This window comes from Sciurus carolinensis, chromosome 2 (genome assembly GCF_902686445.1).
Source record: "Sciurus carolinensis chromosome 2, mSciCar1.2, whole genome shotgun sequence".
Taxonomy (NCBI): domain Eukaryota; kingdom Metazoa; phylum Chordata; class Mammalia; order Rodentia; family Sciuridae; genus Sciurus; species Sciurus carolinensis.
This window is the reverse complement of record NC_062214.1, coordinates 81,038,299-81,181,438: the sequence shown is the minus strand read 5'-3', so window position 1 is coordinate 81,181,438 and position 143,140 is coordinate 81,038,299. Positions and strand designations below refer to the sequence as shown.

The 143,140-nt window shown below is 43.0% G+C and overlaps 5 protein-coding genes across 9 annotated transcripts in view; 2 read left to right on the top strand and 3 right to left on the bottom strand.

The window, feature by feature from the left end:
- LOC124976352 (taste receptor cell protein 1-like) overlaps positions 1–3,840 on the bottom strand; it is a 10,365-nt gene extending 6,525 nt beyond the window's left edge. Inside the window, exons 1-2 of the mRNA XM_047539273.1 lie at positions 3,722–3,840; positions 1,353–2,911 (exon numbers count right to left, since the gene is read on the bottom strand). Of these exons, the coding sequence (XP_047395229.1) occupies positions 1,353–2,911; positions 3,722–3,764 (1,602 nt within the window). The 5' untranslated portion in view covers positions 3,765–3,840. The remainder of the gene's footprint in view (positions 1–1,352; positions 2,912–3,721) is intronic.
- Positions 3,841–54,288: 50,448 nt separating this feature from the next.
- On the top strand, positions 54,289–57,834 carry Commd4 (COMM domain containing 4). Its single transcript, XM_047540294.1, has 8 exons — positions 54,289–54,365; positions 55,730–55,801; positions 56,022–56,087; positions 56,282–56,321; positions 56,601–56,720; positions 56,894–56,974; positions 57,279–57,455; positions 57,543–57,834. The coding sequence occupies exons 1-8, from the start codon at positions 54,363–54,365 to the stop codon at positions 57,581–57,583; spliced, it is 600 nt and encodes a 199-aa protein (XP_047396250.1). The 5' UTR covers positions 54,289–54,362; the 3' UTR covers positions 57,584–57,834.
- Positions 57,835–60,716: 2,882 nt separating this feature from the next.
- Neil1 (nei like DNA glycosylase 1) lies at positions 60,717–67,199 on the top strand. 2 transcript variants are annotated; one of them, XM_047542386.1, is made up of 12 exons: positions 60,718–60,954; positions 61,178–61,325; positions 61,691–61,747; positions 62,178–62,631; positions 64,646–64,765; positions 64,850–64,913; positions 65,138–65,237; positions 65,652–65,779; positions 66,115–66,142; positions 66,319–66,380; positions 66,592–66,757; positions 66,923–67,199. In XM_047542386.1, exons 4-12 carry the CDS (start codon positions 62,198–62,200, stop codon positions 66,991–66,993), a joined length of 1,173 nt encoding a protein of 390 aa, XP_047398342.1. In that variant the 5' UTR covers positions 60,718–60,954; positions 61,178–61,325; positions 61,691–61,747; positions 62,178–62,197; the 3' UTR covers positions 66,994–67,199. The 2 variants fall into 2 exon arrangements, with proteins under 2 accessions (XP_047398343.1, XP_047398342.1); XM_047542387.1 differs by lacking the exon at positions 61,691–61,747 and having other exon boundaries at positions 60,717–60,954.
- Positions 67,200–67,571: 372 nt separating this feature from the next.
- Man2c1 (mannosidase alpha class 2C member 1) lies at positions 67,572–78,774 on the bottom strand. 2 transcript variants are annotated; one of them, XM_047541644.1, is made up of 26 exons: positions 78,654–78,774; positions 78,244–78,369; positions 77,760–77,883; positions 76,687–76,757; positions 75,241–75,418; positions 74,824–75,013; positions 73,386–73,492; positions 73,118–73,228; positions 72,643–72,735; positions 72,408–72,524; positions 72,120–72,215; positions 71,877–72,022; positions 71,417–71,540; positions 70,970–71,091; positions 70,765–70,850; positions 70,484–70,639; positions 70,185–70,282; positions 69,895–69,989; positions 69,538–69,642; positions 69,295–69,451; positions 69,039–69,182; positions 68,576–68,685; positions 68,393–68,472; positions 68,077–68,225; positions 67,883–67,992; positions 67,572–67,803 (listed from the first exon to the last, which is right to left on the bottom strand). In XM_047541644.1, the coding sequence occupies exons 1-26, from the start codon at positions 78,749–78,751 to the stop codon at positions 67,677–67,679; spliced, it is 3,120 nt and encodes a 1,039-aa protein (XP_047397600.1). In that variant the 5' UTR covers positions 78,752–78,774; the 3' UTR covers positions 67,572–67,676. The 2 variants fall into 2 exon arrangements, with proteins under 2 accessions (XP_047397600.1, XP_047397601.1); XM_047541645.1 differs by lacking the exon at positions 72,408–72,524.
- Positions 78,775–80,907: 2,133 nt separating this feature from the next.
- Sin3a (SIN3 transcription regulator family member A) lies at positions 80,908–142,376 on the bottom strand. Of its 3 annotated transcripts, none has more exons than XM_047540771.1 (21): positions 142,270–142,376; positions 126,789–127,010; positions 120,888–121,064; positions 115,183–115,289; positions 114,134–114,416; positions 112,862–113,113; positions 111,964–112,116; positions 111,665–111,823; positions 109,943–110,032; positions 107,227–107,345; positions 106,429–106,639; positions 105,822–105,938; positions 102,894–103,132; positions 101,008–101,191; positions 99,498–100,071; positions 97,236–97,405; positions 92,653–92,826; positions 90,435–90,527; positions 89,157–89,251; positions 84,388–84,595; positions 80,908–82,008 (listed from the first exon to the last, which is right to left on the bottom strand). In XM_047540771.1, exons 2-21 carry the CDS (start codon positions 126,975–126,977, stop codon positions 81,778–81,780), a joined length of 3,825 nt encoding a protein of 1,274 aa, XP_047396727.1. In that variant the 5' UTR covers positions 126,978–127,010; positions 142,270–142,376; the 3' UTR covers positions 80,908–81,777. The 3 variants fall into 3 exon arrangements, with proteins under 3 accessions (XP_047396727.1, XP_047396728.1, XP_047396726.1); XM_047540772.1 differs by lacking the exon at positions 142,270–142,376 and adding an exon at positions 140,418–140,437; XM_047540770.1 differs by lacking the exon at positions 142,270–142,376 and adding an exon at positions 139,677–139,918.
- Positions 142,377–143,140: the final 764 nt, after the last annotated feature.

The following is a 143,140-nucleotide window of genomic DNA, read 5'->3' as shown; positions in this document are numbered from 1 at the left end:
GCCTTCCCAGGCTCTGCCCTCTCTGCTATTGGTTTTCCTGAAAATCCCTTTCCAATCCAATCATCCTGGGCTCTGTGGTCCAGCTGCTTCCCCTAGACCTCTCTGGCCTGGATGACAGTCCCTTCTCCTAATCTTTCTCCCACCCCTCCCACCAAACACACTCTTTTTGGAGCCCCTGTGCCACCTCTGACCACCTGTACGTCCGGAGATCCTCACACATACTGTTCCCTCTACCTACAAGGCCCCTCCCTGTTTCATCTGGCTATCTTATCTCTACCCCACTTAAAATTTCCCTCTCTCAAGTCAGGCACAGTGGCGCACACCTATAATCCCAGCAGCTTGGGAAGTTTAGGCAGGAGGATCACGAGTTCAAAGCCAGCCTCAGCAACTTAGCCAGGCCCTAAGCAACTCAGCAAGTGTCTCTAAATTAAATAAAAATTCAAAAGGGCTGGGAAAGTGTTTCAGGGGTTAAGCCCCCCTGCTGTTCCCCTCAACAACAACAAAAAAAATTTCCCTTTCTCAGAAAGGTTTCTCTGGGCAACCCCTTGACCCTGGCCATCGACTTAGCCTGTCTGTTCTTCACGTTGCTTATTGTGATTGTAAGCACTTTTACATTGTTTAATCATTCTGTCTCTTTGTCCTGCAGACTGGAGGCTCCCTGAGGGCAGGACCATAGTGCCCTGAATGAAGAGATGAATTCACTGAATGAAGGCATGAACCAGTGAACTAGTGGACACTCAGAGTTTTGGATGTTCTGGATGACAGGCAAAACTGGTACTCCCTGTCCAAGGCACCTTCACTGCCTGTGGTTCCAGAACCATGGCAGGTGGATTTGGTGTGGGCTCCAGGAACTGTGCCTTCTTTGCCAGGGCATGAGGGCCCATAGGTCTCTGATGAGACTTTGGGCCAAGAAAAATGTCAGCCAGGGCTGTGGTTGTGGCTCAGTGGTAGAGTGCTTGCCTAGCAAGTGTGAGGCACTGGGTTTGATCCTCAGTACCACATAAAAATAAATAAATGTATAAAAAATACAATAATATATTAAAAAAAGTCAGCCAGCCACACAGCAATCCTGCTCTGATTTCCTGTGCCAGGGTCTCTGCACTGGGAATGTTTTCTCTCTGTGTGTACTCCCCAGAGGTATTTCTGCCTAGGTTCCCCCTTCCTGCCCACCCCCTCTCCTGCTCCTCCCACACCCCAAGAAGCACAGGAGGTGGGGGTGGTGCTCATTGACTTACAGGGCATTCCCTGCCCAGATCTGTGCCCAGCTGCCCCCAAGGAGCTTATGCTCTGGACGTGAGCTCGGCGGCATGCCTCGCTCCTCCGCTCACGCAAGCGCAGAGCAGTGGCCTCACCTTGTCCCGGATGCGCCCACTCAGCAGCCGGTGCTCCAGGGACACAGGGTTCCACAGTGCAGCCGAGAAGGTTTCACTGGTGATCCTGAAGGTCACAGAGTGGGTTATGTGACGGGGTTCTGGGGCGGAGGACATTGAATCCTGCAAAGAGACAGCCTGACCAGGGTGAGGCAGGGCAGAAGACTGGGTGGGGTCAGCACCCACAGGGACCCCTGGGGAGCCAGAGCTAGGGGCAGTGGAGGGAAGACTGGAGGAGGATGAGAGGGAGAGGGTGGCTGTGGGGGCTGGGCTGGCAAAAACTCTCCACCCAGGCTGAACTGTCCCCTGAGGAGTGTCTGACTGTGGAACCATCAGGGGTGGCAGGGCAGGTGTGAGGGAAGAGTCTGGGGTTGAGGGCACCAATGCAGACTCAGAGCCGGCAGGAGGACTTCCGACTCTGGTGGTGAGAGAGGAAACTGGGGCCAGGACTGGGGATGGTGATGTTGGTGGCAGGGAAAGTGACAGTGACAAAGACATGGCTGATGGGGAGGGGGATAGGGGCAATGCTGCTGAGGGCTGTGGGGAGAAGGATGGCACTGCTGAGGGCAATAGCCCCAGGGTACCACTGGGCCCCAGGCCAGAAGTCACAGCAGCTCGGGGTGGTCCTGAGCCTGCTGCGAGGGTGGGGGAGGTCGGGTCCAGCCCTGACCACCCTGGGACTGCAGGGGGAGGGGGCTCTGTGGCTGGCTGTGTGCTAGCCATTGATGCAGACTCAAGTCGGCCTGGGGGCGCTGAGGACACTGCCTTCTCTGGGCCCCTTGGTGCCAATGTCAGAGACAGGGAGGCTTCTGGCCCAATGAAGCCAGTCGTTACAGCAGATGGCATCTGGACACTGGGACTGGGGATGTGCCTGGCTGGGAGCCAGGCTAGTGATTGTGGGGTTTCAACTAGGGGTACAGGGGTGATGGAGACCAGGAGTGCTCTGGATGACTCTTGAATTGGTCTAGGGGTGGCAGATGCCCTCAGGGTTGTAGAGGTAGGAGCCTGGACTGTCACAGATGAGCCAGGGGCTTTAAAGTTCTTCCCAGGCCCATGGACAGACGAAGCCCATGGCTGTAATATGGCAGTGATCTTCAGAGATCCAGAGGACAACGTCTTGTCTGTAGGTTCAGTCACTGAGGATTCTGACTGGGACTTGGTCAGCGCTGAGGTGGCTGGGCCAGGTGTGGCCTTGCCTGAGACTTTAGTTGTTCCCAAGCGGGTCAGCTGGTGTGAGGGAGAATCCAAGGACATGGCTTCAGGAAGCTCCTGGCCCCCCGCTGTCTGCTGAGAGAGGGCTTCTGCCCTTTTCCTGGAGGCCCCCTCAGAGAGTGCTTCTGCCTCTGCCCTTCTCTTAGATGCTTCCAATTCCCCACCAAGCAAGGGAAAGATTTCGTCAGAGGGCTTTGCCAAGGCACCTAGTGCCAGAAGTGTCCTCTTGCTGACTTGCAGAGCAGATGCACCAGGGGCCAAGGGAGGCTGGCCAGAGTCTTTGTGAGCAGAAGGAAGGGGCAGGACAGAAGCTGAGACCACCAAGAAAGCTGCAAACCAGGAGAGGCCTGTCCTGAAACTGCAGGGGTGGGGCTGGCCCACAGTCTTTTGACCCTCCCCTTCCGTCAGGGGCCTGGAGAGATCCAAACCCTGGCCCATATCTGCCCCCAAACCACTGAGCTATCCCAGGCAAATAACCTCCCACCGGATGTCTGATGGGACCAGACAGCTAGGCCTGCCTACTACTTCCCAGGAAGGACTCTGTGAGGTTAAAGGTGTCCACCCTAAGGATCCCTCGCTCTGTTTCCCACCCCAGCTCTACCCCATGGCAGGCCCCTCCCTAAGGGAAGGTTCCTGGGCCCCAAGTACTCTCTGGGAGCTGGGGCATGGGGCTCTGGGCTGTTCTGTACAAATGATTCATGAGGCCCAGACCAGCCCAAGGGTGCCGGAAGTGCTGCCCAGTCCATCATGGATAAGGCTCAGGCCTTAGCACATTACCAGCACTCAGAATGGTTCTTGGGGACTGGACAGGAGAGGTGCATATGTGGGGACATCTCTGAATGCTCTGGGGGTTAATCCCTCACCTATCTGCAGTGTGCACCGAGCCCCATTTAGGCCTGTCCTGCACCAGGTTCCCCCAGGTGGTGACCCTGAGTGCCCTAAGGAAGCCCCATGCCTGGGGACTGGGGACACTGGCCCTTCCCTGGCATCCTCTGGGCTGGCCAAGGCAGACTCATAGGAGAATGAGGAAGGTCAGCCCTGATGTGGGAGCCATGGGGTTCACCCCTGCCACACCCCAGCAGGCGAGTGTGTGGGGACAGGGCCTCTCCAGCTAGCCTGCCCCATCCCTACCCCCTTACCAGCCAGGAGAATCCCAGCAGCTGGAAGACATTGCTCGTGCATGCTGAAGGCTCCTGCAGGCCACCAAGGCTCCGGAGTCAGGTGCAGACACAAAAATGCCCTCTCAGGTCTGGTGCTGTTGGGCTGCAGACTGTTGAATGGGGTCATGATGTGTCTGCCCCACAGCCTGGGCATTTATGGGCCAGAACACATGTTGAGGAAGAGTTTGAAGTCTGTCAGTCTTAGGTGTGGCTGGTGATGGTGAGGGGGGGAGTGTGGTGTGTGATGTGGCTGTGGCGACAGCAGTGGTCACGGGAGGGTTGTGAGGACAACGAAGTTCTGATGTGAGGTGTTCGCGTAGGGAGCTCTGTGTCCAGGAGGATGGAGCTTATGGATAATTGGTTGATATTTGCAGAAACACCCCATCACCACCCCAGCTCCTGACCCAGTTTGGTACCTGCACCTGCTTCATCAGGCTGAGTGGGGATTCTAAAGAGAACCAAGAAGAGAATGGTCCCTCTGCACTGGTCCCGCAGGGAACCCTGGTCACGGGCCTGCAGGGGGTGTGGGGGTGTGGAGGGGTGGGGGCTTTGGGAAGCGGGTCCTTCCCAGATCCTCTTGTCCTTTCTGCAGCCACAGCGGTTTCCTCCCACTCCTGCTTTCGTTTCAACCCACCCTTCCCTGCCCTGCTCCAGTCACACCGGAACCCTGAGATTCTTCATACTGCACTGGGTGGAAGCCAGCTCCGGTCTCAGCTGTCCACACCCCTTGCTGGGGGCCACAAGAAACTTTCCTTCCTTCCATCCTTTCTCCTCTTCTCTCCTCTTCCTTCTCCCTCTCCTTCTCCCCCTTCCCTCCTCCTCCCTCTTCCTCTCCCTCTCTCTCTCCTCTTTTGAACTAGGGGCTGAATCTGTGGGTGTTCTACCACTGAGCTACACCCCCCAGCTCTTTTTATTTTGAGACAGGGACTCACTAGGATGAGGCTGGTCTTGAACTTGTGATCCTCTTGCCTCAACCTCCTGAGTCACTGGAATTACAGGCATGAGTCACCACACCCAGCTCCACGGGAAGCTTTGAAAGCCTCTCCCACCAACGAGCCTAGCTTCTCGTTGAGGGTCAGTACTTGTTCCAGGGTACCAGAGCCTCCTCTGCTGGGGAGATAATTGCTATAACCCAGAGGTAGGGAACTCTGCAGTAGGATTCAGACCTAGAGACACCCCAGCAGGTCTCCTGTCCTTTCTCTACCCCCTGAACCCTACCCAGTTTCTTCTGTTTGGACAAACCCCTTCCCCAGGCTGCTCCCCTTCCCAGCTGGGGATATTTTCTAAGGTGGGGAGGGAGGGAGGAACACCCACCAAGGTCCCTCTCCGACCCCAATGATCCAGGTCATACAAACCCCCTGACCAGCACACCTTCCACTGCTTAGCCACAGATCCCCCGTCTGCCACACCCAGCGGCTGCCACCTCCAGCCCCCTCCCGCTCCTGGGTGAGAGGTGAGACCCAGGCCTGGCCAGGTACAGTAGGGAGGGACACCCTACAAGAGCAAGGAGAGAGGCTTTGGCACCTTCTACCTCCAATCCTGGTTTCATGGCCTCCATTTCTGCAGGAGCCACTCCGTCCACCTATGCCTCTGATCTGCCTCCCAGGTCATTCAGCTCACTCTGGCACCCCATTCTGCCTCCCTCACCTGTGCCCCCAGGATGCCCAGGTCTTACCTGATGGCTCTGGTGCTGCCAAGAAGCCTCTGTCCCTGCAGGCAATGATGCCCTACTGAGGAGGCATGAGGTGAGTATGAGCACCCTTTACCCCACCCTGCTAGGCCTGGTGGGGCCGCCCCCTTCCCAGGCACCCTCACACCCAGGAAGATCTGGTTACTAATGGCTTGGGTCCAGGAGTACACAATGCCCACGCCTTAAAACACTAGGTCCTTATTTCCTGTCACCCTGCCACCAGTGTCCTCCCGGCCACTCCAGGTTGGGCTGGAGCCAGAATTGGGGGCAGGACTCAGTAAACCCAGGCCTCTGCTGTAGACTTGGTGCTGGGGTCTGCCAGCCAGGATGGTAAAGGCAGAAGTACCTCAAGACAGGAGAAGGGAGAAGGGACAGAAACATGCCTGGAGACCATTCCATACTGTCATCCAGATCCAGTAGCAGGAGGCATTACAGGGAGCTGCGTTCAGTTAGAGGAAACTTGATCAAGAAGAGAGGAAGTCGGGCATGGTGGTACATGCCAGTAATTCCAGATACTCAGGCCAAAGGACTGCAAGTTCCAGGCCAGTCTCAGCAATTTAACCAGATTCTGTCTCAAAATAAAATGATGTATTTATTTATGGTATTAGAGATTGTAGCTTTACAACTGAGCTACAACCCCAGCCCCTTATTTTTTCACTGAGACAAGGTCTCACTAAATTGCCAAGGTTGGCCTTGAATTTGCAATCCTGCCTCAGTCTCCCAAGATCCCAGGATGACAGGTGTGTGCCATTGCACCTGGATATCAGGTTAAAAATTTTAAAAGGGCCGGACATATAGCTCAGTCCTAGAGCACTTGCCTAGTAGATTCAATCTCTAGTACCATGCAAAACAAAAAAGCGGAGCTCAGGGCTTGCGTCCAGGATTAGGGTTCACTCAGTGTCTACGATCAGGACCCGGGGAAGGTTCAGAATCATGTGACAAGTGTCAGGGCTCACTTTGTGACCCAAGGCTGGAAAGTCTAGAATCTAAATTCGAGCTGGGCGGCCCTGGGCTCCCTCACACTGCTCTTCCCCTAACCTGGCCTCTCATCAGAGGCCAGCGCAAGTTGGGAAGCCTCTCATCCTAATGCCTGAAATCAATTAAATGGGAGTTCTGGCATCAGAGCAAGGAGGATTTCAACCAAAGAAAATTTAAGACGCACAACTTCTGGAACAGGATGGGGGTTCAGGCCAAGGGAGGGTTCAGTGGTATTCACCTTGCTATGGGCTAGCCTCAGCCCCTCATCTAGAACCTTCCTGGCCCTCCAGCTGTGGCAGGTCCCCTTCCTTCTCTGTGCTCCACAGTCCTGACAGGCCACCATCTAGCTCCCTAAGAGCTGAGTGAGGAGCCCTTTGGCCCTGGTAACTGCAGCATGGCTTCCCCCGCACTGCATCCGGTTTGATGCCCTGGGGCCAGAGGAAGGCGCTGTACTAGAATCATCTTGCATCCCTGGCCCAGAGACAGTGTGTGTGCAGACTCAGAGGGTCCTGAGAGTGGGGTGACAATGAGCACAGTGGGACCTTGGGGGATGGGGCAGATAGACAGGTCATCTCGAGCCAAGCCGGGTAGACATTTGCCTAGACACACAGGCAGTGGAACCAGTGGGTGCTCAGCTTTGCCTATGTCCCACAGGCTGCAGGGATGGGGGCCAGGATGGGCTTCTCCTTCCTGCCACCTTCTTCTTGGCTCCCTGCCCAAGCCCATATGGAGGAGGGGTGACGTGGTACCTTCCACTACCCAGGCAACCATGGGCAAGCTCCTGCCAGAACCAGACCTTAATTCCCATCTGTTATCTCACCCATTAGAGAGGGTTCTGTGATGGACTCAAGCCACCAGACCAGGATGGAACTGGAATGCCAAGGAGGAAAGGGGTGGGTGCCTGGGACCCTGTGCAGCCTCTGCCTGATTCTAAATTCTCTGTGTGGCACTCAAGGCTTTAGTCCTGGCTCCCTCCCCTGCCTGCCACCATCACCATGATTACCCATGGCCATGCACTGACTTTCAGGAGGGGGACAGAAGAGAGGACACACATTTCCCCACTTTCTGTGGTTTCAGTGCAAGAGTGTTCCAAGCAGAAAAAATGGCCTGAGCAAAGTCCCAGAGGTGAAGAGGTGACTTGGGTCATGGGGGGATGGGCATGCAGGAAAGCAGGTGGAAGAGAGGGGGCTGGAGAGGGAGGCTCAGGGCCCAGTCCAGCCCCCCAACCCCCGGGTCTAAAAGGGGTTTTGGTTACAGCCCTGACCACCTTATCATTATCCAGACATCTGGGTTGTTACCCACATCTTCTAAGCAGAAGGATCAGAATCAGGTTGTCAGGAGTAAGGTCAAGTAGATAGCCCCATGGAACTAGGCAGACAGCCTGCCCCCAACCCTATTGCTCAGCCTCACTCCCACTAGTGCCTGGCCCTCTTCCCTGGGAACCTGGTCCCAGGTCCAAGACCTTCCTTTTATCTCCAAAGGCGCTTCCTTTTCCTCTTCCTGTTTCTCTTCCTGGGCTTTTCTGCCAGGCTGGCATCTATCCTGTTGGATCCTCCCCTTACTGAGCTCAGCTGTGTGATATTGAAGGATAATTTCAAAAAAAGAAAGAAGAAAGATCAGACCCTCATATAGATGACAAATGAACACATGTTAAAGATTGTATTTACTAGACAATAAAAAAAAAGATTGTATTTAAGTCATTATTAATGAGGGAACCTGGCAGACGTTACTATGACTTCAAAGGAGTCAAACACATTTATGAGAAGCAAAGGAAAGTTGAAATAAATTTACATATAAATGTAAAAATTGCCTTTTTCTACTTCAATTCAACGGCCACTAGGCAATTTATTTGCAGGACCACAGACCTGTGTTATTTTGCATCTATCTGGCATCTACGATGCAGTCAGTCATAAAATAGCCCAAAGGCCATGAAAGGCTAAGGGTGTGCCCTAATCAAAACAATGCATAGCTTTCCACTGGAAATGGTTAATAATCTTTTTTCCCCTCTCATTCCAAATTCCTTACAGGGCTTAGACTCCCCCAAATGAGTGGGGGGGGGGCAAAGGAAGAGGGACTTGAGTATTGAAGATGCCTGAGAAGACTTTCGTGAGGACAAATGAGGACAGGGTAGGAAGGGAGGACACTAGTAGAGGCTACTAACTGTCCCCCAAATAATCCTCCTTCCATTTAAGATAATTAACATGGGGCCAGGGGGTGTAGCTTGACTGCATAGTGCTTGTAAAGCGAGGAAGACCCTTAATCTGTGCTCCATCCCCAGCAGGCCAAACAAACAAAAAGGTTGAGGGTCCCTCAAATAATCTTTTCCCCATTTAAGATACTTGTGAAGACACTAGACTGAAGCAGCTCTAGTGCCCTGAGTTCTTACATAAGCAAAATGAAACCCAATTCAGCATGAACGATCATAGTCTAGGAAATAAAATGTATGTTTTACCCATCAAAATCAACTATCTGATGTCCAATACCACCCTCCCCTAATGAATTTACCAACCAACCGCTAACTTGGGGCTTTAAGCCTACTGCTCCACTGTAACCAAACACCTTGTTTGATTGTTTACCTTGCTTCTGCAAGTACCTTCTGAGTCTCCCCCTGTTCTCCTTTTGAAGGAGCCCCACATCTTCTGGAGTCCAGCACCACCTGATTCATGAATCGCTGTCTGCTCAGTAGACTCTGCACTGCTAATGCACCAGGTTCATCTTTGTATTCCTGATTTTTTTTTTCCAGTACTAGGGATTGGACCCAGGGCCTCAAACATGCTAGGTGAGCATCCTCCCATTAAACCACATCTCTAGCCTAGTATTCCTGATTTTTAACCAGGCACTTGGTGCTCTGGAAAAAAAGGATGGATTTCCCCGCCCTCCTTACAGGTGGATGTGATCTTGTAACTCAGTTCTGGCCAACAGGACATATGTGTGATGAGGGGGTAAGGGTAAGTGTCACTGAAAGGAAGAAAAGGGGATACCATTTGTGAAGGATATGAAAAATAACACTCCCAAGGAAAAAAAAAAAGAAGGGATATAACGACCCCCAGGGAGACAGGAGGACAGTGTGACCCGGGTGAGGGGAGATGGCCCTGGGCTCTGGGCGTTCATTCACTCTTTCCCAGCAATAATGGGTTTTGAATTCTTGCAACTGTTTCCCGATTTAGGCTTTGAACTTGCACAACCGCTCCCGCCGACTGCATTTTACAAGTGATTCAAATCTTGTTATGAATCAAATCTCATTTGTTATGAATCAAAACTCATTCAAACCTATCAATCAAATCTCACTCAAACACTATAAAGAATCACACCCCTCCTGTAATCAGTTGCCATTTACTCTTCTGAAAATGTGCCATTCCGCTGCTTAATAAAGAAAGCTTGCTGATCCATTGAGGTCTGTTCCCATTTCACTTAGTTTTGCTTTCATTTTGCTGGTCTCCATTCTGCTGACTTGAGTAACAAGCTCCTGGATCAGGAGGGGGAATCTGAGAGGGAAAGGTGGTGGAGCAAGGAGATAGAAAAGACTTTTTTTTTTTTTTTTGGTACTGGGGACTGAACCCAGGGGTATTTTACCACTGAGCCACATCCCCAGCCATTATTTTGAGACAGGGTCTCTTTGGTTGAGGGCCTCGTTAAGTTGCTGAGGCTGGCCTTCAATTTGTGATCCTCCGGCCCCAACCTCCCAAATTGCTAGGATTACAGGAGTACACCACCAGGCCAACCTAAGAAAAGACATTCTTGTTAACAGTGGTCCACTTTATGCTTTGAATATAGTCCTTGCTGCTCTGCCACTGCCACTTATTTTTATTTTTTTTTAATTTTTTTGGATATTTTATTTTATTCATTTATATGTAGCACTCGGAATTGAACCTAGGGCCTCACACATGCTAGGCAAGTGCTCTGCCACTGGGCCACAACACCAGCCTGCCACTTATTTTTAAAATGGACATTTATCTCTTCCTCTTTCCCTGCTCCTCCTTAATCTCTCCCCGCTCCTAATCTCAAGGGACAGGATTACCTTTCTTCCCCATCCTAGGCAGAGTCATCTGTCCCTAAGAACACACCCATCACAGGAAGAAATTCAGACTTTAGGGTTGGCACCAGAAAATCTCAGAACCGACTATCTTCCAAATTAACAAATGAATTACAACTCCCAGAGAACACGTGGAATGTAGCCTTTGAGTCACCTCTTCAAGCCCCTGTTCCTGCTGATGGACAGAATCACAGCCTTTGGGACAGGAGTCACCTGAGTTTCTCCTTTGCTAGCAAAGCAATAAAATTTTTTTCCTTTTTCTCAAAACCATGTCCTTGTTATTGGACTGGCATCGGGGATGAGGACAGAGATTTCAGCAACACCGGCTGTGGATTGCTCGCCTCTAGGCTTTTTTTTTTTTTTTTTTTGGCACTGAGGAAAACAAATTTCTCCCTCATTCAAACTGCTATTTGGGATTTTCTGTTTTTCACTGGGTTAACCTTGTCTTACACACTCATGCTGCCCATAAATTACGTAAGATACCTCTTTCTCCAACTTGACAGCCCCCACTTGGCTGGTACCCCGGGGGGTGGGGGAGTGGGGGGGTGAGGCAGCCCGTGGGCAGGTTTGTCCTTCCGGCCAGACCACCTTGCAGGTGCTCTTGGTCGTTCATGATTTTCTTCTTTTTACCTTTCTCCTTATCTCCCCACTGTGGCTAAGGGAATCCTGGAGGTCTTGTTCTTTCCAGGCTCATTCACACCTTCATGCTTTTAATCCCAACTCAAGGAGTCAGAAGTGGAAAGTATAGCTCATTAACTAAGGAAGAGTTGGAAAACCTGTGCAGTTGTTACCTTTAATAAAAACTCCGGTTGCAGAAAAGTAAAAACCTGCTGGAAGGCATCACAGAGATAACATAACAGTGAAGAATTCCTAGACCAGGATACAGGAGAAGACAGAAATCCAGAGAAAGTAAGCTTAGTGTTTGTAGCCACTTCCCACGAGGCTGTTTGCCAGTTTTAGAGAGGAAGCCGAAAAGCTGAGCGGCATTTTGAACAGCCCCTAGCTGCTGTGGGGACAACAGCTGGAACCCAGGGCACGCTGATGTTTGGGGCAAGAGTGGTATATAGTTCTCATATACCCACAGATAATTGGATTGGTACACCAAAAGGCTGTATCTTGGAAGTTATGGTAACCTGGAAATAAACTAGACCTCATTTTGACTGCAGCCCAGCTTTGAATCTCAATTCTGAAAATTAAAATGATTTTAGATCACTAGTGCATCCTGGTGTCTGGAATGGGAAAACAAAATTGTCTCTGAAAGAGAGATCAAGAGGACCCTAGAGAACAGGAAGCCAACCAGTGTACATTCTGCAAGAGGAGGGTCATTGGAGAGGAAAATGTCCCTGATGCTTCCAAGAAAAGTCACACATAGTCAACCAGACCTTGACCCAACCTGGCAGATGGCACCACTGGTAAAGAAAAGCTAAAGGAGCCAAGAGGCTTTGCACACATCCCCAAGAGTGTTCTCTGAGGAATCTCAACTGACTCTTAATAGATAGGAACAAGGTTGGTTTTGACCAACTTGATCTTAAACACCTGGCAGGAGAGTGTAGCCTAAGTAGAGTCCTACATGGACATTTAAAATAAAAAGCAATGGTTTTTAAATGTAACTTAAGATGTACACTTGTGTCATTCCTACCAAAAGTAAGTAAAGCTGGAGGCTATAAAGGAAGGGTTCTTGTGTGGGAATGCCTAAAATAATGATCACAAAGGACTGTAGAGTCACAGGTTTGTCCTGAGTTAATTTGAGCCTGATCTCATAGACCTACAAACCTTCCTAACCTCCTACATTGATAAATTTGATCCATTTTTCACTGATATGATTATGAGTTACTGTCTTCATGGTTTTCAGAGACTGACTGAAATACTAATAGCTTTTGTGTTAATTGTTTAAAAAAAAGTAATGCTTTGCTCTCTTGTTTATCTTTGTCTTAGTATGATCCCTGCCCTAGGCATACTTTGTCCAGCCACCTGCCATCTGCCTCTGTGGACCTCTGGACTGTGTTGATGCTGAATACCCTTAACTGTCCATGCCTCACCTGATGGAAAACAAGGACTTTTGGTTACTTCCCCCAGCTTCACCCTCTTTCAGCAGGAAGCAACTTGGAGATGTCCTTGCCCATTTTCCATAGAAATGGAATGTAGAAATTGACAGTGGGGAAATGTAACAGTGGTCCACTCTGTGCTTTGAATATAGCCCTTCTGCTCTGCCACTAGAGCTTATTTTTAAAATAGACATGTATCTCTTCCTCTCTCCCTGCTCCTCCTTAATCTCTCCCCCTCCCTAATCTCAAGGGAAACAGGATTACCTTTCTTCCCCATCCTAGGCAGAGTCATCTGTCCCTAAGAACACACCCACCTTAGGAAGGAAGTAATTCAGACTTTAGGGTTGGCACCAGAAAATCTCAGAACTGACTATTTTACAAATCCATAAGTGAATTACAACTCCCAGAGAACACGTGGAATGTAGCCTTTGAGTCACCTCTTCAAGCCCCTGTTCCTGCTGATGGACAGAATCTCAGTCTTTGGGACAGGAGTCATCTGAGTTTCTCCTTTGCTAGCAAAGCAATAAAACTTCTTTTTTCCTTTATCTCAAAAAAAAAATTGTCCCTACTCCATTTATGTATGATTTGTCAAAATACATTCTACTGTCAAACAAAACAAAAAAAATTTTTTTAATTGTCTCTGAAAGAAACATTATCTTAAGTCTCCAAATATTATTGCAAACCAATTTTTAAAAATGTTTTGCAGAGCTGAAGCAATAGCTTGAGTTGGAGAGCACTTGCCTAGCATGCGCAAGGACCCGGGTTCAAATCCCCTGTCCCTCAGAGGGGAGGAAAAAAGAAAAAGAAAGGTAAAATGTTTTGCATACAACTAAGGCAATTAGACATAGAAGAAAACAAGACAACATGAACCAAGAACTAGCAGAAATAATACACAAAAATGCATGCTCAGAGATTTCAAATATTGGAATCATCAGATATAGACTTAGTATGTTCATGAAAATAAAAGATTAAAATATTAGAAAACTACAAAAAAAGCATAGCATATTTTTAAAAAATAAATTATAAACTGAAAAGTATAGGCCAAGTGCAATGATGTATACCTGCAATTCTAGGTACTTAGGAGGTTAAGTCAGGAGGATCACAACTTCCAGGCAGTCTGAGCACCTTAGTGAGATCTTGTCTCAGAAATACAAAATAAAAAGGACTGGGAATATAGCTCAGTGGTAAAGTACTCCTGGGTTCAATCCCTAGTATAGCAAAAAATGCTAATAACTAAAATCAATAATTCCACAAATGGTTTTCATAGCCAATTAGACACAGCTGAAGAGAGAACTAGTGAACTGGAAGACAGGTCAGAAGAAAATATTCAGATTAAAACATGAAGAAAGGAAAGAATGAAACATATAGAAGAGAATTAAGAGACATAAAGAATAGACTGGGGATGTAGTTCAGTGGCAGAATGCTTGCCTGGGTTCAATCCCAACCACCACACACACACACACACACACACATACTACAGAGGATAAACTGAGTAGGTCAAATACACGTGTGTGTGTGTGTGTGTGTGTGTGTGTGTGTACACATTTGTGCATGTGCATGCTTGTACTTGTCTTGGAGATTGAGCCCAGAGCCTTGTGCATGCTAGGCAAGCACTCACCTCTACATCCCCAACACTTTTTTATTTTGAGACAGGATGTTAAGTTTTCCAAGCTGAACTTGAACTTGTGGTCCTCCTGTCTTAGTCACCCAAGTAAGTGGGATTATAGGCTTGTACCACTGTACCCTGCTTTCAAATATACATTTAATCTGATTTCCAGATTAGAAATCAGAAAGAATAAAAGAGGTATGAGGCAGAAGCAATATTTTAAAAAATAGGAACTGAGAATTTTTTTTAAATAACAAAGACAATTGTTCACAGATTCAAGAGGTCTTCTCAACCCTAAGCAGGGTAAATTAAAATAATTCTATACCTAAACACATTTTTGTAAAACTGCAGAAAACCAAAGGCATTCATTTTTTAAATCTTGAAAGTAAGAAAACATTCAGGTTTCCTTCAAAAGAGAATAAGCCTAATTATTCTGTTGACTTTTCAACAGAAGTAACAGGAACTGGAAAATTATGAAAGGATAACTTCAAGGTGCCACAAGAAAGTTAATGCCAGCTTCAAGTTCTATAATTAGCAAAAATGCATATCAAAAAAGAAGGCAAAATGAAGATATTTGCAAAGCAAATTTGTCACTTTCAGACCTAAGAGGTATTTTTTAGGCAGAAGGAAACCTAGTCAATGTTCCAAGATGAAAGCTCAGATATGCAATAGGGAAGACTGATAAAGTCACATGTACATCTATATGACATTTTCCCTTCTGTTACTGGAAATTCTCTACCTATACACATAAGAAAAATGATAACAATCCCATCACTTATCAGTAATAATTATCAGTATATGGAAAATCGTATTTCCTCCTGTTTTTTCCACTTCCTGCTGATACCAGATTATTTTGAAGCAAACCCCAAGCATAATATCAAGTCATCTATAAATACTGTAGAATGTATCTATAAAAGATAAAGTTGTGGGCTGGAGTTGTGACTCAGTGGTAGAGCATTCGCCTACAGCACTCACCTAACGTGTGTGAGGCACTAGGTTCGATTCTCAGCACCACATATAAACACTAAAATAAAGGTCCATCAACAACCAAAAAAAAAAAAAAAAAGGATAAAGTTGTTTTTTCAGTGCTGGAAATCAAACCCAGGGCCTTGAATATGCTAGGCAAGCACTCTATTACAGCCCCAATAAAGATCTTTTAAACAAAAATGCAATACTATTATCATTTCTAAAAAGTAAAATTATTACCTTTTAAAATTAATAAATGTCCAGTAAGCCCAATTTTTTCTCATTTTTTCAGATGAATATTCAAATCAAGATGTGTGTGTGTGTGTGTGTGTGTGTGTGTGTATGCAATTCTGAATTGAACCCAGGAACTCAAGCATGTCAGGCAATCACCCTACCACTCTGCTACTTCCCAGACCTTTTTATTTTGAGACAGGTTTTAGTACGTTGCCCAGGCTGGATTTTATCTTGTGATCCTCCTGCCTCAGTGTCATGAGCAGCAAGATTCTTAAAATATTTTCTTATTGTATTTGCTTAAGTGTTTGTGTCTGTTTTAAAAAAGGTTATTTAAAAAGTAAAAATCTTGCTAGGCATAGTGGCACATACCTATAATTCCAGTGACTCAGGAGGCTGAGGCAGGAGGATCCAAGTTCAAGGTCAGCCTTGACAATTTAGCCAGACCCTGTCTCAATATAAAAAAATTAAAAGGTCTGGAGATGTAGCTCAGTGGTAAAGTGCTCCTAAGGGGTTCAATCCCCAGTACCAAAAAGAAAAAAGAAGAGAAAAAAGAAATCTCTTTTTATATTCCAATTGTAAATAAAACAGTGTAATGGACTTAGTACCTAGCAGTTTTACATATGTGCCTCTAAAAGATAAGGTCTCTTCTTTTAAGTATAATCAATTCCATTTTCCTTCCTAAAAGTAAATAATTCCTGGCTAGCCTCATATATGTAGTCAGCATTCAAATTTCCTCAATTGTTTTGCCAATGTTATCTTTAGATTTTATTGTTTGAATCAGCATCAAGATATGGTTTGTGCATCATATTTAACTGATGTGTATCTTAACTCTCTCTTGATTTTTTTCCCTTTGACTGGGGGACAGTGCTAGGAATAAAACCCAGGGTCTCATGAATGCAATCCTAGTGCTGAAACTAGATAATTTGTCCTATAGATTCCAATTATTTTTCCAATATATATATATATATATATATATATTTTTTTTGCACTGGGGATTGAACTCAGAGGTACTTTACCACTGAGCTCTATTCCCAGTCCTTTTTATTTTTCATTTTGAGGCAGGGTCTTGCTAAATTGCTGAGGCTGTCCTTGAATTTATAATCCTCCTACTTCAGCCTCCCCAGTTGCTAGATGTGCATCACCACACCTGGCTTAGTTTCCAATTTTTTGATTTTGGCTCGTTATATCCCCACAATATCTATGGTTATGAGTGTCCCCTGTGGTACCTATAAGCTGAAAACTAGATCTAGAAGCTTGATCATATCCTTCAGGTTTTAATTATTCTTACTTATGCAAAACACTTCGTAGGTGATATGGTACCCCTCCTATTGCTCAAGTCAGAAGAGAAGTGACCTGTGGCCCCCACCCCCGCCTTTGGCATGTTAGCATTGACCAGTTGGTTCAGGCATTGTCAGCTCTCAACCATTTTCTTCATGCTTGCAGCTTAGATTTATGGAAAGTTTATAACATGCCACACACCATTCTCATGGCTCCACACACAGCTCATTTAATTCTCACAGTAATGCTAAGAAGTAGGCATTGTTAGCTGACATGGCGCACACCCAAAATCCCACTGGCTCCAGAGGTTGAGGCAGGAGGATCCAAAGTTCAAAGACAAACTCAGCAACTTGCTGAGACCCTGTCTCAAAATAAAACAAAAAAACCTGGGGATGTGGCTCAGTGGTTAAGTGCTCCTGGGTTCAATACCTGGTACAAAAAAAAAAAAGAAGAAAAGACAAAGGTAGTAATAGGTACTGTTATAATCATCTTTATCTTAAAGGTGGGAAAAGGAGCTCTGAAATATTAATAGGAAGTGGTGGAGCTGGGAGTGAAGTTCTAGAGCCTGGATCTTGGCCGCAGTGGTGGAGAGCCCTGGATGCAGTATCTGTGTGGACAACAGAAGAGTGGTAGGACTGGCTTCTGTTGACCCCGTGCTTGCTGCAAGCTGGGCACTGCCCTCAGGGACTTATGGGGTTATCCCAGCAGGTGGCATTCCCCTCAGGCAGGCGCGTTCCAGGGCTAGTCACAGGAACCTGACTCAGTAGGACTTCCTTTCACTGAAGTCCAGCAGGAGGCTAGACTCCTGCAACAGGCATGAGTAGCTCAGCACGAGCAAGGATCCAGCTCCCTCCTCGACGCCACTCTCCCCACCACTGCTTCGGTACCTGCCAACCAGGGTGGGGCCCATCTGCTGCTAGTGTGCAGTGGTCCTCCAGGCTTCTCCTGGATTCCAGTAGTGACAAGGTGCCCACTATCTCAAGAAGTAACACATTCCTGTAACTTTCAGGACACTTCCCCTTGTGTGGGGCTCAGATGCCTCTCTTTGCACCTTCCACTATTGGGCCTGATTCCCGCCTCAGCCCCTGCAGCTCCATCCTCTGACCCTGCAGAGAATTCACACGCAGGGCAATCAGAGAGTTCTGAAGGCCAGGAAGCCCAAAGTCAAGGCACCTCAGCAGATTTGGTGTCTGGTGAGAGCTTGCTCTTTCCTTCATAGATGGCACCTTCTCTCTGTGTCCTTTAAGGATGGAAGGGGTCTCTAATTCACTCCTTATAAAAGTTCTTCCAGATTTTTATGGGTTGTTTTTTTCAAACAGGTTCTTGCTATGTTGCCTAAGCTGGTTTCGAACTCCTGGGCTCAAATGATCCTCCCACCTCAGCCTCCCCAGTAGCTGGAACTACAGGCAGGCACCACCACACCCAGATGATTTTTGTGTTTTATTAGTCATTGATGTCTTTTGCCTTGATCCATTACAAGTCATTCTTCAGTACCTCCAGGGATTGGTTCTAGGACCTCTGCAGATACCAAAATCCTTAGATGCTCAATTTCCTTATATAAAATGGTATATAATATTTGCAAATAACCTAGGCATATTCTTCCATATACCTTGAATCATCTCCAGATGACTTATAATACCTAATGCAATGCAAATTCTATGTAAATGGTTATGTTGCTTTGTTTAGGGAATAACAAGTAAAAAGTTTGTACGTGTGGGGCTGGGGTCATGGCTCAGTGGCAGAGTGCTTGCCTAGCATATGTGAGGTACTGGGTTCAGTTCTCAGCACTGCATATAAATAAATAAAATAAGGGTCCATTGCCAACTTAAAAAACATTAAAAAAGAAAGTCTGTACATGTTCAGTACAGATGCAACTGTTGTCAGCCTAACTACACTTTCAATTCATAGTTAATTGAATCTATGGATGTGGAACCCCAGGATATGTAGGGCCAATTGTGTTTCATTAGGTTATGAACAAATGGCAATATTCTAATTTTATTGTTTCTCTAAACTTATCACCTGATGGGGGTCCAAGGAGGTCCCCCAGAAGGGAAAAGAGGACCTCAAGTCAGCCCTGGTAGGTTCTCAACTTACAACACAAAAAGGAATTTCTGGACAGGCCAAAAGAGGCACAAACAGAAATTTATTCAGGTAAGCAACCAGTCGAGGTAGACACCCACTCAGAGGGAGAGGGGTGCGTGCGAGTACTCTGGAGTGAGCTGTGCTTTGCGGATCTCAGACTTATTTAAAAGAAAACTCTGTAAATGGTGAGTGTGAGATGTGTGGGGTGGTGTCAGCTTAATAGGCTATATTCTTTTGGATTATGGAGCACGGAGTGGGTCACAGTCGTCTGGTTCTTGGAATCTTAGGTTGACGTTATCTAGTTAATAGAGCTTGGACCATACCCATATCCTAAGTCTCTAACAATCTCTCTCTAGGCTTCTTTTAATGAGTCTAAAAATAAATTCTGTAAGCTAATGAGGTATATAGGCACTAATTAACTGAACTTACAATTCTCTAAGATTTATTGGACCTTATAAGAATTTCAGGTCTGAAGGAGAACAGCTGTGGGGGGTTAGGGTAAGGGTGACCATGGAGTTTTTAGCTAATTTACAGTTCCCCCTTCCTTCCTTCCCTGTTTGTCTCCTTTCTACCTATCTTTATTTCTTCTGTCCATCCTCAAGTTTACTGGCTGGAATTTTTTTATAAGAAGTTTTCAAACTGGGCATGGTGGCACATGCCTGTAATCCCAGTGACTTGGGAGACTGAGGCAGGAGGATCATAAGTTTGAGCAAGTTTTAGCAACTTCATGAGACCCTAAGCAATTTAGCAAGACCCTGTCTCAAAATAAAGAATAAAAAGGGCTGGGGATGAGGCCCAGTGGTTAAGTACTCCTGGGTTCAATCACCAGTACCAAAACAGAACAAATCAAAAAAATAGAAAGAAAAGAGTTTTTAGGAGGTGGAGGCAAGATGGCAGAACAAAGACCCCCAGTGCTCACCTGCCCCTCCATGAGGTGGAGCCTAAGCAACAGAAGTGTAGCTGCAGGTTGGGTGGGTGATGGTGGGAGAACACTGGAAGTCAGCAAAAAGGCAGAAACCTAGGGAAGCCCAGAGAGCTGGGACAAGAACACCCCAGCACCTGTGGCCTGGCTCCATGCCCAAAGGAGAGGGCGTCTCCCCTCCGCAGGGGTGAAGCTGAAAGAGAGAGTCCCACAGGCACTGTCAGCATGGGAGCAGCACCTCTAGGACATACAGTCTAAATAGATAGGAGACCTCGAGACCTTGGGTCCTCAGGGGGCCTGGCTTGAGAGAAGGAACCCACTACAACCCTAGTGAGCTCCAGGGTGCTGGAGCTGGGAGCCATCTTGAGAGAGGTCCTAATGTCTAAGCTGGGACCGCTCTGGAAACTCTTACATATTCCCATCTCTGGGACCCCACATTCATTCCACTCTACTGCCTCAGCACAGACAAGTGCACCCCACACCTGCCTGAACATAAGACCTCCAAAGTGTGTCTGTAAGACCCTGATATGGGGCACGCTGTGCCCAAATCCACTAACCATGTACTGCCTCACAAGACAGTCTTGGCTCAGGGGAGTGATTCTGATGTGAACCCCTGGAGAGTTCCATGCTGTGGGCACTATGGGTTACAAGGCAGAGGGGAGAAGTTACAGCCCTCCAGAATCGAGGAGGGAGGAAGCGGCCTCTGAAACAGGGGCTTAGCCAATCTTAGTGGCTTCATGTGGCTACTAGGACTGAAGGCACCAGGATCAAGGATGATGGCCCACAAGATTCTTGCACAGATCTTTGTGGTTCCTCTATACCCCTCCACCCTGAGAGACATCTGGGGACGGTCTCTAACAAACTGTCCAAGCTCTGACGTTTGCCCTGGCTGCATCCCAAGAAGCTTGGTGAGAATCTCTGCCTGGTGCCACTAGGTGCCTCATTCTGCACTAGGCTGTTCAGAGAGCCCCTTAGCGAGAGGAATCTCAAAGAGCTTCTGCCCAGTGAACTCCCTGGCAATCTGGTGCCAATTTTAACGGAGCCTGTGGAAACCCCCATCAACTAATGGGGATTCCATTCCCATGGTGGAAGTAACAACGGAGGGTGCACCCCACACCTGCCTGAACATAAGACCTCCAAAGTGTGTCTGTATGGCCCTGATATGGGGCACACTGTGCCCAAATCCACTAACCATGTTCAAAGATGTAGGGATATTACACGACGGTGTCCAGCTGGAAATAAACTCAACATTACAAAATAAGCCAATACCCAAGACGCATCATTAGGAGAAAACTGCTTACTAAGTTGGTCCTCACATAAAAGCAGTCGAGCTATCTATCCCAAAAGATGCAAAAATCTCAACATAAAAACATGAGAGATATGAAAAAAGAAGGTACTATGACATCTCCCAAGGTTCATAACACTCAGGTAACAGACTCCAAAGACATCCAAATGGATGAAATGCCTGAGGAAGAAGTCAAAGAATGATTTTTTTTTTTTTTTTGGGTGCTGGGGATCGAACCCAGGGCCCTGTGCTTGAAAGAATGATTTTTTTAAAAAAACTCAATGAAATCCAAGAGAATACAGATAAATAGTTAAATGAAATAAAGAAGACAATTCAGGGTGTAAATGAGAACTTTTGCAAGGGTAGATTTTTTTTTTTTTGCTGGGGGGGATACTGGAGATTTAACCCAGGGGTGACCCCTGAACTACATCTCTAGTCCTTATTTATTTGTTTGATTGCTTGTGTTATGATTTGGATGTGAGGTGACCCCCAAAGCTCACGTGTGAGACAATACAAGAAGGTTTGGAGGAGAAGTGATTGGGCCATAGCCTTAACCTAATCAGTGAATTAATCCCCGGTGGGATTAACTGAGTGGTAACTGGAGGCAGGTGGGGTGTGGCTGAAGGAAGTGGTTCTTTGGGGACACAGCTATGGGGGTATATATTTTGTATCTCAAGAGTGGCGCTCTGTCTCTCTCTGCTTTTTCATCAGCATGTGAACTGCCTTCCTCTGCCACACTTTTCCACCATGATGTTCAGCCTCACCTTGAGCCCCGAAGAATGGAGCTGGCCTTCTATGGACTAAGACCTCTGAAACTGTAAGCCCTCAAATAAACTTTTGCTCCCCTGCAGTTGTTCTGTTTGGGTCCTTTTAGTTACAACTGCAAAAAAGCTGACTAAAACAGAATAATTGGTATTGGGGATTGAACCTAGGGGCTCTTAACCACTGAGCTATATCCCCAGCCCTTTTTATTTTTTGAGACAGGGTTTGCTAAGTTGCTGAGGCTGGATTTGAACTTGGGATCCTCCTGCCTCAGCCTTCCTAATTTCTGGGATTACAGGTGTGGGCCACCATGCCTTGTTCCTTTTTAATTCTTTATTTTGAGACAGGGTCTCACTAATTTACCTAGGTCTCAATAAAGTGCTGAGGCTGTCCTCAAACTTGCAACCTCCTGCTTCAGACTCCAAAGTTACTGGAATTACAGGCATGCACCACCATGCCTGGATAAGGGGAGATATTGGAAAACAAACAAACATAAATCTCAGAAATTAAAATCTCAATAAGTCAGATAAAAAATCAATGGGAAGTCTCAGCAAGAAACTTGAATGTTGGAATATTTTCTCCTTCTAGGAGTCAAAAGAATATTGGAGCTTGAAGACAGGTCTTTCAAAACATTACATTCAGACAGATATACAGAAACAAAAAAGAAAGAAAAGTCATTCAATATCTCTGGGACACCATTAAAAAATTAAATGTCTGCATAATTGGCATACCTGAAGAATATGAAATAAAGTTGAAGGCATAGAAAACCTATTTGATGAAATAGAAAAATTTTCAAATCTTTGAAAGATGTGGACATCTAGGTATAGGAGGCCTTTAGAACCACAAATGGACATGACCAGAAAAGAGCTGCTTCACAACATAGGATAAACTGTCATATTTGCAGGACAAAGAGAGAATATTAAAATATACAAGAGAGGAGCATGAAGTCACCAAGTCACATTTAAAAGCAAATTCAGCTGGGTGCAGTTGTGCGCACCTATAATCCCAGTGACTCAGAAGGCTGAGGCAGGAGGATAACAAGTTTGAGACCAGCCTCAGCATTTGAATGAGGCTCTAAGCAACTTAGAGATTAAAAAATAAAATATGACTCAGAGGTAAGTACCCCTAGGTTCAATCCCTAATATGAAAGACAGACAGCCAGCCAGACAGCGCTAACAGACAAATCCATTAGACTAATAGAAGATTTCTTAAAAGAAAGCCTAAAGGCCAGGAGAGTATGGAATGATGCATTTCAAGTCCTGAGAGAAAATAACTGCCAACCAAGATAACTAAACAGGGCAGGCTGTCTTTCAGAATTCACTTAAAAACCTTTTAAGATGAACATAAACTAAGGGAATTCATATTCAATACACTGACCTTATAAAAGAGGCTTAAGGGAATCCTTGCTTAAGGAAATTCTACACCCAGAAGCAGAAGAAAGATAGTTACTGTCATGACAGCACATGAAAGAATAAACCCCACTAGAATATAGATATACAAATGAGAAATAGAAAACAATCAAACAGTATCAATACAATAAACCACCAAAACACAAAGATGAATAAAAGCAGAAGCAATAAACAATGAATAATCAAAGCTAGAAGAAAAAACTTTTAAAAGACAGGAACAAGTCCATTCTTTTCAATAATATCTCTGGGGCTGGGGTTATGGCTCAGTTGGTAGAGTGCTTGCCTTGCAAGCACAAGGTCCTGGGTTCAAACCCCAACACTGCAAAAAAAAAAAATAATAATAATAATATCTCTGAATATAAATAAATGGTCTTAATTTTTTAATTAAAAGACAGAGACTAGTCTCCGAATGGATTAAGAAGCAAGACCCAACAATATGCTATAAAGGCACATATAGACTGAAAGGGAAAGGATGGAACATGATATTCCAAGCAAATGGAATCTTAAAGCAATCAGGAGTAGCAATACTTATCTCGGACAAAATAGACTTTCAGATAAAAACAGTAAGAAGAAATTGAGCTTTATAGTCAGTCCTGCATATCTGTGGGTTCTACTTTCTTGAATTCAGCCAACTGTTGATCAAAATATTTGAAAAGGAAGATCCAAGATGGTGGACTAGAGGGAGGCTGCATTCCTTGTCGCTCCATAACTCAGGATTCAAACAGAGGAAATACTATTTCTCTGTGAGGCAGTTGTCACTGCCCACCAATCCCCTGATGTTTACCCCATTTGTCCACTGAGATCACCAGCCATCTACCAACAAATCACCCACCTTTGGAGGTCAGATCACTCACTGACTGCCACCTATCATCCACCATTTGCCAGTTTGCCCACCTCTTGCCTGCCCATTGCCCACCATCCAATGTCCACCCACCAATCTTCCACCTTTAGCCTGAAGACTACCCACAGTCCACCAGCAGAACACATGCTACATGCTGTTGTCTGGAAGTCCCTCATTACAGTACCCAAAGGTTTGGTTACAGGTGGCTGCCACCATTTTGGGGCAACAGCCAGGGCCTGCAGGTTTGCCACTGCAGCTGCCACCATTTCAGGGCATGGCCACCTTGGTCTGGGGACTTGGGCTGGGGCCTGGAGATATATTGGGGTACCTGCAAGTCTGGTCACACCTGAGGTCTTTCTGCTCAGTGTGGTATCCGGCTGCCTTTTTGCAGGGTTGCTCCTATGTGTGAGGGCATCCCTGGTGGTCTCTCTTCAAAGGGCATTGAGATCTTGGGACTTCAGCAAGACAGGGCCTGGGAAAGTTGAAGCCCAGGTCCATCAGATTGCAGCTGGGTCTGCATGGGCTAGTCTGGGTCTGACAAGCCTGTGGAAAGTCAGAGACTAGGAGCAGGGCCCCAGGGAGATCACAGGTTGAAGATACTGGAGAAAACCAGGCTCTCTCCAGCTCAGTGAGTCCTGAAGTGTGCAGAGATGGAAGGGGCCAGCTACAATAGGTGGGAAGACTGGAAGAGGGTGTGAGGGTATCTTGCTATTGGCTCACCCACCTAACCGGTCTGGCACCCACTGGACTGGAGCTAACACCAAACTCCAGAAAACCCCACCTATTGGCAGAGAAGGGAAGCTGAGAAAATTTTGGAAAGCCAACCGAAGAAATTATTCAATTTTCCATTGAGATTTCCCTTTTTTCACCCTCTCACCTCTGCCATCTTTGAATCCAAATATTTTTTGTTGAGGAATGGGATGTCTGAATAGTATATGACAGTTTGGTTATATATTCTTATATATTTACTTTTTTAAAAAATCTGTACGAATTTTTTTTCTCTTGCCTATCTGTCTCCCTGGATTCTCTTTCTCACTTCTGTCATATTAACAGCCCACCTCTATTAATTCCTCCCTCACTCTTACTATAAATTTTTACCTCTATCTTCTCTCCTTCTCTCTCATAAACATCACATCTACACTACTTCTGTTCCCTCACTGTCCATCATTTGAAACAGTAAAACCTTTTAGCAAACTTACTGTTTATATTGTAGACAATAATTGAACACTTCATTTCTGTCTATTGTGACAAAATTGTAAATGCCTTAAGAGGAACCATTTGGTTTAAGGTGGTATATCGTTTGCATTGGGTGCTATTCATATTGGTCTCCCCCTTAAAGGTGAGGTACTGGAAGTCTTCAGGGACACTGTAAGACTACAGGGTAGAATCTGTACTACCTTAGCTCCATACTATTAGATGAGAAGACACAAACAACATGAAAAAACAAGGGAACAAAGGGCCTCAAACAAACCAAGATGTTCCAACAATAGAATCCATAGATAACACAGTAGAAGAAATGTCAGAGATGGAGTTTAGATTGATCTTCATACATAGTTAGATTGATCTTCAAAATAAAGAATGGTATTGAAGAGAAAATACTGGAAATGAAAAAATCACTTCAATAAAGAGGCAGAGATTATAAAAAGGAATCAAGTAGAAATTCTTGAAATGAAGGAAACAATAAACCAACAGACTAGACCACTTGGAAGACAGAACCTCAGACAATGAAGATAAAATTATATACTCTTGAAAATGAAGTTTAAAAAAAAAAGAAAAAAGAAAACGAAGCTGACTGCACAGAGAATATGGTAAGAAACCATGAATAGAACTTCCAAGAAACATGGGACAACATGAAAAGACCGAACTTAAGATTTATCAGAATAGATGAAGGCATGAAGATACAAACCAAAGGAATGCACAGTCTTTTCAATGACATAATATCAGAAAACTTCCCAAATCTAAAGAATGAAATGGAAAATCAACTACAAGAGACTTACAGGACCCCAAATGTACAGAATTACAACAGACTCACACTAAGGCACATTATAATGAGAATGACTAAAATACAGAATAAGGATAGAATTTTAAAGACTGTGAGAGAAAAAAAATCAAATTACATATAGGGGGAAACCAATTAGGATCTCAGCTGATTTCTCAACCCAGACCCTCAATGCTAGGAGGTTCTGGAATAACATATATCGAGTTCTGAAAAAAATGAATGCCAACCAAGAATTTTATATCCAGCAAAATTAAGCTTCAGATTTGAAGATGAAATAAAAACCTTCCATGATAAACAAAAGTTAAAAGAATTCACAACTAGAAAGTCTGCACTACAGAACTTTCTCAGTGAAATATTCCATGAGGAGGAAATGAAAAAAAAAAAAAGAAAGAAAAGAAAACCAGCAAAGGGAGGAAATACACTAAAGGAAAGGTCAATCAAAGGAGAAACTAAGTCAAGTTAAATATCAAAAATAAACCCAAATGACTGAGAATACAAATCATATCTCAATAATAACCCTGAATGTAAATGGCCTAAACTCATCAATCGAAAGACATGGACTGGCAGATTGTATTTAAAAAACCCCAACAATTTGCTGTGTTCAAAAGACTCACCTCCTAGGAAAAGACATCCACAGACTGAAGATGAAAGTTGAGAAAAAATATATCACTCACATGGACTGCGTAAACAGGGGTTTCCATCCTTATATTAGACAAAGTGGACTTCAAACCAAAGTTAGTCAGAAGGGTGAAAGAAGGACATTTCATACTGCTTTAGGGAATCATACACCAACAAGACAAAACAATCATAAATAGATATACCCCAAACAATGGAGCATCTACATACATCAAACAAACCCTTCTCAATTTCAAGAATCAAATAGACCACAGCACAATAATACTGGGTGACTTTAACACACCTCTCTCATCACTGGATAGATCTTCCAAACAAAAACTAAACACAGAAACTATAGAATTAAATAATATAATCAATGATTTAGACTTAATGGACACAGATAGAATATTTTATCCATCATCGAGGAAATACACTTTCTCCTGAGCAGCACATGGATCTTTCTCTGAAATAGACCGTATGTTATGCCACAAAGCAACACTCAGCAAATAAAAAAAATAGAAATACTACCCTGCATTCTATCAGATCATAACAGAATGAAACTAAAATCAATGATAAAATAAAAAATAAAAGCTACTCCAACACCTGGAGACTGAATAGCATGCTATTGAATGATGAATGGATAAAAGAAGAAATCAAGGTGGAAATAAAAAAAAAATACTTCGAGGTAGGGAGAACACCAATACAACATATAAAAATCTCTGGGATGCTACGAAGGCAGTCCTAAGAGGAAAGTTCATTGCATTGAGCTCATACATTAAAAGAATAAAAAGTCAACAAATAAATGAACTAACATTACATCTCAAAACCTAGAAAAAGAAGAACAAATCAACACCAAAAGCAGAAGACAGCAAATAATTAAAATCAGAACTGAAATCAATGAAATTGAGACAAAAAAACAATTCAAAAAATTGACAAAACAAAAAGTTGGTTCATTGAAAAAAATAAATAAAATTGATAAACCCTTAGCCACACTAACAAAGAGAAAGAGAGAGAAAACTCAAATTACTAAAATTCATGATGAAAAAGGAAATATCATGATGGACACTACTGAAATACAGAAGATAATTAGAAACTATTTTCAAAAGTTATACTCACATATAATAGAAAAACTTGAAAACATCCACAAATTTCTAGACACATATGAACTACTGATACAGGAGGACATACACAATTTAAACAGACCAATTTTAAGCAAAGAAATAAAAGACCATCAAAAGCTTACCAACCAAGAAAAGCCCAGGACTAGATGGATTCTCAGCCAAATTCCTACAAGACCTTCAAAGAAGAGCTCATTCCAACACTCCTCAAAGTATTCCTTGAAATAGAGGAGGAGAGAACCCTTCCAAACTATGAGACTAGTATCACCCTTATATCAAAACCAGAAAAAGATACATCAAGGAAAGAAAACTTCAGACAATATACCTCATGAACATAGATGCAAACTATCTCAATATAATTCTGGCAAATCACATACAAAAACATATTAAAAAGATAGTGCACCACAATCAAGTGGGGTTCATCCCTAGAATGCAAGTTTGGTTCAACATATGGAAATCAATAAACATAATGCATCTCATCAATAGGCTTAAAGACAAGAATCATATGATTATCTCAATAGATGCAGAGAAAGCATTTGACAAAATACAGCACCTCTTCATGTTCAAAACACTAGAAAAACTAGGGATAGTAGGAACATACCTCAACATTGTAAAAGCTATCTATGCTAAACCCATGGCCAACATCATTCTAAATGGAGAAAAATTGAAAGCATTCCCTCTAAGAACTGGAACAAGACAGGGATGCCCTCTTTCACCACTTCTATTCAACATCATCCTTGAAACTCTAGCCAGAGCAATCAGACAGATGAAAGAAATTAAAGGGATATGAATAGGAAAAGAAGAACTCAAACTATTGCTATTTGCCAACAACATGATTCTATATTTAGAATATCCAAAAAAATTCCACCAGAAAACTTCTAGAACTCATAAGTGAATTCAGCAAAGTAGCAGGATATAAAACCAATACCCATAAATCAAATGCATTTCTATACATAAGCAATGAATCCACTGCAAGAGAAATTAGGAAAACTATCCCATTCACAATAGCCTCAACAAAAATAAAATACTTGGGAATCAATCTAACAAAAGAGGCGAAAGACCTCTACAATGAAAACTACAGAACACTAAAGAAAGAAATTGAAGAAGACCTTAGAAGATGGAAAGATCTCCCATGCTCCTGGATAGTCAAAATTAATATTGGCAAAATGGCCATACTACCAAATACAGATTCAGTGCAATTCCTATTAAAATCCTAATGACATTCTTTGAAGAAATAGAAAAAGCAATCATGGAATTCATTTGGAATAATAAGAGACCCAGAATAGTCAAGGCAATCCTTAGCAAGAAGAGTGAAGCAGGAAGCATCACAATACCAGACCTTAAAACGTAGTACAGAGCAATAGTAACAAAATTGGCATGGTATTGGCACCAAAATAGACAGGTAGACCAATGGTACAGAATAGAGGACACAGAGACAAACCCATATAAATTCAGTTATCTCATACTAGACAAAAGTGCCAAAAATTTACATTGGAGAAGACAGCCTGTTCAACAAATGATGCTGGGAAAACTGGAAATCCATACACAGCAAAATGAAATTAAACCTTTATCTCTCACCCTACACAAAAATCAACTCAAAGTGGATTAAAGACTTGGGCCCTAGAACAGAGACACTGCACCTAATAGAAAAAGTAGGACCAAATCTCCACCATGTTGGCCTAGGAACTGACTTCCTTAACAAGACTCTTAAATCATAAGAATCAATAAATGGATGGATTCAAACTAAAAAGCTTCTTCTCAGCAAATGAAACAATCAATAGTGTGAAGAAAGAGCCTACAGAATGGGAAAAAATCCTTACCCCATGCACCTCAGATACAGCTCTAATCTCCAGGATATATAAAGAACTCAAAAAACTTAATAGCAAAAAACCCAATAACCCAATCAATAAATGGGTTAAGGAACTGAACAGACACTTCACAGAAGAAGAAATGTAATTGATCAACAAACATATGAAAAAAGGTTCATCATCTCTAGCAATTAGAGAAATGCAAATCAAAACTACTCTAAGATTTCATCTCACTCCAGTCAGGATGGCAATTATCAGAAATACAAGCCATAATAAGTGTTGGTGAGGATGTAGGGGAAAAGGCACACTCATACATTGTTGGTGGAACTGCAGATTGGTGCAGCCACTTTGGAAAGTAGTATGAAGATTCCTCAAAAAACTTGGAATGGAACCACCATTTGATCCAGTCATCCCACTCCTTGGCCTATATCCAAAGGACATAAAATCAGCATACTACAGTGATGCAGCCACATCAATGTTCATAGCAGCTCAATTCACAATAGCTAGATTATGGAGCCAACCTAGATGCCCTTCAGTAGATGAATGGATAAAGAAACTGTGGTATATAGACACAATGGAATATTACTCACCCATAAAGAAGAATAAAAGTATGACACTTGCAGGTGAATGGATGGAGCTGGAGAACATCATGCTAAGCAAAATAAGCCAATCCCAAAAAACCAAAGGCTGAATGCTTTCTCTGATAAGTGGATGCTGATACATAATGAGGTGGGGAGAGTAAAGAAAGAATGGAGGAACATTGGATTGTGTAGAGGGAAATGAGGGGAGGAAAGGGGATAGATGGAAGGAAAGATGGTGGAATGAGACAAACAACATTACCCTATGTACATGTATGATTACATGAATGATGTGACTCTACATTGTGTACAACCAGAAAAATGAAAAGTTGTACTCCATTTGTGTACAATAAATCAAAATGCATTCTCCTGTCATGTATAACTAAATAGAACGATTTTAAAAAGCAAAAAAAAAATTGAAGAAATATTTGTCTCTATAGTGGACACATTAAAAAAACAGTAAGAAGAGAAAAAGAATGTCAATATATAGTGACCAAGGGATCAATTCATCAAGAAGGCATAACGATTACAAATCTATATCGCCAAATGTTGGAACACCCAATATTATAAAACAAACACTATTAGACCAAAAGGGAGAGACAGGTCCCAATACAATAATAGTGGGGAACTCTAGTACCTCCAGAGGAAAATTAAAAAAGAAATATCAGAGTGAAATTGCATTATAGATCAAATGGATGTAATATCTACAGAATTCCATCCAATAACTACAGAATACACGTTATTTTCATCAGCACATGTAACATTTTCTAGAAAAGAACATATATGGGGTCACAAAAAGTCTTAACAAATCAAAAAAGTAGAATAATATGCTGCATCTTTTCTAATCATAATGAAATGAAACTAGATGTCAATAGCAAGAGAAAATGTGGAAATTATACAAATGGAGACTGAATAACCTTTTTGCAGTGGGTACTGAGGATTGAATCCAGGGGCAATTTACCACTGAGTTACAACCCCAGCCTTTTTTATTTATTTTTTTTTGAGACAGGGTCTTGCTAAGTTGCTGAAGCTTGAACTTGAAGCTTCTGCCTCAGCTTCCCAAGTCACTGGAATTATAGACATGTGTCACCTCACCTGGCTTAACACATTCTTGAATGAACAGTGGGGTCATTGAAGAAGTCAGAGAAATTTTTTAAATTCTTTTTTTAGTTGTAGATGGACACAATACCTTTATTTTGTTTATTTTTTATGTGATGCTGAGGATCAAACCCAGTGCCTCACACATGCCAGGCAAGTGCTCTACCACTGAGCCACAACCCCAGTCCCAGAGGGGAAATTTTTTGATTTCTTGAATTAAATGAAAATATCACATTCCAAAACCTTTGTGATACAGTGCAAGCAATACTAAGAGGAAATGTATAGCAATGAGTACTGACAAGAAAAGAAAGATTTTTTTTTAATTTTTATTTAAATTTTTATTTTTACAGGCTACATTTTGATTCATTGTACACAAATGAGGTACAACTTTTAATTTCTATGGTTGTACCCAATGTAGAGTCACATCATTCGTGTAATCATACATGTACATAGGGTAATGATGTTTGTCTCATTTCACCATCTTTCCTTCCCCCACCCCTCCTGCCCCATTTTCCTCTACACCATTCAAAGTTCCCTCATTCTTCTCTCTGACACTACCCCCACCACCCCGCCTTGTTATGTATTGTAATCCACTTATCAGAGAAAGCATTCAGCCTTTGGTTTTTTTTTTTTTTTTTTTTTTTGAGCTTGGCCTATTTCACTTAGCATGACATTCTCCAACTCCATCCATTTACCAACAGATGCCATACTTTTATTCTTTATGGCCGAGTAATATTCCATTTTATATATATACTACTGTTTCCTTATCCAACCATCAATTGAAGGGCATCTTGGTTGGTTCCACAATCTGGCTATTGTGAATTGAGCAGCCATGAATATTGATGTGGCTGTAGTATGCTGATTTTAAGTCCTTTGGGTATAGGCCAAGGAGTGGGATAGCTGGGTCAAATGGTGGTTCCATTCCAAGTTTTCTGAGGAATCTCCACATTGCTTTCCAGAGTGGCTACACCAATTTGCAATGTATGATTGTGCCTTTTTCCCCACATCCATGCCAACACTTATTATTATTGCTTGTGTTTTTTTTTAAAAATTTTGTAGTTGTAGATGGACACAATACCTTTATTTTGTTTATTTTTATGTGATGCTGAGGATCAAACCCAGTGCCTTACACATGCCAGGCAAGCATTCTACCACTGAGTCACAACCCCAGCCCTTGTGTTCTTGATAATAGCCATTCTAATGGGAGTTAGATGAAATCTTAGGGTGGTTTTAATTTGCATTTCTCTAATTACTAGGGATGATGAGCACTTTTTCATATATTTATTGATCACTTGTATATCTTCTTCTGTGAAGTGTCTACCCAGTTCCTTAGACCATTTATTGATTGGGTTCTTTGTATTTTTGGTATAAAATTTTTTAAGTTCTTCATAAACTTTGGAGATAAGTGCTCTGTCTGAAGTGTGTGTGGAAAAGATTTTCTCCCACTCTGTAGGCTCTCTTTTCACATTAGTGATTGTTTTCTGTGCTGAGAAAAAGCTTTGTAGTTCGAATCCATCCAAGAAGCGGAGGCTCTGTACGCACAAGACCCCTCCACAGGTGCTACATGTACTATTTTCAGTATCTGAGCAAACCCTACGGCCTGGACACCACCAGAGACAAATTGCCTGGGAAGACTGATCAATCACAGCAAAACCAGAACTGCCAGACCAAACTGCAGGCCATGGACTCCTGCCGTCACCTCCCGTGACATCGCAGCCGCAGGAGCTGCCCCGCGACTGTGGGGACTGCAGCAGGACCTCCACGGAGGCCCACCTGGGGCTGAAGCCTTGACCAAGGCGGGCGCCTCCCCGCACCTCCCCTTCTTGAAAGGAAAAGATGTCCTCGAAGGGAAAAGATTTCTTTTAATACAGTTAATCTTGGTGGATCACTTAAGATGCCTCTTCACTCTAGTATTTAAAGATCTGAAGTGGACTTGAATAGATGTCAACAAAACTTTTATATTCTAGTTGCTTTTGTGCCTTTTTTGCATAGAAGTTGAACGTTTGTGCTTCCCAAACACGTGGTCAAAGACTAGGTACAGGTTTTAGAGGAAAGAGGCAAACGTGACCTAGAAGCCCAGCAGTCTCCCACCTGGCTGGGGCTGCCTCGCAGCCTGGACCGGAGTCTCCAAGCTCTTGTTCTCTTCAGGTCTGCGCAGGCGCACATTCAGGTGCATGTATATATTTTTTAAAAAGTGTATGAATAGTCTTCCCCTCTGCTTTTTTAAAAGCTTACTGACCCGTGGCCCAGGAGCACGGTGGGGCATAGACTTTCTTTTGCACAAGCAGCCACTTTTCTGGGCACCTGGAAGCATCAGGGTGGGTAGTCACCCTAGAGGCAGGCAGGGACAAGTGCTGGTCCCTGTACCTGCCAGGCAGGGCTTCCTGAAACTGGATTAATTCTTTTCTCTCTTTTTAAATTTATTTATTTATTTATTTTAGATGTTGATAGACCTTTATTTTATTTATTTTTATGTGGTGCTAAGAATCAAACCCAGTGCCTCACACGTACTAGGCAAGCGCTCTACCACTGAGCCACAACCCCAACCCTGGGTTAATTCTTCATAGAAATGTGAATATTGAGTTTACTCTGTGATGGGCTGACAGATCTGACACCATGAGAATGTTATAGGCCAGACTCTAAGGGAAATGACTAAATAGACTCCATTTTGCTCTGAGACTCCATGTTATGTAGGAAATAAGCTTCTCCCATAGGAACACCCCACCTCTGTGCCCATCCTCAGTTACTTGTTTAATAATATACAATGGCAACTCCCAAGTAGTAAAGAATTGCTCTACTTTGACCTTTATAACTCCTAAACAATGTACCATGTAAACAGTAATTGTGTGGATGTTAGCAATCATTCTTTAGTTTGTACCTAGGTAAGGGTCATTTTGACCCACTTCCCTCTCTGTTGATGATCTCATGATGTTAATTTGTAATTTCGAATCATAGCAACAGACACTTATGATTGATGTGATTTTTGGTATAAAAACCCCTACAACCCTGTGGTCGGGGCTGTTCTCCCAATAGCCATTTTTTTGGGGGGGGCATTGTGTGAGACAGTCAGCTGGCCAGCTTAATAAAGACTCTCAAATTTGGACTTCTCAGTGGTGATTGGACTGTTCTTAATTTGCGCCCCATAACAACTTCAAAAAACAATAAAAAATTTAAAAAGGAAAAACAGAAAACAACTTACATGTACATAGGTCTTGAAGTGAGTGAAGCAGCTAATTTTTTGTTGTGTTGTTTATTTTATTTTATTTTGCTTTGTAGAAGAGATTTGGGATGATGTACTATATTCTAATCAAAAATAAGGTTTTTGGACTGGTGGCCCATGCCTGTAATCCCAGGGGCAGGAGGATTACAAGTTCAAAGCCAGCCTCAGCAAAAGTGAGGGGCTAAGCAACTCAGTGAGACCCTGTCTCTGAATAAAATACAAAATAGGGCTGGGGATGTGGCTCAGTGGTCCAGTGCCCCTGAATTAAATCCCTGGCACCCCAAAAATAAAATAAAGTTTTGTAGAGGGACCAGAAATTATTTGCCCAATACCCACGCTCACCTGCCCAATCTGCTGGGTTGAAAGTTCCAGACCTGCTGTGGAGGCCTTCTGTTTGTCAGATCACCTGGTGTCCTGCCTGTGAAGTGCAGCCATAACCTGAATTGTAAGCTTAGAGCTCAAAGAAAGGCATCAGGTGACAGGGGAGCAGGCAGGGCCCATAACCAGGGAGCAGGGATAAGACCCCAGCTCTCACCTTGAATGTGATAGCAGGAGAAGTAGCTGGATCCCCTTCCCTCCCCAGGGGGGGTCTGATTCTCATTCAATGTTACCTTCGGTCCATGGGGCTGGGACTCCTGACACCCTGGTCCCAGGGAAATGAGAATGAAGACAGATATGACAACCTGTCCTCATCCTTATCCCCACCTTTGGCCTAGTGTTGGTGCTACCTAAGAGAGTCTTCCTCCCACCCCCACTAGTCTGGTCAGTGGTCAGCAAATTGGAGGAGGATTTGACAGGGGTATTTAAATATGAGGTAAAATGTCTTGGTTGTATATATTTGTGGTTTAGCTTTGTATTTAAGCAAATTAAAAAAGGAAATAAACTTGAAAATTATTTGTCATCATAAAAATGAAATCAAAATTAAAATATCGCCAAAAATTGAACCAGGAAGCTATATAAAACCTAAATAGACTAATAGTAAATAATTAGATTGAATCAGTATTAAAGTCTTCCAACAAAGAAAATCCAGGACCAGATGACTTCACTGCTGAATTTTATCACACCTTTAAAGAAGGAACACCAAAGCTTCTCAAACTGTTCCACAGAATTGAAGGGGAGGGAACCCTTCCAAACTCATTCTAAGAGACCAGCATTACCCAGTTACCAAAACCTGACAAAGACACAACAGAAAAAGAAAACACAGACTCATATCCCTGATGAATATAAATTCAAAAATCCTCTACAAAATAATTACAAATGGAATTCCACAGCACATCAAAAAGCTCACACTCCACAATCAAGTTGGTTCCATTTCAGGAATGCAAGGATGGTTCAACATAAGCATATATATAATGCATCTCATAAATAGAATCAAGGATAAAAGTCAAATGATTAATTCAATAATACAGAAAAAGCATTTGGTAAAATTCAACATCCCTTCATGATAAAATACCCAAACAAATTAGATACAGAAGGATCATACCTCTGCATGATAAAGGCTATGTATGATAAACCTATAGCCAACATCACACTGAATAGAGAAAAACTGACAGTATTTCCTCTAAGAGTAGGAACAAGGGAAATCCAAGATGGTGGACTAGAGAGAGGCTGCATTCCTTGTCACTGCATAATTCCGGTTTCAGGCAGAGGATATATGTTTCTTGGTGAGGCAGTTTTGCTGCTTATCGATCCCCTGCTGTTTACCCCATTTGTCTACTGTGATCACCTCAGTCTGCCAGCACATCGACTACTTTTTGAGTGCAGATTGCTTACTGTCTGACGCCTACCATCTGCCATTTGCCTGCCTCTTGCCTGTCCATCGCCTGCCTTTCACCTACCCATCACCCACCGCCCGAGGTTCACCTGCCGATCATCTGACAGCAGCCAGCAGACCGACCACAGACCACCAGTGAAGCGTCAGCTGCCTGCTGTTGCCTGGAAGTCCACTGTCACAGTTCCTGCAGGTTTGGTTACACGTGGCTGCTGCCATTTTGAGAAAACAGCCAGGACCTGTAGGACCCCTGGCCAGATGACTAAGCCCCCTCTCCAGGACCCCTCAGCCCAACCGACCACTCCTTGCCTCTGGGGCCCCCAGACTGACTGCTCCCTGCTTCCAGGATCCCTCAACCAAACTGACCACACCCCACCTCCAGGACCTCCAGCCAACCATGCCCATACCCTGAACTGCAGCTCCCCATTAGCCAACACATTTGGAAACCAGAGCAGCCATCCTTGGATAATCCTGGAAGCCGTACCTCCCATCTTTAGGTGGGGCAAATCTCATCCTGAGACGCCTGCTGGAGACTGGAAGCTCATTGTCAGGTACCTCTCATACATCAGGCTACTGAATACTGGGAGGTTTGAATACTATATGACTGTTATAGTGTAGATTTTTTTCTCCTTATTGAAAAATTTTAAGTTTTTATTTCTTTACTTTTCTCGCTTTATTTTCCTTTTGTTTACCTGTTCCCTCAGAGTCTCTTTCTCCCTTTTCTCATGCTAACAACCAACTTCTTTTGATTATACTTTCATTCTTTCTACCATCTAGAACTTCTATATACTCTTTTCTTATCCCATTAACAGCTACATCCTATGCCCCTTCCCATCCTCTTTGTCCTACATTAGAAACTGCAGAACTTATTGCAAATCTATTTGATATACTGTAGATAATAATTGGACTCATTCTGTTTATTATGACAATATTGTTAACATCCTCATAGGAGCTATTTGGTTTGGGGTTGCATATTGTCTGTACTGGGCACTGCTAATATTGATCTCCCCTTAAAGAAAAGGATTTGGAAACCTATAGGGTCACTATAGACCTATAGGGGGGAAACTGCAATACCCCAGATCTGCACTGCTAGAAGGGAAGATACATGAACAACATGAAAAAACAAGGAAAGAAAATGATCCAAACAAACCTAGATTCTATATTAATAGAATCCAGGGACAGCATGCTGGAAGAAATGTCAGAAAAAGAGTTCAGAATATACATAATTAAAATAATTCGTGAAGCAAAGGATGAGATAAGAGAGCAAATGTAGGCAATGAATGATCACTCCAATAAGCAGTTGAAAGAGCAACCGCAGGAAGCAAAAGATCATTTCAACAAAGAGATAGAGATTCTCAAAAACTAACAAACAAACAAACAGATGGAAATCCTTGAATGAAGGAAACAATAAACCAAATAAAAAACTCAATGGAAAGCATCACCAACAGACAAGACCACTTGGAAGACAGAACCTCAGACAATGAAGACAAAATATTTAATCTTGAAAATAAAGTTGCCCAAACAGAGAAGATGGTAAGAAATCATGAACAGAACCTCCAAGAACTATGGGGCATCATGAAAAGACCAAATTTAAGAATTATCATCATGAAAAGACCAAATTTAAGAATTATCAGGATTGAGGAAGGCACAGAGATACAAATCAAAGGAATGAACAACCTATTCCATGAAATAATATCAGAAAATTTCCCAAACCTGAAGAATGAAATGGAAAATCAAATATAAGATTAGGAACAAGATGAGGGTGTCCATTTTCACTGCTCTTATTCAATATAGTACTAGAAATTTTGGCCAGAGCAATTAGGTAAGAGAAAGAAATAAAAGGCATACAAATAGGAAAGGAGAAAGTTAAAATAATTCCTGTTTGCAGATGATGTGATGTTATACTTAGAAAAACCTAATGACTTCTTCAAAGGACTACTAGAACTGATAAATTCAGTAAAATGGCAGGACACAAAATCAACATACAAAACTGAGAAACTTCAGAGTACAGTGGCACATGCCTATAAACCCAGAGATTTAGGAGGGTGAGGCAGGAGGATTGCAAGTTCAAGGACAGCCTTGGCAATTTAGTAAGACCCATTCTCAAAATAAAAAAATAAAAAGGGTTAGGAATGCATCTCAGTGGTAGAGCATTTACCTAGCATGCACAAGGCCCTGTGTTCAATCCCAGCCCTGGAAAAAAAAAAATCAGTAGCTTTTTTATACACCAATAATGAGTTTGCTGAGAAAGAAACCAGGAAAACAATTCCACTCACAATAGCCTCAAGACAAAGAAACAAAAAACACACCTTGGAATAAACCTAACTAAGGATGTGAAATACCTCTATAATAAAAACTACCAAACACTGAAGAAAGAAATTGAAGCTACTAGGAGAAAGATCTTCCAAGTTCATGGATTAATATTCCTCAAAAGTCCATACTATCCAAAGTAATTTATCGATTAAGGTACTGCCCATCAAAATACCATTGACACGCTTCACAAAAGTAGAAAAAACAATCCTAAAATTCACATGGAAGCACAAAAGACCCCAAATAGCCTAAACAATCTTGAGTAAAGAGTAAACCTGGAAGCATCGCAATACCTGATTTCAAGGCATCCTACAGAGTCAAGTAACCAAACAGCATGGTACTAGCATAAAGACAGACACACTGACCAGTGAAACGGAACAGATTACCCAGAAATACAGTCACACATGTACAGACAACTGATTCTTGACAAAGGTGCCAAAAACATACACTGGAGAAAGAACAACCTTTTCAACAAATGGTGCTGGGAAAACCAGAATCCACACAGGATTGAAATTAGATCTTTCTTGAACCTTTCCCCCAAATCAACTCAAAATGAGTCAAAGCCCTGAAACTCTAAAACGACTAGAGGAAAACATAAGAGAAACACTTCAAGATATTGGCACAGGCAAAATTTTCCTGGATAGGACTTCAAGTCACAGGAAACAAAAGGAAAAGTTGACAAATGGGATCATATCAAATAAAAAAGTTTCTGAATAGCAAAACAACAGAGTGAAGAGAAAACTTACAGAATGGGAGAAAATCTAGTTATTCATTTGTTAGTTATTCATTTAGGAGATGATTAATATCCATAATATATAAAGAATTAAAAACATTTAACAAAAAACCCAAGTAATCCAATTTTTAAAACCGGTAAATGATCTGAATGGATACTTCTTGAAACACAAATGATCAATATATATATGAAAACATGCTCATTAGCCATCAGAAAAATAAAAACCAAAATTACACTGAGATTCCATCTCACCTCAGTTAGAATGATATTATTAAATAAATAAATAAATAAATGCTACAAATACTGTTGGTGGAATGAAAATTAGTACAGACACCATGGAAAACAGTATGAAAGTTTCTCAAAAAACTAAAAATAGAACTACCATATGATCCAGTTATTCCAATCTTGGGTACATATCCAGAAGAAATGAAGTCAGCACACAGAAGAGGTGCCTGCTATTGTGGCACTATCCACAATAGCTAAAATACGCAATCAGCCTAGGTGCCCCTCAACCAGATGAACAGGTAAAGAAAATATGGTATAGACACACAATGGAGTATTACTCAGTCATAAAGAAGAATAAAATCTTGTCATTTATAGGAAAATGGATGGGACTGGAAGACATCATGTTAAGCAAAATAAGCTGGACCCAGGTAAGTGTGGCTTGTTTTCTGTCATACGTAGAAACTAAAAAAACAAAGACAACTAGAAAGTAGAAGAAGGATTACTAGGGACTGGAAAGATGTTGGGAAAAGAGGGGAGAGGAGGCAGAAGATGGTGGATGGACATGAACCATGCATGATTGTGCATGGATTGTGCATGGAAATATCACAATGAATCCCATGAATTTGTAAATTAGTATGTGCTGAGAATTATAAAATTTTCCCTCACCAACATAGTTTGTATAAGACAAAATACTTAATGGTTTTCCTTTACCTACCAGTTTTTTAAAAATTTTTGTAGTTGTAGATGAACATTTTGTTCATTCATTTTGATGTGGTGCTGAGGCTTGAACTCAGTGCCTCACGCGTGCCAAGTAAGCGCACTGACACTGAGCCACAACCCCAGCCCCAACCTACCAGTTTTCATTTCATTATTTTTCAGCACAGGGATGACACATGGGGCCTCATTAGTGCGAGGCAAGTGCTGCACATCTTGAATGCACCCTAGCCCTTTACTAGTTTTTAAAATAAGAGTTGGTTTGAGAGCATCTTCCAAAGACAAACAATTCTTTTCTTCTAAATAGGCAACTATTGACTCAAGGCACTTACAAATTGTTAATATATTTGATATGTTTCAATACTTTTTTTAAACTGGGGATTGAGCCCAGGGGTGCTCTACTAGTGAGACACACCCCCAGCCTTTTTTTAAATTTTGAACTCGGTTGCCCAGGCTGACCTTGAACTCGTGATCCTCCTGCCTCAGGCTTCTAAGTAGTGAGATTACAAATGTGCATGTGTTTTGATATTTAAAATATCCTACTTTGGCAGTGAGGGACTCTTCAAGTTGAGTTTCAACATGACCCAACTAGTCTTTGGTAACTCTGGTTTTCTGCTAAGACAAAATACTCCAGGCTCCTAATGTGCATCCTAATCCAGACCTTGCAAGAGCCATTTCTACAAGGCTCTCCAGTCCCTTTGATTAGGAAATGACATCCAGTTACCACAATCTGGGCACTGTGAATGTTTATTATACAAGGTAGTTATTGTACCTTGTCCTTTTCAAAGGAGGAAACTAAAGTACATTTTAAAAAAGAAAAAAAGATTGTGTTCATGATATTTATAATTCAAATTTGGGTCTGTAGGGTTTTTTTACATCTCTGATTTAAACATGTATCTCTTTTTCATACTGAAAAGCTGGGTTCCAAATGACATTAGCAAAATGAGTACCCACTGTTTGCCCTGTGCAAAACATCTTCCTGGTGCACATTTGACTTTCACAGGGCTGTTGCTCACCTGATGGCTTTCCTGGAGTTGACGCAACCCTTAGTCTACCTTGGGTTTTTTCCAAAGCTGGTAAAGCTTATTCATTCTGCAAACAGGGGCACCCCAGGAATGTCAGGGGATGAGACCAAGATGAGCAGTCTGCTGGGGAGTCGATGTCCTTATGGTTAACTCGAAATCAGTGGGGGACAGGAGGCAGCAGATCAATGCCTGGCCTTCCCTCCCCACTAGGGAACTTTATGAAGTGTACTCAACATGGATCCTTGCAGGACCCCCAGCAGGACTGAGCACCAAGTGCCCCAAGCAGCTTGACGACACACCTTGCCTTTCCCTCCTTCCTTCCCACCTGGCCCCCTGTCCCCTCACTGGCCTCCTCTGATGATCTCCTCCACCTACTAGAATCCATGGGTTTTGTCTCAGGCTCTGCTGCTTTGCGGGGAATTCAAACCCAGACAATATAGCAGTGGCTCTAGAAGGTGGACTCCTAGGTCCGGGTTCTGGAGCTCACTGGTCATATGACAGGAAGGACTACCAGTGCCAAGTGGGGAAGCGAGTGCTGAGCGCCTACTGTGGCCTGGGTCTTGGTCCTGGGGGGAGGCTGATGTAGTGGCTCTGGAACACAGGGTCTCCAAATCTGTTCACTGGCACCAGTTGGCATCTTGTAAAAAATGCAGAGTCTCACACTCCACCCCAGACCTACTGAATCAGAGCGTCCCCAGTGAGGACAGCCATCTGCTTCACAAGCCCTTGGTGTGATTCTCCTGTGGTTAAAAGCACAGCATGGCACCTGAACGGTAGGGGACAACAGTAACCATAAGGATTGTGGAATTACAGGCTTTTGTTGATTTCCTTACAAACCTTAAAAAAGAGAACGACAGGCTTAGGCCTGTCAGCTCAGAGCAGGTTGCACAAGTCAGAAAGTAAGTTTCCATGGCAGGATGTCAGAAGCCTCTCCTGCCCTGGTAAGCAGAATGGGCTGAAAGTCAGGAGTGGAACTGCAGCAGAGGGATGGCGGCTGAAGGATCAAGCAGAACATCCTCCGATGCCAAATTCAGGGTCCCTGCCTGTCTTGCTATCAGGAAAGTTGAGTGGGCACCTTGGAGAACCTTGACCCGTTTCATCTGGATGCTCTGGGCTGAAAGAAATAGCTCTCCCTTGACTAGAGGGGAACAGCTATGCCCAGCCTGAAGACAAGGCCACGGGCATCCAGAGAGGCAGATGCCCCACAGAATGAGGATGCATGCCCTCGTTGCCCCAGACCAAGGCCTAGGGTAGGTCCTCACAGAGGCCCGGGGCACAGGTACAATCTGCTCTGGGCGACATGAATTACTCACCAATGGAGTTGCCATGTGTGGCGTGTCCTGGCGGAATCCAGGAGAGGAGGCAGAGACTTTAGGGTGTTGGACGGAGTGAAATAAAAGGCAGTGCACGTAAACCATGGAAATGAAAAGTTGTACCCCATTTGTGTACAATGAATCCAAATTCAGTCTGTAAAAATGAAAATGAAGAAAAAAAGGCCATGCACATAAGAATTCATCGATTTGGAAGCAATGCCTGTGACTAAAGGCCTGGGAAGGACACCCGGCACCCCGACCCACTGCTGGAATGGCTCCTTGAAATGCAGCAAATGTGGTGGAGATTATGTGACTGCTTTCCCAGAGTATCGGGGAAGGAGACAGAAGGCCCATTATATGCTGTAGATGAGCCACTGCTTGACTCTCTTCCCTAAGAGGGCTCAGAGAAACTTGCTTTTCCAAGTTAACGAGAAGGTCCTACAAGAGGCCCACTCAAATCTTGGAGAGACTCAATGGCACTATCCTTTCTAGGCCAGGACTGACAAGAGATAATGACTACGCTTCTTGGTATCAGTGGGGCTGTGGGAGTCCAGAATAGCAGAGGCCATGTGGTGGCACCTAACCATTAATGATGAGGTGGATGTACTTACCCTAGCTCTCATGATGATCCGGGTGCCTTGATCTGCAAGGCTGCCTAATGGTATTCCTGAGGTGAGGTATAAAGGCAGTTGGCTAGGTGTACTGTCCATTTCTTTTTCTTTTTTCTTTTTGGTACTAGGGATTGTACTCAAGGGTCTTAATCCACTGAGTTACATTTCAAGCCCTTTTTTAAAATAATTATTTTGAGATAGGGTCTTGTTAAGTTGCTGAAGTTGGTCTCAAATTTGTAATCCTTCTGCCTCAGTCTCCAGAGTTGCTGGGATTACAGGTGTGTGACCTCACACCCTGCTGAATTGTCCACTTTGAATTACTATAGTGAAATACCTGAGGCAGGTAATCTTTATAAAGAAAAGAGGTTTCTTTAGCTCACAGTTCGGGAGACTCAAAGGTATGGCACCAGTATTTGTTCAGCTGGGATGAAGATCTCATAGATGGCATCACAACAGTGGGAGCATGTGTGGGAGTGAGAGATCACATTACAAAACAAGAAAGCAGAGAGAGACTGGGGTCCCATAATCCCTTTTGAAGGCATGCCCCCAATTGACCTGGGGATCACCCATTGGCCCCACCACTTAAAGGTTTCACGCCATTTCCCAGCATCACCACACTAAGAACCAAGCCTCCAACAAATGAGCCCTTGGGGGACACACTCAAACCATATCCACGGCATAGCACTAAAGTATTTCTTGTATAATCAGGAAAAAAACCCCAAGGCTGCAACAACAACAAAAAATTACAATCAGTCACCCAGTTTCCAGACTGAGACAATCAAGACCTATAGTCCATAGGTTGGAGGAAAGGCTGGATCTTGAGGAAAGATCCTGAAAGGACCTCAACTCTTCTCCAAAGGGGTCTAGGGCCATTTATCAGAGTAATGTATCTGGTGTGGTTTTCCCCTTAGGGTTCAATTTTGAGGATCTTGGGTCTTTGAAATTATAGCTTTCATTAAACTTGGAAAATTTTTCATCGTGATTTCTTCAAAATTTATTCTGCCCCCTCTCTCATGTTTTTGAAATTCTAGAAATAGTAGACCACTTGGTATTGTTCCCATAAAATACTATACTATACTATTGTTCTCTTCATTTTTTTTAATTTTTATTTTAAGGTGATGTCAAGCTCACTCCCTTCAGGTTCACTGACCTTTTTCCCTGAGGTGACAAATACGCTATTACTCCTGTGCAGTCTGAGTTTATCTCCAGAGATTCTTATTTCAAAACGAGAAAACAAACTAAAAAACCACTTCCACCTAGCTCTTAAATTTGTTTGTTTTTGTTACTAAGAATTGAACTGAGCCACATTCTCAGTCCTTCTTTATTTGGAGACAGGGTCTCACTTAGTTGCTGAGTTTGGCCATGGACTTGTGATCCTCCTGCCTCAGCCTGCCGAGTCACTGATATTACAGGCGTGCACCACCGTGCCTGACATGTTCACATTTTTCATGAAGTATGTTTACTTATTTTATTTATTTATTTTTCTGTGGTGCTGGGGATTGAACCCAGGGTTTTGTACATGCGAGGCAAGCACTCTACCCACTGAGCTCTATCCCCAGTCCCTATATATTTACTTATTTTTAAAGAGGGTCATCTGTTTTTTTTTTTAATAACTTTATTTTATTTATATATTTTTATGTTGTGCTGAGGACTGAACTCAGTGCCTCATATGTGCTAGGCAAGCGCTTTACCACTGAGCCACAATCAAGGCCCCATAGAGCATATTTATAACAGCAGTTTTTAAACATCTTTTGCTGTCCCATCTTTGTGTGTGTGTGTGTGTGTAATTTTTTTTCTTTTTGGCTAGACAAATGCTGTACCCTAAGCTACACCCCCAGCCCCTTGGCAGTTTTTGACTGCCAAGTTTTTGTGTGATTGACATTGTGACTTTTATGTTGTGGATGCTGGATTTTGTTATTTTCTTTTACATAGTGTTGTACTTTGTTCCAGCACCTGTTACCTGAAATCAGCTGGTTCCATTTAAGGTTTGCTTTTGATCTTTGTTAGGAGAGTTTCAGAGAAGCCTTTACTGCAGGGATAATTTAGTCCCACTCTTATGACAATTTTTTTCCTAAGAATTCAATGTCCCTTGTATTATGTTAACCACCAAACCACATCCCCAGCCGTTTATATGTTTTATTTTGAGATAGGGTCTCATTAAATTGCTGAGGCTGGTTTTGAACTTGCCATCCTCCTGCCCCAGCCTCCTGAGCCGCTGGATTACAGGCGTGGAGCACTGTTCACGCGCATACATACCAGTGCTGAGCCCAGGGCTCGAGGGCGTCTTCTGCAGCACTCCAGAGCCTGTGCTCTCGGAAGTGCCCTCCCCTCTGTACTGTTCCACAAATTCATCTGCTTTGATCTCCGAAAATCTGGTCCTTGCCTCCTCAACTCAGCAAGGCACTGGGCTTTGTCTGGATTCCCCCTCCTGGATGTTGCGGCCTTTAAACTGCTTCCAACAGAGGAAACTGACTTCACCTTCATTTAGGGATCACAGTTCTGCTCACCTGTTGTCCAATGTCTGAAAATGTTTGTTTTATATATTTTGGGCAGTTTCTCCAGTTGTTCAAAGTGGGAAGTAAACCTAGTCCCTGTTAATTCTATTATATTCATCACGGCCATATGAAAAGTAACTCCATGTAGGTTTAATTTGTATCTTTCTTATTGTGGGTGAGATTGAACATCTTTTTGTGTGTCATGGGAACTTGCATTTCTTGTTCTATGAACTTTCATCTATCTTCCCCATTTTTCTTAGAATTGTTGGTCTTTGTCTTCTCTGCTTTTAAAATAACTATGAAGCTGGGCATAGTGGTGCATACCAGAAATCCCAGCGACCTGGGAGGCTGAAGCAGGAGGATCCTGAGTTCGAAGCTTGCCTTGGGAACTTAACAAGGCCCTAAGCAACTCAGTGAGAGCCTGTCTCAAAATAAAATATGAACATGTGGCTCAGTGATTAAGTGCCCCTGGATTCAATCCCTGGTACCAAAAAATATATAAAATAAAATAAATAGGATAATAGTACTTCTGACTGCAGCCATAATAGAATACCTGTATTAATTAGTCTCAAGATAAACAACTAGAAAAATGGAGAAAATTCACAAAGAAAATGTCTTCAAGCACTGGGCAAGAGATGGTGCACAGGAATCACATGAAGTGATTTTGCATTTTTCTGCCTGGGGAAAATTTCCAAACCCAAAATGAAAACACAAGGAAGTACAGTTCAAGCAGAAAGCATCAATTTTACTTGTGGAGAAAATTGAGACTGAGCTTAGGGCTGCTAAAATTTGTGTGGTAGAGTACCAGAAAGGCTGACGTTTAAGACAAGGAACTTCAGGAATCTTACATAAATTCTCCTCAGTCCTTGGCCAAGTCCTAAACTATGTGAAGATGAGACTATGCAAGGCCTAGCAGAGAACAGCCAATGGGGAGCTTATAGGTACACAGATATTTCAGAGGCCACCAAGTGCTGGTCACAGAGTATATCAGAGTTCTGATCCAGTCAGAGCTTCTACTCAGAGTCCCAGATCTTGGTGAACATTCGGACATTCACATGAGGGCCCAGAAGGTCATGCCTTGGGTTAAGGAGGATTTCCTGGAAACCAGGGAAAAACCAAAAATGAGTGACCCTAATAAAACCTAAAACCAACCTTTGACATACATGATCAAGTTACTCCATCAATTTAATTTCCTGTCAGAATAAGACATAACACTAGCCAAGCATGGTGGCGCGTGCCTGTAATCCAGCGGCCCAGGAGGCAGAGGCAGGAGGATCATGAGTTTAAAGCCAGCCTCAGCAATTTAGTAAGGTGCTAAGCAACTCAGTGAGGCCCTGTCTCTAAATAAAATACAAAAAAGGGCTGGGGATGTGACTCAGGGTTTAAGCACCCCTGGGTTTGATCCCTGGAACAAAAAAAAAAAAAAAAAAAAAAAAAAAAAAAAAAAAAAAACCCAAACAAACAAAATTAAAAAAACATTATTTAGGGCTGGGGAGATAGCTCAGTTGGTAGAGTGCTTGCCTTGCAAGCACAAGGCCCTGGGTTCAATCCCCAGCACCGCAAAAAGCAAAACAAAACAAAACAAACAAACAAAAAAAACCCACTATTTAGAGTAACATAATAAGTATAAATCTCTGCAATGTACATTCACAATGTCTAGCATATAAAAAGCATTACTAGACATGTAGAAAAATAAGAGATGTTTATACAAAAAGTCAATACAAAAAGAACCATAAATGGCTCAGAGACTGTTATTAGCAGGCAAGGGTATTAAAATATCTATATTAAAAATATCTATATTAAATATATTAAAGAGGTCAGAGAAACTACTTTTCAATTATATTCCAAACATTCATGGGACGTATTTATACTTGCTTACTGTTTGTTAGAAATTTAAATTTAACTGGGCCTCTTGTATTTCATCTGGCAAACCTACCCAAAGTCAAGCAGGAAAGAGATCAGAGTCCAACTCCTGCAGGTGACCTGGCCTGGGGAAGGGTCTGACGGAAGAAGCATTGTACAATCCAGTCTTATTGTACCAACGGTTTTTCAGACCTGAATGCTGTCAATATTTTTGTTTAAATCAAGTTAATTTTTAAAAAATTGAATCAATTATAGATTCAGAAGAAATTTCAAAGATGGTACAGAGAGGTTCCATGTCTTGTCAGTTTCCTCCAATAGTTATTTTTTTGGCGGGGGGCAATACTGGGGAATGAACCCATGGCTTCCTGCATGGTGCAGCTCTACCACTGAGCTGCATCCCCTGCCCCAATAGTTACCTTTTATGTTAGTACAGTATCAGTGTCACATGTAAACTCTATGTCATTTTATCACATAGGTAGATTCACATAACCACCACTACAATTAAGATACAGAACTATTCCATACAGAATGTGACCTTGAGATTGGCTCCCTCCACCCCCATACTTGGCATAATGTCCTTGAGATCCTTCCAAATTATTGAGCATTTCTTTTTATCTGCTGAATGGTATGTCATAATCTGGAAGCACTGAAGTTTGCTTAACCATTGAGGGATATTTTTTTTGTTTCCATTACAAATAAATATGCTGTGAACAATCCTGTACAGTTTTTGCTTTTGTGTGTGTGTGTGTGTGTGTGTGTGTGTGTGTGTGTGTGTGTGGTGCTGGGGATGGAACTCAAGGATTGTGTGCATGCTAGGTAAATGCTCTACCACAGAGTTACACCCCCTCCCCCTTAAGAATTTTTTGTTTTGTTTTGTTTTTGTTTTTAATCATATACAAGTTTTTGTGGAGATAAGTTTTCAATTTTTTTAGAATAAACGCCTGAGCAATTGCTAGGTTACATATAGAAGGTGTAAGCTTAATTTTAAAAGAAACTGCCACACTGTTCCAGAGTATAACGTTGTACATTCTCACCAGCAATGTATGAGAGGTCCAGTTTATTCTGCATTCTCACCAGGACTTGATACTGTTTTTTTTTTTTTTTTTTTCAAATTTTAGTTGTTTGGCTTTTTATTTTATCTGTTCTGATGTGTATGAAGTGATATCTCACCAGAATCTTAATTTGCATTTCCCTAATGGTTAGTGATGTTGAACATCTATTTGTGCACTTTAAATCAACTCATTTTTAAAGCTTAAGTGTATCTAAATAGGAAACTCTTGATTCCCTGAGCCAGCAGCATCTGAAGTACTTTAAAGCATGTTAGAGACTCAGTCTCAGGCTCCACCCCAGACCTCTTGAATCAGAAACTCTGGGGAGCCCGCCTCAGCAATCTGATTTGACAAGTCCCACCCCCAGGTGATTCTGGTAGGAATGGAAACCAGTATCATTTACCACAAATGGAAGGTAACCATAAAAATAAATGCATCTGGACACCACCCAAAATCTTCTTGAGCACCACAGCTTTGCATAGCACATTTGGGCAGGGCCCATCATCGCCCAGTTTGAGGGCTCTGTTCAGAGATTATGCCAAGAATGTCCCCCACCTGGAGTTGTGCAGTGCCTACCCAACAGAGCCAAATGTAGCAGCCCCAATTTTGTGAAACACTGATCTAGTCCTCTTCCCACTCCTTCGGGTCCTTAATTAGACCAAGAAAATAGTGACTGAGCAGGGCAGGACTTGCCCACAGTCCCTGCTGGGGCATCTGGACAGAGCCCTGGCAGTGCCTGTTTAAAGCCTGCCCCTGTCTACTAGGGAGTGGATAAAATGGTCTCCAAAACAGAATACAAAGCAAGATGCATCTCATGGAATTTACATGTACAGTTGCATATGGATGGGGAAAAGACTGTTAAAGCAGTTATTTGGGGAGAGAAGAGGCTTTCTGATTTTTTTAGTATGTTTTTTAACTTCTCTAATTTTGTGATTTGTATTACAATAATCATATTCAGTCATGATTTTATAGCAGTAATCATGTTCAATTATATAATTTAAGTGTATTAAAAATGGTCTTTTAAAAAGCAACATGAGCCGGGTGTGGTGGTACACGCCTATAATCCCAGCAGCTTAGGAGGCTGAAGCAGGAGGATTGCAAGTTCAAGGCTAGCCTCAGCAACTCAGCAAGACCCTGTCTCAAAATAAAATATGGGTTGGGGATGTGGCTCAGTGGTTAAGCACCCCTGGGCTCAATCCCTGGTATCAAAATACATACCTAACTACATACTACATACATACATAAAATCACCATGAAGCCTTTACCTGTGATCCAGCATGGTCAAGAATCTTCCAGACAGCCCAGGCCTGTGCCTGCCCCAAGTTCTTCTGAGCCATGCACATGTGGAGCCCTCACGTGGACGCCCTCACTTGTGTTTGCCTCCACCCTCTCCACATTCATACCCTCCATCACTCCTTGGGGGAGGCTCTCTCCTGCACTCAGCCCTGGCACCCCATCCCCTTACAAAGGGCAACTCACGGTTGACAGTCTGCCTGTCCCTAAATAGAGAGGGAGCTTTTAGGGCATGTGTCCTGCTTGACCTATCACCCCAGGGCTGGCATAGAAAAGTAGACAGTGGGATCTGGGAGCAGTGATGCACACCTGTAACTCCAGTGATTGAGGAGGCAGAGGCAGGAGGCTCATGAGTTCAAAGCCAGCCTCAGCAACTTAGAGAAGCCTTAAGCAACTTAGCAAGACGCTGTCTCAAAATACTAAAAGGGCTGGAGATGAGATCCCTGGGTTCAATCCTCAGTACCACCATAAAATAAAATCAAATAAAATAAAGAAAAATAAATGTGAACAGTGGACATTTGGTGAATGAAAGAGTAAACCAAGGTAGAGCTACTCTCCCAACAGGTGGTTCACAAGGCCTTCTCCAGTGGGTCCAGGTGGGACCAGTTCTGTGTTTAGCAGACTGGGGAGGGGAGGCAAGGAAGCCTTGGGAGGCAGACCAGGGGACGTGGGGTTTGTGGTGGGTCTGGCAGCAGCAGTGCTGTTGTGGATTTCTCAGGAAGGCCTTGTCCCTGGCATCCCCTGGCCTCTCCTGAAGCCCCCGACCACAGCTGTGTGGTGTGGCAAGGCCCAGCTGAAGGCGAAGATTGCACAGAGACTCAGGGATTGACCTCACCTGCACCATCCCCAGGAGCCGTGTCCCCAGCCCGTAGGCCCGCTCAGGGATTGCTCACCTTTTATGTAGGGCTTTCATGCCAGCTGCAGGTGAGAGGGGGGAAAGGACAGGTGAGGTGGGCCTGGGTTTTGGAAGTCAGAAGATTACATCTTGACCAGAGGCCAAACTGGACCCCACCGCAATCTTGGGGGGAAGTATAGGGCCCTGAGCTAACACCAGGGTTCCTGAACTCTGGCTAGGGCTTTCCTCCGTGGGCTCTGTGACTCGGGCTGCCGCTGCTCCTGCCCCTTCCTGAGCCTCGCCTCCACCGGTGCTGGGCCAGGGCTCTCGAGACCTCCAGCTCCGAGCTCTACCTTTCTCCCAGGACAGTAGGAGGTCAGATGGAGGAGGTGTGGCCTTTTCTGCTTGCCTCCACTCCCTTATGAAGTCCCCCTTTCTTTCTTTGAGGTAGATGGGGCTGGATGAGGGGGTGCTCACCTGTGGGTCTCTGGCTCCTTTGTTTCAGGTGAGCATAGAGAGCTTAATCTAACCCTCCGCGCTGCACTCTACCCCATGGATTGTCCCCGATTTCCTCATCCTTCAGATCAGTCCTGTCCCTGTCTTCACCCAGTGTTGTGAGTGGACCTTGGTACAGTGCTTGCTTACTGTTGTGAGAGGACCTGGTTTGATCCCCAGCACTGAAAATAAAATCCCTCCATCCAGTGTTGCTACCTCAGATGAGAAGAGGAGGACCCTACAGTTCTGGCTTGGAGGACAGTGGCAGGGTGGGGGCAAGGCTGATAGCTAGGCATCCTGCCCTTTTACTGTGTGCAGGTGGGAAAAAGGGAACAGCCAGGCCACCAAGGTCCACCTGACTCCTTACCCTCTGCCCTGACCCAGGATCAGAAACTGGTCATCTCTCTGCATTGTATGAAAGGTAGAAAATGGGGGTTGGGGCAACAGCTCTGAGAAGTCAAGAAGGAGGTTACTTCCCAGGGACATGAAGAGGTTTTTGGATAGTAGTCAGGTGAGAATAGCAGGGGCACAAATCAGGAGGTAAGAAGAGGAGCTCTCATTTGAGGTATCACGTTTTTAGGGGGTTACTAGAGGTTGAACCCAGGAGCACTTAACCACTGAGTCACATCCCCAGCCTGTTTTATTTATTTATTTATTTTTTGAGACAGGGTCTTGCTAAGTTGCTCAGGGCCTCGCTAAGTTGCTTAGACAGGCTTTGAACTTGCGATCCTCCTGCCTCAGCCTCCTGAACTCCTGGGATTACAGGAGTGTGCCACCTATTGAAGGGCCTCTTATCTGGGCCAAAGATTAATGGCTGCTCTGAGTCTGGCATTCTTCTCGCAGAGGACTGATGTGCAGAACGACTGTCCCCTGCTTTCCAGTTGGAAGATGTCCTCTACTTGCAAGACCAGATATACACCAGTTAGCACAAGCCCTGGAAGCTCATGAGGGAATTCTCTCTGGAGAACTGGGGAGAGCTTGAGCTACCTCTTGCAGGTGGACCAGTCCCTGGGATCTGGTGTTGGGCTCAGTGGGACTGCTCTGGGGCCTGGTGAAGAGCAGGTCAGACAACCCCTCACCTTTCTTGGCCCCAGGCCTCATTTGGACACAGGGCACTTCACCATGGTTGCCTTCAGTCTCAAAGAACACTGGGAAGGAAGTGTGGGCCACCCTGCAGTGGGTCCAGGGCTCTGGGCCTATAGATGGCACAGCTAGTTTGAGAAACTGTTGAGAAACAGTATCTATAGCACATCAGGAAAGGCATTTTGAAATGTGTGCTGGGTTAGACACAAAACTCATTAATGTTCTACTGGGCAAGAAAACTATAATCACTGAGGGTTATCTTTGCTACTGGATGGAATTTCTAACTCAAATTAACATGTAACTTTCAGTTGCATCTTCTATTAGTGGTTTTCTGGTGTGATAACAAACCAAAAGCATTGCCATCACCTGGGAACTCTGTTAAAAATGTACATTCTCAGGTCCCAACGCAGATATACTGAACTAGGTGTGGGGGGGGAGGTCCCAGCAATCTGTTTCAACAAGCTCACAGGTCCTTCAGGGACACTCCAAAGTTTGAGAACACTGGTCTAAGTAATCAAATAATTTTATTTGTGAAACAAATATCTGTGAAATGAAGCTCTGAATGACATGAAAAGGACATGCTGTCCACTTTTTTACCTTCTTCCCAAATTTAAATAATTTGTCTGTCTGATGTTATGTTTGCTCTTTTGTTTTTCAAATACTCTATCAACTTAAGGCAGTTTTCATCTATTCCTGATTTCCTTTTTTCTATTTTTTTAATCAAAAATGATCTTTCAATCTATCCACATCTTGATATGATTAAACACAAGTTAAGCCAGTCAAATGTTCTTAAAATAATTTTGACATGGCAGGGTATTTTAACACATTGTTGTCTTTGACATGCTAGTGTTATGATTTAAAAAAAACTCTTTATGAATGGCATCAATTTAACACAAACTGGGACATGATTTCTTTCTATTTTAGGAAGCAGTTTAATTTTCATGGGCTCTATCTATTCCTTACCTTTTTCTTTTGCAGTGCTGGGGACCAAAGCCAGGGCAAGCACTCTATCACTGAGCTACATCCCTGGCTCTCTATTTGTCCTTTGAAAGATTAAAAGGCTGTGACAACTAGCAGACCTGGTGTAGATGACAACACCACAGTATTGAGGAAAGGAGAGATCTCAAACTATTCAATTTCTTCTTTGTTCCTTAGTCTAGTTTCTGATTTTTTAACTTTTTCAAGTCAGTCCATTGGATTAGACAAAGGGGAACGAAGGGAAGGGAAGAGGAGGGGAATAGGAAGGACAGTAGAATTAATGGGACATAACTTTCCTATCCTTGTATTTGAATAGAAGACCAGGGCAATTCTGCATCATGTACAACCACAAGAATAGGATCCTAATAGAATAAGTTATACTCCATGTATGTACCATATGCCAAATACAGTCTGCTGTCACATATATATAAAGAACAAATAATTTTTTAAATTAAAAAATTTTTAAAACCTTTTCAAGTCAGCTTTGGAAACACGTTTTCTAGACTCACAATTGCTCAGTCACCAATAAGCATACTACTGCAATTTAGAGCAATTTTTTTTCTCATCAGATATGACAAAAATTTAAACTCTGGTATTGCTGAAGCTGTAGGAAAAGGGTTTTCCTGCTCCTGTAACTGTTACAGTCCTTTCTGCTAGCACCTAAGACGGTTCTTCAATGAAATAAAATATTCAGGCACACTCGAAGGAGACAGCTGGAGGTACTGGGAACGTTCTGTTTCCTTATCTGGGTGCTGGTTACATGGGGTGCACAGTTGACAAAAATTCTTGAAGCTTTATACTTAAAATACGCACGATTTCCTGTATATGCATCATATTTCAATAAAGTTTTACAAATAGGCCCTTTGCACAGCCCACAGCTGTGCAATGTATCACAGCTGTATACAATGGTATCGCTTAATGGTGGAAAACACGGAAATGACCTGAGTACCCCTGGCTCCTGGGCTCCTGCCCAAGCTAAACAGATGAAACGACGCCCACTCCTCCTTTCCTACCGCCTTGCTTCTGCCCTCAGTGAAACTGGGGGATGGCGCTGGTGGTTTCCTGGAAAGGATTCTGGAGACAGAGACCAACGCGCGTGCGTTCGAGTCCTGGCATCTCCAGTGGGAGGGGACCCGCTCGCACACTCTCGGAGTCGGCCCCGCCCTCCCAGACGCTGCAACTCTGGGTCACGTGATCGCAGGATCAGCTGACCTTGGGCGACCGGAAGAAGAAAGTCCTGGGCCACGGCCTCCTGGCGCGATGGTGAGGCACTAGCGGAGATGCGATGCCTGGGTGACGGGTTGGGAAGCGTGCGTCGGTGCCACTGGGAGCGTGGAAGGAAGCTACATAGCACTTCTTAACCACTATGGGTGCGGTGGTGAGGGCCGAGGGTCCAGGAGATAAAGCCCTCCCGCCAACCGCCACCTGATTCTCACCCGGGGGTGGGACAGATGAGGCCCGCCAGCTTGGAGGCCCGCCAGCTTGGAGTCCCGGGTTCCTCTTTGACCGGAAGAAAGAGCGCCCGCCTCCTGGAGCAGGAACTAGGGGTTGGCGGGAGCCGGCTTCCCACCTGTGGGGTTCCTAAGAGGGCCTCCAGTGGTGCCCATGCCCCAGCCCTCCAGTGCCACTTGGAATCGGTCCACTCTTTCACACTATTGGGAATCCTCTCTGCTCTTTCCAGAACCAGAGAGTAGTTTTTGATTGGAACTTCTCACCTCATCCTTCCTTTCATTCAGCAGATATTCTGAGTCCTGGTCTATGCCAGGCACCGGGACTTAAGCGGCAGTAAGGGAGTGAAGTCAGAGGCATGAATTAGGGTCACAGTTAAGACTCCAGGGGCAGAGGCCTGACTGCACCTTGTGCGTAGAGTTGGGAGGCTTCCTGAGAATGGAATCCACCTGAGAATGGGTTGAGGGAACTGGCTGGGTGAAGTCCATATGTGTACCAGAGGCTGGGAAGCAAGAGTGGGAGGAAGGTATCTTCAGACAGGGAGGAGTGTGTGCAGATCCCAGTGAGGGGATGAGGCTCCCCCCAGAGTGCATGCCTCTTACCTAGCTGCAGGGTTGATCAGAGGTTGGTGAAAGATAAGGCAGGGCAGTGAGCAAAGGACAAATCTTGCTGGGGCTTGGATCACCATGATCAAGATAATGAACGTATCCTTGGGACTCCCAAATTTCCGTGTGCAAGGGGCCATTTTAGGAAGTATGATGAGAGGGTCCACCTGACAAGGGGTCGTTTAAATAGAGCCCTGAATGAAATGAGAGAGAACAAACCATGGCAGACAGTAAGGACACAGGCAGGATTGGGGTTGGCATAAAGGGAACAGCAGAGAAGCCAGTGTGGCTGGAGAGGTGATGGGGATGGAGTGGAGGCAAGAGAGATTTGTTTCCTTCTGAACCTCTGGCTCTTAGAATGGAATCCGACACAGAGAAAGCAATCAGTTGATGATTGCTGAGCAGATAAATGCCTGGAGTAGGCACCAACAAGGTCTAGTGGTGGCATGGGTCATCGGGGGAAGACTTCTCCCAATAGTCTGCTTATAGGGGAGGGCAAGTGGTGTGGATTGTACATGGATCCTGGTCATACCTCAGCACCTGCTGCAGCCTGCCTGCCTCATTCCCTTGCAGAGGTTCCGGTTCTGTGGTGATCTGGACTGTCCTGACTGGGTCCTGGCAGAGATCAGCACACTGGCCAAGATTGTTGAGTGATTGAGTCTACTCAGGGTGGGGGGAGAGGAGGTTGGCGCTGGGGTTGTGGACGTAGAGGGTGGGGATCTCACTCAGGCTGGGGCCTCAGTGCTTTCAGCCTTTGTTCCCATGCTGCCTGACCTTGATCACATGGCTATCCTTGTCTGATCCAGTCCCCCAGCAGTGAGGGTTGAGATGGGTCAGTCCAGCTAATATGAGCACTTCCTTCCAGTCCTCTGTGAAGCTGCGGCTGTTGTGTAGCCAGGTGCTGAAGGAACTTCTGGGACAGGGGATTGATGTAAGTACAGCCCAAGATCCCATTATCTCATGACCTTGTGACCCCAGGGAGGCAGGTGATCCAGCTCCCAGCCTCTCTGGACACCCCCATCCTTTTCTCTAGCCCCAGCCTGTTCCTCACACAGGATGCAGGATGGGGGTGAGGGTCTGCTGAGCAGGGCTCTGGCACCCTCTGAGGGCCTCCTTTTCCCATAGTATGAGAAGATCCTGAAGCTCACTGCTGACGCCAAGTTTGGTGAGTAGTTACTGTGTCCACAGGCCCTGGGTGGTCCTGGGTACTCAGCCTGGTGCCTGGCATGAGGACCCCTCCTCCTCCCTCGCTCACCTGCCTTAGTGGAGTAGCAAGAGGGGAAGAAACTTCAGTGATCCTGCCCCCATCCTCTGCCAGCTCCTGGTGGAGCAGTCGCAGTGCCTGTGGCTCAGGGAAGCATGGGGCTCTGAACTGAAGATGAACAGGACATCAGGGAGGTGGCTGGAGCCACAGTGACACCCTGCCCCTCTCATGGGTCTGCAGAGTCAGGTGATGTGAAGGCCACGGTCGCGGTGCTGAGTTTCATCCTCTCCAGTGCAGCCAAGCATAGTGTGGATGGCGAGTCCTTGTCCAGTGAACTGCAGCAGCTGGGGCTGCCCAAAGGTACAGGATGGGGGTGGGCAGGTGGGTAACCTGTGGGCAAGGGCTGCTAGAGAGCAGGCCAGGCTGTGTGACCCTGAGTGTGCCTGCCCATTCTGGAGCCCGAGACTTGCCCTCTAGGTGATCTAGTCCATAACCCCCACCTGCCACCTCAGCCAACTGCCATCTGCCCCCAGAGCATGCCGCCAGCCTGTGCCGCTGTTACGAGGAGAAGCAGAGCCCCCTGCAGGAGCACCTGAGGGCCTGTAGCTTGCGCGGTGAGTATGGGGCCCACCAGGGTAGGGACATGCAGTGTGCCGAGTGCCCCTTCTCAGAGGCCTAAGCACATGGAGCAGGTGCAGAGCTGGGACCTGGCCTAGGTCTCCTGACTGCAGCCTAGAGGTTTGTATTTTCTCTGAGGCTTGTGGAGGATATTTGAATTCTTAATGACTGTACCAGGTCTGGGTCAGAGGGCAAGAACTTGAGAGGCCACACAGCCTTGAGGTGTTTCAGGCCAAGCCAGGATGTGGACTGCAGGCTGCCTGGCTGGCCTGCCTGAGAGATGCTCTACCCTGTCTATAGTGAACAGGCTGGCAGGAGTGGGCTGGCGGGTGGACTATACCCTCAGCTCCAGCCTGCTCCACTCTGTGGAAGAGCCCATGGTCCACCTGCGACTGGAGGTGGCACCTGCGTCAGGTGCCTTGGCCCAGCCTGTGGTCATGTCCCTTTCAGCAGACAAGTTCCAGGTTCTCCTGGCAGGTGAGGTTCAGCTGTACCTGGAGGGGTGAGGGGCCCTCCCAGACCTCATTTGACTGCTTCCCTCCTGCCCACTTCTTGCTCCTGCAGAACTGAAGCAGGCCCAGAGCCTGATGAGCTCCTTGGGCTGAGAAGGATGTTCCAGACCTGCGTGGAGCTGCCCTTCCTGTGTCAAGTTGCTGCCTTCCAAAACTTCTGGGCCTGGCCCTCGTTCTAGGATGCTGGAGGGCCTGGCCTGGCCTTCTGGTTCTCTGGATGCCTGGCTTCCCACTTGAGACTTCAGCATAGGGCTTCTGAGGACCTTTTCCATCATCTTCTCCCCTTGAAAGGCACTGGTCAGGTGTTTTTGTGAGCAGGAAAAATAAACAAGAATGTAAAGATGTGTATGTGAGGGTTTTGTTCTTGTTGTTATTGTTGCTTTTTCTTTTTTCTGAGTTCTAATTGAGGGCTTTTGTGAAAAAGACCAAGTGACATTTCTGACCTAACACATCACTCATTTTCTCGCTGACTGAAGCCCCAAATGAACGGCGTGTCTATAGACAGGAGCGTCTGTAGATGGGGTGCTGGTTCCCAGACTTGTGATGCTCTTGGCTCTGCCCTCTGTGCATTGGTCTTATCCCCAGCTTGGTAGCAAGTGAGTGGCCTAAATGCCAGATGCCCTGTTCGCCGCCCTCTTCTGTAGGAAGAGAGAAGGACCCAGGCCTGGACCACTTAGTGGCAACAGGAAGGGTATTACAGACTGAGTGGTCATGTCCCTACAGTTTGAGTGTGGAAGTCATGCCGTCCTTGCTTGTGCACTGAGAAGGGTCCTGTGAGCCCAGGGAAGAAGGTGGCTGTTTATAAGCCAGGAAACAGGCTCTCGCTGGGAAATCGATCTGCCAGCACCTTGAGCAAGGGCTTCCCAGCCTCCAGAACTGTGAGAAAGAGACTTAAACCACCTAGTCAGTGGACTCCCTTCTAGCAGCTGGAGCTGAGATATATGGTCTTTATCTTTAGTCCATTCAGTGCTCCTTTTGGAAAGACCAGTGCTGGGGTGGGGCAGGGAGAGTCTAAGGAGGTCTCTAGAACTTACCCATCCTGCTTAACTGAAACTGTAGACCCTGCACCCCCACTCTGGCACCCACCATTCTCTTTTCTGCTTTCATCTTTGTTGACTTTAGACACCTCAAGTAGACATGCAGTATTAGTTCTTCTGTGACTAACTCATATCACTTAGCCTAATGTCCTAAAGGTTATGTATGTTGCTGCCAATGGAAGTATTCCTTTTGTAAAGTTGAATTCTACTCCACTGTGTGTGTATATACCACATTTTTTAAAAATTCATTTATCTGCAGATGGACCTTTAGGTTGTTTCTGTGTCTTATCTGTTGAAGTCATGCTGTGATGTGTATTATATCCTGATTGTGGCTGCAGTTGCACAACTGTATACATTTGTCAAAACTTACAGTGAAAAGGGTGAATTGTACTCTATATAAATTATACCCCTAATTGAAAAGAGAAAAAAATACTAAAGCACTCCATAGGTTGCTTTCAAGATGTGACACATACCTTTCGCAATGTAGAGGTCTAACTGGGTGTAGTGGTGCATGCCTCTAATCCCAATGACTTGGGAGGCTGAGTCAGGAGGATCGTGAGTTCAAAGCCAGCCTCAGCAACATAGTGAGGCCCTCAGCAACTCAGCAAGACCCTGTTTTAAAGGGCCGGAGATGTGGCTCAGTGGTTAAGCATCCCTGGATTCAATCCTGGTACCAAACAAACCAACCCCCCTGCACCACGACAACCAAGTAATGCAGAGGTCTGGCTGTCACAGCCTCCACCTTGATCAATTTGAACCTCACTAAAGTATTGGGTGCCTCCTCATGTAATGCAATTTGGAGTAGAGAACAGCACCTAAGAGGTAACCCTGACTATATATGACCCAGCATTGAGCCCTCATTCCGTCACGGAGAAAAAACTCCAGATAGAGGAACAAGTTAATGGGACTCTGAGGAACCCTCAGAGAAATTGTGAATGTGAATCACACGTCCAAGAAACAGCTACCTGGACTCTCAGAAAGGTCATTATCAAGATTAAAAAAAATAAAAAGAGGAGGACAAGGGGATGAGGTGGGTAGGATGGGAAAAACAAACCAACTATAGCTGGTTATGGTGTCCCTAAGCAACTTAGCAAGACCCTGTCTCAAAAAATAAAAAGGGCTGGGGCTGTAGCTCAGTGGTTAAGTATCCCTGAGTTCAATCCCCAGTAACCCCCCAAAAAAAAGTGTTTTGGGGACTAGTGGGGGGATTTGGATGTGGACTAGGTATTAGATGACATTAAGAAGCTATTATTGGACTGGGGCTGTAGCTCAGTGGTAGAGTGTTTGCCTAGCACGTGTGAGGCACTGGGTTCCATTCTTAGCACCATATAAAAATAAAGTTATTGTGTCCATCTGCAACTAAAATATTTTTTAAAAAGAAGCTATTAACTATTTGGTAAGATAAAGGTATTGTGGTTTTGTAAGGAAATTGTTTTTTAGAAATAGGTGCTGAAATATGGGGATGAAATGTCATGATTTGTCTAATTTACTTTAAAATACTTCTGCTGAAGTAAGTAAATAAATAGATGAGCGAGGGAACAGAAGTAGTATGAAGAAGGGCATATCATGGCATGGGGCAGGCACCAGTGCTGGCTACACCTAAAACAAATGCAAACTTACAGAGGCCTCCCAAGCTCCAGCCTGAGCCCTCTATCTTCCCCATCCAGCACCACCTCCAGCTACCCTGCAACCACATAGCACTTTTTCAGGTTCTTTCAACCAATCTCTGAGTCTGCACTGGTCCGACCTTCCACCTGGCATACTATTTTGTTCGCACTTTTTGTGCCTGAGGTTATGATAACCAGACCTCATCATTTAGTTCCCGCAGAACAACCCACCCCACAAGGATCAGAACCATCTGAAGTGGGTTCAACTTTTGGGCACCTGATTTTTGTTGCTTGACTGCCCATTCCGCCTAGCAGACAGTGCCGATGTTTTTGTTTGTGTTATGATTAACAGTGTGTGCAGTGACACTTAAAGCCATCACCGGGTCCCCAGGGCCTACGTTTATCGAACACCTGTGCATCCCTGTGCACAGCTGCAAGTGGCTTTGCATTGGGACGTCGCCACCGTTTCCTGCTGGGGGTGTTGACTCCTTGCAACTAGCGGGCGACTTCCCCCAGCTGCACACACAGTTGCAACTCAGGGCTCCAGATCTGACGAGTTCCTGCCGGCCTCAGGCCGCAGGAAGACAGGCTTTTCTGCCACCGTCCAGCCAGGTGACTGCCTCCAAGTTTATCCCATATCCAGGAATCTCCCAGCTCCAGTGGGACCCCATCTCAGTCGGCGCGGTCTCCCTGAGGAACTACACTTCCCAGCAAGCGCCAGCGCGGCGACCACGACTCCCAGAGTTCTTTTAGGCTCGATCTGGCGCTGGCATTAAACCCTTGGTGGATGCGTAGTGCCCGCGAACCGCACCGAGCGCAGGTATCCCGGGAAAGAGCGGGGGCGAGGTGGCGGTGCACCGCGGAGCCGAGGATCGGATGGGATAGGATTTGGGAGCATGGAGAAGGAAGGGAGCCAGAGTTGGCCAAGGATTGGGTGGCAGCTAGCGGAGGCGGGTCAGGGGAGGGCCACGGGCGCCGCCCCTCGAAAAACTGGGAATCTGAAGGTTTACCTTTTCCAAAGAACGAACCCTTTCTGCTGCCAGGCCCGGGCGGAGCTGCGGTGGGGGAGGGCGAAGTGAAGGCTTTTGTCCCGGTTAAATACCCGCCTACCCGACACACACCTTCGCCTCCGATCCGGAAAAGTCCTGGCGTCAGAGGAAAGTGGCAAAGCAGCCGAGCAAAAGTGAAGAGGTGAGTTAAACGTCCCTTGGGACCGAGGCGCCAACCGGGCACCACGAATTCCCCGGAGACTAGGGCCCTGAGCTCAGGAAGCCCTTTCTGGAGTCCCCACCTCCCTCTTCGGGTCTTTGAGAACCTGGCTCCGGCACAAACGTACCATTCCCTCGTCCTGGTCCTTGCCCCCTCCCTGATCAGAGAGTGGAGGGCGGGCCCATCGCAGTCCTGGCCGGCTGTAGTTCACAGCTGTCCCAGTATGCAGCCCCCTGACTTCCATCCGGCTCGGGCACGTTCCCGCGGTGGGTGCTGGGCAGATGCAGGACCATCTAAGGGGTGGGGTGATGAGTAAGCAGCGCTTACTCTCTGGGTTGCAATCGCAGATAGAGGCGGTGGAGACACTGAGATTCTTTGTGGAAGACCAGAAGAGAAAAAACAAGGTAGGAGGGAGGGGGATAGTATATCTGGGGCTTGGAGAGGACCCCCTCAAGTGTCCCAGTAGAAGAGACAGCTGGGGGCAAAGGCCTGGAGGTGGGAAGAAGAGCAGTGTGCTTGGAGCAAGTGGGGGTGGGGTGAGATGGGGCACAAGATGACAGGCACTGGAAAGGGTTTGGACCTCATTCTAAAAGCAGCAGTAGAATCTCCTGGAAGGAAGACATCAATGAGCAAGAGGGAGTGCTGCTGCTTCCCCAGCCTGAGCTCCCAGTGCCCTGACTTTCCAGTATTTTGGGGATGGGGCCTTTGGTCAGGCCATCATTTTCCTGCCAGTCCCAGATGGCCATGTCACTCAGTTCTCTGTAAATCACAGGTGACGATCCTACCTTATAAGGTGCCACCTTGCCCAACCTGTAGTCTTCCTTCCCCTTACAGGGCACAGCCACTCCCACAGAATGCCGGAGGGCCCTGAGCTGCATCTGGCCAGTCACTTTGTGAACAAAGCATGCAGAGGACTGGTGTTTGGTGGGCGTGTGGAGAAATCTTCCGTCAGCCGCAATCCTGAGGTGCCCTTTGAGAGCAGTGCCTATCATATCTCGGCCTCAGCCCGGGGCAAAGAGCTGCGCCTGACACTGAGCCCCCTGCCTGGGGCCCAGCCCCCACAGGAGCCACTGGCCCTTGTCTTCCGCTTTGGCATGTCTGGCTCCTTTCAGCTGGCACCTGCTGATGCACTGCCACCCCATGCCCATCTGCGCTTTTACACAGCTCCACCTGCCCCCCGGCTTGCCCTGTGCTTCGTGGACATTCGCCGATTCGGCCACTGGGATCCTGGGGGCAAATGGCAGCCAGGTCGTGGGCCCTGTGTCTTGCTGGAGTATGAGCAGTTCAGGTAGGACGGCACCAGATGTAATGAAGAGGCCTGGGCTCCAGGTCTGGCTCTGGGCGAGTGCCTTATTGGCCAACAGGGTGTGGGTCTCAACCCTCATAGAGTTCCCTCATGTGTGGACCAAGAGTGTCCATGCCCTATTCCTTAGCTCCCTGAGTCAACGGATATGGACTGATGTGGGAGGTGAAGGCAGCCCAGAGGTGGATGGTTGGGCACTGCTCTGAAGACATAGAGCCAGTTACTATTGAAGGTGGAGCTCAGACCCAGAATTCCACTCTGCTCCTTGGTGCTCCCAGGAAGCTAGGAAAGGTGGAGGGTTTTGGCAACACAGCAAGAGATGAAGCTACACAGATGTTTCAAGGGGGTGTGAAAGTGACCACCTAATGACAATAGTTTCTAAGTCAGGTTTTGTTGCTCTATACCACATTCTGAATTGTGTCCTGTGGTCCCCTCTGTGACTAACTGTTGCCTACAGGAAGAGTAATAACTCACTTGGGATGTGATAGAGGTCACCTAAGATGACATGGTGTCAGCCATTTCCTTCCCTCTAAAGAGAAAATTATGTACGAGTTTGTCTCTACTCTGTGCCAGGTTTTGTTCTAGGCAAGGCTTCAGCAGTGGCAAGAATGTGGCCCCTGCTCCGGCAGCATTAATATTCAGGTTGGATGAGGGAACCAGGAGACATAAGATAAGTTCCAGTAGACAAATGCCTGAGGAAAAATCCAACAGGTGAAGGAGGAAGAGTGGGTAGGGGAGTGCCTTAGGAATGATCACTCTAGGAAGGGGACATTCGAGCTGAGGCCTGACAGGACTGAGCCAGTCATGTGAAGCCGTGGAGGAAAGCATTCTACCTGGCAAAAACCACAGAGGCAAAGACTTGAAGTGCACTTTGCAAGCTCTCCCTCCTGGAGGGACCTTGAGCCTGCAGTTGACACTTAGGAGACTTGATCACCCTGGAAGGTCAACTGACTTCTGGCCTTCCCAGGCATGACACTGGGTGCCTCCCCAGGGAAATCTCTTTCCATGGTTCTGGCTTCCTTCCACCCCCCCTTTCCTGGGGAGTCAGCCCACAGGTTCTCTGCCAGCTGACTCTGAAGATTCTCATGATGAGCATTGAGGCTATCTTCTCGGTCTTCAGCTGGGGAGCCTGTGGGGATCTAAGCATCACCCAGTGAACCTTCCACTCTTACCTTAACCCCAGCCTTGTCACATTTTCCTTGTACTCATCATCCAGTCATTCTTCCTTGGTCTTTTCCCATAAAGAAACAAGATGCATTTCTTCATGAGTGAGGAGACCCCTGGCCCTTGGAGGTGGGCTGCTGGGTGCTCACTAGCCAGGGCTTGCCCTCACATGCCTTCTGCACATAGTCAGGCAATCTTTAGGGTCTTGAGAAGAGTGGAGCCAACCAATGTCAAATCCACATATGGTCTCTAACCAACCATGAATCCTAGACAGGGTGTTGCAGACTGCAGATACACCTGAGGTCCTGTGATCACCTTGTACTAAAAATTGTCCTGAGTCATCTAAGGCATTTCAGTGATAAGTACATAACCACATATATAGATGCACGTCCTTGAACACATTACTTTTTTTTTTTTTTTTTTCAGTGGTGGTACTGGGGGATTGAACCCAGGGTTAATCTACCATTGAGCTACATCCCAACCCTTTTTTATTTTGAGATGGGGTCTAGCTAAGTTGCTGAGGCTGCCCTTAAAATTGCAATCCTTCTGCCTCAGCCTCTGAGTTGGTGGAATTACAGGTGTGTACCACTGCACCTAGCTTGAACACATTGCTTTTAATTGGTATTTTTCACCTTTCATAATAAATTTAAATCCCATATTGTTCCCTTTTAACAGATAGGAAAACTGAAGCTTCAGATGCCTACGTAGCACCGAGGCAGGAAGGGGAGCTGGGACACCCAGTCTCCTCCTTGTTCCCAGGAATAGGTTTTCCCAGGCCTTCCTCTAGCCCAGAGGTTTGGGGTTGGGTCTTACACATCAGGCTGTGCCCCTCCAGGGAGAACGTGCTACGAAACCTATCAAACAAGGCCTTTGACCGGCCCATCTGTGAAGCCCTCTTGGACCAGAGGTTCTTCAATGGCATTGGCAACTATCTGCGAGCAGAGATCCTATACCGGTCAGTAGACGGGCCAAGGGCATGAGGGCTATAGGTGTGCCAATACTCACTGCTCAACATTGTCCCTCCCCAACACCACTCCAGGCTGAGGATCCCTCCCTTTGAGAAGGCCCGCACCGTGCTAGAGGCCCTGCAGCATCACCGGCCGGTGAGGGTGCCAAGAGGGAGGGGTTGTGCATGAGCATGCGTGCCAGTACCTCATGTTGGCATGGTGGCAAGGGCATGGATGTCTCCTGCTTAGCTCAACAATGTGTTTGTGGGGGGAGGTATGAGCTGCCTCAGAGCTCCAACCAAGCTCCAAGAGGAAGTCTGTTGTCTTCAGAATGGCCCTGCCCCATGCTGATAGCCAGGTCTTCCTTGCCCCTTCTTCAGAGCCCAGAGATGACCCTGAGCCAGAAGATCAGGACCAAGCTGCAGAACCCAGACCTGCTGGAACTGTGCCACTCAGTGCCCAAGGAAGTGGTCCAGCTGGGTGAGACCTGGGGAGGCCAAGATGGCCATTGACCTCTGCTTCAGCATACTGTATATGGCCCTCTAGCCCAGAGGTTTGGGGCAATTTTCCTTCTATGTAAGCCTGGTTCTCCAACTGGTGGATGGGAGTTCATAGACCTGGTTGTGACCAAAAAGACTAGGCCTTTCTTGGCAAGTGTCTGTTGCCTCCAAGTCACCCCAAGTCCAGGCAGGGCAAGGATTCTTAACCCTACTCTAGGGTGGGGCAGCCATGGCCCAGAATGACACTAATCAAGGTGGGAGGTGAGGGAGCTTGGCCCGCTGGCTCAGTCCCTCAGTTTTATGCAGCTGTGGTCTGAGCCAAGTTGAACCAGGCTTCCCACTTCTCCCAACCTGAGTCTGCCCTCTGACCTCCACTGGTTCCTCTGTCCCATAGGGGGCAAAGGCTACGGGCTGGAGCACGGAGAGGAAGACTTTGCTGCCTTTCGAACCTGGCTGAGGTGCTATGGCATGCCAGGCATGAGCTCCCTGAGGGATCGGCATGGCCGTACTATCTGGTTCCAGGTTTGGCTCTATTGCTGGCATAGGCAGAGATTCCAGGGAATCCTGTGGGGTGGCAGGCACAGCAGGGCAGGAATTGGGAGTCTTTCCCAGGTGGAGTTGCCTAGGACCTGTGGAGGCCTCTCAAGGGTTACTGTTCCAGACCCCCAGGGTCCCAAGCTGGTGGAACAGCCCAAGGGCAAGACAGCTTTGTTGGTGTGAACTAACTTTGGGGGAAGTCAGTGTCTTACTACATGGGGAGCTGTATTAATCTGGACAGATGGAAGTTTCACCTCTCCAAGGAAAATGCCCCCACCCCAACCCAGGTTGATTCCAGAATTGTCCTTGTATCATTTTAGGGGGATCCTGGACCTCTGGCACCTAAAGGTAAGCAACTCTTCATGTAATAGGCTTGGATAGCAGAGAGAACTTCTTGTTGCAAGGGCTCTAGCACCTTTCTTCATCCCATCCCTCTCCAACCCTGGAGTCACTCAATAGAGTGGGAGTCTAGAGAAAGGGGCTGAGGCCACAGGACCCTCCAGCTCCAGCATTGTGTCCTGCAGGGGGCAAGTCCTGCAAAAAGAAATTCCAGGAATCACAGCTGAGGCCCGAGGACAAAATGGAGGTACGGTTGCTAGCTCTGGCCTCTTCCTCTACACTCTCTCCTGCCCTGGCCATACCTCTCAGGTCAGGCTCTTGCCAAACAGGCCCTGGATGAAGGTGGGTGGGTGGGTTGCAGGGATGGGGGCGCCATCAGTGGTGGGTCCTAACCAACCTCTGAACTGCTCTGAGGAAAGTCTGCCATGGATTCTCAGGGGACCTGTGTCTCTGCCTAGGACATTCCACCTCCAAACAAAGCTCCTTCCAGAACACGAAAGGCCCAGAAACACCTTCCCAAGAAGGCTGCAGTCCAGCAGGCTGAGGGGACCAGCCTCCAACAGGACTTAGAAACTCCCACAGTCCCTGAGAAAGGGAGGAGAAAGGGGCAACAGGCAACCACAGGTGGACTTTCTTCAGCATCCTCTAGGGAGGGAAGGAAGCCCCTATAAAGTGTTTCTTTAGGATCCAATGGGATGGCAATACAGGAATATGCAAACAGATGGAAGCCACTGGGACTAGCCCGGCACGGTGGTCTGAGCCAACTCTTTCATCTGTTCTTCCACACAGGGCGCCGTAGATCCCGGAAAAAAAAGGCTGGCACTCCATCCAAGGGATCTGGGGAAACCTCAGCCTCTTAGCAGGAGGCTCATCTTGTTTGTATCACCCTTTCCTTGCCAACAATCTGGGGGTCTGAATTCCTAGAAGCAGTATTTTAAGGGCTTTATGCACTGGGCCTAGTGGCTGTTCCCTACACAACTGGTATTTTTTTATTGTACCTCACCTTCCACATTTTTAAAGCCCATGTGAGAAATCCATTTTTAAAATAAGCTAATAAAACTGAATTTCTAAAAAAAAAACTGAATTTCTTGGCACTTCTTGGGCTTGTTGCAGGAGGTCTGAGATGGCCAGGTTGGAAGGACCTACTACTTTGCCCTGGGACAGGGGGCCTGCCTCCTCAGCAAGGCAAACTGGACCTCCATCCCAGCCCTTGGGATTAGCTATCAGAGGACAGGGCCAGTCACTTGGAGAAGGTGTGAAGACTCAAGCTCCAGATAGCCCAGGCTCTCTCTTAGGGGCTGAGCCTAGACCCTGCATACACAGGTCATCTTTGATATTGCGCCTGTCTCCAAACACCTGGGAAGAAGCTGTCCCCTTCACCCCTAAAGCCTGAGGATGGGTTCTTGGGAGTCAGAAAAAGTTATCAGCAAGGTCACTGATCCAAAGGTTTATTATATGAGGTGACTGATCCTTGTTTCAGGCTTGAGGGGCAGAAATGAGGAGTTCTCAAAACTTTCCATAAACAACACACCATCCCCAGTACTCAGTTTGGTGGAGGCTGAAGCACGAGTAACAAGGACCTCACTTGGAAGGGAGAAAAAGTGAGCTTCAGTCGGGCATCTCGAAGGGGCAGGTGGCCAGCAGGGTCTCGCCTCTCAAGGAAGTCGCAGCTGGACAATAGAAGGGTCCCATGAGGGCCTGGAGCAAGCAGGACTCCCACCTCCACCCCCACCCTGCTCCTCTGCTCACAGGACAGCTTCCTGAACTGGCAAGGATGTGTGCAGCCAGCAGTCCACATGGCTGCCATGGGCTTCATACAGCCTCAGCACCAGTGTGCGGCTCTGGGAGCTGGTCTCAGCCTGGGGAGGGAGGCAGGTGGTGGGAGAGGTCGGGGATATGTCTAGTCAGGAACCCCCCAGCCCCAAGACCATGCTGCTCCTTGCCTGCTTGACAGTCTCCAACACAACTGCCGATGAAGATAGGGAAAAGGCACTCCAGGTGGCGGCAGGCGCAGGGCCCGGTGTCGGAAGTGCCAACAAGGGGAAGTTGAAGTTGTAGGCAGCAGGGATAACACCAGCTTCCTGGAAGGAGCCTGGGACATGACCAGAAAGGGAGGCAAGGTAGAAAACGGGCTCCCCCAATGCCCCTAGAGGGTGCTGGGGGCCAGGCCCAGGGGTTTAACCAAATGACTGCTAAAAGCTCAGAGAAGGGCAAAGGTGTCTAGGGCCTGAGAAGGACCCCACCATTCCCAGAACTCACCCCTGTGAGGCATCAATGCGTAGGTGAACTCATGGCGCCCCATGTCAGCGGTGGTGTCTGGGGCCTTAGGTGCCCGCAAGCTGGGATGGGAGAGCACAGGCCCAGCTGGAGCTGCCAGAGTTCCATCCTGGGAAGACCCACACCCCCATGCCAGTCCTTGGGTCTGGTAGGCACCCCACTCACAGTGAGAGGCTGAGGACATTGCCTTGTACTGATGCACCATACTTGCAGTCATTGAGCAGAGCCAACCCAAAGCCATGCTCTGACAGATCCATCCAGCGGTGGGCCCACACCTGAAGAGCAGATTCACTTGGCCGTCCTATTCCCTTCTTTTGCCCCTAGTCTTCAGAGCTTCTGTCACTAGGGTGACAGCAAACTTTGGAACCCATGATTGAATTCTAGCTCCTCCCACTCTGGAGGCCCTGGGCATACCACCCAACCTGCTTCAGCCTCAGTTTCCTCATCTTTGAATTGGGAATGAAATGGTCATGAGTATCAATCTAAATGTAAAGCATTAGCACAATGCCTGACACATGTTAGGAAGCAGCAAATATTAGCCATCTTCCTCCTCCTCTCCTACACCACACAACTAGTCTCCTTAGAGAGGATATAAGCCCCTTCTTTTCCCTTCTTCCCCATGTCAGACCTCAAATCGGGCCCAGTCCCAAGATGTGTTGTAGTGGGTGGGCCGCTGCAGGTGCCCAAACTGGATCTCATAGGTGGCCTGGGGACTTCTCACACGAACAGGGAATTCCACCTTAAGAAACTTGTGGGCCTCATGCCAGTGTACCTAGGAGTGGAACAGAGAGGGGGACAGAGAAGGGAGGGACACACAAAGGCTGGTGTTGGCACCTCTACCAGTTACAGTTGGGAAAGATGGCCACCACCCTGGCCTCTGCTACCTCAGTGTGGAAGCAGACATAGGGGCAGCCAACATCCAGCACGACCTCCTGGCTAAGCCGACTGTTGGGGCTGATCTGTAGCAGGAACCAGGCACTGCCCCGAAGGCCACCTTCAGTGCCAACTGCCAAGGTCCCTGGCTGGCCTAGTACAGGTTTCCTGTGGGATGGGATGGGAGGTGCTGAGCCAGGGAAGCCAGTATCCCTGCTCCTCCCCAACTGCCCCTAGTCCTGCCCGGCCTATACCGTGTCTCTAGGTGGTAGTCCATGACATCCCACGCATCCCAGTACAAGGGGACATCATCAAATAGCACGAACTGGTTCCCAAGAGCACCCTCAGCAATGGCCTCCCTGGAAGGACATGGGGATTGGTGTTTTACAACTCTATGACCTTGCTTTCTCCAGTTGCACTTGATGGGGTAGGCGCAGATAAGGAGACCCAGGGGACAGGGACTCCTCATCCAGCCAGTGCTACCCTTGTGTGTTTTCCAACCCAGAGGCACTAGTGGACTGCTATGGGTAGTACTGTGGCTAAGGGGCAAAAAGAACTGGGTCTGGGATCTACTTGCCAGGCACAAGGAAAGGACAGTGAGGGGTTGGCACCTGCCAGAGGCCACCAGGACCAGGGATGTCAGACGGCCAGTTGGATCCAGCCTCGCTCGGATGATGCCGTTGTCCAGAGTCACGGAACCATCAGTCTTGAGTAGGAAGGGGCCTTGAGGCTAAGTCTATAAGGGCTTCCTAGAACCAATAGCTGCCCAGCCTCATCCCAACCCTGCTGGGCCTGTGTACTGCTCTAGCCCCTTGTTTCAGGATAAGGAATGCAGAACACCCAAGTCATTAGAAAGTATCCCATGATAGCCCCCGCCCCACCAAGAACCACCAGGACTCACCTCTTGTACCACAAACACAGGCTGCTGGGGCAGCAAGGGCTGCAGTAAGGTGGGGGTGGGAGCAGGAGCATAGCCCATGCTAGGCACTGTCACCAGGGCTGAGGATGAGGCCTGAGCATCAGTGCAGTCTCCCTGACCCTCCAGAAACCTTGCTCAGGGGTGGGTGTAATGAAAGATGTGGCTACTACTCCCCAGCCTGAGGCACTCCAAGGCAGAGATCCCCAGGGGAGGGTCCCTGCCTTGATTTGTCTGGCCTTGGTTTCTTCTGTTACTGTAGCAGCCCTCCCCTCAGCTCATACCTAGACTGTTGGCCCCTCCAGGCTTGGGCAAGGACAACACTTCGGTGCGCTTCCAGGGCAGCGTGTTGACAATGAGGAGGCCCTCAGGACCTGGCTCCCCAGCACACAGGGCTGCAGCTGCAGCACTGAGCAGGGTATTGCCATGAGAACGGATATCTGAGGAGAGACTGGCTGGTCATGGAGGGGAGAGGCAGTGGGCTGGGGATGACCTGAGTGTCCCACAAGGGACACTGTGCTCAGTCCTGGATTGGAGAGAGTAGCAGGACTATTGTCAGCCTCACCTTCATAGTTGCTTATGGCATCCTCTGCCACCAACTGGATGCAGCTTCCAGTGACCACATCATGGAACTGGTTCAAGAGTAGGAGCCTACAGGGACCAAGGATAGGGAGGGAAAAGGCTGGAGAAGGGGAGGCTGGAAGGGGCAGCCTCAGAGATGTCTGTGGTGAGAGGTCAGGTAGGCAGTAGTGGGTGGATGCTAGACTGACCTCCAGAGGTGCTGAAGCTGGGCTGCTGGGTATAGGAACTGGGCACTACGGGCCAGGGCGAGGCTGCTGAGCAATTCCACATCATGTAGTATCCGTTCACATTCCCGGTTCCCCTTCTTGATCTGTGCTCAGGGTGGAGGGATCAGTCTGGAGTCTGCTCAAGCATCCCAGGACACCTTCCAAAGCCCTCCCAGGCTCAGAACTCCTGATGGCCCCCTAGGGCCTGCTAGAAAAGGCCTCTTGTGGGCAACCTGCCCTAAATGTCCTCCTCTGTTCCTCTCCACCCAAACCCTCCTCCTCCACAGAGGTTCAGTCCTGCCTTCTGCAAGCTTTCCTGAGGACCAAGCTCTTATGCTTATTTCCTCCAAACCTCTTCTTGGAGGTTGCCCCTTCTCCCCTTCCTTGCCCTCTGCAGACTTATGGCAGACCCGGCAGCCTGGCCCTGACCTGGGCATGTGTGGTGTAAGTGCCATTGTGCAGCTCCAGAAAGAGTTCCCCGACCCATGTGCACAGCTGCCCTGAGTCACTCTCCAGTGCCTTGAAGAGATGCCCCGGAGAAGATAGCTGCACCCTGAGGGAGACCACAAGCTTGGGCCTACCTGCCAGAGGCCACAAAACTCTGCCTTCCTCCACTCCAGAACAGTTAAGAGGTCAAACCCGGACAGGGAAGCCACTCCAGAAAGCTCCCTGTCCATACAGGGCTGGACTGGATACCTGGGAGAGCTGCACATTTTGGTGGGTTTGAAATCCTTCCCACCCTCAGAATTTCTCCACCCTATTTCCAGGTAGGAGTCTAAGGGGCCAGTGGAGGGGTTGAGCCCCATGTATGAGCAGAAGGAAGGCAACAGGCAAGGGCTAAGGGTAGGGCTTCATGAGAGCCAAAGGCTACTAATGGCCCAGGCCTGACCTGGGCAGCCCGTCAGTATTGCCTAGCCGCTTCAAGCGGTCCAGCATGGTCTGAGTGGGGCCACCACCCCCATCCCCGAAGCCGAAGAGGAAGGCACTGTGGTTGGTCCGCCCCTTGTCCCGGTTGTTGGTCACAGTCTTCAGCACCTGGACAGGTGGGAGCAGGTCAGTATGTGTCAGCCTAGGATGGGATATCCAGTGTTCTCCAATGCATCTCCCACCCAGTCAACAGGTATCTGCTCACCTCCTCCACACTGCCCTGCATTCCATATGAGTCACCAGGTGGGAAGTGGACCAGCACACGGGAGCCATCTAGTCCCTCCCAGAAAAAGCTATGGTGCTGCCAGTAGGGAGAGAGAAGCACAGGAAGAGTCCAGTCAGGGCTGAGGCAGAGTGGGCCTTCCACACGCAGTCCTGGTCCTGCCTCTGCCTGCTGTACCATCCTATTGGAGGTCTGCCCATTCAGGGTGAAGAGAAAAGACTAGATTGGATCCAGGTCCACTGTGACCCTTGCCCCCTGAGGCTTGCTTACCGGGAAGGAGTTCACCAAGTTCCAGCTCAGTTTCTGTGTCAAGAAGCGTGTGATGCCACAGCCACGCATGATCTGGGGGAGCTGTGCTGAGTACCCGAATGTGTCTGGCAGCCAGAACTGCAGGGAGAGGGCTTCTGGAGCTCCTGGCAGAGGGGTCCCCACCTAAACTCGTCAGCACTGTAGGCCAACCCTCCCACTACCCATGCACAGTCTGGGGCACTAGGTTCCAGCCTACCTCAGAGCACATCTTCCCAAACTCCTGCAGGAAGAAGTTCTGGCCCTGCAGGAACTGCCTCACCATGGCCTCTCCACTGGGAAGGTTCCCATCCTGGCAGTGAGGAGAGAGAGAGGCAGCTAGATGGAAAGCAGGCAGGAGCTCAGGCCAACATACCCGGTGTAGGAGAAGCCAGGGTTGCTCCAAAACAAATCTATAGCCAGGCCCTAGGAAGCACTGATCTCTTTGCTTCAGGCCCAACTGTCCAACTTCAGGGTGCTGCTGGGAACGGGTCATGCAGACAGCCTGTGCCTTGCTGAAGACCCAACTCCTCTTCAAGCCCTAGGTCTTGGGATTCTAGGGACTAATAAGCCCTGCAACAGAAGGGTCATGAATGACTTGCCAAAGTCACCAGCACAGCCAAGGGATCCTGGGCCATCTGAGGGAAGACCATGCCCAAATAGACCAAAGTTGAGGGCATGTTGAATATACTTACCATCTCCACCCAGGTGCCCCCCACAGGCACAAACTGCCCTCGGTAGGCAAATTCCTGGAGCCGGGCATGTAGGCCAGGGTAGCGGTTTTTTACCCACTCCAGCTGCTGTGCCTGTAGGGCAAATGGGGTGGAATCACAACCCCACGTAGAGTCAACAATTTAGAGCTCTGAGGTGGGCTGCAAGTGAGGAGCAACCCTCAGGCTTGAGAACACCCCAGAACCTAGGGAGTTTAAGGGCTCACCCTGCCTCATATAGCTGCCCTCTGACCTGGGAGCAAGCAAAGATGAACTCAGCATTCTGTTCCATGAGTCGCACAGCTGTCACCCAGCTCCGGGCACACTTCCGTACAGTTTCCTTGAAGGGCCAAAGCCAGGCTAGAGAGGAAGAGGGGTAAGAGTAGAGGGAGCAGCAAGGTCCCTGGCTCCTTATATATCTCTAGTCCCTCTCCTGCCCCAGCACTTCAACTAAGTCCAACCTGGGCCTACAGATGGCCATCCTAGATTTACTCCAGGTCCTTCACCCTGCAAAGTCCTGTGGGGTCCCTCCTGGGCTGTTACTTCAAAGCACTACTGCAAGGTGGGAGTACAGGATGGGAAAAGGAGGCTTCAAGGATATAGGTAAAATTTTGCAGATGAGGAAATAGAGGCCTCAACCCTAGAACAGCAACCTGAGGCTCAGACACTTCAAGAGGATTCACTAAGACAGAATGGGGATTAGCTTAGCCCTGCACATCTGGCAGACACACTGAAACAGGGGCATAGCACCCAGGATTAATCTGTCTTGGCAGGCACTACAGCCTTTCCAGACCTCTAGGCCTCTGCTCCTGCCCCATCAGCCCAGAATCCCCACAAGCTATCTATCTCATACTGTGGCACTGTATATACAGAGAGACCTTGTTCTGTGATTCAGAAACCTTCAGTATATTAGAATCAATACCATGGGGAGCTTGTTAAAAATGTGGATTTCCCACAAGCCTCATAGAAACTACAAATTTGTCAGGTTTAAAGCTCAACTGCTGATTCTCCCTGGAAACCTGCCCCTGTGTTTGGGTCACTTTAATTAATTTCACATCACTCTTCTCTGAGGATGTTGGCACCCTGGTCAAACTTCCTCATTCTCACCAGGCAGGGTGGTGCACACCTGTAATCCCAGTGCCTCGGGAGGCTGAGGTAGGATAGTAAGCTCAAAGCAAGCCTCAGCAATTTAGCAAGGCTCTAAGCAGCTCAGCAAGACCCCATCTCTAGATAAAATAGTAAAAAAGGTTTAAGTGCCCCTGGGTTCAACCCCTGGTACCAAAATAAACAAAACAAAAACATCCTCACTCTCACGCAACTGAAATGCCACCTTGTCCAGGGAGCCTCTCTGAATTCCCCAACTCACTTGGGTTTAAGTATCTTTTCTGGGCTGTCTAGCCTCCTATAGTTCTTCCCTTCACTGTGTCAGACTATTCTGTGATCATCAGCCTTTGAAATGTCACCCTTGGTATCTGGCAAGTGGCCTCATGATGCATCGGATTTTGTTGAGAGAATAAATAAACAACAGCTAACAGAGCACAGTTCAGTGCCTCTGCCCCCTCTGACAGCTAGGGAAAACTAAAGTCCAAGAAGGGCAAGAAATTGCTGGAATCACATTGTGCTTCCAGGGCATAGCCAGAGCTCAAATGGCCCTCCTTCCTCCCCAGCCAACCCAAACAGCTACATCCTACCTGTATCAATGTGGCAGTGTCCCATAGCATGGATGGTATGTTGGCTTTCACCTCCACACTGGCCAAAGAACCTGGAGGCCAGGGCCTGGGCCACTGGGTAGGTCTCGGGTTGGGCAGGGTCACACATGTTCACCATCTGGTTGGCTGTGTACAGGGCCTGGAAGCTGCGCTGGTTGTCCTCTCCAAGGCCCTGCAGCAGGGTTCTGCCCTTAATCTCCCTCGCAAGCACCACTCTAGAACTAGGCCCCAGATGATCTCCCAGAAGAGGACCCACTACCACCTCAAATCTCTGCTCCTGTTAGGGGTACCTACTCAGCACCATCTCTTTCTACTCTGGATTCCCAGAGCCCCAGCAATCTGACCCAAGAAGAAACATATCAAGAGCATGGATGATAGGGGAAACAGGGGTGTCAGTACCTTAGCAATGCCCAGTAGCAGCTCCAGATCCACCAGGAGCTTGTGCACATCCCGATGAAACACAGCCAGCTCAGCCCGACTCAGTCGGAATGTCTTCTCAAGGTCAGGGGCTGCAATCATGCTTCCCTTCCCAGCCCCCAGGAGCCCGTTGCAGGCTACTTCCACATAGAGGGTCAGGCTATAAACATAGAGCAGCAGCCTCAGGCCAAGAGATTGGCAGAGGACTCTGGGAGTATAGGGAGAAGATATGCAGGAGGCCTTCAGCTGACCCCTCCCCATTCACCTCCAGGATCCACCACCCAGAAGATTTCATGTTGTATCAGGTATGTGTGTGGGAGGATCATGGTAGAAACACCAGGTGAAATCCAAGTCCTGCTGAGTGTTCTGCCTTGGCCAGGGAGAATAGTGGCCAACCTTAGAACCCGGTGAATTACACTGCTATCTAGCTTCATACTTTCAAAGCTGCCTGCACAAAGTACTGTCTTAGTCTCAGAATCCTCTTTGTATATTAAAGGCATGTTTGGATCTCTAAGAACTGACTTCATACCAACAGCCAGCATGGGGTGGCCATTCCCAGGAGTGCCATCTGGGCTGTGAAGTTGTTCTACTCAACCTTTAGAGAAAAAAATATGGCTTTATGACTCTCTTCCTACCTCCTATCTGGTCTAGCAGATTACCTGTTGAACTCCCAGTATTTTCTTTCAGAATCCTCATTGGTTTTGTAATTATATGAGTATTTCTATCTCCTTTTGCTATTGAAGACATTATTTTTGTAACAGTAGGTATTGAACCCAAGGACACTGTACTACTGAGCCACATACCCAGACCCTTATTTATTTATTTTAATTTTGAGACAGGGTTCCACTACATGGCCCAGGCTGGCCTTGAACTTGCAATCCTCCTGCCTCAGTCTCCCGAGTCACTAGGATTATAGCCATGCACTACAACGCCTAGTGAGATCTACATCATTCATCACCATATTCCCAGTGTTTGGAACTGTTTGAAACAGTTTCAACAAACATAAATACAATAATGTCTAAGAAGCTTTTTAGATGGTATCATAAAATGCCCATGTTATAATATGGAATGTAAAAAGTTGGGGGTGTGGCTCAGTGGTAGAGTGCTGGCCTAGTATGCATAAGGCTCTGGGTTCAATCCCCAGCATTGCAATAAATAAATAAAAATTGGAAGCAATATAATCTCAACTGTAAAAATGGTTTTATACTGAAATACTGAGAACATGAATGCTGAGATGTTAATAATGGTCATCTCTAGGTGGTGAGAAAATGGAAGTTAATTTCTTTGTGCTTTTCTTTATTTAGCACAAGAAAAAGTCATGCTTTCTAAAACCAAACTATGTGAGATGGATGTACTGGAGGTAGGGGTGCTTCTGAGGTTACTTGGGCCTCAGCTCCTAGATCATTGGTCTGCTGGGAACTCACTCACCTTCGGGGGTCTCCTTCTCCCAGCTTGTCAGTCAGAACATAACTGGTTTTCTCACCCTCTTTGGTCAAGCCCTAGTAGGGAGGGGAGAAAAGAGGGCCTGAGGACTTTAGACAGTTCAAGTGAAATGTAAATTGAGGGAGGCCAGGCTCCTTCAACCAGTCCTTAGTACTGAGTCCTCTCTTCAAATTAAGGCCCAGACTGACAAATCAGGGACCCTGGTTGTAGGTGCCTCACCCTCTAGGGCAGCCAGCATCATGACCACCAAATAGCACTTTAAAAAAAAATGTATTTTTTAGTTGTAGGTGGACACAGTACATTTTTTATTTTTATGTGGTGTTGAGGATCAAATCCAGTGCCTCACATGTTCTAGGCAAATGCTCTACCACTGAGCCACAACCCAGCCCCCAAATAGCACCTTTTTTTATTAGCAGAAAAGCCCATGGTCTTATGGGAAGAGTTCTGGGCAGGGGTTAGGAGGCTTCTGATGGCCTGTGCACACCTTGAATAAATATCAGAAGGGAAACACCATGAAGTTAGGGACAGGTGTGCTTCATTCCCTATATCCCTAGTACTTAGCAAGTGTGCACCAGGGGACATCTGTCAAGCCAGTGAAGCGAGGGAAGGGCTCTACCTTCTCTTAGATCAGGGAGAACAGTCCTGAGCCCTGATTGAGAGTCCAAGCCAATTTGGAAGGGAAGTTGTGTGAAGCTGTGAGCAAACCTCTATGTATCTGCTTCTTAATGGACATAAAGTCCTATCACATAGGATTACAAAGATTAAACCTGATATAAAACTTAACAGTTATTTCTGGGGGAATGAGATGGGATGGGGTAGGAGAAACCTATTACAAAACTCTTATTTTATGCTATCTAGAACTGTTTGAATAATTCTTCCATAAGCATGTATTAAATATAAAAAACACCAGTTTGCTGAAAACTAGGGACCCACCACATAGGAACCCAAGCAGTTACTTCCCCAATCCTGAGACGAGTTGCAGGCACAACCACAACTGTGGTTCCTTCAAGTCAGGGCTGAAATGTGGTCCCACCTGGATCTAGGGCAGGGACCCTCACCTGGACAGGTTCCCCATCACGCCAGACCAGGCCTTCTCCATCACTTTCCCAGCAGAAGTGAACTTCCTGGCCCACCCATGCCTCTGGGATGCTCAGTTCCACCCTGAACCAGCAGGTCCACCATCTGTAAGAGTCATTGTGATGGGCCTAGGACTGGAAGTCCTGTCTTCATACTTGGATTATGTGTCAGAAGGGGCTTGAGACTTCCTCCAAGTATCTGAAGCATCACAAGGTATTCAGCTCTGGGTCCCAAAAAAGCAGGAACGGGTGAACAAGGTGAGGGAAAGAGGCAGAAGAATTAGGGGTCCACCTAAAGGGTGTCCAGAGGGCATTAAGACTGAGGGGCCAGGGAGCTGCTCCCAGCTGAGAGCGCTGCTCCGTCCCCTGCAGCTGCCTAGGGGAGAGGACGGACAATGAAGGAGTGGCCCTTGAGGGTGGTGAGAGGGCCTGGAAAGGCGGGGCTTCCATAAAGGGCATTACGCACGTGGGTCCGAAGCTGTGGCCGACCTGCGCTGGGCTGAAGTCCTGTTGGACAGCCTCCTGGTAAGCAAGCCTCTCTGGCGTCAGGAAGCTGGAGAGTGAGGCTACCGGGCAGCTGTCCCCGAAGAGCCTGGGCGGGAGGGGACGGTGGGCGCGCTCTTGAGGCCACCCTCTTTCTGCCCGTGAGCCAGCCAGCTGATGGGGAGAAAAAGCTTTCTCCCTCAGCTCACCGCCGTGAGAGCTGCACGGCAGCTCTGCAGCACATCCCATTCTCTACCCATCTCCTCTTGGGCCCCGCCCTGTCCTACGCAAGCACTCTGTCCCACGACCCGGCTGACTATAGCTTGTTTCCTCCTGGAAGGGAAGGCTGAGGCACGCGGATGCGGTCGGCCAACTCCCCGCAAGGGGCCACACCTGCCCCGGAGGTTACAGTCAGTGAAGTAGAGAGGCGACACAAACTTCTCCACCCGCTCAAGCGTGGTGCGCCAGTGCTTCAGAGCTGGCGCCGCCATCACCGCGAGCCTACTCCTCTCCCCGGAAGTCTCTGGGTGTTGCCGGCACGGTCCACAGCCTGAAACCAAACGTTCCGGCATCCGACTGGCGCCTCCCGGGCCCGGGCAACTTTTCTTGGAACACCAGCGGCTCCCGGGAGCCCAGCCAGCTGTCTTAACTTTGGGTCAGAAGCTGAAAGCTAGAAGCTGCGCTTTTGAGGCTCTCTATTCTCGTCCGAGATAGGATGCCTCAGGGTAAATCCCTAAATAAAATGAGAAGTTGGCAAAAGCTGTGGAAGATCCTGGGACAGACTTAGAACTATTTATTCATGAAGCAGGACAGGCGGGAGCCTTGGCTGCTGCAAACCCAGGCTGTGAAGCAGCAGTCTTTAGTTCCCTTGCTTTCCAGTTCCAGCCCCAATTCTGGTTTAAGTATCCTGGCTAACAGGAAGTGGTATCTGTTTAACCTGGAGTCAGGCAACCCCGAATGGTTTTTCCTATTGATAGTGGACAGAATGTTAAAGAATAGGAAGAAAGGGGCTTTGCACCACGATAAGCCCCTCTCTTTCACATGCTTTATATATGTCTGTATCTATACGTAGCTCAATCACTGACTCTTGCTCACCACCAGAAACTAGAAAATTTTTGATTTGAGATTGCAAATCAGTCAGAGCATTGGAGATCCCAATAATGCATTTCACCATACAGGTTGCAGAGTTCACCGGAGCCATAATGCCAAGAGCAATTTCATTCTCATCATCCCTACTGTATTGGCAACTTTTTTTTTCTTCTTCCCCCTTCTAGGGTTGCCAGAATCTTGTCTACAAAAGTACTTGGGGAAAAAAAAAAAAAAAAAACCCTATCCTGGCCTGCAGTTTAGGTGCTTAGACAATACTGTGTAGGAGCAGTAACAGCTGTGGCTGTTCCTGGTCAGGCCCCAGTTTCCCCCATAGTTCCAAGTCAACATGATCTTTCTTGAGAGGAGCACAAGGTGATGGGTGAATTATTGCTGAGAAAACCTCAAGGTTTCTTGTCCCACTTAGTACTTACCCTTCTTCTCCCAAGCCAGGAATTGCCCCAGCTTTGATCTAGAATCTCCTCCTCCATGAGGTTCTTTTTACCATCCTACATTTTAGGTTCACAGCCTCTTGTCCCCCCCATCAACATAAAAGCCTAAAAACAGAGTTATATCTTGTGTTTTGGAAATTCAGGAGCCAAACTTTTTCTTTGTGTTGGTGTTGGGGATTTTTAATTAAAAAGTGAACAAAAAATACACAAAGCACTCTTGATTACAACTATGACTAGCATGACTAGAGTGATGGCTGCTGCTGGAGAAAAGTCCAAAAGTCCACCAGATTACTGAGGGGCTAGTTGGTCTCTTTTCACAAAGTCCAGGTTACCCACATATAAAAATCTTTTTCATGTTTAAATGTATGCCAATTTAAATTTATGTGATTAAAAAAAATCTGTGTCTATCTTCCATTTGGAGCTGCTAAGGAAATTTATCAAAGTCTCTTCCTTCCAAGCCCACTTGTACCTCACATCTTACACACACTTCTTTCTAATACTGGTTTAGTATTTTAAGTTGTTCACCCTCATTCCCAATAAGATTTTTTAAAATGTAGAAATACAAACTACATAGCCTGACAACACCCCAAGTATAAAATATTTCAAATAGAAATATTTCAAGAGAAAAAAACATGTACTAAAAGAATGAAGTATTCTATTTAAAAAAATTTTGGGTATTTTGATTTGGGACAAGTGCAAATGACTATTGACTACTTAAAGCAAAATCCTGTTTTACCCTGGAAAAGCAGAATCACTGCTTCACAGTAGCTCTCTGGTGAGGACAAGGGACTTGGGTTAAGAATTTATTCCTTAAGTAAGAACCAAGCTTTATTTATGTACAAAAAAAAAAAAAAAAAAAAAAAAAAAAGGAAGAAAGAAAGAAAGAAAGAAAGAGAAAAAGAAAGAAAAAGAAAGAAAAAAAGAAAAGAAAGAAAGGAAAAAAGTTGGGGGTGAAGGAGAAGACAAATTTTACACAAAAGTACTACAATGGTAACTCCCTTTGGTAAAAAGTGTAATAAATGTCTTATACATCTGTTCATAGGTACTAAATCTGAAGCCACATAGTACTATGGTACACAAGAAGCTAGAGCAGTTTTGCTAGCACATCAAAGCATATTTCTTTTAATAAAAAATTGACAGTATATACATTATTTACAAAAAAAAGAAAAGAAAAGAAAGTTAAAATTGTGTGTGTGTGCATGTGTGTCAGAGTAAAGCTGGTGGATGGCACTAGGGTAGACTAGTAAAGGAGCAGGTACAAAACAGTTCCACGGGAGCTAAAAAGGACAACTGATTTGAACTTGTTGAAGTTGAGAACCAAAGGAGAGAGGGTGGGCAGCAAGGGATTTGTCAGGAATCAAATCCACAAGATGATTAATCCCTAAGCCAAACTGCAAGTCCCAGATAAAACCTAATGGGTGATCTTAGATGTGCTCAAGTGACCAGGAAGGGGTGGGGGTGGGGGGGAGATCAAATACAGCCTTTTTTTCCTTTTTGGAGGGATGGAGAGGAGTGCTGACCATCACAGTTACAATCCATTTGATTGTTAAGTCCTTCCCCAATCTGTTTTGTAAATGCACCTCCATCCAGTCAAAATGTGAATAGCATCTGGTTTTCTCATCGACGGTCAGGAGACTAGTCTTAACTCTGCTGGTGTGTGCAAGCAAGCCACATTATCTCTGTGCTTGCATGGACTTCCTTCCTCTCCAGGGCAGGCAAATGCCCAAAAATCCCCTGGGAAAAGCGCCAGCTCCAGCTTTGTATAGTATTCACATTCCTTATGTGCATCCTACTTGGTGCCAGCTTGTATCAGTGGCCATGTCTCAGGGAGACCAGTGAGGCTTGAAAGGCATTGTCCTTGCTTCTTCAGTGTGTGTGAGCGCACATGAGTGTGTGCACATGCACGCACGCGCGCGCGCGCGCACACACACACACACACACACACACATACCCTCAAGTTATCTTCTCTGGTTTTGCAGTTAAGGGGCTTTGAATACTGTGCCGTATTTGACACGATACTTGTTAATGCTCACAAAGTGCAGGGTCTCTGTGTCACAGGTGGTGGTACAGGGCACCAGGCCCTCCAGCCCCTCACCCATGAGCCACTTGCTGGTCTCCGCTGCCATTTCACGGGGCACATGTTCCTTGGTCCATTTATCTACCCAGGCCTGGAACCTTTGATGCAGACGCTTGCTTACACGCTCATGGGACTATAAAACAGGAAAAAAAAAAAAAAAAAAAAAGAAGAAGAAGAAAAAACAATGAAGCAGAACCAAAAAAAGTCTTTAAATACAAAGTTCAATAATTTTGGCCTAGAGTAGCAGAAGGAGGATGTGGGCTCTTAGATATTACTGGCTATAAACTAAAATAAATAAATAAATAAATAAGGCAATAGATATTCTCTGTTTAGAGAGGAGAGAACATAGGAGCACTGTAAGGAGATGGAAACCCATAAAGCCTCTGAAGACATACCAATATAGCAACTGGGCAGAGTAAGTATAGGACTTCTCAATTTTAGCATGCATAAGTATCACCTGGGGAATTTGTTAAAAATATAGAATGTACTTAGTCCCACAAATCTGCCTTTTTAAAAATTCGTGGTGTTGGTGATCAAACCAAGACCTCACACATGCTAACTTAGTTCTACAACTGAGCTATATTCTTCAGACACAAATCTGCATTTTAATTCAGATATGTTGATTTTAATGTACCTCAGGTAAGAAATGAGCTGTTAGTCTTTTCTATTAGCATGGAGATCCACTTCTATGACAGACAATACAAAGCAAAGGTCTTAAACCTCACTCTCCATTTACCATTATTACCCCACTCTGGCCAGCAAAGTGCAGGCACAGATCTTCACTGGTACCCATATGAAAGGCACAGTAAAGGTTACAAACATGCTCCCTGAAAAATCAATCCAGACAAGCAGATCTACCATAACACAGCAGCTATACTCTGTGCCAAAAGATGTGCTTGCCCTACATCTCTACCTTGAATGTTCTGTAATCCTTTCCAACTTAACAGTTCAAAACAGGGAGTCTGAATTACCACCAAACTTAACAATCCCTTCCTATTAACAGGTGTATATCACTGAACTTTCAATTTAAGAACAAAAAACTCCCCAAGCCAACCAGGCAGCATCCTTGATGCCCCTTCATTTACCTCCACATTTGACCCACCACCACATCTTGTCAATTCTATCTTCAAATTTTATCTATAATCAAATCTGTACAATCCCACTGCTACCCTAATAGTCTGGGTGGCCATTACTTCCTATTTTTAAAAATACAGACTTTTGAGTGGTTTCTGCCCTTCTAATTTTATATTTATACCCACAATTCACTTCACAGCAATCAAGCCGTCCTAATTAAAAAGGTGTCCTGATGCAACCTCAAACAAAATCCAAACCATGACCTATGAAACAAAAGTAATGTGGCTTCTCCCTATCCTTCCTCCTACACATTTCCCATTTTATGGCTTTATACCTGAGCCACTCTGGTGTTTTTACTTTTCACAAACATGTCAATGGCTTTTTCTCCTTCCCAGCCTTGAACTGGACATTTTCTCTGAGCAGAAAAAACTCCCTCAACTCTTCACCACACTGGCTTGTTGGTCACTGTTCAGGTCTTGAGCATCACCTACTTAGAGAAGTCTCCTCCAACAAAAGCAAGGCCTGCATACCAGTCCCTTGAGCCCTTCACTTGGTTTGTGTCCCCAGTAGTGCATGTCACAGTATCACATTTGCTCTACTTCATGGTTGTATCCCAGGGCCTGGCAGAACACTCAGTATATAATTTACAAGGAAGGTTGTGTAATGGCAATAGGATGTGAAAACAGAGAGGATTCATGCAAACAAAAGTTCCAAAACCACTTGAAAGGTAAATACTGGAAACAGCTTCACCAGAAGTGGCATCAGGTATTTACCTGCTTTTATGGGTTAAACTGTAAACCCTAAAATTCCTATGTTTAAGTCCTAATCCCTAGTATCTTGGAATGTAACCTATCTGGATATGGATACCGCACACAGGAGAAATACCACATGAAGATCCAGAAACACCAGCAATTGCCAGCAGAACAATAGAAGCTCTTCTCCCTCCCAGTCCTCAGAAGGAACCAATTCTGATGATTGTGGACTTCTAGCTTCCAGAACTTCAAGACAACAAATTTCTGGTCTTTAATTCAGAGTCCGGGCTATTCTGTTATAAAATCCTTAGCGAACGAATGTACCTGCTAATCCAACAATTCTTAGTTCCAAAAAAAAAGTTTTTTTTTTTTTTTTTTTTTTTTTTTTTTTTTGTTCTTTTGGTACCAGGGATTGAACCCAGGGAGCTTAACCACTGAGTCACTTCCCCATCCCCTTTTAATTTTATTTTATATTTTGAGACAGGGCCTTGATAAGTTGCTGAGACTGGATTTGAACTCATGATCCTCTTGCCTCAACCTTCTGAGTCACTGGGATTACAGGTGTGTGTCATCATGCCTGGACCAAGAAGGTTTTTAAAAAGAGAAGAAAACAATCAGAACCACCACCCCTCACCCTCTATCCCACTGAAGGCAGATATAGTGAGAAATTTGTTATTGGTCCTCACCTGATGAGCCCGGAGCAAAGCAGTTCTGCGATACATGTAGTCCTCTGACTTGATCACATATACCATCTTATAGGAATTGAGCTTGAATCTGCACTCCAGCTTATCCAGGCTATCCACATTCTCCATGGTCTTCTTGCTGTTTCCTTCTTTTCCCTCCTTTTCCTGTTGTTCTCGACCACGCTGACACTTACGGATTCGCCGCAAATTCCTGCAAAGCAGAAAAGGCCTATGGGATGAGAGTTTATCCAGATGTAGATTTCTATGACTCTGACACCAAATTTAGCTTTCCTTATTATATGCCTTCAGAGCACTTTTCACAATTTTAATTCCCTGTATTAAAAAAATGTTCAATGGTTTTATGTAAAAAAAAAAAAAAAAAAAAAAAAAAAAAAAAAAAAGTGAAATGGCAGAGATATGCAGAATAAAAAGTAACAATTCTCAATCATTACACCCAGTTGGGATGTTTTTTAAATGACAAAATAGGATCATACTATATATTTTATTCTCAAGTTTTCACTTACTGTAATGTTTTTATTTTTCAATTAATTTCACTACATAGGTTTCTTTGATTCTTTGTGGTACTGGGAATCAAACCCATGGGTGCTCTATCACTGAGATATACCCGCCCATCCTTTTTATTTTTTGAGACAGGGTCTTACTAAGTTGCTGAGGCCTCAAACTTGTGATCTTTCTACCCCAGCCCCAGCTGACAGATGTGCACCACCATACCAGGCTTTTTCATTCTGTTTAACCACTACAAAGAAATAACCATGTAACATAAAATTACTTGAAAGTCTATATTTTAATTATTTTTTAGATGTTGACACTTTATTTTATTCATTTATTTATATGTGCTGCTGAGAATCGAACCCAGTGCCTCACATATGCTAGGCAAGCACTCTACCATGGAGTCACAACCCAGCCCCGAAAACCTATTTTTAAAATTTTCCCAAAGATAGTTTATAACCATTGCCATTTTACATATGTACAAACAAAAATAATTTACAACATCAATGGATGCAAAAGGAGTGGGAGAGTGGTGTTTTTATTCTAATTTTTTCTTTTAGTGAAGAAAGGTTTTAGCTAGACAATAATTTTTTTCCCCACAGTTTGCTATTAAAAACATTGTTTCAGAGATGAACTTTGTATTCGTGATTTCCGTACCATAACAATGCTTATGTTCAAAGACTATTTTTTCTTTTTTTGGTACTGGGGATTGAATCCAGGACCACTGAGCCACATCCCCAGCCCTTTTTTGTATTTTATTTAGAGAGAGGGTCTTGCCAAGTTGCCCAGGACCTCACTAATTGCTGAGGGGGGCTCTGAACTCACAATCCTACTGCCTCAGCCTTCAGAGCCGCAGGGATTACAGGTGTGCACCACCATGCCTGGTACCCTCAAGACCTTTGAACACATTTGCAACCAATGTTAAGATTTAAACTTTCAGGCAAAACTACAAAGTTTTGGCAAAGTGATAGCAGCCAACCATAAGCTTGACAAGCTACCTTCCAAAACTTAAAAGATGTGTTTGACGAAATCAATGGCAGCATTAGTAAGTGTGCCTTTGGGGATGGGAGTACAAAATGTGTCAATATTTAGTATTATGTGTATAACGTAGAAAAGTAGGATCTTCCAAATAACCAATCATATGAAGTTATGAAATCATGAATGAAGAAAAAATTTTCTTCAAGGTGTAAGATAAATCAAAGGATTTTCACATAATTATACAAAAAGCTCATTGATATTTGCATTGTTATTGCAACTAACCTTTATAAAATTTTAAGTTTTGCTGTCATCTCAAAGAATATCACGATTATATGAAAACTGCCCTTTTCCAGCTAGGTATTTTGTGTCAAGTCATATTTTCTCCACTTATTTCAACCAAGCATTAATACAACTGATTGAATACAGAAGCAGATATAAATTCAGCTGTTTTATTAAGCCAGACATAAGAGATTTGCAAAATGAAAAACAATATTACTCTGCTAATTTTTTGTTTTGAATTAGTTTTTCATTGAAAATATTATTTCTGGAAAGTTTATAACTGCTATTTTAACAATGAATTAAACATTTTAAACAATCTTCAGTTTTGTTTTCTAATGCAGTAATTATCATCAGTATAATTCTCATTGAAAAAAGTCCTGGTTCTCTTAAAAGAGGTGTGTTTAGCCAGTTGCCAATTTGAGCAGCTCAGGAGGCTTAGACAGGACGAATGCAAGTTTGAGGCCAGCCCCAGCAACTTCGTAAGGCCCTAAGCAACTTAGAGACTGTCTCAAAAAATAAATAAGGACTGGGAATGTAGCTCAATGGTAAAGTGCTCCTGGGTTCAATCATGAAGACAAAAAAAAAAAAATTTTGTTTATTCTGATTTTGGTTTGTGTGTAAGGAGGTACTATCAGCATTGAATCCATCTATATTTACTACATGTCTTTTAAATTAGAAAACACTTTTTTACAGCAGGTGTGGTGGCACACACCTGTCATCCCAGAGACTTGGGAGGCTGGAGAATCACAAATTCCAGACCAGCTTTGGCACCCTAGCAAGACCCTGTCAAAAAATAAAAAGGATGGGAATATAGCTTACTGAAAGTGTGTGCCTGGGTACCACCACTAAAAGTTTTTTTTTTACTATATTATGTTCTTCAAGATTTTACCTTTAGTCCATACTTTGGAAAAACTCAACCCAACCAACCAACAAAAAACAGTATTATCTTGAAATTCATAAAACATTGCTCACTGTAATTCTAACATCTGCCTAACTCTAAGCATTGCCCGATAAGTTATTAAACTTCAATAGAAAACGAGTGATGTATGAGCTATTCAAACATGTTCCAAATATTATTTTCAAATGGAAGTATAAATTAACAGATATAATTAAAAGCAATTCTGAGTTGGTTTTTGATGTTTGGGAGAAAAAAAGGCAAAATGTTTCAGGTAAAATAATGCATGATCCCTTTGACTCCAATTGCTAACTGACTGTACTGTACATTGGCTGTTTGATCTGTGACCAGTTACTTTATAAACAATTTTAAATCCCTATAATATGGGAGGGACCTTTTTCTATCATTTAACTTATCAGTGCCTAAAATTGTATGGTCTTAACACTTGTGCAACACTTGGCTCAACAGCTGTGTACACTTTGCCTTGCATTGTTAGTTAGGTGGAAGTGGGGAGCCTATTTGAGGAATCTATCTCCCAGTAGCTCAAAAATATAAGAACTAACTTCTGTCAACAGATTCTACTTCATAACCAAATTAAGGGAAAACAGTTTATATTATAAAACATTTCAAAGTTTCCTGAAGGTGAATACCATTGTAATGTAAAAGTGCTAGATTATTAAAATTAAACTGTCCTTAAGAAAAAAATGAGCAGAAAAAAAAAAAGAACCAAAGTTCTAGGGTGAAGGTTCCACACATTTTCATTGTCCTGCTCCTAGAACAATTTTATCATTTTCTATTCTCACAGTATGAACGCGAATCTTCAAATCTGGTGTAAAACACACCACTGTATGTTTCTGTCATACACAGAGTCCATGTCTGTTTTGTTGAGAGGATCCTGGCACACTGTAACTGATGAAAATCTTCTAAATGAATCAATGAGTACAGAATATGGCAGGTTCCCTTTCTGTGTTCTATTTAGGAGTAAGTTTACCAGTGCTGGAATACTACATTTTTAAAAATGTAAGACATTAAGATTTCAATTCAAATTCCCATTTTATCTATTTTCTACTTCTGAAATACTATTAACTTGTCTTCCTTATCTCCTCCCCTCCTTCCTTCCAGCACTGAGTATTGAACTCAAGGGTACTCTATCACTGAGCTACCTCAGTCCTTTCTATTTTTGAGAAGGGCCTTGCTGAATTGCTGAGGCTGGCCTTTAATTTGTTATTCTCCTGCCCCAGTCTTCCAAACTGCTGGAATTACAAGGTTGTACCACAAATGCCCAGCTGAAATAGGTTTCATTCTTAGAAGATCAGCATTACAATTTGCCTCAATGTAGGGGAGAATTTCATTAAAATTCTATGCAGAAATGTGTTAACATAGCAGCTGTTAAGACTGCTATACTTTGGAAGGCCTGCTTAGAAGTTTGGCCCTTGGCTCAAGTGTGGCATCTAGGATTTGGGGAGATCTTCCACTGCTCCCCAAAATCATGAAAGTGGCCCACTGTACCTTTTAGTTATACAAACTAGGATTTATGCCAAAAATTTGCTTTACTTCTGAGAGTATGGAACATTTGGTACATGCCCAGAAGAGAACACCTACATAACTAATACTCAATAATACTCTGACAGCAAGTCTTTAATGAGCTTCCCTGGTAGACAGCATTTCACACATATTGTTCTAAAAATTAAAAGTGTCCTATGTGACACCATTGGGAGAGGATTTTTGGAAGCTTGTGCCTGCTTCCTCCAACTTTGCTAGAGGCACCTTTTCCCTTTGCTGATTTTACTTATATTTTCCTGATGTAATAAAATCTAGTTAAAGGTAGGACTATGTGCTAAGTCCTCCTAATGAATCACCAAACTTTAAAGACTCCAACATTCTCATTCAATGTTATTGCTGATTTTTTAAAACTCTCACCTCCCTAGTGCTCCAAGGCATGCTCCACATTAAGTATGTGTTGTAATAGACACACAAACCTTGAATTTAGCATCCTTAGCAAATAGAACAAATGAACAGAATACATAAAAACCCAAAATCTGAAACTTATTTCTCTACTCCTCAACTATGCACACGTATAGATTGCCAACTGGTGACTTGGTGCACTCACCTTGGAAGAAATACTGGTTTCTGTGCCAGATGTTCACGAAGTTCAGGAGAGGTAGTATCAGAATTCATATATCGTTCTACATAGTCTGACCAACGCTAGGATGAAAATGGAAGTGGAGTGGAATCAAACACTGAGCAACATCCTCATCAAGTAGTTTAGTCAATACTATGACTAAAATATCCAAAATCTGTATATTTCAAGATTAAAAACAAACACCAAACCTTTCCCTAATAACATGTTTGCTACTCATATAAGAATACAGATTAAAAAACTCCAAAGCCAGGCATGGTGGCACATGCCTGTAATTCCAGTTACTATGGAGGCTGAGGAAGGAGGATCACAAGTTTCAGGCCAGCCTGGACAACACAGTCACACTGTTTCAAAATAAAAAATTAGAAGGGATTGTGGATGCAGCTCAGTGGTAGAACACTTCCCTACAATGTAAGAGGCCCTAGGATTAATCCCCAGTACCATCGAAACAAAAAGAAAAAAAAGTTCTGTTAGCCAGTAAGATGACCAGTTTCTCTGATATGCTTAATTTATCAGAAGTCATAAATGGGGCTGGGTATGGTGATGAACATCTGTAATGGCAAGAATCAGGGAGGCTGAGGCAGGAGAATTCCAAGTTCAAGGGCAGCCTCAGCAACTTAGGGAGACCTTGCCTCAAAAAACAAAAAAAAAAAAACTAGGGATCTAGTTCAGTGGTAGAGCACCCCCAGGTTCAATGTCCAATACCAAAAAAGGTCATAAAGGAGAAGAAACTGGCTGACTGGTAAGTTTTCTTTCCCCACAGATAATTTTGTTAGAGAGCAAAATATATAGGGGCAAACATCTGAAAATCGGTATCTTACACATAAAATACGAATATCTGGCACTTCTTAAAAAAAGAAAAAAGAATTTGGCAACTATAAGCTAATATTCCCAAACAAATCTTTTCTTACATCTCCAACATCATTAGTTGGTGTCACTCACTTATATTACCTGCCAGATCAACTACAATAATCACTCTATTTTATGAATTGAGAATTTCTGATTTCACCTAATCCAATAAAAATTAACATGAAACAAAAAGTCAAGATAATGACATTAAAAATGACATTTTGTTTTTTGTTGTTTCTTTTCCCTAAAGTATTTTAGGGAAAAACAGGAAAGATGCCATCTGACCTTTCATAAAGACCTAAGGAGCTTTGGTCTTCTAGAAGACAAGGTCATGAGGCACTCTCTCAGGATATGCTGGTTCTACTTGGCATACAGGATCTATAATATACTTGCCCATACCTCTGCTTCCACAGGGTCATCTGAGTTTTCCTCTTCTGTGTCCAAAAGTTCAATGGTCAGCTGAACCTGGCCTTGGCTCTGAATGAACATAAGCTGAAAATAAGAAGCCAAAGTATAAACAAAAGCAACAAAATCTCCAAAGCCATAACCTATAGTCTCCAAATCTATAACTTCTCAAGTTCTGGGAGCTGAGGAGGAAATAAAGTTATAAGATTTTGTTTTAACTGAAGAGCTAAGGAAGATACTCAAAATTTGGGAGGCCATGGCCATTGATTAAAAAACGAATAAAGAATAACAACAAAAAGTCTAAGCTTGCCACCAGCAAGATGAAACAGGTACTTCTTGAATTAGCTAAAATAAAAAATGCCATTTAGAATACTTTAAAAAACAAGTATTTTGGACTGGGATATAGCTCAGAAACAGTGCCTGCTTAGCATGGGTGAAGCCCATCGTTCCCCACACCAAAAATTTTTTTGTTGTATCCATGACAGAAAAAAACCATATGTCCTTTTGATTGATAATCCCACTTCCAATACAAATATGTAAACAAGTCTACGGTGTTTAAAATAAAATGTTAAAAGTGTTCTGTGTCAGGTGTTGTGGCACAAGCCCATAATTCCAGCAGCTCAGGAGGCTAAGAATGGAGATCCCAAGTTCATGGCCAGTTTCAGTAACTTAGGAGGCCCTAAGCAACTTAGTGATACCCTGTCCAAAATAAAAAATTTAAAGAAGGGAGAGGGATGTGGCTCAGAGGTAAAGGGTTAAATCCCTAGTACCAAAAAGTGTTTTATTATAATGACATAAATTGTAGTTGAAGTTCTTGAAATTCTAGGTCCTCTTATTTGAAGATGTTGAAGATCCAGGGGTTATCATTAACTGAGCAAAATAAATTATAGTATGCTTTACTTACCATAAGTGCTTTCAAAATATACATTCAAGTGGGACATGGTGGTACACACTGTAATCCCAGCAAGGCTGGTAAGTCATTTGGGGGTGGGGTTTTTTTTTTTTTTTTTTTTTTTTGAGAAGCAGGTATGTGTTGGTGTTGGTACCAGGGATTAAACCCAGGGTGCTTTACCTCTGAGCTGAGGAAGGGAGATAGCAAGTTCAATCAAGATCAACCTCAGCAACTTAAGAGAGACACTGTCTTAAAATAAAAAAAATAAAAAGGGATAGAAATATAGTTTGGTGGCAAAGCCCCCTTGGGTTCAATCCCCGGTATCCCAAAACAAGTAAAATTCAAGCAGTCTCAGAATGTTATCAACAGTTGTTTCTGGAAATAAGTCATTATGGTTGTCTGATAATGACTTTTTTTTGGGGGGGGGGGAGGGCAGGGCAGTTACTAGGATTGAACCTAGGGGCACTTCACCACTGAGCTACATACAGCCTTAGCATTTCTTTTTTTTTTTTGGCAGTGCTGGGGATTGAACCCAGGGCCTTGTACTTGCGATGTAGGCACTCTACCAACTGAGCTCTCTCCCCAGCCCAGCATTTTTTATTTTTAAATTTTGAGATAGGGTCTCAGTAAGTTGCTGAGGCTGGTCTCAAACTTGCAATCTTCCTGCCCCAGTCTCCTGAGTTGTTGGGATTATAGGCATGCAGCCATTACGCTTGGCTTAAACATTCTTTAAAAAGAAAAAAATTACAGTTCTGGGGATGCAGCTTGTTGTACAGTGTTTCCCTAGCATATGCAAAGCCATCGGTTTAATCCTTACCACTGCAAAAAAGGGGAAAAAACCATACAGATATGTATATACATACATACATACACATATATATATATATTTATGAAGCATTATATGAAAAAAGTTCAGAGAAAAAGCAGAATACAAAATAGTAAAAACAGTATGTAACTCATTTTTTAAAAATTTTTCTTAGATGTTGATGGACCTTTATTTTATTATTTATGTGTGGTACTGAGAATTGAACCTGGTGCCTCACACATGCTAGGTAAGTGCTCTACCACTGAGCTACAACCCCAGTTCAACATAAGTCATTTTTAAAAAACACAGGAAAGATCTAAACTAGACTGTTAGGGGAGATGGCTACTTCAACTTTTCCATGTTCTTTGTATTTTCTCTGATGAGTCCATTAAGCACTCTGAAGAGTTCCAGGAGGAGAACCACTTGGTCAAAATAGCCAACTCTGAATTTTGGTAGCTCTCTACCAAAATAACTTCATTTACCAACAAAGGCCTGGTCACATGATCAACTCTCACCTTGAAGCAGTTCTCATCTGACATAAGCTGCTCTGCCTTCCGCTGATAGGTTGACTCTAAGAGGCTCCTCGAAGTCTGTGTGTTTAGCTGGCCTCCAGTAGCCCCATTATTGTTTTCTGCCAGGTAAAGGTCAGTCACCTGCACACAAATCTCATCACTGACAATGTGCTGCAGCTGCAATCAAGCAAGGACAAGTCATCAGTAAACCAAGAAAATATTTCTCCCTACAATCTAGCCACTCAACTCAAAACTCAAAAACGGAGGTTATTGATTGGTAATTTTAGAAAATTAATCACACAGAAGCATTGCATCATTTTCTTGAAGAGTAACAAAGTGAAAGTCTGCAACTCGATCAGTGATTCATAAGCACAACTTTATTTAAAAACAGGGTTGGGGGTATAACTCAGTGCTAGAGCACTTACCTACCACACTTGAGGTCCTGGGTTCAATCACCAGCACCAAAAAACCTAAATAAAATTCTAAGGAACTTTAGAATTTTTTCTATGGCTCCTTTAATTTTTCCTTGGAGTACTAGAGATTGAACCCAGGGGCGCTCTACCATGGAGCTATACCCTTGGACCTTTTTATTTTTTGAGACAGGGTCTCACTAAGTTGCTGAGGCTGACCTGTAATTTTCAATCCTGCCTCAGTTTCCAGAGTTGCTCGGATTATAGGTGTATGCCACCATGTGCTTGGCTCATTTTTAGTTTTCTTCTTTTTTTTGTACTACAGATTGAATCCAGAGGTGCTTTACCACTGAGTTATATCACTAGCCCTTTTTTATTCTGAGATAGGGTCCAAGTTGCTAGGGCCTCACTAAATTGCTGAGGCTGCCTTTGAATCTGCAATCCTGCCTGAGCCTACTGAGTTGCTGGGCTTACAGGCATGTGCCACTGTGCTCAGCTTTGGCTCATTTTTATTAAGTACTTTCTATTTGTCCTCACACACTTTCATTTTAAATATTTTTTAGTTGTTGATGGACCTTTATTTTTTATTTATTTAAATGAGTGATAAGAATCAAACCCAGTGCCTCACACATGCTAGGCAAGTATTCTACCACTGAGCCACAACCCCAGTCTCTGTCTTCACACATATTCTTATTTAGTTCTCTTAACTACCCTAGAAAGCAGGATGGAAAGGGAGGGGTGCCCTGCTAGGAAACAAATTGACATGTCAGATGAGAAACTCAACTGTGCGAACTAGGTAGAGGAGGGTCTCACTAAGTTGCTGAGGCTGACCTCATGAATTAGAGATTCATGAAAACAAGATCCATGTCTGTATTCCTAGCACTTGTACAAAACCTAAAACTCATTATGGATTTAAGAAGTGGTTACTGAATTAATTGCTCAAAGGTAATCAAAAGCAAAGTTGGTATTAGTGTCAAATTTCCTCTTATTGACACACTATTTGATAGAAAGTGTAGTACTTAACTTACACATAATGTTAATTCTGTGTGTGTGTGTGGTGCTGGGGAACCAAACCCATAAACCTGCACATGCTAGGCAAGCACTCCATCACTAAGCTATATCTCAATCCCCATTAATTCATTACCAATCAATCATGATTAGCAACTTTTATGACACTCTTAAAAGTAATGACTAGAAAGTTGAACCTTCTGGAGTTCCCATTCTCACGGGTCATAAACAATTTGTGTGTGTGTGTGTATGTGTGTGTGTGTTTCTAGGGATAAAACCCAGGGTTTCACACGTTAGGTACAAGTTCTACCACTGAGCTACAAACCCAGCTATTTCTATTCTCCAATAAAAATTCCCCCAAATGAAACTTTATCCATCAAAATACCAAACAATGTAAAAACAATAGATGAAAAGTAGAATGTTAATTTTAGTATCAATTCATCTTTTTAAAAATTCTCATATCCAGGGCTGTGGTTGTGGCTCAGTGGTACAGCTCTTTTCTAGCATGTGTAAGGCACTGGGTTCAATCCTCAGCACCATATAAAAATAAATCAAAGAAAGGTATGGTGTCCATCTATAACCAAAAAAATTTTCTTTTAAATTCTCATAACCACTGAGTCATTCTATTTTTAGGAAAACATATTTTTTAAGTGTAGCTATGACAACTCATTTTTAACATTAAATGGTCTTAAAATGTTAAGTATGTATTTGTAGATAACTGGACATAGGGCAGACACTAGAATGAGTGATTCAAGGGTGGAAGAAAGAGCAACTGCAGATGATTAAATAAATTACAGTAAGTCCATATAAAGGATTCTGATATCATCATTAAATAACACTTACTATGACTTGATTACATAATGAAAAGCTTAATATACAGTATGTAAGAGAATTTAAAAAGCAGGGTAAAAAAGTATATCCAAAGCATGATCTCTTTAACTATCACGCAAACACTTTCAGTTAATTACTTTCTCGTTGAAAGAGACTATGTTAGTTAGCTGGGTGTGGTGGTGCATGCCTGTAATTCCAGCAATTCAGGAGGATCTCAAATTCAACATCAGCCTTAGCAACTTAGCAAGGCTCTACACAATTTAGCAAGACCCTGTCTCAAAATAAGAATAAAATAAAAAAGGACTAGGGATGTGGCTCAGTGGTTAAGCACCCCTGGATTAAGTCTCTGGTAGGGGGGTGGTGTCACTAAGTCCCTTTCCATATTCTCTTTTTTTTTGAATATCTGGCCCTACCCTGAATCTTTGGAAAGGCAGCACTACAAATCCAGAGACAACTGGGTACCCCCACTTTTTCCTACCCCTGAAGGCTGGCCATATTCTCTCTCCTGGTAATATGAAAATGACACAAGGAGAATATTCAGTTGACTTTTTACAGAGAAGCAGCAACATAAAAGGCTGGGGCCAAAGGTGCTTCTCTGGCAAGTCTAAGAGGATTGGAAAAGGCTAGAGTACATGCTGAATATTCATCTGTAGAGAAACATGAGAATGAAGCAGAAGGTCAGGATGAAGGGATCCATGAGAGAAGAAAAACTTCCTTCCCAGTCTTGCCCTCACATGGTATGAACATATTCTGAGTTCTGTGAGACTGCCTATTGTATACTTAACAACTATTCCCTCTAAAATCAGTCTGGAAAAGTAAGATAAATGTATGGCTTGACAATGAAACATATGTTCTACCTCCAGTTAGCAAATAACTCTGGGAGAACACTCAAGAGAGAAAAGGAAAATGAGAGAAGAGATGCTTCCAGTTGAGGACTCAAGATGAGAAACACACAGCTTTAAAAACTCACTGATTTGGGGTGTTCTTAAGAAAACATGATTCCTTAAAAAAAAAAAAAAGAAAAAGAAGAGGAAGGGTTGAGACAGTATGTGTTATCAACTCAAAATCATAACCAGATGCTTCTAGTAAATAGATTAATTATATCTATTGTTTTAAAAACTAACCTCAGGCTTATAAAAAGCTAGTGGTAATGGCTTTCTTTTAAAGTTGTGCTGGTGGTTACCGAAGACTTTGTTCCTTGCTATAGCAAAAGCAAAACTTGTAAGCAGAAACATAAGTACAGGGTAACTGATATTGTTATTTTATGTATATAGAAGGGGTTGGTAGTTTATCTTTCAGAAATTATGAGCATAGCTGACTGTATCTATGTAATGATGTCAGTCAGTCACATTATGGTAAGGTCCAACAGCTTCTTCTATTTTGAGGAAGATAACAACTTTCTCTGTGACCCAAGATTCAGTCATACGAAGCTTTCTTCCTAATCTTGGATATTGTGGGAGGAGTACAGAGGCATGCATCTTTCCAAAATGAAGACAAAAATATGGGTAACTTCACAAAGGATTCGACCTTTTATCCCAAGAGAAAACTGAGCAATAAGCCTTTTCCTTCTACAGTGGCAGTGTGGGTTCTAGAATTAGAATTTACTATTTGCTAGTACTATTTACTATTTACTATTTTCCTAGGTTTTTACTTTCCAAAAGTTATGTACCCACAGTCTTATTCCTCTGGGAGCTCTGAATTCAAGACAAAAGAAATAAATACCTGACCACACATTACAAGTTATTTGTTATAAAGATATCATTGTTGTAAAGAACCACATATTTACAAACTTTCAAGAACAAAACATAAAACTAATCAAACACCCAATGTGGAGAGAAACTCAAATGGGTGAAGTGGGCAGAATATTGTAAAAGATTTTATATGAAACCCTTCTTGTGAAAAGAACTTCACATATTAAATGAAGGAAGTACACAGAATTACCATCCATGGAAGAGGCAATGTTATAGACTGCTCCCTCCTCACAGAAAAAGAGGAGGAACAGGAGGACAGGCAGAGGAGGGAGCTGGCCTTAGGATCTCTGCAATCTCTACATGTGGTCAGCAAGCAAGGGTCCGAGAAGGGTGTACACCACTGTGAGGGCACAATGGGAATAAAGAAGCCAAATCTATGGCTGGATCAACCATACTTTGTTAACACGTAAAATCAGACTACCTTAACCTTGCCTTTTCCATCTCAGAACCATGCATTTACAAATACTGTTATGTGAGCAAGCTGCCTTTCCTTTTCCTACAGAAATCTTGCCTTTTCTCTATGCTTGATCCACCTTTAGGTAAGAACTTCTTCCCACACCAGCACTAACCTCCACCATACTCTCACCTGTCTGACGATGCTCTGGATAAGTTTGTCCATAGTAAAGGCAATGTAGGCGTGAATGGTGAACATCTCTCTCAGTGAATCTTCATACTGTGATGAGTCTATGTTGCCATCAAGCAGGCTTCGCACCATATCCAGGAATGCTGGGTAATAATCTTCTACATCAACATCCACTGTGGGAGAGATGGGATAGGTAAAGCCTTACCCTGCTAAGAAAAGATCAAGGACAGAGGGCAGGGAAAATCCCATAGCTGGCCTAAACAGATATTCAAAACATCCATCCAATCCACTGCAGACAGAGATGAAATCTGACAGGTGGCTATAATCACCACTGCTGGCTATGAAAGGACAGTGACTCTGCAACTTCAACAGTGACTTCTAGCTTCTGATTGTGCCAGAAAGATACTTTACAGCACTGCTGGGCTCTGCATAGAACAAACTACTTTAGGGAAGAGAAGTCTTCAAAGAAGTTAGCACTCCAGTCTGCAAAGCATTCCTCACAACGATCATTTGCTCATAAAGTATTTCGATGAAACACGTAAAATGCATACAAGAAAAGACAGACACCATCTTAACACTAGCACTGGGAAACCACTTCAACAGTACAAATTAAATCCTCTTATGAATAATGAAGTAACCTGCATTTGTCAAAGTCCTTTTGTTTAAAAATGGATCTGCAACACTGTACTTCACAAATTACACTAAATGATTTGTAGCTGCCGCACATCAATCACTTCAACCTCTAGCTAGAAAGAATCATTGCTAAAGAGACATCTGGCAACTAGCACAGGGCAGAAAGAACAGTAAAAGAGCCCTCTTGAGCTTACTAAATTAAGCCCCATTTACTTAAAGTTCAAAACCTACTCTCTAATTAAGATAATGGCACAAAGAAGCTATTGGGGTCTTCATTTTGTTCTCTTTCTTGAACACAAAGGTGATCACTGGAAAAACTTACTGAGCTGTACAATTCTGATTCGTTTACATCTTTGTATACATGTTGCACTTCCAAAAAGATTGACTAAAATGAAAAAAAAAAAATTACGAAAAGAACTCCCTTACGGTTTTGTAGCATTTGTACAGGTGAATAAAGCTAAAAGAAAAACTGAATCTATCTCCATTTATTGGAAGTGTGATGGAAGCATTATAGACCAGCACAACAGTACAATTACTATGCAAAACAAGCAACTGGCTTGAATTTCATCCCAGAGTATAATCGGTTTGAGGGGTGGCACCATCACTTAAGACAAAACTATGTAAGCTTTGAATGAACCAGGTTAAGTCAGGTCTCAAGCCAGGATCAGGCCATTAAACCTAATTTCTATCCAAGCAGAAGCAATCATTACACTTGGCCCAAAATTCTATCTTCTTGAAGCTAAGACTAATCCAGATAAGGGCTTTCAGAATTAATTTCCAGTATTATTAGGTCTTCAATACATGGAAAACTGGGGCCATACACATGAATCCTACAATAGCACCAATTATAAAAAACACCATCACCACCACCACCACCACCACCACCAGTCATTCCTCAGATTTTCTATTTCCTGAAGAACCCAGAAAAAAGGCCTCATGAAAAGTATTGGCTCACAGGTCAAGTACATAATCTATGAACTGAACTGTTATCTGGAAATAGGCAGTACAGAATTGCTTAAAAGCATATGGTAGCTTCATTAACCCTCCCTTATTTTCCTTTTCTTGAATTTTCTATCTTTATTCCTATTCTGCTGTGCCTCACACCACCTCGTCTTGCCATCTCCTTTTCTGCTTACAAGGAATGAGCTATGAACCCCACTAAAGAGAAGTCCATTCAAAAACATCTGAGAAAATTCCCATCTGTTTTAGCCATGAAAAACTAGGTACTGATGTTCTTTCTAGGAGAGAAATTGAAGTCTCTGTCCTCTATATATTAGGCAGTAACCCAGAGATTTAACAGTTTAGCAACTGATGGCATCTGACCTCCTGTCCCTGGTGTATCCATAGTACCAACCACTGATTCACTATGATCCAAGCAATGTGCTATGCATATTTTCTAATTTCCTAGCACCCTTATAAGGTAACAATTAGTGCCTCTTACAAAGTAAATAGATTCATTGTTCATTGTGATTAAGTGTAGGCACACAATCAGTAAATTGCAGAGGTAGGATTTGAACCTAATTCAAATAAGGCCTGTACTCTACACAGGAAAGAAAGCAGTTCCAAGTCTAACTAGGTAATAAGGTCCCCAACCCCACATATCCTCTGTGAACCAACAGTCTAAGCACTCACTAGGTTCTTTGAGCCGTAATTGGATTGCGGGGCTCTCACTCTTGTCTCGCTTTATGCCCAGCACTTCACGTTCCCACTCTCGCTCTCGGTTTTCTTCTTCAATTTGCCGTTCAGCTTGGGAACAAATCCGCAGCAGCCTCAAGCACAAAATCTGGTGTAGTCGCATAAATATATACCAGTTATTATTGACATAGAAGAGGTTGTATACTTCATCCATCCCTCTTAACTTCTGAGCTGCTGTGTTACTAAACAGTAGCTTGGACTTAGGGGGACTGCCCCCAACACCATTGTGCTTCTTGGCTGCTCCTGTGGCTTCATCTACATCCATCTCTTCTTCTTCTTCTTCTTCTACATCAGAAAGATCACCTCTCTGAGCAAAGAGCAGATCTGGAATGAAATGATGCATGATTTGCTTGATTTTGTACTTGTCCTCCTTCTGAATGCCTGTTTGCCTCTTCACATGATGGATAATCAGAGCAGCGGCATCTTCTAGTATCTGTTTGTCTTCATAGGCAAGTGAGAGGTGTGGACCAACAGGTACACCAGCATTTTCTTCTGTAGCCTGCTCCTGCCTCTGACGGGAGAGACCAAAGTATGTGTGACATGTTTATACCAACCAACCTACAAGACTATATACCAGTACATTCTATTAACAACCACAGTGGTTATCTAATCCTAAACTTAAGGACCTTAACAACAATTTTTGTGCCTCTTCCAGAAACAAATAGGTAATGTGAAGATGTGTTTGATGCAAAAATATGAGTACCTTATAGACTTTGATGATTTATAGGGACAATGGGATAGAATTAGAACCATCTTTTATAATTCTAGATTAGTATCTATGCAGGATACAATATGAGGACTGGGACCGATTTTCAAATAATTTTGGGGTAGGGGCGTGGAGGGTGATAATATAACAACGTTGACAAAACAAGGATAATTAAGATTATGTAAGGGCTCATTTATTATTATTTTTAAAACTCAGGAACACACAACTTCTAGGAATTCCCAATTGTATTACATTTATTTTATATTTCTATCCATTTCCTAAGACTGAACTAATCAAAGGATTAATTTCTTATTCATCTCTGTATCTTAGCTCCTAGTACTATTTATAGTACTACTCAGTGTCCTGAGTAAACAAGGATTACCAAGAGTTTGGAGGGCAAAGATAAGTTCTTAGGTTGTGGTTAAAGTTGAGATGGTCTATATAAATATGAATACAAGGCATTGCTTGAGGGAAATAGATGGTGGGAGAAGTGAGAGGAGGAAGGCAGGAGATATAATCTGAAACTAGGATGGTAGATTAGGAAACTAGTGATATTGTAGGTATAAGGTAAGGCTTAAGTTTAAAATGGATCAGGAATATAAAAGGGTATGGCAGTCAGCCATGAAACAAGAATTGGTAGATCTAGGAGGGTCTCACTTTCCTATAAGATAATTCCCAGAAATCAAAGCTATGCTGAACATAAAGACTGGAGTTTCCTCAGATGTAAAACTCTCAGCTCACCTCATCATAAATACTCTCAATCTCATTGAGTAAGCTCTTAGACCTCAGGACCTTGGTGTCATTTTGTTTAAAGTTGATGCCCTGGTGGTCCAGAGACTTCAAGTAGTATTTCTCATTTTGCTCTCGCCACACCTTGTTAAAGCCTCTCTGAGCTTCTCGCCATTCTTCCTCTTTCATCTTCAACCTAGTGGGGGTCAGAAGAGGGGTGGAAACAATATGTGGGGATTCAGAGGATTTAGAAATAAGAAGATGCCAGGCTTACTTCCTTTCAAAAGTCAAAGATGCAAGGTCTGTCAAGATTACTGACAACTTCAAATAAATGTTATCAAACTAGTCTTGAACTTTGTTAAAAAAGAAAAATACTCATTCAGTACTTGCTTTGGGGAAGTAATTTTTCCAAGTCATAAATCTTACCCAGAATAGTTAATTCTTAAAAAGCATTTCAGGGGCTGGAGGTGTAGCTCAGTGGTAGAACACCTACCTAGCATGTGCAAGGCCCAGGCCTCAATCCTCAACACCACGAAAAAATAAAAACTTAAAAAAGAAAACACTCCACAATATGGCACTCTACAGTACATCTTCAAGCATTCTTTGAAAACAGGTTTCTCTTCCTTGACCAGCTAAAACCAAGTTAAACCTATTTCTCTGCTGCATGACTCTCAGAATGCTTACTAATGCTAAGGGAAATACAAAGTCCAAGAGCAGAGAATGTGCACAAAAATGTTCCTTTGGACAGTCTGCAAAGTTCTGACCAGAACAACTGATTCTAATGCTTTGTAAGAGAAGAATAAAAAACAAAAAACACTATAAGAATACACTATGTCTCAAAAGTCAGAAGTTATATGCTACTGGTAAGAAAAGGAATAATCAATTTGTGTCAGCTCTTCAGGGGACTTTAGGTGGAAAAACAAAAAGCTGGGTATTTCTAAACCGTGCAGCAAACCAGAATTAACTTTCACCAGGTGACATTGAAAGGCGACCCAGTTATTAACAAAAGAATCAGTGTGGGCAAGAGTGCCACAGACTTAGAGCACATTTGGCTCAGCCCATTCTCTCACCTCCTGCCTGATGCCTGGACTTAGGTGGGTGTGAGTTTCTTTACACCCAAGTCTGACATGAAAGCTTGTCAGCTATAAGAAGTAAGGCATTCTTGGTAAAAAATGGTAAACAAGGTCCTTTTTTCATAATGAACATGTATTGGATTTTACAATGACAGTGATTTTTCTTACTAAAAATTAAATTAATCCAGCAGCTCGGGAGGCTGAAACAGGAGGATAGAGAGTTCAAAGTCAGCCTCAGCAATGGTGAGGTGCTAAGCAACTCAGTGAGACCATATCTCTAAATAAAATATAAAATAGGGCTGGGGATGTGGTTCAGTACCCCTGAGTTCAATCCCCAGTACCGCGCCCACCCCACCCCCCCAAAAAAATTAAACTAAGATGTTAACAGTAGTTAATCCTTAGTGGCAGGAATATGGGTGCTTGTTTCCTTTTTTGTTCTTTTCTATATTTTAAATACCCCCAAAGATGACCAAGGTGCACACCTGTAGTCTTAGTTATTTGGGAGGCTAAGGCAAGAGGATCACCTGAGCCCAAGAGTTTGATGCTGGAGTAGGAAACATAGTGAGACCCCATCTCTTTAAATTCATTAACTTAAAATGATAAAACCCCTCAACTGTACAAAGCACTCCAAGGTTTGTTCTCTAATGTTGGTTACACAGAACCCACAAAAGAAGTTCTGCTATCCTGCCCTGTGCACCTGATTTCCAACACCATGGCTGGAGCAAACTGGAGGTCTCAAGGGACAATTAAGATTGAAAGTTAAGAGCTTTATTTAATAAGACACTGAAACATTCTAAAGCATGAAGGGCACATTTGCCTGGGTACCTTTTAAGGACAATAGGAACAGCAATGGAGGGATTCTTCCTCAGACCATCAATGATGTCAGCAGCTTTATCAGCATATATCCTCTGGAGTGCTTTTCGATGGATGACTTCCGAAGTACCCCCAAGGGTGTTATCCAAGCGAAATTTGGCTTGTTCCTCAGCAGACAAACGAGAAAGTTTTTTCTGTATTGCTTCTAGAACCCGGATTGTTGCCAGATTGGTCTCTAAAACTACATCAAGCTAAAGAGGAAGACAAAGGTGTTCAGGATCTAAACCAACAGAGCAGTGGTTGGGTGAATAAAGTAGGGAGTCAAAACTCCCTGGATTTGAATCCTGACTGCCATACTAGCCAAAAATGGATTAAAGCATCTAGTACTCTCATGAGTTTTTTTGGGAATAAATGATATGATCCATGTAAAGTGTTGAACACAATGTCTGGCACATAAGAAATAGCCAAGATCCCCATCACTACACACACACACACCCAATAAAGAGGGAGTAGTAGTTATTACCCCTATTATCATTACCACCACCAGCACAGTATGCTTTGCTTAGGATTGCTAATCTTAGGTGAGAGGGATTTAATTGGCAATTTTACTGAGTTTCCTCTGAACTTTCCTAAATTGCTAAGACCTGTTACAAATAGTAATTAAAAAAAAAAAAAAAAAGGGAAAAGAAAACTCTTCACAGGTGATTAAGTTTTTACAGGTTCAACCTGAAATATTTAAATATGCAGAAAACACTTTCAACAGTCTTGTTTTTATACATCCAGTATTACCAAGTGCAGTGACTATCACTTCTTTAGGAGTTCCATGTTCTATCTGTGGGTAGCCACTTAAATTGTTACTGAACTGGTGGCACTTATTTTCAGGCAACAGTCCAGCCTGTTCTGGCAACATTTAAGTGCCCTTTTCCGAAGCTTAACATAAGAATCTCTAAATGAGAAGTTTTTAAAAAAAGCAAATGAGCAATCTCAAGGGACTATAAACAAATGTCTGAAGTGTTCCTTAAATTTTCTTATTTTGGGATTGCAATAGACATCAAGTATTTCTAGCCCCCAGACCCCCAACCTTCCTGGCTCCTGTGTGACTGGATAGGGCCAGATAACTACTCTGGTAGATGAGTTGTGACGAGGTGAGAAGTAATGTTTATTATTACTAGGCTGGAACACTTAGGTATGTGAGGTGCTACTAATCTCTCTTTGTTCTAGTAAGTAGCATTATTCAAAATGATAGCACTGTCAGTATGGGTCCCCAAGTAATTCTTATGAGGAAAATCCACTGTTAAACATGAATGCACAGCACAGCATGATAACGAAGTCTTTTGTTTTTACAAGTCACTGAGATTTGGAGTTGTCTGCACTGCAACACTCCTTCAAACTAGCCCATTCTGCCAAATCTTAAGCACACACACACACACACAAGCCACACTTCCTTCTCTGTTGCCCTTATAGTCATAATGGAAAATGAAGATGTTGCCTCTCATTTGCAGGGATACCAGTTGAGAAAGAAGAGGAACAACCCATTGTAAATGAACTGCTGGCACTTATGTTTTCAAAGTCATCAGATCTTGCTAACATAGGTAGTAAATGCTTTCTGGAGGTTGATGAAAGTCCCCATGGGTGCTGGGGATGTGGCTCAGTGGTAGATAGGGTGCTTGCCTAATGCACAAGGTCCTGGATTCAATCCCCAGTACCATAAACAAAGCAAAACAGAAAACCCCATGGAAGTTAAGACCCATCATGATTTAGTTTTCTGCAAATGACTGACACTGTTCATAAATGCTACAGCCAAATATGACCAACCACTTGCCAGTGGCCAGGTAGTCTATGGTTCCTTGTTTAAAAAAAAAAAAAAAAACAAAACAAAAACAACAACAACAACAACAAAAGAAAACCGGAAGCAGTTGAAGCAACGGAAGGGGGAAAACCAGCAAAAGTTAAATCAGTATGGAGAGTAAGATATCTCCTATCCACATGACTAAGCAAAGGCAGTCAATTCAATATAATAAGTACAGTAACCTGCATATACCTAATTTTTCCTCTACAGACATACTTACTTCCCTTGGCGGTGGCATCAGTAAAGCAAACTTCAATCTGATCAATGGAGATTTGAGCCCCATTTTGGTAGGCCCCTCCTAATATAATGGCATTTTACCAACTCATTAATTTACTCCAGCTCACTCCTTCCCAACTACTTTAACACAAAGTCCCCAATCTTAACTTTCTTTCAAAAGAAGCCAAATCAACACAAAATATATGAGTGAAGAATTCCAGTTTTGTTTTGTTTTGTTTTTTTGTACTGGGATTGAACCCAGGGACATGAAACCACTAGCCACATTCCTAGCCCTTTTTGAGACAAGGTCTCACTAAGTTGCTTAGGGCCTTGCTAAATTGCTGCGGCTGGTCTCAAACCTGCAATCCTCCTACCTCAGTCTCCCAAGTCGCTGGGATCACAGGCGTGCGCCACCCCGCCAGGCAGAATTCCAGTTCTCACAGAACTGGTTGCTATATGCCAAGATACCAAGCTAAGCATAACAATGGGCAGAGTACTTAAAATAAATCATTTCAAAACTGCTTCAAGAAAGCTATATAGGCCTTAAGATACTAATTTTACAGATTTATATAAAACGCAATATTATCATTAAAATACCATTCAAAATTTAAAGGATTACTATTTAGTTGTCAACATATGATTTTAGAAAGGCTAAAGTGGCCTAGAAAAGTCACATTTACCATAAAAATTTTTTACTATTACATACAAAAAATGCATAGAGCATAGCTAGTATCACTATAAGCATTTATCAAAGAAGAATGTAAGCCTCTGATTCTCTGGTCTTAAAAGAGCCAAACTTCACAGATAGTATTTAAGATACCCTTTTAATTTAGCATCTCCTATTTCCAAACTTCAACTGACAAAGGAGTGTATACCTCAAAGCGTTCGTCTTCACAACGATAAATATGTTCTTCATACTGAGTCTTCTTGGAACTGACAAAGGTGGAGTCTTCAGACCATGATGGGAAGGAAACCCAGGTATCATTTAAAACCTTTGGGTAGAAAAAGAGTGACTGTAAACCTAACAAAAGCTTTTTGGCAATTAAGCATTCTTAAAGGATAGACAAAGCTCTGGGGACAGAAAGAAATAGCTAACATTAATCCACAAATTTCACCTTTAGCAAGTTTACATAGGGATATTGGTAAGCAAAAGGTTCTGATTTTAATTCTAAAATTTTTTTTTTTTAAAGGACACAGAAGTTTCTTTTTTCTTTCTTTTTCTGGGCATTGGGGATTGGTGCTATACTACTGAGCTACATCTTCAGTTCTTTGTTATTTTTTTGAGTCAGGGTCTTGCCAAGTTGCTGAGACTGGTCTTTAACTTGCAGTCCCCATCTCAGCCTCCTGTCATTGGGACTGCAGGTATGAGCCACTGTGCCCAGCTCAGAGAAGGTTCTTAATTCCATCATTTAGAAAAATTCTTAAACCATGGTACCACTGCTATTTTCTGAAGGAAGCTGAGGATTCAGGGCTGATCCTTACCTCTTTACAGAGAGGAGTCCGTCCTGTACACTTGGGCTGCTGGTAACTCTTGGGCAAGGCTCGATAGCTGGAGCCAAGCCGTTTACAAGAGGCATAATCTATCTCCATGGCAATGCCCTCTGTGGCTCGTTCCTTTGGAAAGGTTTCCAGATGTACAGATTCCTTATAGCCCAGAAAGTTTTTGAACCAATTAAATAATTCAGGGAATTTCCTGAAGAATCAAACCAAAAACTGGTTAAGCAATTAGAGCCCTGGTACAGTAATCCTGAGGTAAGACTATCACTATTTGGTGTTGGGTCAGAACTCTGCTACCAGAAATAAATGCCAATGGTAATTACTTCCTAAGAAACACCAATTCTAAGCATTTGGTTTCCCCTTTCCTTATAAAATGCTCTCAGATCAATTAAGGTGATAATGGAAGATTTGCACCAAAACTAGGCAATACTCATCATTTTTTTGATCAAGAATATTGCTTCAGTGTTCACATAATTCTTAGGTTGTCAAATATGGTCAAGATTCTAGAACCTGGGAGAGATTTGTCTCTATAAACATCAAGCACTTTGTTAGAGAATCAGGAGACCACTAGTCTTGACCATTAGTAGATAAATATTTCAGGGCACACACTGCCTATTTTCTAATCTCTACAGACTAGAATATCTCTTAGAACTCCTGACAGTGGCACTTGAGTCAACTGACTCAGCTCAATTAAATCAACTTTGCCTATCATACAACTCTCACAAATCAATTACCATTATATTTCTAAATCAGAACTAGGGGTTAAGTCCTCACTTCACTTACCCCAGAAAAGGAGAGACTAGCTGCACAAGTTCTGTCCGAGAGATCACCTCCTGGTTAAAGATAACAAGACAACGCAGGAAATTTTCATAGGCTTCTGCACTCCGAAGAGCCTTTCGCACCTTATGGAGAGAAACAAACAGAAGAAAAGTGGTTACGTGGGGACTCAAGAACCTAAACTACTTTTTTAAAATTAGGGAAATTTTGACCTAATATTTGATAATATTAAGGAATCAATGCTAGTTTTTAAAAGATGTAATGATTATTTTTTAAAAAGAAGTCATCTTACTAAAATATTTATTGATGAAATAATATATCACCTGGTGAAATAATATATCACCTGGTGAAATATTGATGAAATAATATATCACTTGGTGAAAACACAAGTTAGAAAGGGCTGAAGCTGGATGGCACAGGAGGGATCATTTTACTCTTTCACATGTTTTAAAATTTCTGCAATAAAAATAAAGATCCTAGAATATACATTCTTATATGTGTCCTTCTCCAGGTTACATTAAACTTACCCAAGTTTGTTTTTTTTTTTTTTTTTTTTTTATATTTTTAGTTGTAGATGGACAAAATTTATTTATTTATTTATTTATTTAGGTGCTGGGGATCAAACCCAGGGCCTTGTGCTTACAAGGCGAGTACTCTACCAACTGAGCTATCTCCCCAGCCCTTTATTTTTTTATGTGGGTACTGAGGATCAAACCCAGTCCCTCACATGTGCTAGGCAAGCACTCTACCACTGAGCTACTACTCCAGCCACTACCTAAGTCCTTCCTAACAAGTTGTTTATGGCAGCAAGAATTTCTGTCAACACTGTTTTCAAACTCTAGTAATCTTGAATGATGATGTTTTAAATTAAGATATTTCTGTCTTCTAACCTGATCCTTTTTCTACCTCTACAATACTGAACATTGTATCTACTTCCTTTTTTGGTACTGGAGACTGAAGTCAGGGGCACTTAATGACTAAGCCACATCCCCAGTCCTGTTTTTTAAAAAATTCTCTTTGAGAAAAGGTCTTGCTAAATTATTGAGATTACAGGTGTGCACCACCACACCCAGCTGAATATTTTAACATCTCAAAACCTAAAGATGTTTAATGGCACAGACAAGAGTAAAACTAACCTAAATAGATGACCAATTTGGAGTTTCAGTTCCAAAAAGTAAATAGCATTGTGGTCTTTTGATGAGGATTGTAGACTATCACCAAACCAAGTACTTTATTAACAAACCCAGTTGTAGACTTTTCTATTCTTTTCATAACTGTCTATCAATAGACATTATATGGAATATAGACTTTAAAAGCTAAAAATAAGCATACTGTACTTTTTGTACTATACACAAATTTGCTTTTATTAACTTCTAAAGATATACAAAAGCAAACATAAGTCTAAAGAACCCTATATACTCAGTCTCAATGATCAATATGTAGTAAACTGTTTCATCTATAGTCATTTCTTTTACCACTGAATTTTAAAGCAAGCACCACCTATTTCATGACACATTAAGTATATATCCCTTATTAAAAGTTCTAAAAAAAATAGCACTACTCTTTTGCCAGAGAGGTCACATACGCACAGAGACAGAAAGAAATCTTGAGGTACCAGATCATTTGCCTTTCTACAAAAACCCAGAAGTACAAGAGGAGATTAATCACTACTAGATCAATTCAGGCAGGTTCCTGCCAGTAAAAAGCCCAATAGTTGCCTGCTACCCTACTCAAAGTTGACTGCTAATCACCAAGCTGACTGCAAAAAGGAAGCTGTTATAGGAGAAGAATCAGACTAAGATACCACACAAGACAGTTTACACCAGTAATCTCCATTCTGCCTGGGAATCTTTGAAAACATTAAATCAGAATTCCCATAACACTATATATGTTTACTGCAAATAATTTTCACAGCAATCAGATTACAAGCCATTTTAGGGCTGGGAGAATAAATCAGTGGTAAAGCACACATCTAGCATGTGTGAGGAACTGGGTTCAATCCCTAGCACCACAAGGGAAAAAAAGTTGCTAGGCACAGTGTGCATGCCTGTAATATCAGCAATTTAGAAGACTAAGGCAGGAGGATTCCAAGTTCGAGGTCTCAGCAATTTAGTGAGGTCTTAAGCAACTTGGGAAGACATTGATTCAAAATTAAAAAAAAAAAAAAAAAATTAAAAAGGACTGGGGATGTAGCTCAGTGGTAAAGCACCTCTGGGTTCAATCCCCAGAATCCCTTTCACTTCTCCCCCCCCCCAAAAGTCATTTTAAATCCTCAAAAATTGTATTGGAACCAATACTTCCCATTGTACAAACCAGGCTATCTATAAGAGAGAGCACCCAACACCTTCTTTTGAGGGGAACATGATGCATTTCTAAAAAGGCTTTCTTCTGCCATGGAAAATGCTGCATTTTGAGAAAAACTGCTTCACAAAACCAAAGGAGACAGTGCTATTATTTCTCTAGCAGTACTAACAGTAGCCAACAGAAAGGACCCAGTTAAAAACTAGAAAGACCTCGGTCTGGGGGTATAGTTCAATGGTAGAATGCTTGCATAGGAATGTGTAAGGCTCTGGGTTCAATCCCCAGCACTGAAAAGACAAAATGGAAAATAGAATGTCCTCATCAGTTTGATGACTTTGAAAATATAAAGCCTTCTTGGGAAATGGAGTGATACTCCTTTGTCATTAAGAGCTAATATCTAACATATTCATCCATTACTCACCTTATCAAAAAATAATGATTCAGTTCCAACGCCATGCTTGCTGGCATCTGCCATAGAAGAATCCTTTAGGCTGAGCAGTTTAGGTTTCTTCTGCAAAGGAAGAAAGATATGTAAGACTCAAAGGGAACTTCTCTGATTTTTATTTTCATCTCTGTTAAATGGTTCCATTACTGAAACTACTGCTAATGAATAATCTGGAACGAATGAGAAGTCACGTCACTAACTCACTTCATACCCTAAAAGATTTCTATTGAACTCTCTATTTTAGTTTGCCTGTCAATTTGTTTCTCCATCAGAAACATACAAAATCATTCTACTCCCCCAAAATGTTATCTCCAGAAATGATCACAGCATTACTGTGGAAAACTTTCAGAATATCCTTTCTTTTTCCAGAGGCCAAAAGTAACTTAATTTCTAATCTAATGCCACTGCCTTCTTTTCCAACCAGTTGAGAAGAGGTTGTTTATAAAAAAGGTTATGGTATATGTTGCTTGGGGTAGACAAAAATCAGTTTTTAACCTTTAATAATATTTCAATGTAAAAATTCATGAAAAAAAAAACAACTTTGTTTTCCTAACAGAAGGAATAACTATCTCATCAGCAATATTCACTGAGACTAATTTAATATTATTTTAAAGGGAATGAACAGGCTATGCTATAGCTGTCAAAACTTTCCCCAGTGCTGGGGTTGAACCAAAGGTCTCACACATGCTAGGTACTCACAGTTCAAGAATTTACTTTTAAAAACCCACTTCTCACTAGATATGCACAATCTTTGTGAGAAGCAGCACATTTACCTTGGCCACCTCAGAGTTCATGTTCATAGGAGCCATAGCCTCTCTGTTCACGCTACCTACAGAAAGCAGGTGGGGAATTGTAAGCTCCCAACATATTGTTTCCACCTGCAGACCATCAAGTATGGGGGAAAATAAATCCAAGAGTGGAGCCTATCTACTAAGCTGACTCTCAATCCCCATATAACTAATACCGTTTACTGAAGTGAAAAAAGAAATCATGACTATGTTCAACTTGATATCAAAAGAAGAACCATTACAAACACTTAAAAAAAATTAGGGTCCTTCAAAAATGTTGGCAACACCTACTGTGTCAGTCCTTAGAGTCAAGTCACTTGTTCACCAGTCAACTCTTACTATGAGAAATTTCACGAGTTTTTGTGATTCTTCAATTAAATTGTGCAGACATGTTTATCTTTGCCATATTACACATTGCTTAAGAATTCATGTAAGATTTCAACATTCATTACATACATTTATTCCTCTCCCTATTGTAGTTGCATTGCATCAAAGAAGGGTAGCAAGCTTAAGTTTTCTGTAGATATACCATCAATGTTTACTGTAACAAGATGCATCATGTGATGGGTTACTTATAAGAGCTTAAAGCCTCTCTCTGCTATAGCCCAAAGGCTCTGCCCTTGGAGATTAAGATGATACAGATAAGATCTGGCAACCCAACAAAGAACCTTGGGGCAGAACATGTCCCTAGTTAAAGAGCTCTCACAAAGAACCTGTGCTATATTCACAAGTGGACCCCAGAGACCATCCCCTTATATTTCTGAAACAATTATCAAGTCTAAACATCATCTTTCTTAGCAGAAAGCAGATTTAAAGAAGGGGAAAATTAGTAAATATCATAAAGGCTTTGCAGCAAACAAAAAGGGACTGCTTGTGGAAGTCAAAATGTGTAGCTCCTACCCATTCTCACCTTCACTGGAGGTGTGGTTCCTGTTCCAGAGTGCCTGCGGATTTGGCAACCATTCTGGCTGGGCCTCTGTGGCTTGTTGTTGAGTTGGGGTTTCTTCACAGTACCCCCATGGTCATTTCTCACAGAATCAACCTTCTCTGCAGTTGTTTTGCTTAAAAGCTGATTAAAACACATGCAAGAGATTAAAGTTCTGATCAAAGCAAGTAAGTAGCATCGAGGAAGTTCCTTTCTGAACACAGCTTTCCAGCTCATCTAAGATAATAATTCTAAATAGTGTAGTTCTTCCAAATTAAACTTACCACAGAGCTGTTGGCATCTGGTAGAAACTGTCCAAATTCTGACAACAGATCTTCTTGGTTTTTAAAGAGACGAGCCACCTGGGCATACACTTCCTGCTCAGTCAAAGCTGGAGTATAGTTTCCTCCAGCCTCCTTGGCATTGCGTTGTTCTTTCTGAGGAATTGCAAATGGGAAGAGATCACAGTAGAGGGTCACCATTTTCAATCACACATCATTTAACACTTCCTGTAACGTTCGATACTTCTATGTTATCTACTTAGGCTGCACTAAAGAAAAATCTATGTTCTTTTTTTTTTTTTTAAGTCTTCAATGGACCTTTTATTTTATTTACTTGTATGCAGTGATGAGGATTGAAACCAGTGCCTCACGCTAGCGCTCTACCACTGAGCCACAACCCCAGCCCTAAAGTCTATGTTCTTGATACCTGTTTTGAATATAGAATTTTATGTTGAGAAAAGAACAAAAGATGTTGGATGACAATTACTTTTAGAATTAGGGCAATAAATGTTAATGTGTCTGGGTGGTGGTGGTGGCGGGGTTTGGGGTAGGGGAACTCAAATGATAAAACAGAAAACATCAGAGAAATTTCTCCTCCCAGTAGATTAACCAGCCTACACAAATTGTCGTCTAAATTTTATTTCTTTAAAAAATATTTTTGTTTTAGTTGTAGGTAGACACAATACCTTCATTTTATTTTTATGTGGTGCTAAGGATTGAACCCAAGGCCTCACGCATGCTAGGCGAGCGCTCTACCACTGAGTCACAACCCCAGCCCTGACCTCTAAACTTAACAGATAAAACAGATATTCATTTCACTAGTCACTGACTTTAAAAATCCTAACTGGATGATACAGGGCACTCAAGTTGGGCAAGTAAAACTGACTTTAATGACACTTACCTGATATGTGTGCAAAATCTCCAGGAAAGCTTTGTAGATGTCTGGTTGGCCCTGGAATCTATTCTTGATCTTATTAACATAGTTGATGGCATGATTAAATTCCACAGGCTGATTGTTCTGCAAGGATGGGGCTGTTCCTAATGAGATTGTCACAGGTGTATGAGGCTGGACCGGTGGAGAACGTGGGGATGCATATGGTGGGAGTGGGGGAGTCTGCTGACTGGCTGGAGTATGTGCTTGTAGCTGGGAAGGCTAAAAAGAGAAAGAAAGAAAAAAAAAAAAATCTGTATTCAGGAGCATAGATGGTTAACATAGGGCTAGAAACTTCAAATTAAAAAGAAACAAATTGTCTGATCAACTGATATCCTTTATTTCTTCACTCAGGGCAGGCTATTTTAACCCAACTCAAATCACACTAGGCAGAGGTAGGAGATAGAGAGGTATCACGAATTCTCATACAAATATCTTAAGTCTTCAATTTTCTAAATACAACCTTAAAACTGCAACCATCTCCACTACAGGGGAAATTTTTTCATGTGCTCACTATCTCAATAGGTATACATACCAAAAAAAAAAAAAAAATCTTTCTATGTAGATCCTTGATTTCAAAGATGACAACACTTTAATTGTTGCAGGAACTCCACATAAAAATGTCTTCTAGACCAGTTCTGTCCGACAGACTCTGAGATGTGAAATGTTCTTTATTTGCAACATCCTATAAAATAGCCACTAGCCACATGTGGTTACTGAGCACTTGAAATGTGGCCAGAGCAACTGAAAAGCTGAATTTGTTTTAACTCATTTAAATTACAATACAGTCCTATGTGGCCAGTGGGTACTATACCAAACTGTGGGTAGACCAACAACACACCATCATCATCACCACTACCACCATCAAGATCTTCTACTCTGACATGACCTAATCTGAAAAATGGAATATCTTTTGCAAATAACCATATGTGAAGTACGCTAATTTGACCATGACAAAATGATCATTTCCAAGTTGGATACAATGGCACATGTCTGTAGTCCTAGCTACTTGGGAGGCTGAGGTTATAGGAAACCTTGCGCTTTCACTGGTTCCTGATGGGTCAATTTAAATAGATATCTAATATGTGCTTTGTAAATATGAACCACATGATAGTGAAGTGATGTCTACATCTTCTCTGATGCAATCTTTGTGATTTATCTCTGTGAGTTTTATTAAGGGGAAATGAAGGATGCTTTCTAGGGGATGCATTTCACACAATGCAGTATTTTCCAAGTGCTCACCTTGGTGACTTTGGCAGGTGCAGGCTGAGGAGCAGGTTGGGCAGGAGCTGGGGCTGACTGGGCTGAAGGCTGAGAAGGATGTTGGGGGGGTGGCTGAGGCTGGGGCTGAATGCCATGGGTGGGGATCTGATGAACCTGGCCAGGAGTTGTCACGTTCACCATGTCATTGGTCTGTACTTCAATTTTATAGCCAGGTGGCAAGAAGGTATTGAAACCCATGATCAGGTCAGGGTGGCCTTTGAAGAGCTGTGACACACGGCTAATCACTCCTGGAGTGTCAATGCTGATTGAAAAAAAAAGAAAGAAAGAAAAGAAAAGCAGTCTGATGAATATATTGCAGGGTTAATGAACACCTTACTAAGAAAAAAATTTATCTTTCCACTAGGTTTTCTCTAAAAAGGAAAACAGAAAAAAATCGACCTTCATAGTATAATAATTAATGACAAATAAATAACTCTAAAATTCCAAAGCTAAGCCCAAAGAGGTTTGGTCACAATTTTGAAGAGAATATACACGCATGGCAACAACTCTATCAAGAAGAGCCACAGTGAGACTAAAGTTGTGATTCCTGAGCAAGATTTGACCCTTGAATTTTTGCTATTTCTGGAAATTAATACTTGCCTTTGATAGAGGTGCATATATTTGTCCTTAGCATGTTACAGTTTAAATAAATGCAGCATATAAAGTTACAAAAAAAAATTCAACCAAAATAAATCATTTTCTGGGCACGTTATTCTCTTACAATAGTGAACCATGCCAGAATCTTAGGGTATATTAAACTAATTAAAAAAATCAAGTAGCCTTAAGTTGTTACTGGTGCTACTCCACTGATTGAGATACAGCACAAAGAAATATTCTAGGTATGAAAAATTAACCAATAGGGAGAAAAGTCTAGTGGCTGTAATTTCCATCAACAAACCAATATGCAATATATACATAAAATAAAGGCATGATCCTGAAATTCAACCTCCTAAAGGGGACATCCAGCAGATAAGAATAAGTCTAAATCTAAAATCAATATGCCAACCACAAACTTAAGTATCTTTTACCTCTGAGATTTAAATTCCTTCATGATGTCAAGGAAATCATTGTAGACCTGAGGTTGACTACCAAACTGCAGTTTCACCTGGTCAAGATAGGACAGTGCATCCTCCACCTGAGGCAGGAATAAATCCCAAAATTATAAAAAATAAAAATATAAACAAAAAATCACACACACAAAGTTTTATGCCTAAAAAAACTCAAAATAGTAAGTGAAATACAAATATAAAAAGTTTTAAAAATTAGCACAGATGCTAATAATAAAAATCAATCTTAAAAATCAACTTAAAAATCTATAGCACTGTCTTGACAATTCCGGAGAGGACAATCAGTAAATAATAATCACATTAATACATTATTCATTTCATAAGTACCTATTAACATACAACATGTTAGGCCCAATGCAGACACTAAAGAAATCAACAAGCAAATCACAGTTGCTACTCAGTAGAAATTTGTTCTTATCTACTCAAGAAATCATTACAGTGGGATAAATGGGTGGCTCGGCACTCCCCCACAAAAAGTGAGGCTAATCCATAGACAAAGCATAAACTGAGAACAAAGGATGAGGACCATTTGCCAAAAGTGCACATTATTCAAAGAAAGTCAGAGGAAGTAGCATGTGCAAAATCCCAGACAGGATATCAGGTGGCATAACATTTGGAAAACTGAGAACAGTTTACCTTGACTGGAGGATAAGTATTAGTAGGAAGAGTAAGAAGAGATGAGACCAAAATAAACAAATAAACAACAACAGCAAAAACAGGCTCTAGCTCCTGAAAGAAATTATACATCTTATTTAAAAACTATTTAATTTTTATCATCTGAATTTTCGTATACTCAATTTGACAAGTGTTGAGGAAAAAAAACTGATGCAGAGCAAGACAGATACACTGAAAGAAAGGAATAAGACCAATTATGCTATGGGAATAGTTGGGTAACTCATGTTAAGAATAGTGACTTGAATTTCAGTACTAGGGATAAGAGTAGAGAGAACAGCACATATTCAAAAGTTTTTTAAAAATTCAAATAACAGAATTTGGGGACTGACCAGATGAGAGAAGGGAAAAGCTGGCATTCAAAAAAGTGACTTAAAAAAAGTGACTCATCACAAAAAGTAAAATGTTTGAAGGGTTACAAAGTTATGAGTCTGATTTAGGTTATGAGTCTGATTTAGGACAACTCAAATTTAAGTTACTCAGGAGACATCCTAGGGATATCCCCACTAGGTGTTTCCTATATATTCTGGGATAGACATTTCACATTATACAAATAGGTTTAGGAAAGTTTCAGAAATAAATACCTGATTTGATATAAGCCACACTTTTTTATATATTATGAAATGGAAAGCCACACTTTTTGATATATTAATGAAATGGAACATTTATGTTCAAATAAACCATTAAATGATGCTACAGTCCAAATGTGTCCTCCAAAACTTACATGTTGAAACTTAATCACCAATGTGAAAAAATTTACTTGGATCTTTAGGAGGGAAGTCATAAGAACAAAAACCTCATGAATGGGTTAGCACCTTAACAGAAGGGTTGGTGGGAACTAGTATTGGTCCTTTTTGCCCTTCTACTTTCTGCCAACTGAGGACAGTTTTTTCCCTCCACACATTTTTTATTGGTACATATTGATCATTTTACATACTGATGGGATTTGTTGTTACATATTCGTACATGTATACAATACACATTGTAACAACATAATTTGGCCAGTGTCACTCCTCAGCACTTTCCTTTTCCCTCAACAACACCTACCCATGGGGGCACTGTTTTAAGGTAGCATCTCGGGAGCAAAGACTGGGCCCTCACCAGACTTCTAAATCACCTAGATCTTGGACTTTCCAGTCTCCAGATCTATTAGAGGTAAATTTCCATTATTCATAAAATTACCCACTCTCAGGTATTTTTTAAAAGCAGTATTAATGAACTGAGACAAGTAATATTTCAAGAGTTGTCCAAGCTGGGCAGTGGAACAAACTTATGGTCCCTATCACTCTAGAGGATGAGGCAGGAGGATCACTGAGTCAGGAGTTCAAGACCTGCCTGGTAACATAGCAAATGTCTCAAAAGCAAAAATAGAATGGTCTGATTCTGTTTATGGCCATCGTTATTCTGAGTATTTCAGTATTATTGGAGCACAGATTGTACATTTGGTCAATTCCTACTGGTATGATACTTTATAAATTACATGACAATTTCTGTTCACATTCAATGAACTAACTTTTATTCAGAACTTTCTTTTTCAATGTTTCATTAATGGCCAAGTTGACTGAACATAAAACTCGAAAGTATGCAGTAGGAACAAAGACTTTAGAAGATACTTAAGAACAGTACTTGTCATTATTTGACAAAAAAGTTATCAAAAATATGATACGAGTCAGGCAGTGGCACATGCCTATAATCCCAAAGACTGGGGAGGCTAAGTTTAAGGCCAGTCCTCTATAATTCAGTGAGATCCTGTCTTGAAATAAAAACATAAAGGGTTAGAGATGTGTATCAGTGGAAAAGTGCCTGCCCCTGGGTTCAATTCCCAACACTACAGGAAAAAATAAAATTTAAAAAGGCAGTAGCAGCTACAGATTTAAAGCAGCATACTCTTGGCTCACTTCAACAGGCACTTAATTATTAAGGTCCTGAAGCTCCTGAAGGTTACTGTGACTAAGTGGTAGGTAACCACTCTACCACTGAGCTATATCCCCAGACCAAATTTACTGTCTTTTTGGGAAGTACTGTAATGAGATGTTGCTAAATATGTGCCAAATATCTGTGCAATTCAACAAATAACTACATCACATCAAACGTCCCAAATTACTCAAATCCCTTGCATTTTTCTGCCAAAGACAAAAAAGAAAGATAAATGATGTTGATGCTTGAAATAACCTAAGTGGTCTCACTGAACACTTCCTTATTATAGATTATTAATGGTTTACTGAAGTTGATTCAAATGCTTATAAGCATTTCAAGACATCCAAAAATGGCAGTAATGTAGGAATACTGAAGTTAAATTACAAGGAGGCACAGAAAGCCCTTTCTCTCTCCTCATTGTAAAGGAAATTCAACAAGTGACTGTATTCAGGAATATAGTCAAAAGCTTGCAACTAAAAGAACCTAACAAAAAACTCCCAACTGTATCCAAGACTCACTCTTGGGTAATCCAAAGATTTTCTGACCAGTTTCTATAAAACAAAGCCCAATGCATATACTTATACCCACAATTCCTGTGAGAAAGGTAAGTAAAATAGGTGTTGTGCTTCAACAGAGCTGGTTGAAAAGGCTATAGAAATATATGTTTTTGGGCTGGGGAGATAGCTCAGTCGGTAGAGTGCTTGCCTTGTAAGCACAAGGCCCTGCGTTCGATCCCCAGCACCAAACAAAAAACAAAACAAAAAAAAAGGAAATATATGTTTTTGTTAATTTAAGAGTAAATTTAATCTGGGTGAGGTGGCACATGCCTGTAACCCAAGTGACTTGGGGGGGGCCAAGGCAGGAGGATTGCAAGTTCAAGGCCAGTATGGGCAACTTAGCAAGACCCTATTTCAAAATAAAAACAGGGATGGGGATGCAGCTCAGTGGTAAAGCGCCCCTGAATTCAATCCCTAGTACCTCAAACCACACACACACACACGGAGTAACTTTATAGAGCTGGCAATGTAGCTCAGTGGTAGGGCATGTCCCTAACATGTATGAGGCCCTGGGTTCAATCCTGAGCACTGCAAACAAAAGAGAGCATGTTCATAAGTTTTTCTGGATGGTTAAAATATTACCTGTAGAATACACTATTAATACAGCAGTAAATCACACAAAATCAATTTAAAAAATTTTTCAGGACTTGGTAAGATGCTAAGCTTACAGCAATACTACATTTTGCAATATATTTATCATTCTACAAGCAGAGTGTGAAGACGTTCTAAGGAAAACACCAAATTTTCCCAAAGGGCCCCCCAAATTTGCACTCTTATGGATGGTGCTGTAGTCATCTCTTAATCAAAAGAATGAATGCCTAACATTTGATAGTACGGAACCCACTAGGTATTTCACTATACATGCATATTTATGATGAAGTTTAATTTATGAATTAGGCATAGTAAGATTAACAACAACAATTTACCTTAGATCACACCAATCTCAGCACACAATTTTCCCCCTTCTTTATCAAGAACTTTCATCTTTTTGCTTTAAAAAAGCACTTTAAGACTTCTCTTTAGCCTATATAAATTGCCAGCATCACTATTCTTGTACTTTGGGGCCATTATTAAGTAAAATACTTAATACTTGCGTGCAAAAACTGTGACACCACAACAGGCCTTATGATTTGATATAACCTGATAACCAAGAGGACTACTAAGTGAATAACAGGCAGGTAGGAAGTATACAGTGTAGATTTGATGAACAAAGGTATGATTTACATTCCACTTTGCACAGAGGGATAGTGTAAGATTTCATCATGCTATTCAGAGTGGCACAGGACTTAAAATTTATGAATCATTTTATTTCTAGAATTTTCCATTTAATATTTTCAGACCTACAGTTGACTATAGGTAACCGACACAGCAGAAAGCAAAGAATGGCAAGTGAAACCATGGCTAAGAGTGGACACTAACGTTTCAGGAAAAACAGAAGGTGGAAATATGTGCTCTACATAGATGTCTTTTTAGAGTACATTGTTCATTCCTAACTGCAAGCAATTTTGTATAATTACACTATTATGACCAAATTAATATCTAACATTTATATCATTATAATTTTTAATTTATACTTCCTAGAAAAATTGAAACCTGGTACACTTGCTGCAGCAATCACACATTTTGAAACCTAACACTCAAGTAAGCAGAGACAGGTTAGCTGAGAAAACAAGCTTCATTTCTCCATAGATGCCTCATGCATTTCAAAGCACTGAAAACCTATGGCACATATTCATCAGAAGAGATGAAAATAACAACATCTCATTCACAATTATAGTTTCCCCAAAGGAAAGTTTCTCCTAAAGAAACATGTTTTACTAATAATTGCAAAGTTAGTTACTCATAAAAAGGAGTAAGAAGCAGGGCACAGTAGTGGACACCTGTAATCCCAGCAGCTGTGGAGGCTGAGGCAGGAGATCACAAGTTCAAAGCCAACCTCAGCAACTTGGCAATACCCTATCTCAAAGTAAAAAAAAAAAAAAAAAAAAAAAAAAAAAAACCCCAAAATGGGCTGGGGATGTGGCTCAGTGGTTAGGTGCTCCTGGGTTCAAACCCTGGTATGAACACACGTTATGTACATACATACATACATACATACATACATAAATGGAATAAGAACAAGATATAACACTGGGACAGGTTTACTGGATAAGGCCTGTAGCCAATCATGTGCACACAATAAAAATCTTATATGATATTAAGAACTATTACTAAAAACTATGAGTTCAAAAGGAAGCATCCCAAAACTGGACTTTAAAGTTCATTTTGTATGAAAAGAGTCCTTGAATCCTTATATATTTTAGTATCTGTATTTATATATTCTACTAACATTTCTTACAGGTATTCTTCTCTGTACCAGGAATTGTGTCAAAATGGGAAAGAGGTTTCAAAACAAAAACAAAGTTTCTTTTGATTCAACCCCTAGTTTTTATGTTAAAAGTTGTAACACCACTAATAGGCAAAAGTCACTATTTCCTACTAAAGGTAAACTTTTGACCCAAAAAAGGAGATAAATACCACCTTGAGCCTCTGAAACTGCTGCTGTCCCTGCACTGGTGCAACTGGTGGGGCTGGATGGGCATGACTCTGGACCACCTGGCCTCCATGGGGCTGGACAGCTGTTGGGTGATGATGACTGCTATGAACCGCTGCTATGGTGGGCCCATGACTACCAGAGCTCTGAGGTACAGCAGAAACCTGGGGTAGACAAAATACAGACAAGAAATTTCAAGGCTTGTGCATTCTTTCTCAAACACATACAGAGAAGTAACACAAATGCAAATGCAGAAAGCATACCTGCATAGCTCCGAATGCACAAAAATAATTAGAAATCCAAGTTTCCCACACAAGGGAATTAGTGAAATTAATTACAGCTCATTTATAACAATTGTTTTGTAGCTATTAAAACTATAGAGCTTAATGCTTCTTAAACTCTGTGGCTAAGGTTCAGTTTTCCAAAAAAAGAAAAAAGAAAAAGAAAATGAAAATTATGGTGTGACTCTACATTGTGTACAAAAAAGTTGTACTCCGTTTGTATACAATGGATTGAAATGCATTCTGCTGTCATGTGTAACTAAACAGAATAAAAGAAAATATAAAAAAAGAAAATTACTAGAAAAGTGGAATAAAAACACCAAGTACATAATTTTCATTATTAGATTTTACAAATATAAAATAACATCTACCTGCTATAAGTTTTAAAACAATTGTGTCATCTCTTTAGAGGTGAGTAATAAAGTGTACACATCAGTCATTTGAGAACCACATTTTGAATAGCACTGATATAAACACACATATTTTTTACATTAAAAAAAGACTTTGAACCCTAGACAACAAACATATCAAAATGTTAGCATTTAATTTTGTGGAGGTGGAATTACAAAAGATTTTTATTTGTTTTATTTCACTTATCTTTTACTTGCTACAGTGACTAAATATTGTCATATACTGCAAAATGACATTTCTGCCAACAATGGACCATATATGTACATATATATATATATTATGGAGGTAACATAAGATTACAATGGAACTGAAAACTTCCTATCATTTAGTGGCATGGTAGCCATCATGCCATCATAGTGCAACTCAGTATGTGTTTGCAGCAATGCTGGTGTAAACATACTGACTCTACTGTTACCAACTGTAGAAAAGTATAGGACAATTATGTACAATACATATTTGATAATGATAATAAATGATCTTACTAGCTATGTATTTACTATACCTTACTCTTTGTGTGTGTGTGTGTGGTATTGAGGATTGAGCCCAGGGGTGCTCTATCACTGAGCTACATACCCAGCCCTTTTTATGTTTTATTTTGAGACACAGTCTTGCTAAGTTACCCAACCTAGTCTCAAACCTGCAATCCTCCTGCCTCAGTCTCTTGAGTAACTGGGATTATAGGCATGCACCATTGGTCTTTATCACTACTTTAGAATGTACTCCTATTTATTAGAAAAAGTACAATATAAACAGTATGACAAATTATGCTGGTAGCAAACTCATATATTCTTTGTTTATTTTCACTGTTTCTCTTCATTGCCTCTTAAAGAGGTCAAGTCAAGTGACTGACCTATACCACCTAGGTTTAAGTATATTCTACGATGTTTGCATAATTACAAAATGTACTTAGAAAAGTTCCTGTCATTCAGTGAGACAATTATACTTCCAGAATTTAAAAAAAAAAAAAAAAAAAAAAAAAAATTATCAAGTTGCTGGTGATTTGGCCCCAAATGTTTTTCTCTCAATCTCTTGTCCTCTTATAAGTTTAGGGATAAAATAAAAGAAGTCCCTTTCCTTCCATTTCTATTACAACAAAATGCTGTGTCAAATTTCCAGAATACTTTTATTTTCCTACTTCAAAACTGCTAATCACAAAAGTAGATAACTAATGGCAATATACATGATTCCTTCATCCCAAAATAAAAAGACTAAATGACATAAAATTTATTTCCTCTAAGCAATGTAAGTTTATACCACAACTTAAAGAGATGATTTTTTTCAAACCACACAAGTTTATATAAGTTACCCTGGGGAGGGATGGAGAGGGAAAGAAATAATAAAGCAATTAATTGTTAATGTATGAAACAATACAAAACATATTAGGACTAAAAAGAAACTATTTAAATGAGTCTATAAGTTCTAATGTATCTCTCATAGGAAGACATATTATTCTCTCTTTTTTTTTTTTGGTGCTGGGGATCGAACCCAGGGCCTTGTGCTTACAAGGCAAGCACTCTACCAACTGAGCTATCTCCCCAGCCCGGAAGACATATTATTCTGAGATTCTATATTCCAAAATTATGTTTTTACAGGTTTTACAAGTTTATTGGTTTTTATAAGACTTAACTGGAGTTTATATTTGTGATGGTTCGTTTTAAATAAGCATATTACAGTTTCCAGTAGGAGTTCATGTAACTTTCCCTAGTATAGAAAAGAGTTATGAACCAGTTCAGATAATAAAAAGTAATCACCCAAAGAAAACAAACAATGGGCTAGGGCTCTGGTAGAGTGCTTGCCCAGCACGTGTGAGGCACTGGATTTGATCCCTAGCCCCACATACAAAAATAAGCAAATAAAATAGTCATTCCATCCATCTACAACTAAAAAAGAGAAAGGAAAACAAGCAACTATTTTTCTTCCAAGTTCTAACTTAAAGATTTGATCTGTTAATACTCTTCCCACTGCTGCTCCAGTCCCATAGACAAGCACTACATTGCTTCAAAGGGGACTCCTGAGGAAGAGTGACACCTAAGGAATCGCCTTTTTATTTTTTTTTGCGTTACTGGGGATTGATCCCAGGGCCTTGTGCTTGCAAAAACACTCTACTGAGCTATATCCCCAGCCCCACCATTTTATTTCTTAACCTGGGTTTCCCTCTTTGATTATTTTCTCATACTAATCCTAGAAATGGAATTGCTAGGTCAAAAAGTAACTGAAGAATCTGATACAGGTCTGGGGGTAGGGGGGTCGGGTGTAGCTCAATGGTGTAGATTTTGCCTAGCAAGCATGAAGCCCTGAATTTCATCTACAACACTACAAAAAATTTGACGTAAACTGCCAAATTATTCAAGAAAAAAATTACATCTCTTTCTTCCTTCCTCCCTCTCCCTCACCCTTCCGTGTGTGTGTGTGTGTGTGTGTGTGTGTGTGTGTGTGTGTGTATGTGTGTGTGTGTGTGTTACTAGCAGTTGAACCCAGAGGTGCTCTACCTAGGGTCTAACTAAGTTACTCAGGCTGGCCTCAAACATGAGATCCTCCTGACTCAGTCTCTCAAATTGCTGAGATTATAGGCATGCACTAGCATGCCCAGCTGATGACATAATTCCCAGTTCCAGTCATACTTTTTTTTTGTTTCATTTTTTGTGCTTGCAAGGCAATCACAAAAACTCCCAGCAGTAATGGGGGTTGAACCTAGGGGCCCTCTAACAACAAGCTACAAGCTAAACTTTCAGATCTTTTAAAATTTCTTCTTCAAGATAGGGTCTCACTAAATAGACCCAAGTTGACCTTGAATTTATGAACCTTCTAACTCAGCTACCTGAGTCATTGGGATTACAGGCATGTGCCACCATGCTTGGCCAGCCATACCTTTCTAAGGTTACTAATAAGTAGGTTTGAAGGCCTGTCCAGACCAGTTATGGTTTGGACTGACTAGGAATGGAATTTCATGCTTGCACACTGTAAATTAAAAAGGGCTGGGGATGTGGCACAGTGGTTAAGCACTCCTGAGTTCAATCGAGTACCAGAACTAAATAAATAAATTAAAAAAATAAAATGCAAATAGGGTTGGGGCAGTAGCTCAGTGGCAGAGCACTTGCCTAGCATACAAGATGTCCTTGATCCCCAGCACTGTTATTTTTTTTTAAAGTGATTTTAAAAAAAAATTACTTGTTTATCCTTATATATGTTCACGTGGAAAACTGTCTACAATATATGAACTGAAAAGAGCAAATAACAGAAAAGTAGATAGTGTATGATCCAAATTATGTAAAAAGAAAAGTCTATTTAGATATGTAAATAGACACAGAAATACTTGTATACGCATACAAAATTTTGGATATTCTACACTAGAAAAAAGTACGAGCGATCAAAGGAGAAGGTCTTTTTATATACCTTTAAAAAAAAAAAAAAAAGGCAATATATTACTCTCATAATAAAAAAAGGAAAGAAACAAATTTCCATTTCTACAAAACAAGAGTAAGCACACAGGAATAATAGGTGTTGGTCAGGACATGAAACAACAGGAATATAAAATATTGTGGGAATTTAAATTGGCACACCCTTGAAAATCAATTTGGCCTTAACTGCTGAAGACATATACCCCATGGACCAACAATCCCTCCTCTACATACTCAAGACACTAGCCCTGTTGATCCTCAAACTTGAGTAGTCTGCAACAAGAAAAGGAATTTATACCAGAATGTAAACCAAGCATTTCAACAATAAAAATAAGCACACTATTAAATTCAGACGTTGTTATTCAGAGCAAAACTCTTGATAAAGGATGAAGTACACTGATTTAAATTCTGGTATAGTCAAGTACAGTGGCATGTGTGCACAGATGCCAAGGTAGGAGAATCTTGAGCCCAAGGTCTGTCTAGGCAACCTAGTGAGACCCCATCTCAGAAAAATGAAAACAAATAAACAAATTCTGTTGTAGGTTTTTTAGTTTGTCATGAATTGCCAATGCAAGTGTCAATGCACTGTAAGAAATACATAAGAATGTTCATAAAAAAAAAAATGTTCATAGCAGCACCTTTGTAACAGCAAAAACCTGGAAATAGTCCTATCATTCAATAGCAGAATGGAGAAATGAGCATATTTACATAGTTCATACTATAGTGCAAAAAAACAATACACATTAAAATAGATCAGTATAAGGAACATAGTTTTTAAAAAAATGTATCAAAGAAAATATATATTTTCACTTATATAATATTCAAATCAGTTTGTTAGAGATATGAACAAAAATGATTAAAAAAAAACCCCAAAACCCTGAAGTAAGCTCCGTTTAGTGGCTACCACTGAACAAGAGATTAGGAGGGAATAAACTGTGAACATCAATATGATTTCAAATTTTTAGGTACTGGGGACTGAACCCAGGGCACCTTACTACTGAGATACATCACCAGCCCTTTTATTTTGTTTTATTTTATTTTATTTTTTTGTGGTGCTGGGGATTGAACCCAGGGCATGCGAGGCAAGTACTCTACCAACTAAGTTATATCCCCAGTCCCCCACTTTTATTTTTTGAGACTGGGTCTCACTAAGCTGCCCAGGCTGGCCTCGAACTTTCTCAATTGTGAATACAAGAGTGCACCACTGCATAAATTATATGTATGCAAAAATTACATACACATAAATTATATGTATGTAAAAATTTTAACACACATAAGCACCAGTGCACATTATTTTTGCTACTTTTTATACCTTACACATATCCTATAAGATTTCTTTTTTGGTTTGTTTTTGTGGCCAATCTTGCATAGTTCTCATTTTGTACAATTTCATTATTATTATTAATATTATTTTGCTGTATTGGGGATTAAACTCAGGGCCTCAAGGTTCCTAGGCAAGCACTCTACCACTGAGCTATAAACCCAGCCCGCCCCCTTTTTTAAATATATACTTTTTTTAGTTGTTGTTGGACCTTTATTTTATTCATTTATTTACATGTAGTACTGAGAATTGAACCCAGTGCCTCACACATGCTAGGCAAGCGTTCTACCACTAAGTTACAACCCCAGCCCAAACCCAGCCCTTTTGATGTTATTTTGAGACAGGGTCTTACTAAGTTACCCAGGTTGTACTCAAACTTGTGATCCTCCTGCCTCAGCCTCCTGAATATCTGGGATTATAGGCACTGTGCCACTGTGTACTTCCTTACTCCTAGTTCCTTGTCTAGCTCCTATTTACCTGGTAGCTGGGTGTTACTGAGTACTGAATTCCTGTAGCTGACTGCATGGTCTCAGACACTGCTTCATATACAGGAGGGGCAGGGGCAAGCACCCGATGCTGGTGTGGGAAAGCCTCTGTGCTGCCAGGGATCCGACGCTGCTGGGCCGCATACACCGGTGACTCCTGGTCATCCAAACGTCGCTTCATTCTGCGCTCATGCTCAGGAATGCACTACAAAACCTGTAAAAATCAAAAAGCAATGACATGCAAAATAATTTTAACTCCAGTATAATGTGTACAACTTAGGACCAGTCACTAGGTTAGTATAAGCTTGACACGCAGAACTGATTATTGACTTAATCTTAGAGATTAAGCCACTAAGTGTGGTTCAAGTGTGCACACATACCTTACAGTGAAAAAGTTATAACAGAAAGACAAAAACTTAAATAACAGTTTTAATTAATTGTACTGATAACCTAAAAAGTTACCTCCAATTTAAAAACAAACATATTTCTTCCCCTTTGCTAGTCTGCTCCTCAAATGCTACCATTCCGAATATTAAGTACACAACCCATATGCTGCAAAAATATTTATTTCTTAAAACCTTTCAAAACCTAGTAAAATTAGGGTCTGATTTTAAAACACCAATTATTTCAACAATTAAATGCTATCATGGAAAGAACACTGGGCCAGGAATAAGAGGACAAGTTCATTTCATGTGATTTTCAGTTTCCCAACTAGAAAATAAGAAAGTTGAAATAAGATCACATCCAAGTTTTCTTTTGTCTCTTTCTAACATTTAATACAAGAGAACATTTCTTTAGCTTACTAATAACTTTCTTAGAACATTTCCTCCCAACAGGACACAAAAGTAACAAAAATAGAATTTTGCCAGAACTCCTCTTGGATCTTTTCAGATTTTCTAATATCAATATCACTAACTCAAGGGCTAGGGTTGAAGTTCAGTGATGAAGCGCTTGCCTCCCATGTGTGAGACACTTGGTTTGATCCTCAGCACCACATAAATAAATAAAATAAAGGTACTGTGTCCACCTACAACTAAAAATTTTTTTCAAGCATAATGTACCAGAGTTAAGAAACAATGCTACAAGATGGGCATGGTGGTACAAACCTGTAATCCCAGTGACTTGGAAGACTGAGGGAGGAGGATTTCAAGTTTCAGACCACCTAGGCAACTTAACAAGACCCCATCCCAAAATAAAATTTTACAAAGGGCTTGGGATGTAGCTTAATAGTACAGCATTCCTGGGTTCAATCCCCAGTGTGTGTATGTGGGAGATGTGACCAAGCCTCACCACTTTTCCAATCACAAATTCACATTACTTCTGTAGTAATAAACTAAAAATATGCTGGGCATGGTGGCACATGCCTATAATCCCAGAAGCTCAGGAGGCTGAGGCAAGAGGATCTCAAGTTCAAAGCCAGTCTTAGCATTTTAGCAAGACCCTGTCTCAAAAATAAAAAATAAAAGGGACAGGGGATGTAGCTCAGTGGTTTAAGTGTCCCTGGGTTTAATCTCTGGTACCCAAAAAACAAAAAAATGACTAAAAATAATTTTAATAGTGGGAGATTTAGCAAACTACTGCATCACTTGAAGTAAGGCTCTTTTTATAAATGGAAGAAAAAAAAATACCAAAGAAAGAAAAAAACAAAGCCCTTAACTAATTTCTAGGTCGACTCTGGGTCTCTATTCTTTATTCCCTGAGAGAACACAGCTCCAAAGGGGAAGTTGTCCTCACAAATACTCCCCAAGGCAGCTCAGCTTCACATTTTCTTTGTCTTCAACCTGCTTACCACTCTACTCTTCTTCTCTGAAATAGTATGTCAGTTTTCTCTTACACCTCACAAACTTAAGCTGGACTCTCACATGACAGCACAATTTTTAAATTTGTTAGCCAGCTATTTTTAATATTGTCTTTTTATAAATTTCAAACCATAATTATGCTCTGTGGTCTATAACTTCAAAGAACTAAATCTCCCTAATTTGTATGTGCGAATACACTGAACTCAGTTAAATGGAGTTGAAATACACTGTTCACAGCTACTGAGGGGAAATAATTTATTAAAAATGTCTTAACTGGTTATGTTTTCCTCGTATGAAATAATATATATTTAGCTTAATATTTCAAATATTTTCAGAGATATTTATAATTTTCAGATAAGGGGTTAGAAATACAGATTTGCACATGCATTTGATAGCTAGAAAAGCCTCCAGTCAACTAACTATGAACACTAAGCCTATTTTGGAATGAGAAGCTGGGTCTCATAAGTGGATGAAACAAAAAGTCTTAAAAAGACTTTTTGATTGCCACGTCTACCTATGATTTAATTCACAGTTTGGTCTTGTTTTCTACTGGTTTAAAAACTAGATGTTTAATTCAACTAAGATCATCTCTCTAAACAAAAGCCAACACTTCATAAATGATAAACCGTATGTGGGAAAAGCATAGCACAGGACTAAAAAAAAAAAAAAACACGAGACATTTGTCAAGAACTAGTGTCTATTCAACTGACATGAAAGCTTTGTTAACTCTGGTCCTGTTTTCTTATCTGCAAAGAGATTAGACTACATTAGTGAATCCTAATGGGTAGACTACATTAGTGAATCCTAAGGAAAATGAAGGAAAAAGATGGTAGAAAGTTTTTCATAGATTAAGTATCAAACTACTAAGGTTTACTCTGAGATCATGCTCTTTTTTTGCCATGAAAATATCATTTACTTTATAAAGTGATTGTGATTTTATAAAATATTTAACTTCTTTCAGCTCTAGAGTTTGCTTTCCAGACCATGTTTACAACACTAAAGAGGCTCTCCAGGGCCTGAGCATTCTCTGAATTTAGTCCTTTATCAATCACTACTCATAATTCTAGTTCCTGTCTTTCAAATCAGTTGCTAGCCCTTTATTTCAGGCCTTCATTCCGCATCTAGACTGCTGCCAATACTCTCCAGGATCGTTCCAGGATCGTTCCTCCTGTAGCATATCCTGTATACTGCTTTCAAAATCACCTGCCTCAGTTGAATCTAATCTAGCTGTAAATCCATCAGTGGCTTCCATCACTGAAGATATAGTCCAAATTCTTTTGTTTCACCTATAAAACTCTTAAGATCATGGTGAAGTTGTATGCCTGTAGTTTGGCTATTTGGGGAGGCTGAGGAGGGAGCACCACTTATTACAGGCACTTGTGACCAGTCTGGATAACACTGCAAGACCTAGGTCTCAAAACAAATAAAACCAAACAAAAAATCCTTCTGGTACCCACCCTGTCATCTAGTCCTGCCAAATGTTTTTAACACTCCCTTACAGAAATTCAAGTCTATAAGCTTCTTTGAGGTAGGGTCCTTTCAACTTTGCATTCTCTACACTCAAATATAGTCTTCCCTTGGTAGCCACAGGGGATTGGTTCCAGGACCGCCCCCTGCATGGATATCAAAACCCATGAATGATCAAGTCCCTTATATAAAATAGTGTAATATTTACATGTACCCTCTGCAGAGTCTCCCATATATATCTTCCCATACACTTTAAATAATCTTTAGATTATTTACAATATCTAATACAATATAAATACTATGCAAATAGTTACAATAATGTTTTGTTTAGGGAATTAAAAAAAGGGGAAAAAAAGTCTTGACATGTTCAGTACAGACACAGTATTTTCCCCCACATATTTCAGATCTGAGATTGGATAAATCTGTGAATGTGGGACCCATGGATACACCAGGTCTACTCACAAGGAGCTGGCTCCTTGGTGTGGCTCCAAGGTGGAGCACTTTGACCAGCATGCATGAATTCTAAGAGAAAGAACAACAGTAAGAGTTAATGGTACTTGAGTGCCAAGTACCATTCTACGCAATTACAAATATTAATTAATTTAATCCTCCAACCGCCCTATAAGCAAAGTGCTGCCATTTTATTTTATAAATGAGGAAAACTGAAACACAAAGATGAAGAAAACTGCTCCAAATTTCACAGCTATTACAAGGCAAAGATGCAATATAAATCCACAAAATTTGCCTCCAGAGCCTGGACTCTCAACCACCTCACTATTCCATCTCTACCTAGAAGAGATGAAGAGTCCCTTTACTTATTTAAGGTACACGTGCACTGTGCAACTTCTGTTTTCTTTAACCTACCACACACTTAACTAATTCATCCTTTCTGCAGTCTCAACATAGTAAAGCAGGAATGCTTTGGCAGCATTCACTCACTCAATTTGCAAATTCTCAGTGAGTAGACATGAACGTGGCAGATGATATTGGTTGGCTCTTGCCCTTGAAATGCTTAAAAACTAAGCTGGGAAGATCATATACAACCTCACCAGTAATCAAATAAGTGTAAAATGGTATTTACATTAAAGCAACTGAAAAGTTAAATCAAAATTATGATAGTATGGATGAGAATATGGGTAAACATTATTAATGGAAATTCTAATCAATGTACCCTCTATTTGGTTAGCAACTTACAGGCATTCATAAATGTAAAATGTGCATACTGTTTAACCTATCAATTTTCACTTGTCTCTATCCTACACATCTATCAAATATATCTACTACAGCAAAGTATGAAAATCCAAGTGTCTAAATAATAAAAGTTTATATAAATGTATTATGGAAAATAAGATAGTAATTACATAGATGCGTGTTCACCTACATTTAAAGACATAAATAAGGCAAAAATAAGAAAAGCTACTGAATACATAGTGTGATCTCATGTATGTGTACACACATACAATATACTCGGGCTTGGGCATTTCATTTTATGTGAAGTTTGCATCAAATGAAAAATTCTAAAAACACTGACAATATGCTCAAGTACTTGGATGAAAATATAGTAATGTTTGCAATTTTACTGTGAATTGTATTAAGAAATTAGATTCATGGATGGGTGAACAGATATATGATAAAGCTAGTACTCTAAAAATGATAATGGTAAGATCCAGGTAGTGAGTATACGAGTATTTACTACAAGATTTTACAAACTTTGCTATATATTTGAAGATATTCTTAATAAAATCTCGGAAGGAAACAATAATAAATATAAACCAGTTCATGAGCAGTACAAACAAGTACAATAAATCTGGAACAGGGCAGAGATGTAGACATTGAGGAACTCTATGAGGTCAGCCTTAGCAACTAAGTGAGGTCCTCTGCAACTTAGTGAGATCCTGTCTCAAAAATGAAAAAAAGGGTTGGGGATGTGGCTCAGTGGTAAAGTGCCTCTGGGCTCAATCCTCAGTACAAAAAAAAAAAAAAAAAAAAAAAGGCATTCAATTACATATTGAAAATTAGGGATAAATTAGGAAACACAGGATATATTCCATGAAATATAATCAGTAACTTTAAACTTACAGACAAAAATAGACTTTGAATGAATATTAAAAAATGTTGGAAGTTCCCCTTCAAAAGCAAAGAAACTTTTATCAAAACATTGAGGGGCTGGGGCTGTAGCTCAAAGGTGTAGAGCACTTGCCTAACATGTGAGGCACTAGGTTCAATTCTCAGCACCACATAAAAATAAAGAAATAAAATAAAGGCATTGTGTCCATTTACAACAACAACAAAAAATATGTATTAAGTGAATGTTTACCTCAGTTCAATACCCATGATAGGTTGCTTAAAAACCTGTCCAAAAATCTACCTCTGGATTTAAATCTTCTAAGAAATGGAATCTATTCCAGAACAAAGAGGTATTTTATTTAGAGTTTACATATTGCTTAGAATTATAGCTTAGCAAAATAAACCACTCATTCATCTTAAAAGACACAAGATCTAATACCCAAGTCTCCTGTGAACACAATTTTTATATTCTAATGCAGTGGGATCCACAACTAGGGGAGATTCTGCCACAATAACCACCCCCAGCGACATTTATAATATTGGGAGACATTTTGGGTTATCATAACTTGGGGGAAGAGAGTGTCACTGGCATCTCATGGACAGAGATCATGGATGCAGCAAAACAACCTACAAAGTACAGGACAGTCCCCCAACCACATACATATAATAAATAATTATTTGGCCCCAAACATCAATAGTATTGCTTAGACTGAGGAGTCTACCACTCCACCTGGCATATACCTTTGGTGAATGCTGGTGGGATTATGACACACTGTGGTGTGACAATTTTTTTACCAAGGTAGTTTAGGATAGCCATCTTGGCTGTGCAAGATAGCAATGCCTTCTTTATGGCATATTATTCAACTTTAACCATTAATATACCAGAAAAACTTTTCATCCTCACCATCCAAATTTTTATTCCAGTTTCCTGGTTTTGAATATGTGTTAAACACACAAATGGGCAACAACTTTTAAAATACAACCAACTACTTGACTGTAGGCATGAATCTGTAATCTGTAAACTCTGATTCCAGGTACCTTTCTAGTAAGTTTTTCACTTATCATTTCTGGGTTTTTGTTTTTGTTTTTTTAGTTTGCCCTTGCATCACATCATCAAATGCAATATACTGAAAATTTACTTCACAATTTTGAAGAGAGAACAGTCATCTCCTCTGTTTCACTACTGCAAGCATTCTCATTTTTTAGGCCAATTAAGTACAAATTCAAATGACTTTTTTTTATTTATGTCATGTTTCCTTCTAATCATCTTCATACCTGCTTGTGGCAACTGTACACTTACAAATCACATTGGGTAAGTTTTGATGTATAAAAATCCTAAAAGCAAAAATACACCCTTATAGCAATTGGAATGGTTTTGATTCTTGTTAAAATGTACTGAATCCAAGGCAAGGTGGTGGCACACAACTATAGCCCCAGATACTCAGGAGGTTAATCCAGGAGGATACAGTGAGCCCAGGGGTTCAAGGCAAGCCCCTGTGTTCAGTCCCCAGCAATATCAAATTTAAAATAAACAAATAAATCACACCCTTAAATTCTTTCTGTTGAATGACTAAATAGGCAGAATCAACCTTTTTCTTTTCCCTGAGAAATATACAGTACACTCACAAATTCTTATAAAGTGTGAGAAAACCCACCTAAGGTACTGTTATCTAAAGAATTGTATTCTACAACTTGGCTTACGCAATCAATTTTACCATTATCATTACAGTCTAAAATGCTGCTGTCACTATATTCATCAACCAATTCCTCAAATATTATGACATGTCTTCCTCTGCAGTTTTCTCTCTTGTCATTGTAGAGGAAAATGAAAACTATGGATTCAAGTATGTTTAAAGAAGGTTTAAAATTTGTAAAAAATAGTATGAAGAATAGTCATCTACCTACCTAGATTATCCAATGTCTCCCAACCTCTTTATGCTTTCTTGAAAGATGCTTCAGTGCTTTTTTTTAGGGCAAAGCAGTAAGAAAATTGAAGTGTAATGAAGATGCTTTATTTCACTACTACATCATCCTTTCAGGTAATTCTACCATTCTCTCCTTTTGATCATATTTGGGAATAACTAGTGAGCAATGATAAATAATCCCTAGCATGATGAAATACCAAAATGTTTAAAGATAGTGGAAAATAAGATAACTAAGACCCACAGCATAGCTTAGATGTATATAACAGTCAAAATGAGTTTATTCCTTATAAACAAAAGTAAAGCTGAGCACAGTGTGCATGTCTATAATCCCAGCACCTTGGGAGGCTGAGGCAGGAGGATCTTGAGTTCAAAGTCAGCCTCAGCAAAAGCGAGGCGCTAAGCAACTCAGTGAGACTCTTTCTCTAAAATAAAAATATAAAATAGGGCTGGAGATGTGGCTCAGTGGTTGAGTGCTCCTGAGTTCAATCCCCCGTACCACCACCCCCCTCTCAAAAAATAAATAAATAAATAAATAAATAAATTTTCTTTCTTTTGCAGACCTCCAATAAAGAATAAAAGTCAAAGTATGAATCCTTTAAGTAGTTAGCAATGCTTAAAAAGAAACTAAAATAGGTCCAATAGACACTGATTATTATACAGACAATTCCTATTGTTATAGATACAAAACAACCAGGGAACTAATTCAATTCAAAAGATATTAACTGCATCAATGCAATTTTTAATTTAGATCATTGTGCTTAATTTTGCAAGATGCACTAGGAGAGGGGATATGGCTCAGTACTTGCCTAGCATGCAGGAGGCCCTAAATTCCAGCCCTAGCAAACAAACAAAAGACTTAGGGAATTCTGGATGAAGATCATTTTTATAACATTTTTTGAAGTCCAAAATTATCTCAAAATGAAAATTTAAAAAATTCTAACTATTAATAGTAGAGAATACAAAAGAAGGAAATCATAATGTACCCCTATTCTCAAGGCCATATTTTGTTAGGGTGACAAACTTTCTACAAGTTAACTGAGAATGGTACAAAACAACTGCCTTGTCTGAGGGGAAATCAAATTAGTCATTCATGCATGTATGCATACTCTAATATCTACCTGAGCACATGTTATGTGCCAGGCTTTCTAGGAGCTACAGATACAGCAATGAAACAAACAAAATTCCTTCCTCAAGAAGCTTACATTGTGGGTTGGGGATATAGTTCGGTTGGTAGAGTGCTTGCCTCGCAAGCACGAGGCTCTGGGTTCAATCCCCAGCACCACAAAAAACAAACAAACAAGAAGCTTACATTTTAGGCAGAAAAAAACAATAAAAAGTGACAGTGCTAAGAAAAAAAAGGCAGGGAAGCATCCTTGAAATTGTATATAATGGCTAAAGAATACCTCACAGAACAGGTAAGTTATAAGTAAAGGAACTGAGGGAAACCAACCATGTTGAAATTTGTGAGGAAGCTTTCTACCGCAAAGGGGATATCAAATGCAAAGATCTGAGACATACAAACACTTAGTATTTTCCAAATACAGAAAGGTTATACAGCTAGAAAAGAATCGGGAGACCATTAGTTGGAAAAAAGGGACAGAGGCAGTAACAGATTTGTTCTTAAAGTTTATAAAGACTTGGATATATAACAGACTAAAAAAGGAAACCATTTAATGGTTTCTTTTGGGGGACTGAACTAGGAACACTCTACCACTGAGCTATATTTCCCCAGCCCTTTTTAGTTTTTTGAGATAGGGTCTCACTAAGTTGCCCAAACTGGCCTCAAACTTACAATCCTCCTGCCCTCAGCCTTTGGGGTTATGGGATTACAAGGTGTGTGCCACCATGCCCTGCTCATTGATGGTTTTAAGCAGAGAAGTGACATGGTCTTAGGTTTTAAAAAAATCACTTGAGTTGCTGTGCTGAGAACAGACTAAAGAGGGGCAATAATAAAGCAAAGAAACAGAATCCAAGCTAGGGATGCTGCTACACTGATTGGGGTGTAGGGGAGGTAGGGATACTAAGGGGTTTCATTCCTCATATGTTGAATATATAAAGTGCAAATAGATTTGAGATGTGCCATATATGAAAAGCGAGAAAGAAGAGTCAAGAATGCAGATTAGTTTGTTTAAGAGGAAACATCAGGTAGGCAACTAGATATATAATGCACTTATTGTACATCATATCCCTCTCCAAACCGAGGCGGGGGTAGCTACCCATAATCAAGCACATACATGCCAATCCATAATTTCTTTAAAGTGATTCCTAGATACTTCCAAAAGTAATAGAAAGGATCAGGGTCTGCAAAATGAAGGTAGTGAAGTTTACAAACACTGAAGAGTGACTTCACAGAAAATCAACTTCAACTTGATACTACCCCCCTTCTAATATTCCTAATGTGATCTCCAGGGGCACTTTGAGATGTCTAAGGACTTTTAACAACTCATTCAAGAGAATCTTAGTGTCAGCCTGCTCCCCCCGTTTCTCATGTAGTGACTCTTCTTCCACCTTCAAGATAGATTCTCCCACCTCTGAAATCCTTAAAACACTTTGTACTTGATTATTTTGCACCCACCACTCGCTGATGTGCAGTAAAAACCATTCATCTGCCTGTCTTTCCTTATAAGAATGTAATTTCCTTGGAGACAACAAACTATTTCAACTCAGAACTATTTAAGTAGTGGTAAAAGAAATGGGGTGCTGATTCAATTCACCTATTAGACTCTGAATCCCAATTTTTCTTCCTCTAAGCAACTTGCAAATGCACACCTGTAATCCCAGCAGCACAGGAAGCTGAGGCAGGAGGATCCCAGTTTGAAGCCAGCCTCAGCAATTTAGCAAGGCCCTAAGCAACTTAATGAGACCCTGTCTCAAAATAAAAATGGTGCAGATATGGGCTCAGTGGTTAAGTATCCCTAGTTTCAATCCCTGGTACATTAGTGGTTCCTCAAAAAAATTCAACACAAAATTACCACATGATCTTGGTAATTCCATTTCTGGGTATATATCCAAGAGAACTGAAAGCAAGGATTTGAAGAGATATTTATACACCCGTGTTCATAGCAGAAGTATTTTTTTAATATGAGATAAAAATTTATTAGTCTTTACACAGTTGTGTAAGTTTGGAGGGGCTGTAAAGGTGCAAAGATTAAAAAGCAGAAGACATCAGTCAGTTCTTGATGGGTGTATGACTGGAACGTAGCAAGTCCAGCTCCCAGAAGCAGAATTATTAATAACAGCAAAAAGGAAAAAAAAGTTCAGTGTCCAATGGCAGATGAATAAACACAATGTGGGCATATACAATATACAATGGAATCTTATTCAGCCTTTAAAAGTGAGAAAATTCTGACTCATGCTACATCATGGATGAACCTTGAGGACATTAAGCTAAGTAAAATAAGCCAGTCACAAATGTCGGAGTGTTATGATTCCATTTACATAAGGTACCTAGAGTAGTGATATTCAGAGAAAAAGTAGAATGGTGGTAGCCAACACTAAGGGAGATGGAAGATTTGTTTCTTGGTACACAGTTACAGTTAGGGAAAATAAAACAATTCTAAAGAGATGGTAATGGCTACAAAATAATACGAATGCATTTAACACCACTAAACTATACACTTAAAATGATTGAAATGGTAATTTTACATTATGTGTATTTTACCACAGTTAAAAAGCACACTGCTCCTTCTTTGTTCCCTAAACTTAAACCAGAGGCAACTGAGGTATAAGGTTAAAAGACTCAAACCATATTACCCAGGTTTAGAGCCTAACAAAGGACACCAAATTTTCAACCCCTACTGGGCAAAGCACAAATCTAGAATTTAATGTTCAGTTTAATTAACTAGAGGCTCACTCAGAGTCACTGCATAATGAGTCTATGCTTATTTTCTCATGAAAATGTCAAAAACAAGTAACTCTCTTAATAGTGAAAGAGCTTGTATCAAAACCAGAGCAAAAATCTCATCTAATATGGATACCTAAACATAAATCTGCAATGTCCAGAGCAATTCTCCAATCCAGGGTTAGAGGGCAATGCTACAGGAGTTATATAAGTTTCCCTCAGTTCAGACTTCACCTTACCTCCCTTTATTAAAAAAGAACAAGAACATTAGGTTAATAGACTATAAACACAAAGAGGTCTAATGAGGTAAGAGAATTACATAAAACCAGAGACTTAAACTGCAACTTATTTTTTGTGAAGCTGTTTATGTAGCAGAAGCATCTATACAATGACAGCATTAAACAATGCAAGTGTTGAAGAAATCAGAGCATTTTATTCAACAGTTTGAATTTAAAAAAATAATGGAACTGGCAATTGCACCTTGGAGGTAAAGACAGTGCTTTAGCACGTATCCTAGTTTTAATCCCCAGTACCAAAAACTAAAAATAAGAATGATTTTTAAAAAATCATATCCTTTCAAAAAACGTATCAATTGAGATTGAAATGTAAATCCAAACGTTCCTATCATAGCCTCAACCTTGTGAAGAGCTTCCTCTGCCGTCTGCATGGCTGAGTTGAAAGTCCTAAGGCACTGAAACAGTCACCAAGTCTACATACCAACAGAAGCACCCAACCATTCCATAAATGGTGCAAACGAAGCACCAAGGCCCCGTAACAACAGGCCACAGGTAGACTGAACATCAATGGAAACTCCCAGGAAAGGTTGTCCACCCGGCCACATGTCTAGTCCCGGATGACTCTCCGCCCCTCCCACCACAACACCACCACCGCGGAAGCATGGTTACAGCACCGTCCGCCCTCGACCGCAGGACACTCCGGAGAGGACCTTGAGGACCGCCTCACAATAATTAAACCAAGAAAGAATTGCAGTGACCACAACTCCCACCTCGCCTAGATGTGCGGTGCCATCCACGCTGCATGGAGCAAAGTGGAGACAACAGCTCTGGCATCCGGCCCTTCATTGCCCTGGGCAGAGAGTAAGTCCTAACACCTCTCCACAGCTTCCAGCAATAGGGGCCCCTCCCACCCACCGCCACTTTGGGGCGATGCATATCTAGGCGCCGTATACTCCAGCCAGACCGGACAGCGGGCTTTCCCGGGCACCGCCTCATTGCCAGGAGGCGAAACCCGGGGGGTGTAAGGGGAGTGGCATCGGCGTTCTGGACGGCCCCTCCGGCCAACCGGAATCCCGAGAATGCGGAGGACGCAGACTTCACGCCCCTCCCTGCCGCGCCCAGAAGCCACAGGCTAAAGACCCTTTTCCCGTCCCCCTACCAGAGCAGGCAGAGGGCGGCCGCCGGTCCGGAGGCTCCGCCCAGTCGGAGGACAGGAGGGGGTGGTCTGTCGCAAACAGCATTTAGCTCGCGCCGGCCCCGCCCCTTTCTCCACCATCGCACGCGGCGCGCCCAGCCCCGCCTCTGATGCCGGCAGCGCCGAGAGCCCGCCCCCTCCGCGCGCACCGGGACTACGCTCTCCTCCCCCCTCCCGCACAGAGCGCTGCCCCGCTCCGCCCCCGCCCCCCCTCACACATCCACACACCTCCCGCCCGTCTTCTCTACGGGAAGCCAAGGAGGTCAGCCCCCCCTAAAAATACACACCCTCCAGTCCCGCGTTACCCGCCACCCAGGCTGCGCCTGGAGCCCAGCCCAGCGTGCTCTCACCGCAAAGCTCCTTTGGCCGCTCAGCACTGCGTGTCCCTCTCGGCGTGAGCCTCGCCACTCAGCAGGGAGGCCCCGAGACGGCGCGGGGCACAGGCCCGACCAAAGCGGACTGGCAGCCTCCTCTCCTCTCACGAAGCGGTCACAGGCCCTGGTGCCCAGACCTGGGAAGGAGGGAGGGAGGGAGGGAAGGGAAACTCCGAGGGGGAAGGGGAGGGGGGAAGATGGAGAAACCGTCTCCGCCGCCTCTACCGCCGCGGCCGCTTCTCTGTTACCCGGGAAATCCCGCCCACTCCCCCGGCCCGCCCCGCCAAGGGAAGGCTCAGCTTCGCTCCACCAAAGGACACATTACCCATCCATCAAAGACTTAACCAATCACTGAGCCACGCCTACCGATATCCCGCCCCCTCCCCCCACGGCTGTGAGGGGAGGGGGAGCTGCTCACCTTCTCCACGCCCCTATTGGCGGGGAGCGTCCCTAACTCAACCCCGCCTATTGGAGACAGATTGCTGAATCCCACCCCCAAGGCGCAATACTATTGGAGGAAGCAGGGAAGCTCCTCAAGTCTCATTGGAGAACACGAAGTAGCCCGCCCCGTGCCGCCTCAGCCACAGGCCTAAGAAATCGGCTCCCGCCTCTGCCGGTCATTGCATTGGAAGGCTACCTCTGGCTCTCCCACCGCCCCAGGAAGGTAAGTAACCGATACGGGGTAAAATGTCTGTAAGTGAAACAGGCTCCTCCTACCACACTGCCGGGCCAGGCCCCGCCCCAAGAGTCGGATTGGTTGTCTTGACGCCGGTAGGAACCTCCATTGGACACCGCGCCCGTCCAGGAAGGAGTTGATTCCGCCCTGCGCGAGGAGGCTTAACCTGAGCAGTCCTTTTGTGGAATGTTTACACTAGAGAGAGAAGCTCAGAATTCCAAGGCCTGGGACCAGAGGTGACACCGAGCTCAGCAGCCGAGACCCGAGGCCCTGGGATCTGAAGGGGAAAGGCGGTAACATTATCACTCTAAAGGACTCCCTTACCAAAACAATAAGAACCTCATCCTTCCCACCCAGTTATCTTTACAGTTATGCACGCTGTCTCCTTGTAAGCACAAATATCTAGAGCGGCCGGCAGCTCCTTTCAGTAAGTAGGGTATTGAACTAAGGCCTGGAGCCCAAACTGAGAAATAACCCGGGTTGCCACCCCTACTCGGGAGGTGGCTGCACATTAACTCCGACACTCCTTGAACCTGAATATGTAGTCCTAAGAGGGCGGAGATAACCTAAAGGGCGGCCCCTAAAAGTCATCGCCTGGTAAGCCTCCGGGAGGCGGACCAAATGTAGTCGCGATCTCTAAGGCAGATCGGGACGCATTCAAAGACTAGAGGAACTGAGATGCAGAAGAAGGCCATGGCATAAGTGAATGTTCATATATTTACACTCAGAGAAAGGATAAAAATTTCAGGGTTGGGGTCAAAAGGTAAGAAGGCTGTTCACGGCGAGCGTGTGTAGTTCCAATTACCCCAGAGGCTTGAGGCAAGAGGATCGCGTGAACCCAGGGCTTTGTAGCAGCCTAGGCAACACAGCGTGACCCTATCTTTAAAAAAGGAAGCTGTTCACCGCATCCTTGCCAAGGTGTGCTAATGGCAGCCCCTAGGTTCCCTGTGTAAATAATAATGCCTCCAACACATAAATAGACAAAGCACTTGCGATATCTAGTTGCTTTTATTTATTAACCAAATAGGGCTTGGTTCAGACGCAGACTGGCCTTGCTTTGGGGGATGCTCTCACAGCGCCAGGAGAGGGGGCGGGACTAGTTTTCCCGCTCTCTCCAGCCAAAAAGATACTTTCCCCACCGAGTTCAGTTCCTCCAAAAGAGAAAGGTCCCAGTGAACTCAACTCTTAGGTCCAATACTGTCATCCTTCCGCAATTTCCCGGAGATGGCCAAAAACGAGCGCTGGCAACAGGTGGGTCTGACTTCCAAGAGGGGTTCCAGCCTCGAGGCCAGAGCAATGAGGTGTGAACTCCACGACTGGCCGACAGGTGGGAGCAGTCACTCGACAGTAATCTCAGGACAAGGCACTAAAAAGTAAAGACTAAAGAAAGCAACCCCAGGTGGCCCTCGGAGGTTATGAGGAAGCGACACTCCAGAACTGACCAAAGGCTACCTTTTAACTCCGGGCCGCCTTCCTTCCCCTTGATTGGGTACCGCATGGCACGCCCACCTGGATATCAAAGAACACTCTGAACCTGTGCCAGAATTAGGCCGCCCCGATATCCCCCGACCACAGGGGACGGGGTGCCCTGGATCTTGCCTAAGGTTTCAAACCTAGGTTGTCAGAGCTTTAGATAAAGCCAACTAATGACGCGGCTGCCTTGCCCACGGCAGAAAAGACAAAGCTATCATCTGCAGCCTTCTCAAGCTTTTAAGCTCAGGAAAAGTTAAGGAGCGCGGAAACAGCCAGGCCACCTCAGAAATTTAATACTTCTCCCTGGCCCGAGAGGGGAGATCCCACGCCCTCATCGCATCGCCCCATGAACCCCAGAGCTACGCGCCCCAAATCCACTCCACACCGTAATCCCCGAGCTTCAGTCACCCCGAAGTCTACCAGATCTCGAGCCTCAGAGGAATCTTTGTGTGCCTCCTCGGATCTCCCCGCCCCCCTCGCCAAGGGCGCCGAGTCCAGGACTTCCGGGCGGGAGGGCAGTTCGAAGGAGCTAGGCGGGCCTCACACATGTGCAGAGCGCGCTCCCGAGCGAAGGGAGAGGGGCGGAGAACAGGGCTGGACTTCCCCCTCCAAGCTCCCTCCGCTGGAGAGGCGGGCTTACTCACTCCTCCAACCAGAGGTAGGGGCGGGACCTTGCGCCTCACGTAAACCGAGCGAATCCTCCCTCCGCCCTTCATGGGGGAAAAAAAATAAATCCTAGCAACTTAAACTCCAGCCCGGCCTCCCGATAGGCGGAGCTCAGGAGAACGCCATCCAATCCACATCCGAGAAGGGAAAAGGGGTTGTCTTTCCCAACCAGTGGAAGACAAGAGGAGGCGGGGCCTCTAAAGGAGCCAGAGGTGGGTGGAAGAGAGGAAACGGCCCCGCCCCACGGGTCCTCTTCAGGCCGGTTGCACAAGCCACTGGCAGAGTAGATAGTAAACAGTCTGGGCCCAGAAGTGGAGGCAGGGGCAGCCCCGCACTCCAAGGAGCGGTCCCTCGCTTCTTGTCCCATCTCCGCGCTGCCAGCCGCCGGTGCTCCGCCTCTCCAACCGCGGCCGCCATCCCCGACTGACAGGCGCGCCCCCCGCGCCCCTCCCCGCCCGCTGATGCATTTCCTTTTCCCGATTCAGAGCGTGGAGACTGTTTTCCCAGTTTCCGACCTTCACTGCCCCTTTCAGGCCACCCCTTCTTGTGGGCGCGCATACTGGCCCGCGCCCCCGCCCCCGCCTCCTTGGTCTTGCAGCCCGCAGCGGCACCTCGCGGGAAGGGG

Bases quoted from the DNA above. Each gene is read 5' to 3' on its own strand.
- Commd4 (XM_047540294.1), top strand. The intron at 56,721-56,893 runs GTACAGGATGGG...ATCTGCCCCCAG, and splicing joins GCAGCTGGGGCTGCCCAAAG to AGCATGCCGCCAGCCTGTGC. The intron at 57,456-57,542 runs GTGAGGTTCAGC...TTGCTCCTGCAG, and splicing joins GTTCCAGGTTCTCCTGGCAG to AACTGAAGCAGGCCCAGAGC.
- Man2c1 (XM_047541644.1), bottom strand. From the start codon at position 78,751: ATGGCGGCGCCAGCTCTGAAGCACTGGCGCACCACGCTTGAGCGGGTG. The intron at 73,493-74,823 runs GTAGGATGTAGC...CTTCCTCTCTAG, and splicing joins ACACTGCCACATTGATACAG to CCTGGCTTTGGCCCTTCAAG. The intron at 72,736-73,117 runs GTAAGTATATTC...CCTCACTGCCAG, and splicing joins GGGGCACCTGGGTGGAGATG to GATGGGAACCTTCCCAGTGG.
- Neil1 (XM_047542387.1), top strand. From the start codon at position 62,198: ATGCCGGAGGGCCCTGAGCTGCATCTGGCCAGTCACTTTGTGAACAAA. The intron at 65,780-66,114 runs GTTTGGCTCTAT...GTATCATTTTAG, and splicing joins GCCGTACTATCTGGTTCCAG to GGGGATCCTGGACCTCTGGC. The intron at 66,758-66,922 runs GTGGACTTTCTT...TCTTCCACACAG, and splicing joins GGGGCAACAGGCAACCACAG to GGCGCCGTAGATCCCGGAAA.
- Sin3a (XM_047540771.1), bottom strand. From the start codon at position 126,977: ATGAAGCGACGTTTGGATGACCAGGAGTCACCGGTGTATGCGGCCCAG. The intron at 114,417-115,182 runs GTAAAAGATACT...TTTTTCAATCAG, and splicing joins AAGGAATTTAAATCTCAGAG to CATTGACACTCCAGGAGTGA. The intron at 110,033-111,664 runs GTGAGAATGGGT...CTTCCTTTGCAG, and splicing joins GAACCACACCTCCAGTGAAG to AAGAAACCTAAACTGCTCAG.